Below are 116120 nucleotides of genomic sequence, written 5' to 3'. Positions count from 1 at the left end.
GGGAGACAGAAAAGAGGTGGGGATGTTGGGGGTGAAAAAAGAAGCCATGGGAAGGCAATAAAGGGGTAAGCCAGAGCGATGGATGAAGGGTGGGTGGAGCCTCAGGGGAGTAAAAAGACAGCAGATGGGGCCTGGGATGTAGGCAAAGGGAGGAGTGTGTGTTGGGATGAATTTGGTGAATGCTTATAAATGAGTGGATGGTGTGCGGAATGTGTGTACAGGGGGAAGGGATTCACAAAAGGAGAGTTTTGCCATTAGTCACTATCCCATGGCAGCCATTTTGGGGTGTGGAACCCACAGGTTTTTTAAAAAGACCACCACCACAATGTACCCACAAATCCAGGCTACAGCTTCCACTGTCTTTGTGCTGGAGCCCATGTTCTCCTTTTCATTTATTTTAGGACATAAAATGGGAAGGGAAGGAGATGGATAGGTTCTGGGGCCAATGCAATAATCCTGTAAGTTGAGCTTCTCCCATCTACATCATCGCTTTTGGGGGCAAAGTGAGTAACCCAGGATTTGTTTGGCTTAAAGGAGATGGCACACTGTGTGTTTCATGACCCCGGCCTTCTTGTTGCAGGGGTGGGGAACCTGTGGCTCTCTGGAGGTTGTTGGACTCCAGCTCCCATTAGTCCCCAGATCACAAGCCCAATGAATGATGGGAATTGTAGTCCTACAACTGGGGGCACTGGGTACAAAACCAAGGTGAATGAAGGTATTTGAATGCACACACAAAGTTTGTTTACTGCGTATAAAAGAAGATCTGCCCAGAGAATGCTCTGCAGAGAAACAAATAAGGCCAGCATAGCTCCTGGAGAAAGCCTTTTATTTGTTAATACAAGAATAGAAATTCTGCAATAAATACAATCTAATAAATAACATCTGAAAATAAATAAATATTAATACAGACAAACTGAGAATAACACAACCTGACAGTGGGGAGGGGGGCAGAAGGAGAGGGGAGGGGAGAGAGAGAGAGAGACCTATGGACTGGGCCACCTATGGGAAACTCCTCCCCTTGTCCTTTGCTGGTGACAGTAAACCGCACAGCCTCACTAGGCCCGCCTGCCACAGTGGGGAGGGAGAGGTACAGGCAGGCGGAGACCACTGCTGGGGCTGGCTAAGAAGATGTCCCTGTCGTGGGCAACTCTGCTGCAGCTTTTGGCTTTGATGAATGATAGGGGAGCCTCTTGAGTTGACCACTGCAAAAGAGAGAGAAAAAGGCTGAAAGCTCGCCAGTGCCTGCATTAAACCATATCCCTTATGTTTCATGCCTCATTGCAACGCCTATTCAGAGGTCCCATTTTGCCCTTGCGGGGTGAGGTTGCCTCTAGAGCAGGGGTAGGGAACTGCCAGCCTGCAATTTTCCGGCCCCACCTGCTGCCTAGCTGATCAGGAATCAAGGGAGCAGGCCTGGGACACTGCTCTCTTTCTTGTTGCTCATCTGTTCCTCAGTCAGGAGGAGACTGCAGGGAGGGGAGGTTGTGCGTGTTTGCAGCGCAATGTGCATGCGTGTGTCTGAGAAAGAGTGTGGGGCAGCTCCCTTTGCAGCCCGCTGCTCATCTACCACCCAATCTCCTGAGCAGCTGGTGGATAGAGATGAGACTGCAGAGAGGGAAGTTCTCTGCATGCATGTCTGTGCACATGTGTGTGTTGGGGGGTGAAAGACGGCATAAGGTATCTCCACCTGCTGCAAGCTCTGGCTCTGTCTGCTTTGCTTTTGGCGCCTGGAGGAATTAACCAGGTGGGGATGTGACCCCCAGCTTCAGGAAGGTTCCCCACCCCTGCTGCAGAGTTCATGGCCCGAAAGGAAGGCCAGAGCTGGGCATCATCTTGAGCCAGCGGGTTTGATCAGAGGCAGGTTTGTGGGAAGTAAACCCCCTTCGTAAGCACCTAATTGGCACAATCCTCTATGAGAAGAGAGAGAGAGAGAGAGAGAGAGAGAGAGAGAGAGAGCGCACAAGCAGGAACCCAGGCTCTGGGGGAGCTCCATTTAAGGAGAGCAGAGTGCCAGAGGTGGAGGCTGCCAGATGTTCGCTGCCCTGCAGCCAGGGCTTTATTGCTCATCACTGGGGTGGGAGGGAGCAGGGCTTTTCCTCTGATCCTGGAAAATTAATGGCCCCCTCTGGGAAGAACAAGAGAAAGGCAGGCCACTGAGAAGGCGGAGGAAGGAAGGAAAGGAAGAAACAGATAGGTGTGGGTTTGCTCACCTAGAGGCACGGCTTCATAATAGAGAGCAGTGCAGCACCATGAAGGTGTGGCAGCAGGAGTCAGGTTGGAGGTGGGTTGGAGGTGGAGAGGGGCAGGCAGGCTGTGGGTTCAGGGGGGGGGCTCTGGAAAGCCCTTGGCCTTGAGGGGCAGGTATGACGTCAGTGGACGAGGCGAAGGCAGAGAGGCTGGTGAAGGGCAGGGCTCAGAAGCCCCTGCTCTCGAGGTGCAGCATAACAGCAGAAGGGGGCACCCTCTTGCGCAGCCTGTTGAAGTCCTTGGCCGAGCGCCACAGCCAGGTCTGCAGCTCCTTGAGCAGCCAAAAGTCGTCCATCTTGCGCAGGAACTGGCTGCGGAGCGGAGGCGTACCATCCGTCGGTGTGGGCGGAAGCTGGTAGCCCAGGGAAGCCATGATGCCGGCGATGGAGCCCAGCAGCCCTTGCAGGCTGGCGCGGAAGTGTGCGAGGCTGTGGCGCAGGGTGGGCATGGCGACTGGGGATTTCCCATCCATGGTGCTCAGGTAGCACAGCAGGTGGCTGTAGGCCTGGTAGTTGGCTGCCAGCCGGGCATTGTCATTCAGGCTGTGCCATTCCTGAAAGTCCACGGTGGCGCTGGGCACAGCCTCTGCCCCGATTAGCCGGGGAGGATCAAAGTCCGGCTCATTGAAAGGTGGCCCCAGGTAGCTGAGCTGAGGGTGGAAAGACAAGCGAGTGGTTAGACATGCTTATTATACGGGAGTAGCGCAGTTGCACATACCATTCCACTCATCCTTTCCACAAGCTCTTCCTCCTGCTCCCACTCAGTGAGGCGGTGAGGTATGGCAGTATGAGAGCGAGCAATTTTAATTCCTTAGCGATATGCACAACAACACCAGGCATGAGCGCACACTGACATCCTTTATTAGTCTGAACAGCTGCATTGTGTATGTGTGCCCGGTGCATGCAAATATTATGGGATCCACTGACATGCTGATTATCTCCTTTTTACCCGGTGACATATTGCGACTGCAACACGGTCAGATAGGCACTTAGTGAGAGATCCCTGCTTTGCCCTGAATATTCTGGTAGACACACAAACACACACACACATTTATTCACACCCGCTTGCCCTGCTAAGCTGCGTTCCTGGGATTCCCCGCCCCACCCCCCTCTGCCAGCATTGGTGCCCTGAGGGGCAGCAGGATTGCCCAGGCATCGGGGTGAGCGGGTGGGGTGAAGCACAGAGCGGAAGGGAGGTGTGTCAAAGCCCGCGGCTGTGTGAACAATCTGACAAGCTCAGGAGACAAATTAATTTCCTCTGTGTCGCCCGGGGGCAAGTAGGGACGGGTTCTCCCCAAACAACACGCCAGCAGAAACCAACTCACAGGGCAGGCTGGGACGTGGCCAACGCCATGAGACCGGGGGGGGGGCGGGGGGAGGAAAGCTGAAGCGTGACTTCTCTAATACTTAAAGGGCCTGGACTTTAAGATCAAAGAAAGGAAGTGGGTTTTTTTCTTTTCTTTTAGACAGCCAGTGTGGTGTAGTGATGAGAGCACTGGGCTGGGACCTGGGAGACCAAGGTTCAAATCCTGACTCAGCCAGGAAGCTCCTTGGGTGACCTTGGGGCCAGTCACTCGCTCTCAGCTGAACCTACCACACGGGGTTGTTGGGAGGATGAAACAGGGAAGTGGTGAACTATGCATGCCGCCTTGTGCTCCTGTGAGGAAAGGCAGAATTTAAATGCAATAAGTAAATAATAATAAGCAAAGAAGATGGCGTGAGGCAGCCAGATGGGAAGCTAATTGGGAGACGCGTTACTGAAGAATCTAAAGAGGGTTTGTGTGGGCCTTCAGCACACAGGCTTGCCTTTCCCATTTTGCCTTTTCTTGTAGGGCTTAATACAGACAGTGGCCCTCAGGCAAGCCAAGGACCTTGGGCCAGCATGTGCACTGCCTGTAGCCGTGCTGTTGTCCTTAAGTGCTCAAAAGGAATGAATTCTATCCTCACACCCACCCCATCCCACCAGTGAATCTCATAAAGATTTCAAAATGATATTTTGGGTTCTTTTAATTTGGGTGCGTTTTTTGTTTTTTTTTTGTTTGTTTTGCTTCTGAGCCTCCATTCATTTGTTTATTACGTTCTTATCCTGCTTTTCAGACAATGATGGTCTCTGAAAGCAGCTCACATCAATAATAGAGAGAGAGAGAGTAGAGAGAGAGAGAGAAGTCCCGCCAATAGTAAAAACACAAATTTTAAAAGACAAGACTTCAAAGCGCAGGTTGCAGTCAAGCTTTTCTTACAAACAAGTTGTTTCTATGGGCAAAGGAAGGAACGGTCTCTTGAAGGAGAGTGCATTGGCTCTCAGGCTTCCCTGAGCATCAGTACAGAACTGCTAAAAGTGAGCCACAAGGTAAACTTTGCTGAAAGTGTTGGGTGGGAGCAAGGAGCAGGGAATACAATGCAACTGAAATCTGGGCAGCAACGGCAGCAGTGCTCAAAAGGATTCTGCTTGAATGCTCTCTTCTGGACCCTAGAGTTTTGCTCTGTATTAAATTTTAAGATGGGTACGTACCAAAATTATGTTTCAAGGTTATTAAAAAATTATGCCAGGAAACACTAAGGCCAGGGTCCTGTAGAAATTATGGGGTGGGGGATTGTTTGCTTTTTACCATTCATTCTGTTTCATCTATTCTTGAGAAGGATCAAAAAGTGACTATGGGAATCTCTTAGTTTTCTAAGATTTTATCAGGAGTTGTTGATATATATATATATATATATATATATATATATATATATATATAAACTTATCTTTGAAGCTGTATGGGCTAGAAACTTGGTTTTTTGTTGTTGTTGTTGTTTTAAAAGAATAGAAAGCAGAGAATTCTCAGGAATTGCACTCAGCCACAAATCATGTATTTGCACAGAGCTGCTGAAATTCACACCACCCTTGTTGTAAGGTCTGGCCTAGACAATGGTTGTCCATGGTCCCAGCTAGAGATGCCACTGGACTTAGTGCTGGGAGCATAGAAAGGAAAGGCAGGCACTCCCCCCCCCTTGCATGTGCTCATGCCCACCACAGTAGATGATGGCCAAATCCTACAATCCTCCCTATTGACCCAGCAAACAAGCAGGCAAGGACCACTGCAGGTTGAAAACACCTTGGGCCTTCCTACTTTGGAGATTTGATGCACTTGAACGGCACATCCAATCCCCCAAATAAGACCCATGCAGCTGTGACCCCAGTGTTCCTCAGCTGTCAAGATGTTTTATTTCATTTCCCCCCCAGCTGTTTGAATAGCCTCCTCTGTCCACAGCTTACATCGCCACATATGGGAGCAGCTTTGCTTCAGTAGAAATCCCTTGGCAGAAGTTTCACAACATCCCTCAAGAAGCAGCCAGCAAGACAGCACAATTGACTGGTTTCCTTTTTCTATACTGATACAGAAGCCCTGGGGCTATCCGGCAGTGCGCGTGCGGGCACATGGGTGTGCATTTCCTGTCCTGCTGAGTCAGATTGCTAATCATTTTGCACCAGTGAATGCCAACCTACTTACGGGAACACTGAAGGTAAGGAGGCAACCATCAGGACGTACAGAGAATATGGAAATCGTAATGAAATGCAATGGTTGCATATGCTATTATATTAGGTCTACGCAGTGCTAAATTTTAAGCTGGAGCTCTGATAGTGGAGAAGGCCTGATTTCTGCTGGAAATAGCATAACCTCCAATGGTAGCCGATGCAGTCCTCCCTTGCCTTAATCTCCTTAAGCCATGAGAAGATTCCTTTTATTACTGCCCCAGTTCCTCTCCTGGCATCTCTATGGAATAGCCTCTCCCTGTTAACTTCTGGCTCCCTCCAAACAAAAGGGCTGAACAATTCCAACCCCTGTCTTGCTCCAAAAAATGTTTGCAAGGAGATTTGCGTTCTTGACACTTTGAGTCAAGTCTTTGGGTCTTTGAGCACATGAGCCCGGTGAAAAGAAAAGTATGGGCCTTTCAAGCCTGCATGAAGGGACACCTTTTTGTCAGCCAAATGGAAATGGGAGGGGCTCCTAAAAACCATAACCTCAAGAGGTGGGACTGCTCTACCCAAAGGAACCACAAATGTTCCAAAGCATCACAAATGTACGTGTGAGCATGCAGGCTCCTGGAGAGGAGACTGTGGCTCCTTTGCTCTTCCTCTGGTCCTGCTGCCGCCAGCTAAGCCATAGTTTGGCTTAGCAAGTTGTCCAAAGCCAGGCTTATGGTTTATCTTCCTCCAGATGAACCTTGAGCTTTAACATGCTAATTGTGCATTTAGGCCCCCACCTAGTGGCATGGGCGTAGCAAGGATTTTTTTGGGGGGGGGGAGTTGTTGCTTTTTGGGGGAGATCACGGGTAAAAAAACAAAAACACCCCACAAAGAGGGCATTATGGTGGGCAGGCTTTTGTTAGGGAGGCAGGCTTCTGTTTGATGGGCGGAACTTTAGTTAATTACCAATAAGTATTTTTAATGCTTTTCAATACAGTGGCTCATTATGGGAATTATGTGTTATCACTGGGGGCCCTTGTTAGAGAATGTTGTTCCAGTTGATGGTGTGGCACACAGGAAGGCAACAAATAAGATGGACATAGGTTGGTATATAATGGGTCCACTTCTTATTTTTCCTATGGGGATCCAGGCTTCTCAATTTTGTGTTTAAAAAAGGAAGCTTCCTGAACCCAGATATGCTGGAAAATATGAGCCTCTACACTTTCCCATACCCGAACCAAATCAATACCTTGGTTTCACTCTTGTGACTGCTCTTGATGAATACTCAGTGCCAGGGAACGCAGCCAAGGGGTAGGGTTTGGAATGCCAGGTAGGCCAGGGAGCAGGGATGCCATGCAGATAGATGAGGGTCTGCCCCCAGTCTCTGTTCTCCACGCAGCCGGGCGTTTCCCTGGCGAGTTCTGACAGACAAGGCCTCACCTCACCCCAGCAGGAGATGCACAACAGATTGTAAACAGGGAGACTCCACCGGTGCCTGAAGGCAGGGAGGGGGAAGCATGTCAGATATTCTGCCAAGTGAGGGCCATGGCTGGGGAAAGAGCCGTATTTTAGCTATTCACCATGCAGAAGGAAATTTCGGGGTGGGGGTGGCGTGTTTTGCAGATGGTGTTGTTAAGAGGGTGTTGCAGGCAGTTTAAAGTCTTAGAATGTCTGCCTGCATGAATCCCTTCCCCACATACTGAGCGGAGGCAGATGCTGTCGCCTGTTGATACACTCCTCTTTGCACTGAGCTTTTGGGATTAAAGTTATGCATGTGCCTGCAATCCACTGGATTCTCAACTCGGTAGAGAGAGAAACGCAGCCTGACCTCACCTAGCGACAGAGACATCAGAGATGAAAGAGACAGTGAAGCACAGTTTACAGAGAGGGAATAGAGTCTGGGCAGGAAGAGGAAGAAGAAAGGGCACGCAAGGGAAGGGAGAGCTGTTTCCTACTAGGTTGCTCAACTCAGTAGTCCCCAACTCTCTCCAAGCTTCTACACTCACATAAGTAGCCGCAAGCGAGTGCAGCTGGTGTTCCAGGTAGCGAGTAAGGTCGTACGTCTGCTGGATGGACTGTCTGGTGGTAGTCACTTGGTCCGTGCTGTTCAGTGCAGGCACCACAGGCAGGTTCCAGAGCGTGGCACACAGGAAGGCAAGGATCCCCCACGAATCTCCTGCAGGGAGCACACTTGTAAGGAGCTGTGGGCGAAGGGAGCACTGTGACAGGGGGAGCAAAGCCTGCATCGCCCATTCCCACCTCACACCACCATTCCCAGGAGAAGACACAGGGACAAAGTGCTCAACGCAGCCTGCTTCTATAGCCCAGTTCATATAAAAATATATACCCCAACATTTACTGCATAGTCCAAAGACGGCAGTTCAGACCTCCAAAGAACTTGGCTGAGAGTTGTCCAGGGTTTTGATGCTGGCCCCACCTTGGATAACAACAGGGACAAAGAGAAGGAGCTAACTACAAAAAGGACTTTGCCATTATCCCCACCACCACACCCTCTGCCCAGGGCCAGAGCAGCCTTGTTCTCTTCATGTAAACAAGATGGTTCCAACTGCCCTCTAACCACTACCAACTCATCAGGAAGTTTTGTTGTTTTCCAATGCACAGTCTGATCCCATTCATCATGCCAGCAGAAATAAGACAAACTTTCATCATGACCATGGCAGGGCAGAAAGGGTTAACTTCTCTCTCTCCCCACCACCCAAATGGCTTCTATTAGCATTTACATTACAGAAAGTGTGCATGTTAACTGCATTCACCCAACTGATGCTATATCTAGGTTGGGCCCCAAGGCACGATGGGAACTGGAGACAAGGGTCATCAACCTGGTTCAAGGCAAATAGGCCACACATAATACAGTTGTACCTTGGTTTTCGAACAGCTTCGTTCTCAAATGTTTTGGCTCCCGAACACTGCAAACCTGGAAGTTACTGTTCTGGTTTGCTAACTGCTTTTGGAAGCCGAATGTCTGACAGGCTTCTGCTGCTTCTGATTGGCTGCTGGAGCTTCCTGCAGCCAATCAGAAGTTGCATTTTGGTTTCCGAACGTTTTGGAAGTTGAATGGACTTCCAGAACAGATTCTGTTCAACTTCCAATGTACGACTGTACCTGTTTTTCCACAGGCCCCTCCCCACCAACATTCACTGCTATAGATGCATAATGCAGGATCCTGGATGGCAATGGGTCATTCTAAGGATCTTTACTAACCACACCATGAAAATTTAGATTTGGGGCAAGGGACTGTTTTTGTGGCAGAACATGGCTAATGCTTTAGGTCAGGGATGGAGAGCCTGTTGCCTTCCAGGTGTCATTAGCCTACAACTCCCATTAGCCCCATCTAGCATGGCCAACAGGGATGATGGGAATTGTGGTCCAACAACATCTGGAGGGCATCAGGAGCCATATTAATGCTATAGGCAAGTGGAGCAAGCTGGTCGGAGAGTTTAGGTTGGCGATCCAGTTCATTGCTACACGTGTAATATCTAACTGCACCTGCTTAGTAAATACAGTATCTGTTTTCACATTATGTGTACAGGTTAGGACTGCACTGAGTACATAAACAGAATATCAATCCAAGCTGGAGCTTTTCTCCCTAACTTTTAAATATTTTTAGGCCAAAACAATGCTGTTTGAATTTTGTAATTCTGAATAGCATAGCATTTTGAGAGTGAGATGCTGGGTTGCAATTGACGAGGAGAAATATATGGCGGTGAGGACATGTATGTGACTGAATATGCTCAGAAACTGAAGACGTGGAGAAAAAACATGGATTTCCACATTTCTTTGGTGGGAACTAAGTGTGGCTTCTTCGTTTGACTTCCCCAGTCTGTCAGACGCTGAAGCTTCGGTGTGTGTCTTCTGATTCCAGCAGGCCAAGGCTGGGAACGTGGTTGTGCCTGCATAGCCACCACGGAAGCCTACCCCATAACTCATGCCAAGGCCTCCCACTTGTGATGATTCACCCATGAAACACGCAGCCCGGCCCTGGCCACTTGCGCTTCATTAAAGACTATCCCGCGGCATTTTCCTGCTTGCACCACGCCCAGCCCCAGCCCAGACGATTCCATCCTGCTTCAGTGCTCCCGCTGTTCTTCCCACTGGGGATGAGGCCCGCCCATTCCCTCTCCTACGCACTTCAACCCTTTTCTTCCCTACAGATTCCTTTACGGTCAACAACAAGAGCCTAAAGGGCAGGTGCTCCCAACCAGCAGGGGGCTCTAGTGAATGCGTCTTCGTGGGGAAGCTATTAAACAACCTATGGCCTTTTAAACATGCTTTAAAAAAATAACAATAATGTGATGCATTTGTGTTTTTATGTTGTAAACATATGTGAACTTTGGATGAAGGACAGTAGATAAATTTATTATATAATACAGTCGTAGCTCGAAAGTCGAATTGAATCCATTCCGGAAGTCCGTTTGACTTCCAAAACATTCAGAAACCAAGGCACAGCTTCCGATTGGCTGCAGGAAGCTCCTGCAGCCAATCGGAAGCCGCGCCGGACATTCCGGTTCCAAAGAATGTTCGCAAACCGGAACACTCACTTCCGGGTTTACGGCATTCAGGAGCCAAAATGTCCGAGTTCCAGGGCGTTCGGCTTCCAAGGTACGACTGTACAATATATAATATGGTATCTTCAAAATGGATGTCCTTCCCACTTGCTCCACTAGGCAGGAACATGCAAATGGAGCTGTTGTTAATTTCTAAATCACAATAGTAGTTATAACTTTTAAAATCATCATACTGGTTGTACTTCCTTAAAATGCATGATTCTATAGTTTGTGCTAGGGTGCTCTATACTGCATACAGTCTATAAGTCATATTGTTCCTGTCAAGATAATATGAGATAAGGAAACAGTGTAGAGGACTCCACTGTTGTTTTCATCCAGGATCCAAAGAGTTCATAGAACCATAGAGTTTTAGAGTTGAAAGGGACCCCGAGAGTCATCTAATCCAACCCTTAGCAATGGCTAAATCTCAACTAAAGCATCATAGTTGTCCATCTAGCCCTGTTTAAACCGTGATCACAATCCTGTCTGGTCCTCTGCATACAAGGCAGAGCAATCCAAGCACTAGTTGGACTGCTGCAGATTAATGAGAGAGAGCCGTGAGACCTTCTCCCACTGACTCACACACAATCTACTGCAATCTCACGTAGGCAGTCCCTGAGGCTAGTACCCTCATGGTTAAGGATTTGTGTTTATTTCCAAGTTTAGTCTAAATATGTCTAGTTCTAGCCTTTAATTATCCTGATATATGTCTGCTGTCTGCAAAATTACACAACCATCAAAAATCTTCTTCCTTCAGATATCATATCTAGCATACTTCCCCCAATATATATATACGCAGATGGGAAAATAATGCGATGTGCTAAAAAAACAAACGACGGGACTATTGTCAGAGAACCACTTAGCATTCTTTATAATTCTTTCTGAAAGCTTTGCATTGATAAGGAACAGACCAGACACTTACAAGCAGCTGCCTGAACTTCGATTGCAAGGAACAGGAAAAAAGGAGCGGCACCCCCATACAATTACTAAGTGTTCCTAAAAATCTGAAAAACACTAGTAATGGAAAAGGTGACCCATCGAGCCTAATGCCCAAACGAATGAAAGAAAACAACATCTCTTTAGAGCTGGGTGGAAATAGCTGGAATCTGCTAAGTATCTTGTCCTCTTGAAAGCTGCTTTGAATATTTTAATTCTGAAAAACATCCAATCTGCACTTGTAACAGTTTATATGTTACAAGTGCAAGTCAGATTCCCCCCCCCCCCATGTTTTGATATATCAGAATGAAACTGTTAATAAATAAGTTTTTTTTAAAAAAATTATCCTTAGGTTCGTTCTCTATGCAGACGACTAAATTACTTTTTAATCTCCCATTGCATAACCTAAACAGAGAAGTGCATCTTAAATTCCCACAGTGAGACGTCATAGCATTTTGGATAGTTGCTCTGCAGTTTTCAGCAAAGCTCCTTCCAGAAATCCTCTCAATTTTTTACCAAACAAGAAATGTGTAATAGAAATGTTTTGAAATGGATAATAGCAGCATGGTATACCATTCTAATACTGGTTATCTCCTAGCAAAGGGAAAACCATACTTCTTGCTTTATATCTCATTATGTACACAGCCAAGAATCGCATGTGCTCTATAAACCACAGCATCTCTGTTAAGGTTCATTGCTTGTATTACTACTAGCCGCCTTGTATTTGTTTATATCCCACCCTTTCCCCAGGTAAGTCTCAAGGCGATTTACAAAAATCAAAGCAAATTGGAATAAAATGTAAAAGGCTAAAAACATAGGAAAGATGAAACTTAAAAAGTAATTAAACTTTAACAGAATTAATACAATATTTAAAAAATCTATTAAAATACAGATAATGTAAATGGTACAGCACTGTTAAAAGCCCTTTCCTTAAAAATCATAGATTCTATGAAAAACAGTTAGTTTTCCCCAGGTTATTTCTCCCTGACATCTATGGGCACCTTCATATGGGGAGTGCTGGCCATGCTGGGCCGGGGCACTTAGTGCTTGCAAACCACAGGAGGACTATGCTAAGTAGTCCATAACAGACCAAAGATTAGCAGAATCAGAATGGGTGGCACGGACCAAGTGCAGCATAAAATCCCCAGAACAGGTGCTACTTCTTCCTTGAGATAGCTTCCCCCACTTCTGGTTTAGTGTTCTGCAGCATTAAATCAGCTGTGGTGAAAGCTGCCATCTGGACACAGCCTAAGAGTGTGACCTATAGTCTTCACTCCTCAACAAATGATTTTACAACAGGTCCTCCAGTTCTAATGACCCCATTCTAAGAATTGATCACTGCCACCACATATAACTGACTCCGACCTTGTTATTTATCACTACACGGATTTTCTATGTTTCTGACTATAGCATTTTCCAGGCCATTTGGCGGTCATATGGTCACAATTGCCCATTATGGGCTTTAAATCGGAGAATATTTAAGGATTATATGGGATCCCCATGGCACAGTTTATTGACAAGAATTACTAGCGTCGGTACGAAACTGCAGTGAACGTGAGATGCTCTGCATGATCTAATGAGCAAAATGAATGTAGAACATTGTGAAATGGTATTTCTGCAATGGGAGGTCACATACTAAAGCATTTCACATACACATCAGATTCCGACTCTTGAATTCCTAAAAACGTAATGGAGAAGCTATTTTTCAGAAGAGAATTCATTAGCAAATTGACACTGCATCCCATTGTTAAAATAAAAATACCAAAGGTACTTGTGCTTCATTTGCTGTTATAGCAGGAATCTAGTACAGAAATCAACAACTGGAGGCCTCAGGGTCAAATCCACCCCACCCCTCCGAGTAACATCAGTGTGTACACACACACACACACACACACACACTTTCCAAGCCAGAAACAAGAGAGGAGTGATGGGAGTGGCAGCTGTGTCAATGCAACATTTTGGTACATAGCCCACTTTTGGGGAATGGTGGTTGGGTTGCTCTGGTTGAATCACGCTCCACTCCATTCCCTTCTCATAACAGAAGAAGAAGAAGAAGAAGAGTTTGGATTTGATATCCCGCCTTTCACTCCCCTTCAGGAGTCTCAAAGCGGCTAACATTCTCCTTTCCCTTCCTCCCCCACAACAAACACTCTGTGAGGTGAGTGGGGCTGAGAGACTTCAAAGAAGTGTGACTGGCCCAAGGTCACCCAGCAGCTGCATGTGGAGGAGCGGAGACACGAACCCGGTTTCCCAGATTACGATACTACCGCTCTTAACCACTACACCACACTGGCTCTCTCACCTAGGTCAGCTGGTAAAGCCCATGCTTTGCTTACAAAACATTCCAAGCTCAGTCCCTGGAATCCCTACTGAAGACAATCACAGGGAGCAAGGTTGAGAAGGCTGCTGGCAGTCGGAATAGACAAGGCTGGGCTAGATGGAGCAATGGTCTAACTCAGAATAAAGCCTATTCATAGGAAATGTATGTTCTTACCAGGGGATTTGTTATTTTTGCTTTGGTGTTCCAGCAGATACACCTTTATGTTTAAATTGTGAATTATAGTTCACATGCCAGGTAACAGAATATATACGCTTTACATTTCTGCTGCTCTAATTCCTCCGCTTGGCTTTTAACTCCACTGTACCTTCACCCAAGTTTTTAGACGTCTCATCAACTTTTCATTCCACTTCATGCATCTGATGAAATATATTATCGCCTAAACTTAAAGAATGGATTTTAGATTTAGTTCATACTGGATTCGAGAGAAGGCAAACGCTCTATATTATACCTGACACAAGAAAAATACTGTATTCTGTGTTATAGAAGGCTTTTTCAAGCCTAAACGTGGCACCGGAGAGGGGTTATTGTTTGGTGTGAAGGTTGCAGCACGTGGGGAAGGGTTAAACCTTCCTCCCCAGCTGCAACCCTCCTCCCTCTGAAATTGTCCCCCACAATGCAATTAGACCAGTGTGTGTGTGTAGCCTTTTATTGGCTGCAACAAGAGGCTTTTTCCAAGCCTAATTGCAGCTGAGGATGGGCGAGGCAAGGCCTCTGAGGACCAGACAGGGAAGCCCCAGGGGCCACATCTGGCCTGCGGGTGAGCCTCTACCATCACCTCTGTGAGCTCAATGCACTCTAAATGGAAAGCCAAGGCCTTATTAGTTGGGCAAGTACTGTAGATGCCAAATGAGTTTGAGCTAGAATCTGATAGGAAAAGAACAGCTCAGAACTTTGGATGTATTTAAGTCATGTTCGACTAAAGTACGGAGGAGGGAATACATTTACTCCATAAAAGCAGATCCAATATTTTACAGAGTACCTTAAGATCCACAAGGGAGGGACACAGGGAAGCAAACTGCCTGTGAAAAACAGGAGGTTGCTCCTCTGGTCATCAGCACCAAACATTCAACACTACAGTATGCAGCCAACACAATAGGGGTGTACTTTTTAAAAAAAACAAATAGCAGTCAGCTCTGGAAGTGTCATCACAGCATTCAGCCCAAAGGTACCTTTCCTCTCAAGGGGCAGCAGAGTGCAGGAGTGGGCCGTTCTGTAGGTTTGAATCAGCAGCTGGCTGTGCCAGGAGCTGACTGGCTGGCACCCACAAGGCAAAATTTGCTCCCTAAGCTGGGAGTAGCTTTGCACTTTTAAAAAGCTTCTTTTTAAAAAACGAATGCCAACGATAAATGCATGAACATTCACGTTGTGCTTTAAAAATCTATTGAAAGGCAGACACGGTGCCTGAAGCATAGGGGGGTGGAGGACAGTAGTTAAGAGCTGAGTCAGCATTTGATTCACCTGTGTGTGCAAGTCTTCCTTTTCAAACGTGAAGCTAGGAGGGGACCAGACTTATCCTGCAGCTGAGGGATGCACCATGAGCCCTCTTTTTGTATTACATCTCTCTTCATCCTAAGCACAAGACTTTCGTCTCCTAGCCTGATAAAAGCACATTGAGAGGGATCAAGGAATCGTGCATGCTGTTCAAAGAGGCTGGGCAGCTTGCCCCAAACTTTGAGAGTCATCTGACAATTCATACAACACAACCAAACAACCTAAAATTCAGCTTTGGGCAGGTTAAAAAGTAGAGGTTTACATGTCCTATAAGTGTTTTAGTAAATTTAGAAATACAGTGCCATTTCTACGTACACACAGCAAAAATGGTTTTTAAATGACTTGGGAGTGGGGAACAAAATTATAAATATATAGATACACATCTCAGAGTTGTAATTTTAAGTACTTGTCACTACAGTGCTACTTCGGGTTACATACGCTTCAGGTTACAGACTCCGCTAACCCAGAAATAGTACCTCGGGTTAAGAACTTTGCTTCAGGATGAGAACAGAAATCACGCAGCAGCGGCACAGCAGCAGCAGGAGGCCCCATTAGCTAAAGTGGTGCTTCAGGTTAAGAACAGTTTCAGGTTAAGAACGGACCTCCGGAACAAATTAAGTATTTAACCTGAGGTACCACTGTAATTCCTGCAGATCTCTATAGTATTTCTACTGTACTACACAAGCACATTGTTCTATTCTCCCATGTTTAGGCAAGCCTATAAAAATGTAAAAGTTACATGTGTTTTATTTCTTTTTAGCTACTGTTCATTTTAATTATCTTTTGACTATTTTTAAATCCCTGTTTTTAATGTTTTTAATTATTTTTTATAAACCGCTTAAAGGTTTTCAAGCAGTATATAAATGTTGTTAAATAATATCACACCACATCACAATTCTTAGAATCTACCTTTTTCTGCATTGTGATTGAAAATTTCCACATTATTAGCTGATAGGGGATCTATAACATTGTTACAGCTATGTTCCTTTATAGTGCAGTCATTCATAAAAAAGTAAGGTAGCCATGTTAGTCCATAAGAAAAAATGTACAGTAGTTGTAGTAGTAGTAGTAGTAGTAGTAGTAGTAGTAGTAGTAATATTAATAATTTTATATGACACCTATCTGACTGGGTTACCCCAGCCACTGTGGGCAGCTTCCAATGAATTAAAACACAGTAAGACATCAAACATTAAAAATATTGCACATAGCTGCCTCTTTTCACCAATATTACTTAGCTTGCCCCATTATTTTTATCATGTCTGTTTATCAATATGCAATTGAAGGACTATTGATATTCCATTAAGCTTTTAATGGAATTATGAGCAACTAAGCAGACACAACCCCTACCCTCTTCACATTTTAAAATCAGTTTCTTTCTTTCTTTTTAATTTTATTTATGATTTTCATTTATATACATTTCAGTCGTAATTTAACAATAATTCAGACATTTCAAATCTTGTCTTCTTTCCTCTTCTTTCTGCAGTTCGTTAAATTTTTTATCATCATTCCCTACATATTCTAAGTTATATTAATTTTTTTTAATCATCATTCTTTTATTCATCTATTTTCATATATCTGTATTTTAAAAACTGCAGGTTATTACAATAGTCCTGCCAGTTCTTTTATCTGTTTGCAATTTGTTTGTAAATATTCAATATACCATTTCCATTCCTTTATAAAAAGTTTGTTATCCTGATTTCTTATTCTTCCAATACGTTTTGCCATTTCTGCATAGTCCATAAGTTTTTGTAGCCTTTATTCTTTCATCTGAATTCCTTCATCTTTCCATTTTGGGGCAAATAACATTCTTGCACCTGTGGTTGTATACATAAATAAATTTCTATACTGCCTAGGTAAATCTGCACCTATAATTCCCAAAAGAAAAGCTTCTGGTTTGCTTGTTTTTTACATATGTTAGCTTAAACATCTTTTCCCATTCATTATATATCATTTCCCAGTATGCTTTTACCTTATTACAAGACCACCACATATGATAAAAGGTGCCTTCTTTCTCTTTACATTTCCAGCTTACTCGATTTTGATTTATACATTTTTCCCAATCTAGGTTTCTTTCTTCTCTTTCTTTCTGTTATTACAAAATGGTCCTCTTGAATTAGGCATACTACTGATAAAACTATCTTCTTTTTGCAAAACAAATGCAATTAGCTTGCGAACATTTACCCCTAGTCAGCCACCAGTATTTAGTTTCATGATATGTCTTATCTTTAGCTGTCCAAGATCTAATATAGATTTTAGAGCACAGCAACTTTTAATATGAGTCTTAAGCATACTAAACTTTTTTTCTTTTTCTTTCCCAAGCTATAACAAGCCAGGAAGTAGAGAGGTCAGGCTCCATCCTGATGCTGTCATACATTTGGCAAACGTATGTGGTATGCTACACTGCTACCTGTATTCATTAGCTAGCCCAACTTTGCTCTAGATAAGCAGATTCCAAAACCAATTTTTTTAAAAGAGGAAAAGCTAAGCAAAACGAGTCAGCCTATATGGAGCGTTGTAGTAAAAAGACAGGTTAATACAAAGCACTTGGAATGAGATGGAATTAATGCATGAATAGTTTTGTATACCCAACCCCTAGAATGAGTTAGATCAACTCCTTGTCCTTGTCCTTCTCCTTCCCTTTCCCTTTGCGTCTTCTTGGGTTTCAGAATGTATCTTGATGGTGGAGGTGGGAATGATTAGTGATAAAGAGTAGTAGGGTCTTAGTTCAGAATACCATAGAACTGTGTGCCAGATGTAAGACAACATCAGCGTGAACCTCAACCGCAGATTTCCTGTCTTGTTCTACATCAGCAAAGGACAGATGCAGGAGACAGGAATCGTAACTCATGTTCGGCGAGTTTTGCAACGATGGATGTGCGCTGGATTTTTTCTGGCATCTTTACGCTGCTGACAAAGGAACGGGGAGAGTGGCTTTTCGCAAAGCATCACATCCTTTTGTGAGCTTGCGTTGCAGAGGGAAAACTGTTTCCTGAAACACGCAGGCGCTCTGTGAAAAGCCACTGCTGCAGCATGCCGTTGTATGAGCCTGTAGCAAGGCGCCAAAGGTGTGCTTTGCTTAGCAACCTGGAATCACAAGCCGGCAAGCGGTTGATGCTTGCTGGAGCTTGCAGAGCTGCTGCTGTGCAATCTGTGGGACTATCAGTGGGACTTTCTGGGGAAGCCCCCACAAAACCCCAGTAAATTTGGTATCTCAAATCAGCATTTAATTGTACCTGCTACCACTTTAATTAAAAGCTACATCCACATAGGTCCTTTGCCTCTGCTGCTGTTAACATTTCTGTTACGTAATTGCCCCATGCAGCTTTCTCAGAAACATAGCTCAGTTGGGTGAGCACTAAATTCTCGATCTCAGGGTTGTGGGTTTGAGCCCCACGTTGGGCAAAAGATTTCTGCATTGCAGGGGGTTGGACTAGATGACCCTTGAGGTCCCTTCCAACCCTACAATTAGATGATTCTATGTGAAAGTTGTGCTGTATTTGGGCCATGTTTTTGTACTGAGATTTTATGAATTTAAAGCACATAGAGCCTAGGAGGAGGAGGAGGAGAAGAAGAAGAAGAAGAAGAAGAAGAAGAAGAAGAAGATGAAGAAGAAACATTTTAGTAGGAATAATAGTAGTAGTAATCAGTGTTTTTTTTCTAGAAAACTCACTATGAAGTTGTTACAATAAATGACACAGTTTTTAACCAAAAAAAGAGGTTCTGGTACTGTGTACCCTTGAATACCCGGTGGGGGGGGGCGCTGACAGTACAGTGGTACCTCAGGTTACATACGCTTCAGGTTACAGACTCCGCTAACCCAGAAATAGTGCTTCAGGTTAAGAACTTTGCTTCAGGATAAGAACAGGAATCGGGCTCCAGCAACGCGGCGGCAGCAGGAGGCCCCATTAGCTAAAGTGGTGCTTCAAGTTAAGAACAGTTTCAGATTAAGTATGGACCTCCGGAACGAATTAAGCACTTAACCTGAGGTACCACTGTAGTTGGTTTTCCTACAAAGAAGTACGCATGCAGCTTCCCCCTTTGAAGTGTGTTTCATTGCCATGTACAGGGAAATATTCTAACTGTATCTATTGTCAGTTAGTTAACTACTTTGATTGATCACATTTGCAGTAGCCCCTGTTTCCCCCAGGGAGATTAGGGACAGCCTACATGGGAATATCCTATAGCCTTCCTTTGTTATGATTTTAATTCAGCACATTAATTATGGTGACAGTTATTAGAAACATTTTTATCCCACCTTTCCATAGAAATAGCCAAGGTTGCTAACAACATCAAAACAATCAAATAGTGATCAATCATTATCATTTACAACTCTTTCTCTGTTGGCCTTTTTTTGGGGGGGGGGCGGTCCTCTCTGTGCCTCCAGAGCATATTCTATGCTCAGAGAGAAGAAAGTCAGTTTTACGGAACAGAGAGAAGGAAAACATGTAGTCTTAACAGGGAGAAATGTTCAGAAAGGCCTGTGGAATGAGATGGGACGCTGAGAGTCACAGAGGAATGAACAGAGAACGGGTTAAAAAGAAGGCACTGAATTAAAATTCTAACAAAAAGTTTTTCCAGAGTTAATGTGGAATCTGTGCACCACTACTACTGTTCTCTTTGTCTTCCTAGCTCTATTTTTTCTACTTCCTTTTATCTGTTTCCCCCTCCACAGATCTCTCTGTATCCCCATCTTGCAGTTCTCCTGGTCTTCCACTCTTTACCCACTATAGGAATCAGGTGCTGAGTACACCTCTTTCCAGAAACCTAACATATTGCTCTGCTTTCCTTTGGATCACATCAATGAGATGGGGGGGGCGGTCTTGTTGTCTGGGCAGCCCAGGATCTCCATACATACTCCCCAGGCTTGTGCACTTAAGAAGTCACTTCAGTGCACCTCCTTTTCTCTCGAGACATTGCCAACATTAAAGAACCTCCATAGCTCAGCTACCTTCTCCCCCCCTCTCCCTGGCCCATTATGCAGGAAACTCTCTCCTTTCTCATTTCCTAATATCCTCTTTTTCTTCCTTCCATTTTTTCCCTTTCCCCTCTCCTCCTCATCGGGAAGTTCAGCAGCAACAAGTCAAAAAGCTTTCACTCCCAGAAATCTGCCTTGTTTATTAGTGCGTATTGTTCATTAGTGTGCATACATTAGTACTGTATTGTTAATTGTTTTGATTATTTCTATTGTGTTTCTATTGTTTTTCATTTGTGTATTTTGTGCTTTGTATACTGTAACTTTGTGTTGTGGACCACCCTGAGACCTATGGATATAGGGTGGTATATAAATTCAATAAATAAATAATAAATAAATATTTCTGGAAGAGTCGTCAGAGCTGTGTAGAATGACTGGCTGCAACAGGCAGTGGTGGAGCTTTATGCTCCGGCACTGGGGGGCAGAGAGCAGGCGGGGGTGGGGCTGGCACATGTCCTGGGGGTGTGGCATGCATCCTGGGGGCGTGGTGTGGTGCCTGAGGGGGCGTGGCACCCAGCATGGGCGGGGGGGGGGGCAGCTGCAATGGCACCCCACCAGGATCGCGCTGCCGGGGCGGTGAATTCCCCCCACACTCCTCTTCCTCCGCCAGTGACAGCAGGCAGGAACTGGGGAGTGGGGAAGAGAAGCAATAGAGAGGGCGGGGTGTTGGCTTTCCCTCTCACACCTCCACCCTCACTTTATAGCGCTGGCAGCAGATTCAGTTATGTAAATATAAATCTGCTCCAGTGACACAGAAAAAGAGGGATGTTGAAATCTATATACCAGCCAGCATGGTGTAGTGCATACAAGTATTGGACTAGGACTTGGGACTCCAGAATTCAAACTCTCATTGATCAATGGCGCTCACTGGGTGACCTTGGCCAGTCACTGTCTCTCAGCCTAAACTATCTCATAGGTTTGTTCTGAGGATAAAAGAGGAAAGGAGAGAAGCTTACACACCGTCTTGCGCTTCTTGGAGAAAAAGTGACGTATAAATGTAATAATAAATGAAGAAAACAAAATATTTAGCAGCAAAAGGTGAACTTGGGTAAGGACAGCCAAATCGTTGTGTTGCCCATTGGTTAAATTTTATGCTTTTCCCCAAGTTGAACATAATCCCAGTATTGGAGCTCGGCTGAGGAGGTATGCACCTGGAAGGCACAGAGAGCAGGGAGGTAAGCAGCAAGCAGGAAAAGGGCTCTGTACTTAACAAGCTATGTGCAGACAGTCACATTATCTTTCCATGCGAATGGCACATATCTGTGTGGCTCTTAGATGACTCCATACAGAAAGTGAAAATGGCCACAAGCCATAGGAATTACTTCAGGAGGGAACAAATGGAAAAGGGGGAACAGTGGGCCAACAGGATTTGTGCTGTGCAAACCTGAAGTTTACTAAGAAATCAGCTGAATGCGTAAATCAACAGCTCACTTCACTATAGCACAGAGCCAGTGTCGTAACTAACCATAACCATGACTGGTGGAAACCATATACAGTATTGTGTGTTGCTATCACTCTCTCTTTAAATTAGAGCCTGAAATTTAGAATTAGAATTAAATGAGAAAAGTTATAATCAGTGGCACCTATTCCACCATTTATAATGATTTTATTAATTACATGTAGGTAATTTTGATTTGCTGATAACTAAATAAATGTGAAGATGATCTTTGAATGTGTGAAGCTATTATAAACTACATGCCATTGGCAGCACCCAATCTTCTGCCCTCCTAGATCATGTGTCTGGTGTTGGGATACCTCTCCCAACATCCTAGTTACACTACTGTCCAGAGCACAGATGCAAAGGAGTGTTGGTGTGCTTTTTTTGTTTAATGTGCCCTTCATTGTTAATTACATCCCTTGACAAAGACTTATCCTAACACTAAACCCACTCTTGAATATGCCTGTCACTGTGCATAAATGCTGTTATGATGTCCTGAAACCTTAAGGCATTTCCCAGACCCTCCAAGTGTCCCTATTTTCCAGGGACATCCCTGATTTAGAGAAGCTGTCCTGGTTTCTGATTTCATCACAGAATGTCCCACTTTTCCTTAGGATGTCTTTCATTGGAGAAATGTTGGAGGGTATGGAGTTTTCTGGCCTCCGAGCCGTCTGAAAGCAATCTTGTATAGGGATGTTTTTTAATGTTTAATATTTTATTATGTTCTTATATATGTTAGAGGCTGCAAAGAGTGCCTGCGGCAACCCAGTAAGATGTGTGGAGTATAAATAGTTTAATGGTCATTATGGAAAGGGACGACCCTATTTTCAACAGAGAAATGTTGGAGGGTATGCATTTCCTATACTAAAATAATATTCTCCCCACCCTCAATAGATTCAGCTAGTCAATGAACTGAGAGGCTGACTCAGTCAGGGTAAAACAAGATAGACTACAGTAAAGATTCAGTAATGTCACACAGAATCTTAGAAAGTTGAGGCAATAATTGCAGCTATTAGGTTGGGTGTAAAGTTTATTCCAGTTTGTAAACTGATAGGGAGCATCAACAAATACATATAGGTGCTTGTGTATGTGGCTACACCCAGCCACCCACACGTAAACAGGTAAGAACTCTAGTATCTCATCCACAATTCAGAGCACTTCCAGACTGTTGCTCTTTTCAGATGAGATGCAAGCAATTGCATGCTGGCAAATTCAGCTTGCTCTATTATATTATTATACAACAAACCCGCTTCCCACAAAGACCTGACTTTTTGTGATTTCTTGTCAGGAAAATGACAAGAAAATGAAACACTTGCTTTGATGTAGGTTTGCCAGAGCTCCTCACAAACAAATCTGAATGAATGCTCATTTAAAAAGCCCAATGCTAATCTCCCTGCAAGCAAATCTGAATGAATGCTCCACGAACAAATCACCAGGAAGTACCTTCGGGAGCAACTGGGGAAAAGGTATCCCTGTTTAACAACTAGCTGTGGTGCTCTTAAGATGTGCCTGAACTGTATTGGTATGGGAAGTGACTTCTATGTATATGTTAGTGAAATCATGAACATCTGGAATCCATCAGGGTAGCAGCCGTGATCAAACTCAATCTCTCTTGCTTCTCCAAAATTCAGGCCCCGTTGCCACTGAGCTATAGAAGGAACCATAGTAGTAGCTGGAAGTGAGAGGCATGTGATATATAGGGCAGCAATCACAGGCATATAAACATACACACAGTTCTGCTCAGTGCTATACGAACAAGGTTTTTGCCAATGGCAGATTAAATAGTCATTGGGTCTGAAACATGGTCCAAGGCTCCTTTCTCCAATTGCTCAGAGGGCTCCAAGTTTACAAACAACTGTAATTCCCATTTGGCTTGTTTTTCACCATCTAGCTTTGCTCCCAACCCTCCTAGTCTCACGGAATAAGTAGGCAGGAACACACAGGTAAGAGCTATCAACAGCAAGCAATTCTACATGCATCATTAGAGTGTTATGGGCGTAGGATCAATTCTCATAGCATCACCACTCTTGCTCAACTTAAGAACATATGAAGAGCCTGCAGCAGCAGACCAATGGCGCATCCAGTCCAGCATCCTGTAAAATTGCGTAATTGCAAATTAATTGACATATGAGCAACGGGCTGGCCTTCTCCCCCTCCAGAAGAGGTGGCAACTCTAAAACAACTGAGTCAGAGGAAACTTGGATCTGGGCCCCCTAGTTCCCCAGGGGCTAGGCTTGATACCACTGCGTGGGCTTGATGGATGATGCTCATTGCTAACTCGATGTTTTTTATGGGGCTCCTAGATGCCTGGGGAAGAGCTCACTGGAACGTGTTCAGTGATTATTGGAAAATGGGTCTTACGGGCCCATCCTGCAAAGATCGGAACGTGGCATATGCGTCAAGACTGAGTAAGCAGCTGCTGGAAAATGGGGGTGTTTTCTTTTCTGCAGCACCTCTTAGCTGTGTGACTTTTCTTCAGCTTTTATATTTTCATACAAAAATATTGTATATTTTCTTTGTCCCTGGAGCCCTTGGTGCATCCTGAAATCTCCTTTGCACTTTACCCTAATTAGACCTGGATGTTATTAACCCTTGGTGGTGTGAGTGACAGCAGGAATCAGGGCAAGCAAGCTGAAGGGAGAACAACAAGGGGCGTTTCTAGGCACTTAAAGGACTTACAGGCACAGGCCTGTGGCATAAATTTCCCATGGTCCTCCATGGCACTGTGCTTTGTTGCATGCTCAGCAGACCACTCTCAGTCTAAGCAGGGTAAAAATATATGATGGTTTTAAAAGGAGGGGTACAGAAAACCTCATGGGTGGCCCCTCCCAGGGCTCTTAGATAACACACCTCTTTACCTGAATGCTGAATTTGTATCATTATGTTCTATTTGAAATGGTTTTTATAAGTTTTATCATTGTAAAGGTTTCATCTGTTTTTGTAAGGCTGCATACATTTAAAGAACACCCCCCCAAACCCCAATAATCCTGGAAATTGTAGTTTGTTGAAAATACTGGGAATTGTAGCTTCATGAGGGGTAAACTACAATTATTTGCGTTGGTGTGCCTTTAATGTATGGTGCGTACACAGTCTAATTTTATATTTTATTTTTGTAACCTGATGGTGAGCAGTGGATAAGAAATCTTATAAATAAATAGAAATGAATAATTATGTAAACTTGCACTTTAGAAAGAAGCAGAAGGCAGGTCATTTCCTAAAGAGCCTCACAACTTCATATGATCAAACAGACAATGAAATGTACCCAACTTTTTGTACCCAAAGAAATTTCTGGTATATGTTATATGTGCTTCCACAGAAATAGCTCTTTAGCCCCAGGCAGGGTTGCCACCTTTTTTTTTATTTTTTTGCTGGCTCTGCTTTTAAGTCTTTTATCATCATCTGAGCTCACAGAAATTTAGCACATAAAGCTTCCCCCATCACTCCATGTCACCTGTTAAATTTATGTTTCAGGTTGCTGCTAAAGATACGGGGCTGGTGGGGTTGGGGTTTTTTTTTGGGGGGGGAGTGGTAGCTGTATCCCAAGCCAATCTGAATGGCACAGATAAGCACAGGGGTACAGTTTCTTTACACAATGATCCCTAACTATGTTAACACAGTAGTTCTTTATAGAAAGCAGCTGACTCGGATCAGTTCCATGTCAGCAAGCATAATGCAGTGCCATCTTTCTGGGGTTATTGGTCCTGGCTGAAATATTAAGAGGGATCCCAAAACAATGCAGCGCGCAGCTTAGTAGACTGACTTGCTGAGGCTGCAATTTACCATACATGCACGTTTACCTGGGAGTAAATCTCAAAAGGATGTACTCCACCTTCCAAGAAAACACATACAGGGCTGCACGAGAAGAAGTCTTGTTAGGCAACTCTGACCGCTAAAAAGGATGCTGAAAGTTAGTTGGTGTGTGTGGCTATTAGGGAAGGACCCGGCAGCATGCAAAAAAAAAAAAAAAGTCTGCTGGTTACCCTATTGGATTTTACGCTCCTTGTTTCTTTACCCAACGGGGTGAGACTTTGCCCACCGATCTTGCCCGCTTCTGCTACGCGGCCAGTAGGAGGGCAACATGCAAATTACACTACGGCACTTTGAGGGTCGATTGGCCAAGAAAGCTCTGATGTCACAAACCCCTTACAATAATTAACAGTAGAATGGGTGGGCGGGATGGGGGTGCGGAGGGGGGAGGTTGCATGTACTGGATCAACAGCAACGGGAATGGAAGGAGGCGAAGAAGAGAAGAGGAGGGGAGGGGGGTTTCTCCCTGCGTAGCCTTGCCAGCTCTTAATGGAAAGAGCGTGTCCAGCTGGCAGGAGTGCACTGGGAGAGCGAGGGGGAAACGGATCGGGGCGGCGAGGGGCTTCCTCCTTCCTCCTCCTCGCCCCATTCCCACTCCCTCCCCACCGCCTCTTCTTCTCCATCCTTCCACCACCGCTGTGGCTCTCCCGTGTCTCCGCTCCTCGGCCTCCCCCTGCGGTGAGCCTTCTGGTGACCCCTCCCTGCCGGCTTGGCCGGGGGCCGGAGTGGAGCTGGCCCTGGTTCAGCGGAGGAAGCCGGCAGCCCATTAAAGCAGGTGTCACATGTTCCTTCACCTGGGTCACTTGGCATGTGCAGGCGCCACGATTTCCCTTTAAGAGCCCAGCCTGGAGAGGCGAGGGGGACCCTGGGGGCAGGATCCAAGGAGCAGTGAGCCATGGTTCCCACTGCAGTCCTGGACCGCTCCTTCTCCCCCACACCCGTCTCTCTCTCTCTCTCTCTCTCTCTCTCTCTCTCTCTCTCTCTCTCTCTCTCACACACACACACACACACACACAAACACACACGTAGGGGCCCATGCAGCCCTAGTATGTGAGATCTATTACAATCCCACCCACCTCTTTTCCTCCACCACAAAAACTGCAATATATACTGTGAGATACACACACACACACACACACACACACACACACACACACACAAACACACACACATGCACACATATACATAAACACACACACATGCACACATATACATAAACACACACACACACACAAAACTACTGTTCCCCATGCTATACACCTCCTGACCTGCAGATCAAACCAACAGAACTGAAAGGGGTTGAAGATGCCAAGCCATCAATAAAAACAGGCATCATTGAAATAAGCAAATGATGGCCAAGATGGGCCTGCTTTGTATGGCTTCCTTCACACAAGCATTGTTTTAAGTCATGGTAGGTTGCAAAGGGGGTGTGCGAATCTTTTAGGAGGCCCCCCGGCTGCCAGAACTTACAATATAGCACAAGAAGTTGGAACCAATATTGGAGCTGTGAGCAATGACCATATTTTGTTGGTGTCTCCCCCTTAACATTTGGGAAGCGGTAGAGTGCCTGACCTCACCTCAACGACACTGGCAAAATGAAGGCTGCAATCCTAAATCGGCTAGCTAGTGAGCAAATCTGCACTGCAGCTGACGAGTAGAAACAACAACAACAGTAATAATAATAATATTTATACCCCACTCTGAGCAGCTTACAGCATATATAAAACATAGTAAAATATTAAACATAAAAAACTTCCTTACACAGGGCTGCCTTCAGATGTCTCCTAAAAGTTATGTAGTTCTTTATGTCCTTGACATCTGAAGGGAGGGCGTTCCACAGGGAGGGTTCCACTACCATATAGAAGCCGCGGCCATAAACTAGAAGTGGGAAATGTGAATCATAAAACAGTCCAGACCTTCGCGGAACAACGGTGCTCCGACATTGCAAAGAGGTTGTATCAAAGCTGACTAGAACATACGTTCAATTAAAAACACCCTCTCTTCTATTAGCAGTATTCAAAAGTGACGCATCCCAGACAGGAAGGCTTTTATGGCATTACATGCGAAAGTACACTAAAACAGGGGAGATGATTTCAATCTCTAGTGCCCCAAGGTGGTGCGTGCAAACATACAGAGCAATACTTTCTCCAGATCCACATCTTGAGTTGTGGCTGCAAAGGACAGCAGTGAAAGGAGGACTTTAGGGGAGAAGTTGAGGGCCTCATTCAGTAGTAGGGCTCCCAAACATGGCAGGGATGACTTACCAGGTTTTGAATACAGGTAAGGAATACAGGTTTTGACGTAAGTGGAAATAATACACATTATCATCAAAAGAATCCCAAACCCTTTAAAGCCAGCAACAACTGCACTAATGGAGACCAGCCGAGTGCCAGAAAAGTCCTCGGCTGCTTTCTGAACTCAAGCATACCTTTTTCGCCTGTGCTAGACTTAAAAGAAACTAACAATGTTCTGTGATACCACACAGTTAGGACTAAAAATGCCCTACTACCCACCACACTTGTGCCTCAGAAATGTTTCCCCTCCAAACATTTCAGGGCCTCTCCTAAATTTTCATACCCAAATAATTTTTTGGCAGGGACCCTTTCATAGCGCTACAGGCCCTCCAGACAGCAATAATGTGCTAGCATTGGGGAAGCGTCCCAGAAAGAATAAAGCAAAATAAATCCACCACAAAATGCACTGTTGCTGTGTCAAGAACATGTTGCAGAATACACCCATAACTGAACACCAGCTTGGAGGAACCCTTTGAGATATTACGCCTGGAGGACAAATCTACCTGCTCATATCTTTTGCCCCATGACAAACTGCTGTAGAAGAAGAATTTGGAACATCTAATATCTGCAGCAGAGGTATAAAGCAGTAAGGAAAAATGGGATATCTGCAGACCAATACCTGCAATCAGCACTTGTAGCATTTCAGGAGTGCTCTTTCCTGAAGTAACTAAGTTTCTTGAATGGATAAAGTCATAGAGAGATGACATGTTATTTTAAGATAGGCTGCCGTATATATGACACACAAAGGAAGAAAATTCACTAGAAATGTAGACTTAACAACTGCTTTTCCAATCAGATCATTTATATTATGCCCCCTAAACAATACACACCACTGGCTTCTGGTCAGTTTCCAGGCTCAATTCAAAGTGGTGTTTTTTAACCTTTAAAGCTCTTCATAGTATCTATATGCTAAGATCTTCAACAGAGGTCCTTCTCTGGGTTCCCCCACTGTTAAGGAAAAAATCCTGGGGTACAGGACTTACTCCACAACCCAGCTCGTTGGGGTGCCACTCCCCACGGGTCCCTCTGGTCAGCAAAGAAGGAGTCTCCATCCAAGTTACAGAAGCAAATCAGTGGTCAGTGGACCTGATCTTTATTTGTTGCAACCAAGGTTCAAACGCAAAAAGAGAAAGAACCCAGAGCATGGGGCTGCGCAGACTTCTGAAACTTTCCCAGCTTTCCCATAATACGTCACTCACATGATCATCAAAATGTCATGAAAGAGGAGTGGTTGGCATGCAGAAACATGAAACTGTCACCCACCCCTGTCAATCATTCCAGTTCCCAACAACTTTTAACTACCCTCTTCCGCAAAGAACAATAAAAGTATTTACACATCCCCCTAGCTGCAAAGGTTTCCTGCACTTCTCCTTTGAAAGTCTCAGGATTCAATCCACCATCCTAATGAGATTCTGCCCTTGATTGCCTCTTGCCTCCTATAGTAAGGCTAAGTTCAACACCTTACGGAGAGGCAAGAATAAGTGACCATATGTTTAAGGAATTATGGAGGCAGGGTGAGCCCTGGATTCCCCTCTTCCAGAGGAGTCATTGGCCATTGGAACCAAGGAAATCGGTCAAACCGTTGAATTTTGGTGATTATTTGAAGTTCCTACAATTTTCTATATTGGATAGTCAGAGGAAACAGTACAATATATTGTACAATTTATTGCTACAATTTTATAGACTGCTTTTCTGAGCCGCTTTGCTGTTGTGCATGGATGGTGCTTATGTAAACAGTGAAGGAGATTAGTCTGGCTCATTGTCCTGGCCTTAGTTCGAGGCTGTGGTGGGGACTTGGGATTTTTGGGGAGTCGTTTAACTGCCCCCCACCCCCGGTTTTAATACCCACTATCTGAGGGAGGGTGCTATGAAGGGAAGGGCCTTCTTAGTGGTGGCACCATGACTGGAATGCTCTCCCCAAGTATCCTTGCATGAAGTCATTTTGGCAACCTTTAATTTTTTTCTCAGGTTCTAATATAGTTTGATGTGCTTTATATTGACCGGGTTTTCTATTTTTTATACTGCTCCTAGCGATTTTCGTTTGTTTAATGTTTTGATTTGTATGTTTTTAATTTATTTAACTAGGCTTTGAAATTTGTAAAGTTGCTATGGAAATGTTAATGAAGAGTGGGGTAATAATCCCCAAAAGAGATGTAATTAAATAAACACAGTGCAATATTGGCAAGTAAACTGGCCTCTGGGTAGGTGAAAAATGATGGTCCCTTAACATGAGTTCATGTAAGACTGTGTGCAAAGTTGTTCAGCATGAGGGCAAACTCACTGGTTGAGGGCTGTGGAAGAGGTAGCAGAAAAGACCCTCACATGTTTAACTATCAAACCAAGATGTGCTATGAAGGGCAGCAAATGGTGGCGGTGGTGGGGGAAGTGTGAATATAAAGGAAAGAAGTTTATAAGAAAGAAAAAAAGGGGGGAAGGGTAATAACAAGCCTTTGTGACTTTCCAGGAAAGACTGAAGGGTAGGCAAATCTTAGGCATAGAGTGTGAGGCTGAAGCAGTCTCATCCTATGCATGTCTATTAAGATGCAAGTGCCATTGATGGGGCTTACTTCCAGATAGGTGTGTGCATAGGATTATAGCCCAATTACAAATATACACCTTTCTGTGTTTCTTATTACCTGGGTGCAGCATGGTCCCTTGTGTTAAAGCAGAGCAAGTAGAAAAATCAGATGAGGATGAAGAAGTATGAGACAGGGTGTTACTACGTTTGTTTGTGTATGTATGTGAGAAAGAGAGAATGTGCCAAGGGGCCATGCCCACTGACAAGCGGTCCTTGAGTGTCTAGTCACCACCACATGTGACTCTCTGCTTGCCCACTCCTGCTGTAAAGAAAGACCACGGGGCCATGGTGCCAGGCAGAAAGATCCAGAAGGTAGCTAGGCCTGAAAGGTTTCTGTTTCTTATGAAGCATAACAGCACAGGGGAACTCAGATGGAAGAAGTGATGGCAAGAGAGAGAAAGAGATGGAGGAGCAGAAAAGGAGTGAATTCAGTGCTCATGTCAGTAGGTGGAGATATGTGAGCTATGATGTGTTCTAGGAGAGCAAATTTCAAGGTCATACATGTGCACTATAATACTTCACTGCCTTCAAAGCTTTAGGAGACCAACATTCTGCCTTGTTTAGTGTTCTAGAAGGATATGTGTCAACTTCTTTTGTACAACTTCTGTTATATGATCTTGCTTTCCATGTAAACCCCACTCCTCCTTAGCAACAGGTCTTCTCCAATGCATTCAAACTGAGTGAAAAATAATGGTGGTAAATCATTCAGTGCAAAAGCACAATAAAAATGATGTATAATAATGACAACAAAAGCTGGGGAGGTCTTATCATACAGCCATTAACTCTGGATCCCCAAAAGAATAAGCAACCCAGTCACCACAAGAGAGACTAGATCACTGTTCCTGATGTGTTTTGACGACGGGGGGGGGGGGGAATCCGCAGGTCTCCCCTGCATGACAGAATCCCTGAAGTGTATTGGGGATGGCTTTGTTTGGAACTCAGCAAAGTAAAAGGACTGGCCATTTAGCTCTGCTCTGTGTTCAGAACCTCTGGGAGACAAATTCACTGTCTTATCGGTTCCTGGCATCCCGTTATTTGGGCGGCTGCGCCTCCCTCGGTTGTGTCTGCCAGGCCTGTACTGTACTGGGCTTCGTTCCCCAGCACAGCAGGCACTGTGACCTGACCCCGCTGGGGGACTCCAAGCTCAGTCCACAACAGCTTTCCCTTACTCTGTAGCAAGTTGGGAAACAATCCTTTATATGGTCTGCAAGCTGCTGGCTCACTGGACACCACAAGGATATTTGGCCGGTTGAAGTCATTGACTATTAATGTTCTAGCGAGGAAAAATGGGCCGTCTCCCTCCTCCAGCACTGCGCACAGCCCTTGCCCACGCACACCCTCTCTCCCCTTGCAGATGAGCATTGACCCCAACTTGCTGACCAACTTCTCTATTCCAGTTCAGGGCTTCCCATAAAAATAGTTCTGACTCCATTCTGTGATTCCACCCTCATCCTGCTAGTCTAATCCTCAGCTCCCTGTAAATAGCTCCCTTTGTGCCCCATGATTCCTGCAAACCTGTCCCTGGGATTACAGATGCAAATAACTCTACTTAAACTCCCCCCCCCCCCCAATTCTCAAGCTACAGACCAGCCCTCAACAATGTCCCCAGAATGGGCTCAGCCCACATTCCAGTGTTTTAGCTATAGCAAAATGGCTATCTCTAGAGATGTGCCAATATACAGTATTTCCGACATGGCCTGAAGCCTCACATTTCTTTCTGATTTTAGTTACTATAAGCAGGCAGGACACATATGCTTAAAATAATAATTTGACCATTTGCAGTCTGGTCTTGGAAATGCCAGTGCTTTATTTCTAAAATGTAAAATGTGGGAGCCCAGGCCTTTTTGAAAGTCCTGTTTTCTTCTTGAAACCCTTCCTCATAAAACCAGGATATGTGGTGTGTTAACTTACATGTTGCATTTTAGTTACTGTTGAGTGAAGGAAATGCACTCTGCATATGCTCAAATCCCTTTTCTCTACTATGCTGTACCACCACGAACAGGCTGCAGGGCTAACTCTTATGCTATAAAAAAGATCACATGAACCTCCAATAGCCCCTGTCTGACTGCTGATACTGCCTGCTGGTTTTGATAGCATCTAAAATGAGTTTACTAATGTGTATCCATTCTTTAAAATTAGTATTTGGGAGAGAAAGCTGGCGAGAGAGATTGTGAAGAATGTGCCAGTGATTTGTGGTATCTAAATGTAAACATCTGCTTTGTAAGTTGCAGGAAATTGCATATTTTGTAGTTACAAAGTAGGTAAGGTGATACCTTCTGCTGCCAGTGTAGGAGTTTGCAAGCTTTTGAGTTACACAGAACTTGCCATTAGGCAGAACGGAAAGGTACCGTCTATGCCAAAATATTCTACAGCCAGCATTTCAAAAAACCTTCAAGAGGGGGGCATGCCTCATTCACTCAATAGCTTTGATTGCTCACTACCACACCATGAGTCACTGGCTCACATAACAAGGGTGTACTTATGTTCATTCTTCCATTGTTAGGAGGGTACACTGATGTCTTATCCCATAACCTGAAAAGGAACAGAAAGAAGTGTGTACCCCACTTTCCTCTCACCAGCTCCTGAGCAAATGGATCCTGGGATTTATTGTCTGTGCGCGGTGCAGGATGAGGGGGAAGGGAGGGAAGAGGAGAGGGGGAGGGGGCAAAGGAAGCTATGCCTGGCAAGGCCCTGGGATAGATTGACCCTGACAGATGTTTACAGTGGTGCTGAGGAAGGGGGGTTATTATAGAGCCGCAGACTAAACAGACCTTGATGCAGGGAGGGGCAGATAGCACTGCCCCCAGCCCCACCAAATCTCCAATCTAAAGTGAGGGGGGAAGGTTCTAGGATGGGGTCCCACGGAGGAAGCAGCATAGGAGATGGGGAGCTTGTGGCAAAATTATCCTATCCTCTGCCACTGAATTTTGCCCAGACGGTTTCCAAAGTCAGGCAGCTACTGAAGAACTAAACAGTGAGGTTTAAATGTGGTGAGATTAGAGGGAGAGATGTCCAAAGGAATACATATACGCAGGAGGCTGCAGTGAGCGACTCAAGGGAAGAGGCTGATCGTTGGAGGGAATTCCTTGTGAGGGAAGAGAGGGAGCCAGGCCAGAACAATACAGTGACCTTTCTGGCCTCGCAAGAAACCACGGAGGTTCCTGACGTCAGAGGCCCATTACGAAAGTGCCTGTTCCCAACACAGGGAAAGGTCATGTCTGGTTCCAACACATTTTCATCCAACTGGCATCTTTCTCGGCATGTAGTGGTGTGCATGCGTGTGTATGTAATGGAGAAAATGGGGGCGGTGGAGGAAATCCCATCACTTCCCAGAACTAGGAGATCCTGCCATGGTTCTGCCAACAATTGTCCATCAATCTGATTTGATAATCCAGAGCTGGTGAGAGAATTCCAGCGTTCAGTTCCAAAGACAGGCTTTAAGCTCAGCCTGCAGGCCTCAGGCTTCCTTTGCATGTGCACACACATACACGCTCAAATTTCACGTATAATTGCACAGGAAACCTATTCACATCAATTTTTGCAGTCAAACATGCATTTAGAGATTTGTGAGGAAACCCTACACCCATTTTATTTCTATATATCTTTAAATGTACATACGCACGCACACACATAGCCATTTTGGCTCTCTGAGGGCCCTCAGTAGTGTACTTCACAGCATTCTCTCATCTGAAGCAGTCAGAGCTGGCCCAATATATTTTTCTGCCTGAAGCAGAAGACAAGCTGGACACCCACACAGACACCCACAAATTCCACATACTGGACTGGCAGGTGAAACTTACTGTAATACAGAGCTGGCCCAAGACATTTTGCTGCCTGAGGCAGAATGGCAAAGTCCTGGTCACATTAATGATAGGCTGGCCAAGTTATTTTGGCACCTGAGGTGGAGAATCCCACAAGTACCTTTTCCTGAGAGTAAAAATTAACAGCAGCATTCAACTAGATCCGTGTGTGGAAGGAACAACTTCCACTTGTGAAATAGGACTCCCCCCCCCCACCATTCACATCCCCAAATCGGCTCCTGAGGGTTGGAAGAAGCCCCTGAATGAGTTTAGAGGGCTTGTTGGTCAAGCAGATTTCCACTTGCCCAAAAATTTACATAGCACCACGGTTGAATAAAATCCAACGTTTTCCGCCCTTTTGTGACATTCAAACCCAGCTGCCTGAGGCAGCCACCTCACTCAGCCTGACAACTGGAAAGCATCAGGGCAGCAGGCAGTTTTATGGGGGCACAGGGCAGGCCCTGTGGCACACATTGCCTTTTCCTCTGACTAAGCAGAACACTCAAGGGAAAACAGCCAAGCATGGCTAACACTGCTGACCAGCACCTGCCACCTGAGGTGGTTGTTTCACTCTGCCTTTTGCAATTTCTGAAGGCCAAATCATGGCTGAGAGCAGCTACTCAAGCCCTGCTAGTGGGCCTCACAAAGCATCTGTCCAGCTGCTGCTAGGAATTGAATGCTGGGTTACATCAATCTTTCACACGTTCCAGAGCTCTTCTTATGTTCTTAAACCTTCTTGGGCTCTTGTCTAGTAATGTGGAATACTGCCCCCACTTTCATTTTAATGGAAATGTAGGCCAATTGGACAAAGCACATTTTATTGAGAAAGGTGGAAGGATCTGGTTATGTTCAGCCAGGAGAAAAGAAGGCCGAGGGGGTAAATGAAGCACTCTTCAAATATCTGAAGGGATGTCACCAGAAGGGCTTCCTTCTGTCTGCTCCAGAAGGAAGGACTAGATCTAATAGGCTTGAGTTAGGAGACAGCTGTTGATGGTGACACAGTTTAACAATGGCAGTGATTATATAGGAGTGGGAAAAGACTCTTCCTCATTGGAGGTTGGCAAGCAAGAGGCTGTAAGGCATCTTGATCTCTGGCTTCCCTGAGAATTTTGCTGCCTGAGGTGAAGGACAAGATAGCGTTTGATTTCCTGTATAGAAGCTGACTGGACTGGTAGTTTAACCTAACTTCAGTACTGGTGAGTGATGATGGGATAGTGTCCTCTGGCAACAGGCTAGTTTAGTGGGGGAGGGCCAAATTGGGTAGCATACACAGCTCTGTCTTCCAACAGAGAGAAATAGCCTGGGGGCTTCAGAGGATGAACTGCTGCTTGAGGTCCTAATGGTAGGACTGGCCCTGGCTGAAAGTGACAGGCTACAAGGCCCTCTCCAGTTCTATGACTGGTAGAATTAATGCATGGTGATTCCTGCCTCAACTGACCAGAGAGAAGAAGAAATATGAGAAAACAACTTCCACTTATCAGAGACTGTACATACAATAATTCCCATCAAAGAGTAATGAGGAAAATCTGCTCTTAAAAAACCCCACCACAGACTGGACAGTAATATGTCACTAATTAATATGGGCACTAAGGAACACTGAACAAAAGGGCCTTTGACATAAGGAATGTGTGGCGGGAAGATCCCTGGTTCTTATTTTCTGGCCCTGTCTTTTCCATATACTTTGGCAATACATGCCATGTCTATACTGTAAAAGCAACCCTGCCTTTTGAGTGCCCTGTTCCAGAATGTCAGTTTTTTTAAGCACAAAACTCAATGAGAAAATAAGCAAACAGTCCAACAATCCAAACAGGGTGAAAATGCCTGAACAGAAAAAATCAACAAGTTGTTCAAGATAACATATCAACCTTTGTGAACCTTATACACCAGCACTGTGGAAGTTGACTGAGAGGTAAGTCCCACAGAGTTCAATGCAAATACCCATAGGATTGCAGCCTTAAATGTGATGCCCACTTAAGGGTTTATGGGTCTCCTATGATTCCCTATCACAGCAAAAAACTAAGGCAACGGTACTTGACAGCAAGCATGACTGGATTTTGAGTGTTCTTTGCTTTTTGGTGCATGACTTATAAACACTCATTACAAGGCACTAAGGATGCAACCTAGGTATAAGCTCATTGGGTAGACTAACTTCTCCTATCCAAGTACTAACCAGGCCTAACCTGGCTTTGCTTCAGGGCAGACTTAATTCTGAACAAGCATGCACTGGACTGTTCTGCACCTCTGAGTCCCCTCACCCTATTTATGTGCACATTTGAATGTTGTAAATCCAGTCTAGAAGGCAGATGAGAACAATCTTTAAATAAAGATGCATTTTCTAGTAGCCAGTGTTGGTTCTGCATTCACATTACTGATGCAGCAAACGCAAAAGTCTTTTATGCCACAGTCCTCTGCATGTTTACTCAGAAGTAAGCCCCTTTGTGTTCAATGAGGCATACTCCCTTGTGTGTTTAGGACCTCAGCCTCATAAGGCAATCCTATACATAGAAACAAGTTCTATCAAATTCCAGTGGGTCTTTCTCCCAGGACTGGAGAATACAGGACTGTACCTTTGCATAGCAATCCTATACATGTTTACCCAGAAGAAGCAAGTCCTGCTATGGGCCTTACTCCTGGCTATGAGTGCAAAGGGTTGCAGTGCTCTGCATGACAGGATCCTTTAAACGGCAAAGGAGTTCAAAACTCCTGTGCTGCCTGGATGAATAAATCAGAGAAAGAACAACAACTCTTCACCTAGGAATCCAAGAGGTTTGCTTATATATTTCAAAAAAAATTCTTCCTTCTATTCTCCAAAAGCCTGATTTCCAGAAGATAACAACGTAGAGTATCTCCTCACCAGTCAAGTGAGGAAGGGGGGATACAGTAGATCAACCTTAGGGAATCGGGATCGACTTTATGGGGTGTGGATTGAAAACAGCCCTAAGAGCATTTACCTGATTCGTACACCTCTCGGCCAGAGAGTGAGGCATCATTGAGCTGAACTGAAAACGGACGGTGCTGAACCCGTTTGGGGTGGGGTGGGGTGGGGGTGTTGTTCGCTTGTAACTCACTCCCCTTTCTGTTTGGGTTGGCTGAGCCCCGCGGTGCCGTGAGCCCCCACAAAGGTTGTTGGTTTTTTTTTAACAGCTCAGCCCCACATGTTATGGTGTGAGAGGCTGGGCGGGGCGGGGGCGAGAGGAGAAGGAGGAGGGTCGAGTTTCCAGAGTTGCAGGCGATGTTGGTTCCAAAACAAACAACAAAGCTGGCCGTAGACTTTTACGTGGCGTGGTGGGGGGAGGCTGAAGGGGTCGAGGGGTGTGGACGACGGCAAGCTGGGCACAGATTAGGGTGGCCCTGAGGCGAGAATGGGAAGGAGCAATCGAAACATGGCGGAAAGGGGCCGCAGCGCATTTTTGCAACTTTTTAGAATGCGATCCGAAGAAAAGAGCTTCTTCACCGGGGGTGGGGGTGCATTTACTTTTTCTCCCTCACGTACAAAAGAGAAGTTGGATCAGGCTAGATAAGGACGTGATTGCGGCCTGCAGAAAAGGTGGTAGATACGGGAGAGGGAGGAAGGGAACTGATTTGTGGGGCCCTGAATTTCCGCGGCCATTGCAATCAACGAGCTGTATTCATTTATTTTAAGATTTGTATCCCGCTTTGTCACCGGAACTTCGAAAGCGGCCGTCAGTATAAGAAACCCCTCTAAAAACCAGACCAGCAGTTAGTCGGCTTGTTTAATGGCGGCTGGAGTTACGGGGAATGCGTATGGTGAGCCCTGAAAGTTCACCGTGGAAGATTCTCGCAACATTTCTCCAGCCGTTTTATTTTATGGATTCTAAGCGAATAGGTACATGGAAAAGATAATAGACTAGTCCCAGCAGATTTATCTTGGGAGGAAGGTCCCGTCTATGATTTACGTGATAAGGAAGTTTTATTTTTGCCTTCGCAAATATTTTTTGATACTCGAGGCTGAAAGTCAGAGCAGCAGGCCAAGGAAATACGCGCCCTGTCTTTAGGAGTCAGTACAAGAGAGCACTCTGCCCACCTCACCCTCGAAAAAAATTAAAGGAGCAACTGATTGCCCTTATGCTTAGCGGGGAGGGCTTAATCTAAATCTAAATCTCCAGAGTGAAAGAGACTACTGGGAGAGGAAAGGGTGTAAAGAGAGCAATCGCTTTTCACCTTGCAGGTATGCATAATACTTTGAAAGGAAGCCTTTGATGCAGTGAACTGGGGTAGACACCAGTCCTCTCCTGGTTCACACACAAAGGGAAGGACTAAGACAGGCATGTCCAAAGTCCATTTTGGGGACCTAATCCGGCCTGCCGGTCAATTTTATCCGCCCCCTGTGGCAGTATATGTCCTGGGATAAACCCTAAAAAAAGTTCAACAACTTTGGTCAGCCCTTGCACATGTTCACTTCTTCAAATCTGGACCTCTTTGAAAAAAGTTTGGGCACCCCTAGACTAAGAGGAATTAGCAAATGGAAGGTGAGGTAGGGAAGAGGCAGAAACCAATTTAATGTAATATGGAGGGGGAAATGAGTTCATTAATGGGCCAGAGGCACATTGGAGTTGACCCAGGATTGCAAGTGTAGCAGAAGCGTGTTGGAGAGTGGATTTGTACTACTTAGGGTGAAGGTAAAGGGACCCCTGACCATTAGGTCCAGTCTCGGACGACTCTGGGGTTGCGGCGCTCATCTCGGTTTATTGGCCGAGGGAGCTGGCGTACAGCTAACGGGGTCATGTGGCAGCATGACTAAGCCTCTTCTGGCAAACCAGAGCAGTGCACGGAAACGCCGTTTACCTTCCCACCGGAGCGGTACCTATTTATCTACTTGCACTTTGACATGCTTTCGAACTGCTAGATTGGCAGGAGCAGGGACCAAGCAACGGAAGCTCACCCCGTCGCGGGGTTTTGAACAGCCGACCTTCTGATTGGCAAGCCCTAGGCTCTGTGGTTTAACCCACAGCGCTACCCGCTTCCCATCACTACTTAGGGTACGTAAGATTATATATGTACCCTTAGCACCTTTAACCTTGCTTCTGTGCAAAATCAGAGTGGTTATGAAATGTTGAAAGCATTCTGTATATTCAGAAAGGTTGAAGGAAGAGTCTTACATATGTGTTCAGAACTAGGCTGCAGTAGAAGCTCTGGATAACTTAATACTGTATGACATTTAAAGTGCTACCCTGAAACTGAGAGGGCACCCCCTTTGCCATAAACTATCTCAATGACTTAGCTAAGTACCATGGTACCCAAGGGAGCGGGTGACGCTGTGGTCTAAACCACTATCAGCAGTTTGAATCTGTGAGGCAGGATAAGCTCTAGTTACTGTGTCCCAGCTTCTGCCAGCCTAGCAGTTTGAAAGCACACCAGTGCAAATAGATAAATATGTACCACTGTGGCAGGAAGGTAAACAGCGTTTCCAGGTGTTCTGTTGCACCAGGAGTGGTTTAGTCACACTGGCCACATGACCTGGAAAGCTGTGGGCAAACGCCAGCTCCCTCGGTCTGAAGCAAGATGAGTGCCGCACCGCATAGTCACCTTTGACAGGACTTAACTGTCCAGGGGTCCTTTATCTTTCTCTCTTTCTTTTTTACTAACATATAAAAGTTTCACATAAGAAAACCCGATGTCTGACGCCTATCATTTTCTCTGCTTGATTTAAAGTTTGTTTTTAATATGCTGCAGTTGCAGGAAGCCTCAAAAGTGTGTGTGCATGCACAGGGGTGTCTGTAGGAAGCTTAAGTCTGCAGTAGTCCTGGACGTGTGAACTTCCCATTCTGCTCAGACAAACAGTGAACTGCCCCATTGCACACATCTAAAATTTAGATGCCCACATTATCAACTTTCTTCTTCATTGTCCTATGAAAAGGTCCAAGAAAGTAGAACATATATTAGTATATCTTTGAGCATTGTTACAATGTGGTACAATGTTGAAAATTTCAGCTAGTAATCCAAGGTCTTATAACTCTGCTGGTTCTACTGAGTAGAATATCAACCTTTGTGAATTATATAGTGTCTCCTATAGTGGGCTATGAATGACTTGACACCTGACGTTGGTGTGCGGAGCATGGCAAAGAACCAGCACCACTTTTAGAGAGCCAGATGCCTCTATCACCATTGCTGCTTTTAGTCTGGAAACAACCTATGAGTTGGGCTGTTCATTATTGCCATTTCACAGAACAGAGGCTGAGCAAAATAAAATACATTGTTTAGGCTTTCTGGTGAATCTTCAGATGACGGGATTGGAACAAAGTTCTCCCATGTCTTCAGTAAGTAGGGGCTGGGTGGGCTGGAGTGACGTTGGTTGTGTACCCTGCTTGTCCTTACATCTGTGTATTCCCTTAGGCATACTCTGGGCTGAGCAAATGGAGGAGTCTGCTGATGACACTGGGGAGCCCCAAACAGCCGGCAGACTTGTTTGCATCAATAATGACAGAGTCAAGGCCGTGCAAGAAAGCGGACAATGAAATTAACCAGACAGTGGCTGTGCTTTGTAAGGATTTTTCCATTCTGAGGTAAGCTGCATCACTCCGGGAGAGAGAAGTGTAGGGTGAAGTAGGAAGTGACAGGGAACAGAAAAAGTGTGAAAATGAATGAGGCACAGAAGGAGATTCCTAGATGGATGGGAGACTCTGCAGGTTATATAGCCCACGAAGGAACTTGCAGCTGTTTACAAATGGGCACACAACAGAGCATGTGCTAGAATACTGTACATAAGAAACTTTACTGGGTCCTCCAACACATTTTTAACCATTTATTGTCAAACTTAGAGCCTGATCTTAATCACATTTACTTGGAACCAAACCCTACTGATTTCACTGAGACTTGTTTTCTGGCAAGTATACTTAGAAGTTCAACAACAGTTTGTGAACAGCTCCTAAAGTTAAATACCTGTAACAAAAGTACAGGCAGAGGATAGTCAGTGACCACCCACACTTATAGGCAGCAGCAAACAAGGGCAGAATGGGGAATTGAGGCAAAGGATGTGAGAACAGATGAGGTCAAGTGAGAAGGGAAGACAGCTGAATGGACAGCTGAGTTGGAAGCTTAGGGGTTGAAGTATAAAACACAAGGGGTGCAATACAGGGGTTAGGTGCACACATTCCATGCAAATCACTTAGCTGTGTGCTTAGTTCCTACAGATTTGCCTACAAAGCACCATGCAGAAGCCATTAGCAGAATCTTTGACAAGCTGTTTAGTGAACCTGGATGCATTAAGGCTATAAAAGTTAGAAGGCCAGATTGGGGGAGTCACTGAGGTCCGTAAGACTTCTATGCAGTTTGCCAGAATACCCCATAGTCTTGGAATAGGTATTGGAAACCTGTACCTGTAGTTGAGTCAGTGGAAGAGATTAGGGATGCTGTTGGTTAAGTGCCTACCCTGTTGCCCAGTGGCTGTCTAAGGTAGTCTCAAGTCCAGTGTTGGGGGACCCCAGGACAGTGGTTTTGCATGACCTCGACATTCATGCCAAGGTTGCTTTGTCTGGTCCAGTTTGGGACTTCATGGCTTTCATGGGCCTGTCCCAAATTGTCAATGGACCAATACACAGGGTAGGACACACATTAGCTTTAGACGTCACTTCAGGGTGAGTGGCTGGTGTTTTGCATATTGATCCCTTTGTTGTGGGGAGCGGCCAATTTGGACGGCATGCGCTTTGAGACCTATGAAATCTGATTGATTCCTGAGGGCTCTGGAGGATTTTCCAGTAGCCAATTTTGGTGATTTTGTTGAGGCTGTTTCCTAATTGTAGAACATTAGGGTGAGGAGGCCTGTTGACACAGTCGCTTCAGTGTGTCTGGTCTGACACTGCAGAGCTCATTCTGCTCCTCAGTTCTCTTCATAGCTATGAGCAACAAAAGAGGCCAGATAACGGCTACAGCAGGCTGAACAGTGGTTAGAATGCATATCTGCAACTATCACATAGCGATGATGGCAGTGAAAAAGGTCCACCATTCCATTTCCATCAAGCAGAGCTCTTTCTAGTTAAAATGTTGTTACGACCTGCCTCAGTCAGTAGGACACTGTAACCACCACAAGCCTGCTGTTTAGACACACCTGTTTAGGCAAGCATTCCCCGGAAGTGAACTTGTGATTTTATTGTTTCAATAGGGGCTTTTGTTTTGCTTTTTCAAATGCTACAATGGAATACTTATTGTGTATTTTAATTATGTATTGATTATGTATTGATTTTATATTTGACATATAAGTGGTACATAAATTAGATGATAATGAGGATGATAATAATATTGCTACATCAAGCCTCTTGTGTGTGAGAGAATCAGAAGTGGCATCAGACCAAATGGTAAAATGAGATGCTTTTTGGGATAGGAGCCTGGCCTCTATCATAAAAACCAAACAAGCTGAGTGTTTGCCTAGCCCCAAAAGTTGTGAGCAGGGCCACCAAGTGTGCATAGTGCCCCTGGAGGACAGTTGAGGAGAGCATGTCTAGACTGCACAATGCAAAAATAATTTCAGATTTGGTTGCAAGCCAAGGAGTTTGGCAGTTCCAACTCAACACAGAAAGTGCCAAACTCTGCACCTTTAAATTCCCTCTTTTTAGATCCGTGCTTAAAGGATTTCGGTGTGGGATAGTAAATGCCTGAGATTACAAGAACATCACTGCATGGACCACTCAGAACTCATGAGGTGGCTACGTGTGCTTACTCAAGTCTATTGCATGCTTACTCCTCCTTAGCAAGTCCTCCTTAGTTCAGTGGAACTTGCACCACAAACTTTATACATGTTTACTTGGGGTGAATGTGCATAGGATTGCAGCCCTACTCTTAATAGATGAATTTAGGATTTCAATCTTAGCATAACAAAGAGGCTTCCTGCAGGATGATGTGTAATAAGATTTCCACTGAGGGGAAAGCAACTGTATCAGTGGAAAGACCTCGGGCGTGCAGAGAACAAGGGGAGTGTGGAAATGCTTTATTTCAGTTGCTGCATATGGTGAGGTGTTAGTTGGCATCAGGTTTTATAGCGAGACATTCTTAGGAGGGAAGTATTGATTGGGAAAACTGGCTGATAGCAAAAGAATAGTCCATTTCAGGGATAGGATTGGTAAGAGGAAAGCTTTTGAGAATAGACAGATGTTTCTCTGAAACAATCCTGAAATTGCAGCCTTGGGTGTATATTGAAGTGACTCCTATGCATGCATTAACTAGGAAGTAAGCACCATTGGGGGACGCGGGTGGCGCTGTGGGTTAAACCACAGAGCCTAGGACTTGCCGATTAAAAGGTTGGTGGTTCGAATCCCTGTGACGGGGTGAGCTCCCGTTGCTGGGTCCCTGCTCCTGCCAACCTAGCAGTTCGAAAGCAAGTCAAAGTGCAAGTAGATAAATAGGTATCGCTCCGGCAGGAAGGTAAACGGCGTTTCCGTGCACTGCTCTGGTTCGCCAGAAGTGGCTTAGTCATGCTGGCCACATGACCCGGAAGCTGTACGCCGGCTCCCTCGGCCAGTAAAGCGAGATGAGCACCACAACCCCAGAGTCGGCCACGACTGGACCTAATGGTCAGGGGTCCCTTTACCTTTTTTAAGCACCATTGAGCTCAGTTGGATTTATTTCTGGGTAAACATGAAATATTATTGGCTGCGTGACCTCAAAACTGTCCTGAGCCTGTAAGATATATATGGATATGGTTGTTGACAAGAGTTTTTCTGACACAGGCTTTTTAGGTGTTTGACTCTACTGTTGAATATGGGAACATGTGGAGCCAAAGTATATATTGAGCTAAGCTGCATTGAAACCAGTTTGGCCCGGTACAAAACTGTGATGTGAGCTTACAAGAGTATCAAGGCTGAAAGGAAGGCAGTAGGAAAAGCCCAGAGTCAGAGCAGAAAGTCATATTGAGGGCACCTTACTGCATGCATTGGGGTTCTGTACAAAAGCCATCATGTGTTAATACTATGCAGAATGGAGATTACTAACACTAAGTATAATTCCTAATGCCCATCTGGTTATTGAGACAGGTAAGAACATAGTCTGTGGTGTCCTATCCTGACCAGGCATGAATAGCATTTAGCCATGCTCAAGTACCCAGCTGTGAAAGTTAGAGCCAATGCAAGAAATAGAAGACAAAACCCCCTGAAATGATTCACATTTAGGGGTGCAGCATATTCTTTGATCACAGAAAACTACAGAGGTGCCTTGTAGATTTTCATGACCATGGAAATGCTCCAAGATTGCTGGTCACCCTAATGCTACAAGTTTAGAGCAGGCTGATCACCTTTCAAGTTTGTGAGCTTTTCTTTTTCTAGCTGGCTTCTCCTGGAAGAATTAAGCTGTTGGCAAGAGCTTATGACAGGTTGTTCCCCCTTGGGATTTCAAAGCATTCGTGGCAGGGAATGGCTTAGTGGTCTGTGAGCGCTTCATTTAAAGAAATCTTAATATGGGAAGCCTTAATTTGAGTCCTTCCTATATTAGACACAGGGATTGGCAGAGAATCTGGTGTTCCTGGGGCTATTAATGGGGAGACACGGTTAAATTTCCAAGAGGGCTCTCAAGAGTCTTGTGGGCAAAATAATGAAGAACTGGTATGTCAGCACTGTGCAATTTAGCCAGCGTCAATTATACCAAAGAGCTTTTATGCCAGAGCACAAAAAATGCACTTGGGATACTTGCAGTAAATAGCACTCCACTGAGATTCCTAGAATCTAAATGAGAAATCACTGCACAGGAACTGTCCATACTAAGAAAATAGCAATCACTTTGCAGTATCCATGAGGAGACTGCTATCCACACAGACTAGACCTCGGCACCTTTTTCAAACTGTCCTTGTAAGCAGGGTTCAGATGCTGTAGATCATGGACTGAGAAACATTTGGTCCTCCAGATGGTTTTGAACTCCCAGTGCCCATTAGTCCCATCCAGCATAAGCAGTGGCCAAGGATGATGGGAGTTGTAGTCCCATAACATGTGGAGGGCCACATTTCCTATCCCTGTTGCAGATAAAGATTCCACAAGAAAGCCTTGATTCACTTTTTTGTCTTCCTCCACTCATTATTCATTCATACAGACTGCAGCCAGAGTTTTCCCCAAAACAGCTGATGTAACATCTAAAATCACCTCCTACTGGCCTAAACTCAGAAACACCACTTTGCCCTCATCTCCCTTAAACATCCTTTCAGATCAGTTTCCCTTGAAGGTCTGCCATCTCCTGAATGACTCCATTGCCAGCACACCCATCTGTCAGGTCACACCTTTAGAACTACACTTGGTAGCTTCCTCTCCTTTCATGTCAGGAATGTTAGAGCTCCATCTCAGGCTCCTCTGTGCCCCAGTACTGGACGAACTTGCCACTCACACCAGGTTTTTCTTTTCTGCTGTTGGCTGTATAGCTTTGCAATCATGAGCGACCTGAAATCCAGTGTGGTCAGAATGGAGTTTGATTTTCCCATATATAGTCAGGGTACCATGATGCATTTTGCTCAGCCTCCTTTCAAGACCTCAAGCATCCCTTTGCGATTACGTTCTAGTGACTAAGTCATCCGCAGCATCTGGGCTAGTATCCAAAGTTCTTGCATGTGGCCCAGATTATTACAGTATTGCCTTCTCTACCTGTGTGATACTTTCCTCGCTCCATCCATGGCCCCATCCTTGCCTCTGTACTACTGTTTAGCATGCTGATTCAAGACCCAGTCTTCTGACTCCTTTGCCATGCATCTCTCTTGCCTTTACACCAGGGCTGACTACACTCAACTCCCATCACCCTCAACCATCATAGCCTATAGTTAGGGTTGATGGGAGCTGCAGTCCAATAGCATCTGGGGGACCACAGGTTAGCCATCCCTGGCTTACATGAGCAGTCTATTTATATTCTCATTCTGAGGCTGATTCTATTCCTAATAGAACATGTGATATTTTACTGTATTTTTGGTTTTTATGGAAGCCGCCCAGAGTGGCTGGGGAGGCCCAGCCAGATGGGCGGGGTATAAATAATAAATTATTATTATTATTATTATTATTATTATTATTATTATTATTATTATTATATTTCCCAGTTTCTTCCTAGGCTACAACACAATAGGCCACCTGTCCTGTTGTTTGTTGAAAGTCCTCCTTTTTGTGACTGTGCTTAAATGCTTTGTTTCCTGCATCTATCCCAACAACAAATACCTGAAGTTTGGGAGGTAAATGTCTAAAGAAGGAATAGATTGCTACCTCTTTCGCAAGCCAGGGGAAATTGTCACCACAACTCCTGGTTATTTCATTACTTCTGTGATCTTGGGTGTGTGTGTAGGGTGTCTTAACAGCAGGAAAACTTGAACCTGGACTTGGCCTTAGTAGTTCTGAGAATAGAGTTACTAACTGGCAGTGGGTGTCTGTGTTTGGACTGAAATCACCATGACTTGGGGATTGCAGGGGGGTGGGAAGGTTGCAGTTTTTATAAGGTTCTTTTTGAATTTGTACTACCTTCCAGTTTTTTAGTGTGTCTTCAGTTCACATAGTATAACGGAACATCTGGCTGGATCTAATTTAGTGGCTGGACAGGCTTTCTCCCTGTATGTTGGGATGGGGAACCTGTAGCCCAGCAGACACTGCTGAATTGCAGCTCCAGTCACCCCTGACTATTGAACATGCTGGCTGGGGCTGATGGGAGCTGGAGTCCCAACATCATCTGGAGGGCCAACAGCTTTCTCCATCCGTACTGTATCTAAATCCCACCAGAGCATTTCTGCCCCTGTTGGTCTGCACAACTGACTGCAACCTGCATGGGATCAGGACCTTCTCACAGAAAGCATGTGGGTGGCCTGGCATGGATCCATGGGGGAGAAAGCATTTGCTCCATTGGATGTCAGACCTGGCCCGTGAAACAGTTTTATCAGGCTCTTGGCAGCCCTGCCAAATGCTAACCATGTGGTATGCATTTTGCCCATGGTTTCATATGCAAAGAGAGGAAATTTGTTTGCAAATGTTGCGAGATATGTGAGTTATTCCATACTTTAAATGTGATTATTGGGAGGGGGTGTTATAAACAGTGCCCCGTCTGATAGCTATGCAGAGGCTGAATTGTAAAGCCTGGCCACCTGTGAGGAGGTCGGGCTGTGCATCAAACTATACTTCCGGTTTCCGGACTACTGCCTGGAGAATAGAGTGGTCCCTGAGAACACAGAACTTGGCCATCCCTGCGCTACAGCACTGAGCCAGGAGTGTGGGAAACGGCTGTCTATATGTGCCCCTAAAACTGAAGCCTGTCTCTCAAAATGTCCTACTCGAGCCTCATTTGTGCCGCTTTCCGTATATAAGCCTTTTACTGTCTTGTCGCAATAGCACACAGAACCTTCAAACCGTTCCCTATAACTTTTCCCTTTCCCTCTTTAATTTCCTGGCTGCAGGCTTAAGATCAGCAAACCTAAACCAGCAGCAAACTTAATGAGGAGCATCTGTACAGAAAGGGCATGCACGTGGAAGTGTGTGTGTGTGTGTGTGCGCGCGCACGCACGCGGGTGCGCTTACACAGATGTGTTTGAACCCACGGGGCTGGACAGCAGGAGGTCTACCTGTCAGAACTCTGAGGCTGCCTTGAACTCATCTTATTGTGGGAAAGAAGCCAGTGCTGATATAAGGCACAGTGCAGGCCCAGACTGAGACAGTGGCAATACTTCCTCTGTTGCCCATTTACTGGACAAGTTGTACTGTACAATGTAGTGCTCACAGCCAAGGTTTATGTTATATCCCACTTTTCTTCCATCATGGAACCCAAGGCAGTGGACATGGGATTCCCAGGTAGTCTCTCATCCAGGCACTGACCAGACCCAAACCTGCTTAGCTTCAGCAAGGACGTGGTCCAATGTGCCTTCTGACCACAACCAGACCTAGTCTCGTTTCTATCTAGTGTGCCATTTTCCCTAGATGAAAGTTGTGTGGGGCAACCCCAGTAGCTTGTGGCAGCACTCAAATGGGTGAAGGTGTGCTTGTACACCAACTCAAGACTGGCTTTCCAGTCCTCAGGTGTGAAACCTATGAACTAGCCGTCAGGAAGACAGTGGCTTAGATTGCATGCTAGGGTGTATTGTCCTCAAAGGGCTCCAGGCATCCTTCGTTTTAGGTATTAAGCAACGTGGCTGTTAAAAGTATTATGTTTCTGAATAGGACTGTTACATGCATGAATTTAGTGCCCATCCTGTCTCATACCTTACTATCCTTACACTGACTGTTTACATTCTGCCTGTTTACTAGTTATATATAGCCACACTGTTATACTAAGCAAGCCCTATCTCACATAGATTTCTACCCTTCTCACGCACTGAAATTAATTCCATCCCCCACTTTTGTCCTCAGCAGGGCCAGAGCTTACTCAGATGCTGCCATTCGCAAGAGGGGACATCCTTATGCACACAACCATGTGTGTGCTTTTTCAAAAGGTGTCCCACTAAGCCACCGGGCAGTACAATAAAACACTTTGGCTCCTAAGAAGAGAACGACAAGAGTAGTTGGCCTTTCCACATGCAGCTCACAGCAATGATTTTGCTATTCATCAACACCAGGAACAAAACTCATTCAAAGCTGACCCTTTTGGGGGCTCTTAATGTCTTTGCCAACTTGGGATGGACAGTTGGAAATGGAAAATAAGCCAATAGTAAAGGCTCCCAGCCCCATTACCTCTGAGCAGCAAATTTAATGAGGAGCATCTGTAGGGAAAGGAGATGCATTGGTGTGGCCATGGACACGCATATGCATGTATATGGCTGTTTTGAGCATGAGGAGTATGTATGGTCCTTAACTAGGGAGTGTATTCCAATCTACATGTGGGTCCATAACATGCCTGGATACTTTCCCTGGGATAGTCCCAGCCTCTCTTTTGAGATGCTCCCTCCATAACAGTGATCTTGTGTTCCAGCCACCTTTTTATCCCTGCACATATAAGCTAAGGTTGACCTTCCTATGAGTACAGTGGATCTGCAGCCACAGTATTCCACAGCATAGAGCCTTTTCAGGTGTGACGGTTGGCTGTCTGTTTGGAGGATTGGCTCCCACATCCCCTCTTGCACACAACAGGGGGCCGTGTTGCCTGCTGCTTGCCAGCCTGCACTGGTGCCCAACTATGCAGCAGGCAAACAGGGTTCAACTCATTTCCAGAGATATCATCCCTCTAGATAATCTCACATGCATGCATCTGTGCCATTTCCCAGCACACCATTTCCTTTTCTAGTCACACCTACCCCATTCAGTTCCCTCCTGTGCAGCATCCTTCCCTCCCCCCTCCCCCCGCTACCCAACTGTAAGCAGCTTTCTGCTTTAAAGCAAAAAGAGCCAACAAATGGCACTTTGACAGCCTATCAGCCCAATGTATTGCTGGGTAGGATCCCTCTCTAATTTGGGCTGTTCTGGAGAGAAATCCCTTAAAAAGATGCCTAGTCCCAAGCTGCTAGCTGCAGCTGCTGGATGGGAGTGATAGAACCATTTGCGTCTATCAGTTTTAGCTCTATTCTCTCCCTCCCTGCCTGCGCTGCCCCCCTCCCATGCCTTTTCACTTTTCCTGGCTATCTCAGCCAAGGAGCAGAACTGACCGGCAGTAAAAAGACCCAAGTCGATAGGCAGCATCTTTCCCCAACAGACCTAGCAGTGAGAATTTGGGCTGTTGTTCATTTGAGACATGAAAGAGCAAGTTCTGCGTATGCCTGTCTACTGGTCTCCTCGGCCTCACATTTTCCGGCATATCCCCCTCCACATTCCCTGCTTTGCCTTTTCCAGCATCCAGGCAAGGGAGAAAAAATCCCAAAGATTTTTCTGTTTTTGTTTTGCTTTGTTTGTTTGCTCTTTCTTTTTAAAATAGCTGACACTGTGGGAGCAAGAGACTCCCCTCTCCCCCAAACAGCGTGATTGTCAAAAGAGCCAGTCCAGGAAACAAACCACTTTTGACCTTTTAAGGCTTGTTTTTACATTTTTATTTTATTTTAAACACAAGCCCTCTCCCAGAAAGCCTGGGGTGTTGTCTGCAAAACACAAAACCCCCATTGCTTATAAAAATTACACCCTGCAGGAAAAAGTTCTCTCATTCCAAGTAATCGCGCCCCCCTCCGCAACTCCTTTCCAACCTTTTCAAAGTAACAGCAAGAAAAGTTTTGTTAACCGGCTGCAAATGTTAAAACTCTAAGGATTAACAACAACAGCAACAAAAACCCCTAACATTATTTAGGAAGACTGGACACTTCCTAGGGTTTTGTGCCCCCCCTCCATCCGCCGGAGCAAAGGACGTTTCCTCGTTCTTTGCAAAAAAAACTTGTTTCAGGGTGGTTCCCCCCTCCCCTTTCACTTCTCCTGTTCTTTGTTTAAAAACAAACAAACAAACCTTTATTTTGGTAACCAAACATACTTTCTTTCTGTGCTGGGGCAGCACTTAAAGCACGACAAGGGGGGTGGTAACCCTTTATAGCCCTTGTCTAAAATGCTGGTGACTTTGATTTTCCTCTGTCAGTTTTGGATGTTATTCCCTTACTAAGCAGCGTCTCTCTCTCTCCCCTTCTCCCCCCCCCCCAGTAATCACAAACATGCATGAAAAAGAGAGAAGGGGGGGCAAAGGGAAAGTCTTAAATCAGTCCCAAAGCCAGACAGACGTTTTAATCAAATCAAATTAGAATCAGCAGCGGTTTTGGGGTGGGGGGAAGATGAGGCGCATGGCAAGAACCCCCCGCCGCCCCATCCCCCCTCTCAAAACTGAAGGAGATGCGAGCCCTTACCTGGACCCCCCCCAGCAACACATAGCATAGTAGACTCAGAGTTTGGGCTGGGGGCGACGCTGCGGGTTAGCAGGCAAACGGTTTTGTTCCGAAGCTCCTGGCGCAGAGTGAAAAAATTGCCTTTCTCCCCGGCTGGCTCTGCCCCCGGTTCCGTTCCTTTTTTTCCCTCCCCCCTTTTCCCTATTTGTTTTGGTTTGTGTTTGCTGGGTGTTAGGTGGGAAAAGTTGTCTGTACGCTTTTTTTTTTTTTTGGTATGTGTGCAAAGTTTTCACCACTCTCTGTCTCTCTCTCTCTCTCTCTCTCTCTCTCTCTCCTCTTCCACCTCCCGTGATTTGCTCTTTTGATTGGTGTCCAGGAATGTAAGAATATAAAAAAGAAAAAGGGGGGAAAAAGTGCATACACCCTCTCTCGAAGCGGCTGCCTTTCCTTTTTCCCTCCCTTCCTTTTTTTTAAATCAAGTGTTAAGCAGAACCAGGTTGCTTTCAAGAATGTATTTGATGCAATTGTATACAAGCGGTGGGTCATTCATTTCTTTCTCCTTCTCTCTCTCCCCCCCCCCCACCTCTCCACCCCACATTTGCCACCCACCTCAACATACCCCACTGCAGCTCTTCAAACTTTGGGGTGGGGAGGGGCAAGAGAAAGGTAAAGAAGCCAGCAGTATGCATTTCCCTCAATGTAAAGAAGGAAGCGGGAGAAAACTTTTGTTTTGTTTTGTTAAAGAACTATCCAGAGGAAATGCCAGCCCACCATACCCCACCCTAACCCCCTCCCAACCCCGCTCTCTAGATCTCTGGATGCTGCCAAGATTTGCTAGTGGCATTTTTTAACAAAAAAAAAAGAAGAAGAAGAAAAAGAAGAAGGGGGGGTCTTCCAGTAAATGCTGGAGAAATTGAACGTGTTTGTGAGGGCTCAGTTGAGGTTCTCAGTGGGGAGAGGTGGGCTGGCTTCCCTGCGCAGGAGGGGAGGCCTGCAGAAAGGTACCCGGGACTCCTACCTGCTCTGAACTCCATCTGGTTAAAGCCCCAGTCCGGCGCAGCCCTTGAAGGTAGGTGTGTGGCTGGATGCTTCCTTTCGCCGAGGGGTCTGCATGGAGTCTGCTGCCTCCTTTATTCTGGGCCAGGATTAATAATCCCATTTGCCAATCCCACTCACTAGGGTTTGGTTGTGGGTTTGGTTTTTTTGTGTGTGTGTGGTTTGTTGTTGTTTTTTAATTTGGTGAAGATATTCACGAAACCTTCCCTTCTACCCCCCCCCCTTTCCTCCTTTCTGACGTGTAAAGCTTTAACCACAAAGCAAAGCCCAGTCCCAGAGGGTGGGAGTATGTGGGGGGGGCATGGGGGGAGGAGGAGAGGCACCGCAGATTGGCTCCTCTCCCCTACAAAGAGACAAGGCGAGGTGAGTGTGTGAAGCCACCCTGTCTCGGCTGAAATGCCAGATTTGGAAAAGGGAGGTGGAGGGAGATGTGTGGGGGGGAGGAAGATGGGGGGGAAGGGGTGGGGATAGACGGGAGAAACTGACCCATTCTCTTTCTCCACTTCTTTCGCCTTTCCTCATGCTTCCCGTTCTGACTCCCTGCAGTACTTGCCTGTCTAAGAATCTCCTTGGCCCAGACTTTTGGCCCGGTCTGCGGCAGGCTTTTTGACATCCGCGCCCCAGCCAAGTGCCAAGCAACTGGGGCCGGCGGCTGCCTTCCCACTGCCCTTTTGCAGGAAACAAAACACAATGGCTTGCCAGTGGGTTGTTGTCGGATGCTTGTCCCATTCTCACAATCGGAGTGGTGGCGTTTAGTCACCAGCAGGTGACTAAACCTCCAGGCGACAGATGTCATGAAAGGCTGATGTAGGAGTGAGTACCGAGAGATAGTTTGCTCAGCAGGCAGGCAGTCAAGGGCATTGGTAAGGGGGCCTTTTGTCTCTTTCTCTTCGCCCAGAAAAAAAATAAATCATACACATTTGTCTCTCATTCATCCCAGTGTTCTTCCTTCCGTTCCTTTGTGTGTAATATATACATATATAGGTTCTGATCCTAATTCATTAATCAGCAAAAGACTTGTCAGTCCTATTTCAACACAAGGCTTGTGACTCAGCACTCTGCTTTCCAACTTTAGGGGCAACCTCCCTTACGCTGGATGGACTCATTGGAAAGGGGCTCTAATGAGGAAACAGGGGGGGCTGCAAAAGCATTCAGGGGGTTGTTTGAAGGGGGGCATTAGGTTTGCTACAGAGGAAGTATTCCTTTAAAAATAGCCATGCAAGTGATATGTATGGGAATGGAAATGTTAATACTGAAGTGATAGCAGCACCCTACTTAATGAAAGATAGTGTTGCATCTCTCATAGAACCCTTACAACTTAGCATAGCTTTCCCCACCCCACCAGTTCTGAGCACTGGCTTGGTTGTTCATATTTGTCCACTTAGTATAACACTGATATGCCCCATTCATCAGGGTTTGCACACATGTAACCATGCAAGCAAGCAATTTTTTTGACAGGCCCCAGTTCTGCAGACCTTGCAGATGCAACATCTCCATTAGCAAATTGTCAGCATAAGTGGTTCTGATCCAGCAAACCTCCACTGCATTAGTTTGGGTGTTTGCATTCCGTCCCTTCTGCTACCCAGTTGCTGAGCTCTGGGATCGGTGTAGAGGTTGTTTTTTGTTGGGGCTTTTGAGCTGCGTTGAAATGTATTTTCCCCCACCCCGTGTTGCTTAAAAAAGTTATCTGACAAAATAAATTCTCTCTTTGAATTTAAATGGCTAAGAAATTGTTTATTTTCAATTACCCTTCCTTTGATTAGGACTGACTTTGCTGATGGGAGTCTTTCTAACTAGATGAGGACTTTGGAAATAAACTTCACATTTAAAATAAACTATCAAATGTTATTAAAGCTGGCATGTCAGGTATATAGCAAAAATGAAGGAAAAAAGGAACCAAAGCTTGTTTATTCACATTACTAAATATTTACATATTTTGCAAACAAGAAAAGCAAGGGAAAGAAGGGCTTTGTGCTGTACAAGGAAATCCAATCACTTCATCCAAAATTAATTGCGTTCGTGAATATATATGTTTTTTCATTGTTAAAACCTGACTCGTTATTTACATGGAAAAACTATTATAGGGCTTTGAACTTTAGGAAAGAGGGGTTGGGGGACGTATTCCTTTTTTCCCCTTGCAGGCTTTCGCGCAGTGCTTTGTGTAAAAACAAAGGCACTCACAGACACAACTAATTTTAGCATTTCCAGCCCTCCAAGAGCCTTGTGCCTCCAAAAGGTGAAATTTAGCATTTTTCTCAAATGTAGTCCGAGTTTGAACCACTCAGCATTTTAAGTCTTATAAAATGTTTTAAGCTGCGAATTCATGGGCTTTCCATTCTTTATTTAAAGTAACTATTCACTTAACTGTTTCACACACCCATTTATTTCTTAGTCATTGGAGATTTATGTACCTCCAATAAGGCCAAGGTGAACTGATATTTCTTTTGTGTACAGAATAAATAAATCTAAGGTAAGCAGCAGCAGTCCAATTTATATATTTACAAGAAACTGAGTCCTGCATAAAGCGCTGCCTTTTCTTTTTGTCTAGACAGAAGTTTACATGTTTGTAAAATGCGTAGAAGTTTTCAGGCACATCGCTGCCTAGTCCTTGTTCCATGCTGTGTTTTCTTGAGCTTGCTGCAAAAGAGTGCAAAATTAGTTGAAATGGGCTTTGAGGGTTGTATGAGGGAAGGTGCAGTGTGGGACCCAGAAAGGCATATCCCAAGTTGTGAGTTTTTGGTTCTTGAGTTAAAGAAGAGATGCTTCTATTTGAAGATAAAATTCTTTTCTAGCAGATAAACTCTGAACCTTGAACTTCCAGATTTTATTTTATTTTTATTTTTATTTACAAAGGGGCATTTGGGAAGCTTGGAGCGTAAAAGACACCCATCATGTGCCAAGGACGTGTGAAAAATATGTGACCTGTGCTTTGTCCTCCTGTATTAAAAATGCTCTAGAGCAACAGCCAGCCCTTGAAATCAGAAGGATCCTGTAAAACAAATTGTGACTGCCAGTCTTAGCTAGAACTGACCACGTGCCGTGAAACTGCTAATATGCAGTAGCAGCCAAGGAAATTTCAAAAAAGGTTTGAAAATTAATAGTGAAGGGGTTCACAACATGCTTGTTTCCCAGTACATACAAGCATATTCCTTTACAACAGGGCTGGGAGACCCTGTGGTCCTTCAGATGTTGCTGGACTACAACTCTCATCATCCTTGGCCATTGGCCATGCTGGCTGGGGCTGGTGGGAGTTGGAGTCCAGCAGCATCTGGAGGGCCATAGGTCCCCCAACCCTACTTTTACAATATAGTTTTTTCACATTCCATAAAACATGGTGGAATAGAGACCTTGATCTAGATCACAGTTCATCAGCTTCCCGTCCTGAATAAGCAGTAGTTGGGTCCAGAAATGTAGATGAGACGCATGCCCAAAGCACACAGTGGGAATTTACAGACTGAAAGAGCAGCAGCTGTGTCATACGACCAGTTTACAAAACTTGTGAAGACAATTTGCATCCTTTGGGTCGTTATGGGTTATGTGAGTGGTAATTTGGTACATCAGAACCTGGGGCAGAGCCACTCCAAATAGGAGAAAGGGCACACGTACCTTAAGAGATTTGCATTCCAGATTAACAGCCAGACCTGTTTGGTAACTACAGCTGACCCAAAGTGCACATTATTTTGCCTTACAAGACTAAGGGCTCATCCACATTTTGCTTATCCTGGGTCTGAGTGGTTTTCTGCTTGTCTCGTGCTTTCTAGGCACGGCATGGGTCTGAGCAGTTTACCGCTTGCCCCTTTGCTTTCCCTGGGAAATTTACAGCTGAATTAGAGCAAATATCAGTCCTTGGGAAACCTAATTGACATTTACTCTGATTCGGTGATAAAGAGAGGGTTTTATTCGGGGGGGGGGGGGAGCAGTGGAACAAGGGCAAGTGTGGATGAGCCCTAACACATTTGACTGTAGGTACTAATTCTAACCATTGTGGAAGCCAAAAGACAAGGGGAGCCCCTTTTGCTCTCCAAAAAAATACTTGCTTCTCACAGGCAGCTTCCTTCTTAAGGCTTAAAATAATACAAATTTCTCCTCTGCCAAAAGATGTATATTCAAGTGTTCCAGGAATTGTACTTCAAAAAAGCAACCTAACCCTAATTGTGTGGTTGGGAAATACATATTAGTGTATATTTTGTGAGCTTTGTTCTCCTAAGTTTTCTTTTTCAGAACTATTGGTGAGGAATGACATATACAGGACACTGAGAATGTGGGGGAGCATTGGCTGGAGTTTGAGGAGTTATACAGAATGAAGCTCCACTTCCTGGCCACTTTAACCCACCCACAGATTACCCTGGTTTTACAACAGATTCTGCCTTCACCTTTTAAGTGTCGTTCTACAACTGTGAGGTCTCAAAACATACTTTTTTAAAAGTGAGATTTTTAGGGTTCTGGCTGGAACACAGATGTTTCCCTGAAGCCAGAGCTGCTTCAGATGTTATAAAACTGGGGGAATAGACAGACAGGAAGCAGGAGAGTGATGCTTTTTTTGCTCCTGCAGTTCTCTGTTGTCATCTCAAATAGAACTTTTAAATTTCACCCTCTTGGGGAGTTGCAGAAATGCCCACGGTTCCATTTCAGCTTATTCATTTCATTGCAACAAGTGTGCATGTGTGAAAAGTCTACTTTAGATAATATTTGGGGGGGGGACGACGTTAGGAAGCAGGCACGTAAACCCTAACCGTAGAAGCCTCTCTATGTTATGTAGATGGTTATATGCCTTGACAAAAGGACTACTCCTGCAGCATTGTCAGTGTGCTCTTTAGCTGATATATGCTCCCTTGCTAATTAATGTGGAGTAAATACCATCCTTGCTTGTTGTTTTTTATTATCCCAGCCATTAAAAAGACTGATCAAGATTGCTTCATGTGGCAACTCTTAAAAGATTTGAAAAACAAGCTTGAATAAAGATAAAGTGCTTTAACGCTTTGCCTTTCTGCATTAAGTGATCTTGTGAATGTCTCGTTAGGTCTGCTAAATTGATCCAGCTTGGATCTGACAGCCAGATACATATAAATTCTGTTCGCTCTTTGCCTTTGCCTCAGGCAGTCTTCCATCTCCTCAGCATTCCTGGACCACATTCACACAGTTACTTTAACCAGCCATTTGCTGTGCTTAATGCTTCCTAACTCCTGTACTATTCACACTTTGAACGCAGCAGTAGGAAGAGTACAGATCCTACTTTTAATACCATAATTTTTGTTCCTTACATCTGCAGGAATATTGTGGAAATAAAACTTTCTTTCCCCCCTTTCCAGGGTGCCTCTTGACAACTGCAGAAATTATAGCTTAATTGCCCTCTAGGAAGTAGAGTTAAGAGGAATTCTGGGATACCTGCACATGACATCACTGAATGGGATCTCCTGGGGCATTAGGTAGTCTATTTCTTAAAATGCATATTAATTGTACAGAAATCAAAGTACGGTTTTTAGAACTCAGAAGTACCTAACGTTGCTTTTGTGGTACTCTTGTAAATGCCACCAAAAGCAGTTCCGACTCTCTTTCCTCCCGCAGCAATGAATTGTGGCCGACTCCAGTTTGCATGTCCAAGCACCCCTTTAATGAGGAGGTGATCAGTTAAAGGCTTTCTTCTCTTTTCAGTCTCCATTAAATAACCACCAAGCATCCTGCCATCTTGCATCCTGCTGTCTTCAGCGCTTTCGTGAACTCCTTTCTATTCCTTCCTGCTGCCCATGTTTAAAATCTCTTCAGCCATTTTCCTGAAGTATTGGTACTTCGTGCCATGGAATGCACTTTGCCTCCTAACCAGAGAATTGAGATATCCTCATTTCAGATTGAGATGTAGGTCAGAAAGGGACTTGCCCAAATCTGCCAGGGACGTGTCAGAGTGAAGATTTGAACCCACATTCTCCATATGTCAGGCGGGTGCTCTGGCCTTTTGAGAAGTCCTTCCAGGGAGCAGCAGAAAGTCCCTCAGCCCCACAGCCACCCTTCTGATCACTCCTGGCAGACCAGAGATTCTTCCATGGACTGTTAAGAGTTTTGGAAGTTTTGAAGGCTTCTTCTTCTCTGGCCTTCTCATGAAGAAGTCAGCCTCTGCGGGTCGTGTCCTTGCTTGACACTTAGCCCAACCCCTGGCATGGAAGCATAGGGTACCACCTGGTTCACAAAGTCCTGGCAGGCTGCCTAGCTCTGCCATTGGCAGCCCTGCCTCTCTCACCTCCCTTCCCCTACCCTGCTGCATCACAGGAAGCACTGTGGGTGGTTTTGAGCTCACCAGAGAGGGGTGAGTCCTTCCCCCAATCTCTAGAGGCGCCAGCACTAGCCAAACCTCCCACTGCCAATGTTTGATTGAGCTCCTTCCCAGCCTCTCCCCCCCCCCCCCCCCGCACTTCCCCAATAGCTATTCTTATTGAGTGGTTTGTTGTTGTTTTGGCAAAGGTTTAAATAAGGGCAGTGGGACAGGAGAATCATATAACATTTCTGGCTCTTCCGTCAGCCTGCAGTGATATCACTAGGAAGATCCCACAGGCATCAGGCTGAAATCCTAGCTGTAAACCAGCCTTCCCCAACCTGGTGCCCTCCGGATGTTTTGGACTACAACTCCCATCAACCTGTGCCTGATGCTCTCCAGCACACACAGGCTGTGGCTGATGGGAGTTTTAGTCTGAAATGTCTGGGGAGCTCCAGGTTGGCGAAGGTTGCTGCAAACCCTAGCAATGGCTGCTGGTTCTATTCTCCATGCTATAAATATATGCTGATGTCACAGAAAGATGCTGCTCTCTTCTCTTCCAGCCCTTCCCCTCTTGCCTCTCATTCATTCCTTGCTCCCGCTCCACCACATGCCTGTGCTGTCTTCCCACAGCTGCTCTTTTCAAGTTCATAACCCTCTCGCTCGAGGTTCCCCTCTTACCTGTTTCCTATCCATCCACTAAAGGGATTGGCAAAGGAGTTGACTCTGTGACAGGGAAATGACGTCATGGGATTTTATAAGCTGACATTCCAAAGTGATTAATGGGGTTGGGTGCTCCACAGACTTATCATTTCATGTTCTTTTGGCAATCCTGGACACGAACCACCATTGGTCACATTTGTGATATGCTGGGAGCTTTGCTCTACCTACAGCCACAAGTAAAATCAATACAGTGAATGCTAACAAGAAACAACAAGATAATATACCTTTGTCATGGCATTAAGACTTTTACTTGTAACACACAGTGAGCACTAGGATCATAGGAAGCTGCCTTATACAAAGTCAGACCGCTGGCTCATTCAGTTCAGTACTGTCAACACAGACCAACAGTTGGTCTCCGGGATTTCATGCAGGAGTCTCTCCCAGCCGTACCTGGAGATAACCAGGGATTGAACATGGGGCCTTTCGTATGCAAACCATGTGCTATGCCACTGAGCTATGGCACTCAATGTTAAATGAACCAGAGGGGGAACGGCATGCTCCATTGCGGAGTGGGACCTGAGGCACAGTAGTAGCATCTCATCAGTGTCTGCAAGCCATAGAATAATGATGTGTTTGGCCCTACATACTCCTCATTCCCTGCCCCATGGCAGGCCCAAAATGTGTTGTTTTTTTCTGGCTTAAGGGTGTTTAGGTCCTAAATTGGGAGTCTGGAAAGACAATGTGCTATACAGATGGAAAGCAGCATTAGGTGCTTATGTGAGAGTTACATGTAAATGTTATTGGCCTTTCTGTAGCAACATTATTACTCCATGTAAATATTATCAAAGCGATGGAAGTTTGGGGAGTTTCTTTACGGCTGAGAGTGAAAACCTTTGTTTTCAGTGAGATTTCTCCTGTCACCCAAATACAACAATAATATGTTTCAGGTTAAGATAAGACATTTCAGAGAGATATATCTACATTGGTCTCTTGCAGCAAAAACAAATAAGAGTCTTGTGGCACTTTTGGGACTAACAAATGGCCTAAGCTTTGTGGACTAAAAATAAGATTGTGTACAGTGTTTCATTTTGTGCTGTTGTTTTTTTAAAGTTGAGTAGTAGTTTAAGATGGATTAGAAAATGTTTTTCTAACTCATAATACTATAACTCAGGGACATCTGCTAAAGCTGAATATTCGAAGATTCAGGAAGGACAAAATAAAATCCGTCTTAGTTAAATCTACGAAATTTGCTCCCATGAGATGTAGTGATGGACACCAATTTAGATGGACAAACTCATGAAGGCTAAAGCTATCAATGGCTTCTAGCTTTGATGGCTGTGTACTGCTTTCAGTATTAGAAGCAGTATTGCTTTGAAATACCTGTTTCTGGGGAGCACCAATGAGGAAAGTACTGTTCTACTTAAGTCCTGCTTGTGGACTTCCCGTGGGCATATGGTTGGCCACTGTGAGAACAGGATGCTGGACTTTTGGCTAGTTCCCATTCTTATAAGAGGCAGGGGGTCAGTTACAGGATTATCTTAAAGCATCTTAAAACACAACTAGCCATGCATCCCCATCTTGTCCGTTAAAATCTCTTCATTGGTACCTCTGCAATCTCTGAACAAGTTCTGAAAACCCCTTTAACTCTGACCTGCTTGCCAATTTCCCTTTTCAGCTACTGCTGCTTACCCTCTTCTGTGAGAACAGGATGCTGGCTTAAATGGGCATTGGGCCTGATCCAGCAGGGCTCTTTTTGTGTTCTTAAGCTGAAAGGAATCTGGGGGAAACACAGGTAATGTGACAATAATTTTCATAACATATGCACAAAAGTGCCTTCGTTTTCATGTATCCCATCTGAAGCAGATTTAGGTAAGCCTTTTAAAAAACAAAAACCTTAGGCTGCTGCATTTTGTTTTGTTTTTTAAACCAAAGACTATTTGAGGAGAAAGGGGTTTTGTCAGTAGTTGTTCACTCCATGTTGGTAACTTCCCTATTTCAGTGTTACTCTCATCACTCATTTTATAGCCCCTGGCTCTGTTTACAGCAACCGTTAAATGCTGCCCTAACTAGAGAATTACTCATTCCCCCACAGGGTGTCCTACATCACTCCTTCCTTTATCAACAAGTGTCATCTATCTTCACAACATCTCATCTTGATTAGCTAATACACTATAATGATGAAAATGCTCCTTTAATTTGGGGTCCCCTCCTTAAGATTCATGCCCTGATTAGTAGTGGTTGTTACACAGCGTTGTCTTGTGTTCAGCACTTGGAATTCCCTTACTACACCCTAGGTTCTCAAACAGTGGAGCAAATGTCTTCGGGATTTATGCAGGAAGCCTGCGGAGAGAAGGGCAAGAGTTTCCTCACTACTTGCATACACAGATGCACAACCTTTAACATTCTTGTGTCCCATTTTGCAGACCCTCCTTTGTAGCTTTCTATACAGTAGTACCTCAGTTTAAGAACAGTCCTGTTTAAGAAAGAGTTGGTTTACGAACTCTGCAAAACCAGAAATAGTGTCTCGGTTTGCAAACTTTACCTCGGTCTACGAACGGAATCCGAACGGTGGAAGGGCACTGGCGGTGGGAGGCCTCATTAGGGAAATGGTTTTGGTTTAAGAACGGACTTCCAGAACAGATTAAGTTCGTAAACAGAGGTACCACTGTATGTACATTTGTGTGCCCAAGGATTCCTGTGAACAAGTTGTGAGCAAATTGTTGATAACTTGCTTGGAACCTTGCACGTCTTAACATATAAAGCATCTGTGAGCCCTGAGTTACGCATCAGTGGGGAACAAACAGTTAGTCATCACAAAACTTCGCAGTTATGTGGGTTATGCACCTAGCAAGATAATTTGACTAGTCTTTCATGTCAACTGTGGCCAAGGCAAGTTCCGTTTTTGCATACAAACAAGGCAGGTGTTCTTAAAAGCTAACAGCCTCAGCTCCTGCAACAAAAAGTATTTGCTCTGAGTACAATATTGATGTGGAATGAACTAACTACATCATGGAAAAGCTAGCATGAAATTACATAACGAAAACTAGGTGTGTGCAGACACACCTCAAAACAGGAGTGGGCGGGTGCGTTTTTATCTCCTGCCAGGCTTACTTCCACATTCATCTTGCAATTTAGGATGTGTTTGCTTCCTTTTCCAGTACTGATTTAGGCTTCATGTCCTCCTCTTTCTCCCCCCCCCCCATGTCCTTTTTATGTTTTAAAGAACAACTTGTACAGTTATGCAATTAAAAATTTACTTGGTGCTTAAAATAAATCAATTAAAATCTGCTCTCATGAAAGGCGGTTGTTTCTTGGTGATAACATAGATACTAGCCTATCAGCACCAGCCACAAAACACTTCTAAAGGAAACTCCTTGGATCTTGATGACAGGCTTGTGTGCCTGATCAAAATGGTGTGAGTGCCCTTCTTTGGACTCCACTTGTTCTTAGGCACACCTGTTTACACCTGGCGTCATCTTAGTATATATTGACAAAGAGACAGAGGTAAATTGCACCAAATCTCTGCCATTGCCATTGAAGGTCTGAGCTGGCAAACCTATTTCAGAAGAAGATTTTTAAATGATATCATGGGGATTCACAACTGTTATTGGTTTGGCCCCAAAACAGTATTTCAGTTCTTTGAAAGGTGAATTTTAATCCCACTCTAGGTTCATTCCTCCAAAGAAGCCATAGCTCATCGGTAGAACACAGGGCACGTATCCCAGCTCACTGTCTGGCACAGCAGGTTCCGAGGCGCAGGCCTTGGAAAGCCCCAAGCCCTTGGACAGGCATTGCAGCAAGGTGAGCTGCTTGAGCCAATGGCATGATGAGACTGTGGTGAAGCAGCCATGAGATTTCTTCAGAATACTGTACATGTTGCTTGCAGCCGCTCATTTTATTATGCCATTGCAAAAACTCCCCAAAGTGGACTGAGCAACAGCACAGTAAGTGTGAAGAAAGTTGGATGGGGAACACATGCGTGACTGTTAAATCCACTACATGGATTCATCCGACCTAAACAAATGCCAAATTAATCATGGAAATTAACATATAGGCAATTTTTCAATGGGTTTCTCAGTGTGATGGGAATCAAGAATTCCCTTTTGTATCCCAGGGTTGCTTCCATACTAGAATGCTGCCAAGGCATTGCTTTTCCATAGTTAATTGGAAGGCAGCAGAATTAAATTAGCAGTTCTACACAAGGATTATATTATCCAGCAGTGCCCTTCTCCATGGCCAAGATCTTGCTATAATGTTTACTTAGAATTAAAGGTTCCCAGCAACATTAATTATAAGTGCAACCCTATGCTCAGAAGCCCCATTGAGTCTGATGGAACTTCTCAGATAAGTATTAAGAGTTTTGCAATTCAGGTTTCCTGTTTGAAGGTTTTGGTTGTTCCATGACTTTCTGAAGTTTGGTAATAAATGACCCTTCAGTAGCCAAGTTCTGTTTCTGTATGGAGTGAGAAGCATTAATTACTTACGCCATCATTTTTTTGCTTCCATATATGCAAAATACTAATTCAATTAAAGATTGGGAGGGGAAGTATTTTAGTAACTCTTGTTGCCTTCTAAACTCCTGAAATGGAAGAAGTAAAAGGAAATTTAGTGCTAATTGCCTATCTTCAATCAACAGGAAGCCATAAAACAGGTAGAACTTGCAAACAGAAAATTTTAATGAAAAGTACAGAAGCTCATTTTTTTAAAAACTGCCACATGTCATCCTCCCCCCGGCCATCCATGAACTGACAACAGAAAATACTGAAATGCAGTGAGCTAATAAAAGATGTATGGATGTTCCATAAAAAATCTAATGAAAGGGCTAAGTGGGGAAGTAGTCTCTGATCTGTGGTGGTTTTAGAACCTTAATCTATATAGTGACCATTGCTTTTTCCTTAATCTTGCATTCTTCTCATTGATCCTATCAACTAAGCATATCAAAAGATCATGTATTCCTACTGTGGCCAAAGAAATAAGACAATGCCTTTATTAATCTATTTATTGTTACCCATGTGTTTTAACCTTTCTTGGAAATAATTATACATACCAGACAAGATGTTGAATTCCTAGAGACCACCCACTCCACTGGATACCATCTTCATTTATAATGAACAATAGAGATGGAGAACTTGTGACCCGCCCTCCAAGGTGTTGTGGGACTCACCCCCAGGCAGCGTGGCCAAAAAGATGGGAGTTGTAATCTATAGGAGGGTCACAGGCTCCCCATCCCTGATATACAACGAGAATGGTAACCAACCTCCATAGAGACATTTTGGCAAAGGAGTTGCTGCAGTCAGTCCTAAGTTAATTGGGAATCGGTCAGTTGTGATGAAACCAACATTAGAATAGGACAATGGCAATACGCCATTGGCAACCAAGCACTTATTTCAACTGGAAACAGCCATTAAAAAAGGGACAGTTTTTCATCATGATGTGATCTGCCTACACAAACCTCTTCTTCGCATTGCTGCCAGTCAGATTTTAGCTGACACTGTCTAGGATACAATTTGGATAAGACAGTTTCAGCCATCTTAGCCTAATAACAACAGTACCTAGAATTTATAGGGTGTGTCTCAAGCACTTTACATCTCAACAGTTTTTACAGCCATCTGATAAAGCAGTTCAGTAGTATGATATCGCTGAGGAAAGAGACACAATGGCTTACAACTTTGGGTGGGTGCTCCCCCTAAAAAAAAGATCAAGTTCCAGCACCTCTTTTTCTAGGGGAAAAAAGCCCTGGATTCTACCCTTCACAGCCAGCAGAAGGAATCCTGCAAACAGCAAGATACTCCCTGCTTGTTGGCACTGCAGCACCCCCTGGCGGTCAGGAAACACACCTCTGTGTGGATTTCCCTCAGACTTCCCATCCGATTGCTGGCTCGCTCAGAGTGCAGACAACTTGGCAATCTCTTCTGCCAAGTTCTTAAAAGTCTCTGCTAAGCATGCATAAGCTGCAATGTTTTGGAGGCTTCCAATTTGGCCAAATGTGGGCAGATTTTCCTGAGGCCGACAAAAGCAAGGCTCTTGCGTAACACCAAAGTGAGACCTGTCTGTTGCCAAATTTCAAGTCCTTGCTCCAAAACACAGAGGTGCTGGAATTTCTCAATGAAAACGTAGGAAGAACTAGGCTTGGGTTTTTTTAAAAAACAAAAACACACATGCATGCATTTTGTGCCTCGGGCCCATCATTCCCATTATGACTGCAACTTTTTCTTTTTAAAAAATCAGCCCAAGGGAAACACTGGTGACTGCACAGCTTTTGCATTGATGGTTATAATTGGGCAAAGATATGAGGAACTGGAAATGGTCTTATAGCGGAAAGTTAAGCAACCTCAATAGACGTCATTGGCAGCTTCAGTTTGAATGAAAGCCGAGTTGGAACATCTAACGTTACAGTTTTCCAAACTTTTTTTTTAATGGTTTGCCCCCTCATTTCTATGGTTACTATATACAAGATCCCCAAATCTTGGCAGCATAACATCTGTATGGTGTAAATCAAGTTTGTATACTCTGTGTATCAAGTTTACCACCTAGTTAACCTATCTGAATAACTTCCAGCAGGTTATCTCTTGCTCTCTTTCATATTGCCAGAAGCAGCAAAGGAAAGGGCAGTGTGGAGTGATAGCTAGTGAGATAGCTTTGGAATGTTCTTATCCCTACTTGGCTTTAAAGCTTTGAGCAACATGTTCTCATCACTGACAGGATGGTTGTTAGAGAAAGCAAAGGAATAAGAAAGCATGTAATAAATCCATTAATTATAAGAAAAAGCAAAATGAAACAGCTTACCTAATTTTCACTGACAAAGAAAAGGAGCTTCTGACATCAGTCCTAATTCTTTTCTTCAAAATTCTCATTGCCCCCCACCCTTTCTCCCTGTCCATTTAAAAGTACGAAGGACTCATCCACACGGGAGCTTAATTTAGATATGAAGCTGCTTGTGCATCTTTTTTGTGGCATCCACACAACATCCTCCTCACCCTGCTAAATTCAGATTTTCTGATCTGCAGATAATCTAATAAGAGAAGAAAATCCAGTAAGAAATTGCAAGTTGTCCAACTGTGGACACACAAAAACACGTTATGTGAGCAGGATTTTTTACAGGTGTGCTGGCATTTTGCTGTGTGTCAATCCTGTTGTTGTTGTTTTGGCTACTATGTAAATTTTTCAATGTGTTCAGTTCTAGAATAATATTTATGACTGTACAGAATAGCATTGACGTTGGCTTTCCATCTCATCAATAAATGCTATTGTGCCCAGTAACCACTACTCCTGGAAAAAATTGAATACTTATTACTTACATACTTTTACTCAGAAAAAGTTGCACTTTCTTCAGTGGGATTTGGTTGTGAATTAGAGTACAATCCTTAGTATTTTAATAAGTGATCCTGCTTCTTATCCTTGCATGTATATATGCTCATCTATAAGCAGACATAATTCTACAGCAGAAAAGGTATGTGAGTTGCACAGTCAAAGATTTTGACTATCTCTCTTGGCCTCTCTTTTCCCCAAGTTGATCCCAAGTACTCAGAGGAAGTACGAAGTTTTAAAGTAATGGGTGCAGATTGCCCCCTACTGTCCAAGGAAAGCGGGGAAAACAACAGAAACTTCATACCAAAAAGCCTTCCAATTAAGAAGTAGCCAGTAAAGGATGCTTCCAGACTATCACTATTTTGGGGTGGAATTCAGTCACATATCAGCAAATTCAGATGGGACTTTGCAACAAGGAAAGTGATGGTGAAATGCAATGGAAAGTGTGGAATAATGCTTGATACAACATTATCTAACCTCCCTGCAAACAAATCAATATGAATGCTCATTAAATAGCCCCTGTCGTCAAATCTCCCCACAAACAAATCAGGATAAATAATAAACAGGTCATCAGAAGCACCCCAATATGTTTTTAAATAAGAATAGAATGGACAATAATTTTGATCTGAAAGCAGTATAGTAGCGTATACCTTGTAGCCGATCAAACTGACAAAAGTAATTACAGTCGTACCTTGGAAGTCAAGCAGCCTAGTTCTAAAACATTTTGGCTCCCGAACTATCAAAACCCAGAAGTGACTGTTCCGGTTTTTGAACCTGCTTTTGGAAGCTGAACATCCATGGGGCTTCCACAGCTTCCAATTGGCTGAAGGAGCTTCCTGAAGCCAATCAAAAGTCGTGCTTTGGTTTTGGAAGTCAAACAGACTTCCAAAACAGATTCCATTTGACTTCCAAGACACGACTGTATTTATAGCCTGTTCTACAATTGCACTCAGAGCAGCCCTCATTAAAAAATATCATGCAAGTGCATTTTGAAACAATTAAAAATTAAAAGCAGAAAATACAAACCAACTTTAAAAACAAAACAAAACCCTAAGTTAGTTTTAATCAGTTAGGAATATTTTTATTGTGTGCAACCAATGACCATTACAATGAAACTCACAAAAAGCAAACAATCCTATCTAAGAGTAAGTTCTTAAAACATACAGTTCTCATAATCATTTAGATTAAAACAATCACCTTGGCAGTTAAGATTGTGTTGGGTCAAAAATGTAGCCCATAAGTTTCTCATTGCTAGTAAATGAAAAGCTGTAGTAGAAAACAAAATGAACTACTTAGCCAGCAACCATCTAATTTTGCAGAGAAGTTTTTAATTGGTCGATTACAAGCTACCTTTTCAGCTCCTGTCTAAAGGAGCTTAGAGAAGAGACCAAGCAGATCTCAGCTGCAAGGGCATTCTGGAGCCAAGCCCTTTATTTATGCCATGACTATAGAATAAGTTCAGATGGACACACACACCTATTCACAGTATATATACTCATCTGAAAATGTATTTGAGTGTTTGATGGGGTTATAACATTTCAATCGGACATTTGCCAAATTTACAATAAATTGTTGATGTCTTTACAAGTCTTCAGGTCATCTCTTGAAGTGGGTCAAATCACAAATAAGGAACGCAGAGCCCTCCAGTTGTTGCTGGACTACAATTCCCATCATCCTTGGCCACTGACCTTGGTAGCTGAAGCTGGAGTGCTACAGGTTCACATTCCTTGTTCTAAAGGATATGTTTGTTTTGTGCTGTAGTTAATAAAGATGAATACATTGTTTTCTTTTAGAGGAGGGATTGGGAACCTGAAGCCCTCCAGAAATTGTCGGACTCCCAACTCCCAACAGCCCCATTGCACAAGCTGGTCTCACATGATGTTGGATATCTCCTATTATTCAGAACTTTAAACTATGACACTCAGGCTGTGTACACACTAACCCATTTCTAGCAAAATAATAATAATATAGATTTTCTCTCTAGAATTGTTCATGATCATCCTCAACATGTTACTTTCAATCTAGATTGATTCTAGATCCTGCCATCCAGAAGAGTCGGTGTGGTTACCTGAAAAATCCTCCCCTTGATTATTCCCTGCACATACCCCACATGAATGAAGAAAGAAATGGTGATTGTGATCTTTGTATACACCCCCCAAAGCATCATTGGACAAGTGTAGATACACCTCTGCATTTCTGGGACCACCTACATCTGTTTTCAAGTGGACACACATCTGCAGTGAGCTTTTGTTTTCAAAATGAAACCAGTTTCCCAAGAAGGGCTTTTCTGAGGCAGAAAAATATATAGATCTGGACTGTGTGTGAACTATGTAAAAAAACAACAACAAGGTACTCAGTTTCCACTGATTCTAGAAGTAAAGTGTCATGTGTATGCAAACCTCAGACAACCAAGTTAAGTAAAGATCTGTGTGACAGACCTTGACTATTTCAAACAATTTATGCAGAAAGCATAGTTGACAGCTACAAAAGAACAGAAGACACAGTTACTTGAGCATGCACAGAGAAGGATAAGAAAAATAAAGCCTAACATTCAACCTAAATACCTTTTTAACTTGTGGTATACATAAATATTGGCACCACCTATATGATGTACCAGCTAGCCAGGACAAACAGACCGTAGCCTATAAGAGAATGAAAAACAGAGACTTTTTCAACTGTAATACTTCCTTAAGTAAACAAAATGAAGGACCAAATGTTTTTTTCAGGACTGATCCCCCCTCCAAAGTGTTTTCCTTTGTAAATACTGTGGATTTTGCCCACCTATGTACCATCAATGTAACTTGTCCCCCACTTCCCAAGTAAGGCTGAAAGAACAGCTTCAGGGGAAGCCATTTCTACTGCGGCACAAAGTGGCAGGGGGAGGTTAACCCCCCCCTTCATCTAGTACCATTGCCTAAATCTAGTCCTCGCCCCAAAGAGCTGCTTGTAAAGAAAGATTAAGGAGAGGGGAAAGAGCCAATCATGGATTTCCCATGTCAAGTCTGTTTTGGCACTCACAAGAATTACTTTGGGCGCTCCCAGCAGACTTCTGATTTGTTTCGAGAAACCAAAAATCATCAACCACAAATTTCTTTTAAAGCTCCCCTGAGTTTCGGAAAGTGTTTGCTATGCAGTATTGGGAGCAGCTGCTGGAGAAACACAAGACCAAAGCCCCCACTGGGCAACCAGAGTTATTCACAGGGTTCCCTGGACTGTGGCCAACTCAGTTTAACAGCCTGATTCATAATGCATTTATTTAAGACAAAATACTTGGATTTCTTAATCCCATTGTGTAACTGGGACTCAGTCAGGTTAAATCCAAAGAATTCAGCTTGCATTGATTGTGGACTACTGTTAGTATTAGAGGGCAATTAAGTTTCAGATGCTTTAGAGATATTCCTGGCCTTGATTATTGTAGACCACTAATTGTCCAGGCTGAGCAGTCGAGAGAGTTGGATTTTTGCAACTGGTTTTTATTGAAGAGGTTTATTTTTACTAATGTATATACCCTGTAGTTGATTAAATTGGGCCTGGATGCAATGAGGTCATAGGTTTACCTTTCAGTTCTGTTTTGCAGTATCCGGGTGCCAAGTTTATCCCCAGGTGCTCACTTAAAGCAGGCAAATATTGCCCTCTTCTGTTTTTTTAAATATATATATGTCAGTTTCTGCTGCCAAGAGATTCTTGTTTCAGAAAGGAAATCTATTTGAATTTTATGGATTTTTAGGTATGGGTTCAGGGATGCTATTTTTTGTTTCTAGGGAGTGAAAAGGGGGGGGGGTCAATTTTCCTCAAAGACTGAAGGTGCTGTTTTTGAGGTTGTTTAAAGCTAAAATGTAAAATGTGTTTGTTTTTAGGGTTTTTTTTTCTTACCGTGTTTTATAGCACATGTTAATTACTGTAAAAGTAACAAGAAACAGGCAACCACTGAAGCAAAGCAAATTTACATCTTTTAGCATGCAGATGCAGTACTGGACACAATACAATTCAGAATACAAAAAATAAAGTTACAGCAATTTCCCAAACAGCAGTGTCATGCAATGAAACTAATAAAGTGGTACCTCGGGTTAAGAACTTAATTCGTTCTGGAGGTCCGTTCTTAACCTGAAACTGTTCTTAACCTGAGGTACCACTTTAGCTAATGGGGCCTCCCGCTGCTGCTGCGTCACCGCCACGTGATTTCTGTTCTCATCCTGAAGCAAAGTTCTTAACCCGAGGTACTATTTCTGGGTTAGTGGAGTCTGTAACCTGAAGCGTCTGTAACCCGAGGTACCACTGTATTGAAATGTTGAATACTGGTGCTAATACTTCAGCTAAGAAAAAAAAGCTTGAATGCAATCCTTTGTATGCCTTTTTAGAAGGGACTTTCTGTCAAATACACGTTCATAGGATTGCAACCTTAATCTCTCTCTCAGGCCCACTTGTCCTCATAAATCTTATTTGAACAAAACACTCTCAGTTTCAAGTTCAGATGTATGGTAATTTCAGGTGGTCACATGGCTTTCCTTGTAACTTTGTACATAGTGGTCCTTACACATCTTATTCACTTAAGGGTTGTATAATGAGAACTAATGTGAAGATGTGGTTATAATGTTGGACTAGGGCCTGGGAAATCAGGGTTCTAGTCCTCACCTTGGGCCAGTCACTGTATCTCAGTCTAACATACCTCACAGGGTTGGTTGTGATGATAAAATGGGTAGAGGGAAAAGCAAGTACGCCACTTTTTGCTCCTTGGAGGAAAGGTGGGATATAAATGTAATAAATAACAGAACTAAGCAAAGCGCTCCAGGACAGAAAGGAAGTGAAATGTTGGGACGGGGGGGGGGGTAGAGGGCCTCCATGCTCTCCCTGCAGTTTGCCCAGGGCAAAGTGGTATGTGAGCTCATGCAAAACTCAATGTAAAATCTTGCCTCTAATTTAGAGCCACCTAGTGCTTTGTCTTTATGAAACTAGGGATAATGTCAATAAATAAATAAGCAACTGCATGAGGAAGTCTGGGTCCCTCCAGACTGTATTTTATAGGAAGGCTGCAAGTGCATACCACAATATCATAGAATCATAGAGTTGGAAGAGACCACAAGGGCCATCGAGTCCAACCCCCTGCCAAGCAGGAAACACCATCAGAGCACTCCTGACATATGGTTGTCAAGCCTCTGCTTAAAGACCTCCAAAGAAGGAGACTCCACCACACTCCTTGGCAGCAAATTCCACTGTCGAACAGCTCTTACTGTCAGGAAGTTCTTCCTAATGTTTAGGTGGAATCTTCTTTCTTGTAATTTGGAACCATTGCTCCGTGTCCGCTTCTCTGGAGCATCAGAAAACAACCTTTCTCCCTCCTCTATGTGACATCCTTTTATATATTTGAACATGGCTATCATATCACCCCTTAACCTCCTCTTCTCCAGGCTAAACATGCCCAGCTCCCTTGCCGTTCCTCATAAGGCATCGTTTCCAGGCCTTTGACCATTTTGGTTGCCCTCCTCTGGATACGTTCCAGTTTGTCAGTGTCCTTCTTGAACTGTGGTGCCCAGAACTGGACACAGTACTCCAGGTGAGGTCTGACCAGAGCAGAATACAGTGGCACTATTACTTCCCTTGATCTAGATGCTATACTCCTATTGATGCAGCCCAGAATTGCATTGGCTTTTTTAGCTGCCGCGTCACACTGTTGGCTCATGTCAAGTTTGTGGTCAACCAAGACTCCTAGATCCTTTTCACATGTACTGCTCTCAAGCCAGGTGTCACCCATCTTGTATTTGTGCCTCTCATTTTTTTGCCCAAGTGCAATACTTTACATTTCTCCCTGTTAAAATTCATCTTGTTTGTTTTGGCCCAGTTCTCTAATCTGTCAAGGTCGTTTTGAAGTGTGAAGTGAAGTGTCCTCTGGGGTGTTAGCCACCCCTCCCAGTCTGGTGTCATCTGCAAATTTGATCAGGATGCCCTTGAGTCCATCATCCAAGTCGTTGATAAAGATGTTGAATAAGACCGGGCCCAAGACAGAACCCTGTGGCACCCCACTAGTCACTCTTCTCCAGGATGAAGAGGAACCATTGATGAGCACCCTTTGGGTTCGGTCAGTCAGCCAGTTACAAATCCACTGAGTGGTAGCATAGTCAAGACCGCATTTTACCAGCTTCTTTACAAGAATATCATGGGGCACCTTGTCACATGCCTTGCTGAGATCAAGGTAGGCTACATCCACTGCGTTCCCTTCATCTACCAGGCTTGTAATTCTGTCAAAAAACGAGATCAGGTTAGTCTGACATGACTTATTTTTCAGAAATCCATGCTGACTATTGGTGATCACAGGATTCCTTTCTAGGTGCTCACAGACTGTTTGCTTAATGATCTGCTCCAGAATCTTCCCTGGTATTGATGTCAGACTGACTGGGCGGTAATTATTTGGGTCCTCTCTTTTCCCCTTTTTGAAAATAGGGACAACATTTGCCCTCCTCCAGTCTGTCGGGACTTCGCCTGTTCTCCAGGAATTCTCAAAGATGACTGCCAGTGGTTCTAAGATCACATCTGCCAGTTCTTTTAATACTCTTGGATGCAGTTCATCTGGCCCTGGAGACTTGAATACATCTAAACTAGCCAAGTATTCTTGTACTATCTCCTTAGTTATTCTGGGCTGTGTTTCCTCTGCTGAATCATTTGCTCCAAATTCTTCAGGTCGGGCATTGTTTTCTTTATCGGAGAAGACTGAGGCAAAGAAGGCATTGAGGAGTTCAGCCCTTTCTGTGTCCCCTGTTTGCATTTCACCATCTTCTCCTCTGAGTGACCCCACTGTTTCTTTGTTCTTCCTTTTGCTACGAACATACCCATAAAAGCCTTTTTTGTTGCTTTTAACCTCTCTAGCAAGCCTGAGTTCATTCTGTGCTTTAGCTTTTCTGACTTTGTGTCTACACGTGCTGGCTATTTGTTTGAATTCCTCTTTGGTGGTTTCCCCCCTTTTCCATTTTTTGTACACATCCTTTTTTAATCTTAACTCAGTTAAAAGTTCTTTAGATAGCCACCCTGGCTTCTTTAGGCACCTTCCATGTTTCCGTCTCATTGGTGTTTAAATGGGATTTAAGCACTTGCTTGCCCTAACACAACCAATCCACCTTAAAAAATTCTTGATGTTTAGAAAACGATAGGAGAATGCAGTGTGAGATGAACAAATTACAGGAAGACGTCTAAACACCCCACAAGCAAATGAGTATATGAATGCGGATGGTCATGTAGTAGCCCCACAAACAAATCAGAATGAATGCTCTATTTAGACTGGATATAATAGAACCCCCACATTAGCTTTGTGTAAAGCAAATCAGGATGAATGCTCAGTCATCTCCAGGGGTTGTTTTGTTATTTATTCCAGATTTCTTCAGCAGCTGTGTTAGAGATGAAATAGTTCTACCTATGCTACCCTTTCTACGTGACATTTCGTCAAAGTGTACTAGCATAGAAATAGCTGGGACCCAAATACCTAAAGAAAGATGTGCATCCTTTCTGGTGCTGGAGGCCCAGACCATGCAAAACATTATAGGTCAGAATCAGCCCCGGATTCATGTATGCGACAACGGCTGCGAGAGTTCTAATAGCACAAGGATGGAAGACTGAAAAAACCCCGACTAAAGAATCATGGCAAGAAAAAATGATGGACTATGCAGAACTGGCAAAATTGACATATAAGCTACGGGACAAGGATAACTGACTTTAAAGATGAATGGGAACCCTTTACAAAGTATTTGAAGACGCAACAAAGTGAACTGGACTCCTTGGCTGGCTTTGAATAAACATTCACAAACTTTTCTATTAACAATCAGCTAAATAGTTTGAGGATCTATACAACTGTGTAACATGCAGAAAACAACATTCTTAGAGAAATCAAAGACTGGAACTAAGGGAAGCCGGTGGGTGGGTTTTGTGGGTGGGGGGAGGGAAGAAAAATGGGGGGGAAATAAGGATGATATGGATAATATGTTTTAATTTTGAATAAAAAAGGTGTTTTGTTTTTTTAAAAAAGGAATCTGCCCCTGGAACAGGGCTTGGAAGCCCAAGAGGAAACGGCAGGGAAGAGTCGAGGGCGCAATAGTTCCCGAAGAGTCCGCACTGTCAAGCGCAGCCTATGAATGCTCGGCTGTCTTAAAGGCCCTCCCGGTCCAAACATGGCAGGAAAACACAACCACGAAGGGCAAGAACAACTGCTAGCTCTGGGAGCGAGAAGGACAACTCGGTGCAGCGCGGCAGGAAGGCGACAGAAGCGCATTTGGACTGCAAGGAAAGATCCGTATGTAAGCCGCCTCCTCACACCAAGCGCCCCCACCCGGCTGCATTAACTGATGCAGGAGCACATCGTCGCTCCGGCATCGTCTTAACATAGCGCGTGCGCAGTTGCGCTCGTCTCCATTCCTCCCGCCTTCCTAGAAGAAGGCGGTGCGAGAGGCTGAAGCGGGGGCGGGGCTTCCAGAGGATGCTACGCGAGAGCCCAGTCCCACCTTCGCCGACTGGGAGGAGCGTGAGCCTGCTTCCTCCGTTCTTGTTGGATCACATTAACGGAAGTAGGGTTCGATCATTTGCCCCGACCCGCCCGTGCTTGCGTTCTGCTCTCCTAGAAGATGACAGCTATGCTGTCCAATGAGAAGGCAGCGTGGGGCGCGCGGAGGTGGGCGGCCTGAGAGCGCGAGTTCGGAACTTTGGTTTGGTGGGGAGGTAAGAGGAGCCTCCTGTAGGGAAGACGGGGGGGGGGGGCGGCTGTAGCCCGGCCGCTAGTTCCTTAAAGCAACCGGCCGCGTGCCTAAGGGCGCTTGAGGCCGCCGTAGGGGGTTGGGAATCAACCGTTAAAGACGTGCTTCTGTCGGTATCCCAAGGCGTTCTTGGGAGCTCCGATGAGGCATTTCCTTCCTCCAGCTTTGGGTTGCCAACGTCGACCCTTCTGGAATGTGCCTGTGCCTCTGGAACGCGCCGTGTGGCAAGGTCACCAGGTGCAGCTTCTGTCCTGAGGCGCTCTTACTTTGTCCAGGGAAAAGAACCCTTCCCCTCTTGCACGCGCTCTTGAAACTGTTACCCCCGCACCCCCAGGGCCAAATCAGTCTGCCTAAGGAACACTGTTTGTTCCCATGCACAGTTGCCAACGCAGAGAGGTTTCTCGAAAGTGTTAAGCCAGTTGCTAGGTGAATGGACTGACAAATCTACTTCTCAGTATCTTTTCTAGGCATTTTGCTGCATCAATGAAAAGCACTCAAGCTTGGAGTGCTCCTGGATCCGACTTTGTCATAGAATTGTAGAGGTGGAAGGGACCCTGAGGGTCATCTAGTCCAACCCCCTGTCACTGGGGGCCTCAGTGGCTAGGAGTGCCTTTTGCAAACTTTGGACAGTTCAGTACTGGGCTGAGTTCAAGATGCTGTTCTTGGTATATAAAGCCCATAAGGCCTTCAGATCAGTTTACTTACCCAGTATGTGTGAACTGCATTCCTTGCATTCCTTTGATCTTCAGAATTGGCACTTCTAATGTACAGGTGCTGCCATGCAAAAGGAATGACTCCTTGCAAAGTCCACATGGACATAGCCAGGATTTGGGGGGGGGGCAGCTGCCCCCCTGCCCCTCCTTGGCCCACAAAGCTTTTAGCATGCAATAAAAGACTGTCATGATGCTGGCAGTGGGACGGGGAGCAAAGGAGAACACTGGCTGCTGATCTGGGAAGGAGAGAAAACAGCAGCCAAGATCTCTCTTTCGTAGTCGTCATCATCATCACCACTGGTGGTGCTGGGCAGGGAGGGGAGAAAGTTTGAAGTGCAAGGTGTGAGGGGATGGGACCTGGGTGAACTGTAAAGGAAGAAGGAGGGACAGGGTGAGTTGTAAAGGGGAGGGGTTAACTGGGATGGTGAGCAACACAAGCAGGGGCATAGGTAAGAAAAGATTAAACCAGGGGTCACCAATCTAAGGCCCATGGGCCAGAAGCGGCAGGTGGAGGTCGTTTGACCGGCCCCTGAGCCGCCCCCGAGCTGAGCTGCCTGTTCGCGTGCTGTGCTAAGGCTGTATATTTTCCCTCATAGGGCAAATAGCACCTTCTGGGGGAGATGGTTTTAATTTTCAGAATGGCATAGTGCAATCCAAATCCTCCAGCCGTGCAATTTAAATTCTACTTATAGTTCCTATAAACCCTTTAAAAGTATGCCTCATTTAACTTTTATGTTAATGGGGTAGAGGGGGAATGAATTTGTAACCTATTGGGGATCTTACAATACGTCTGTGTCAGAAAATGATAGATTTATTTATTTATTTATTTATTTACAAACTATTAGATTAGAACTTTGCTTTGGAAGGCAACTGGAAAAAATAGGAAATGAAAACTCCAGTCGCAATGGGTTATACTTGATTTCAAAGTGTTCTGATGATCACAATACTAGTGGAGCTTATCCTTGGTCTGTAGAAGCAGTCTAAGAAATGGTTAGTTGTAACAATGTATTTGTGATGTATGTGTACATATACCTTCTCTTTCTCCTCACCCCTCAGCATCTACTTGGAGTTCTGGGGAGTTCCTTCCATTAGAAAACAGAGCTGGCCACAGTGTACTTGGTGAATACACCGGATGTTTAGTTCCCCCCACCTTGTGTCTGGTGTGGGGGAACTTTGAGGCTTCTCTGCCTTGGCATGAAGTGCACAATTACTGGGGGCAATGTGAAAGGTGAGGCAAGATTAACTATTTGGATTTGGGGTGGGCAAAGTTGACTATTGCTTTATGTTTGACCAGGAAAGGGGCTTCCTGTATGGTTACAGGAAGAAGGGAAGCCTCCTGAAATGAGCTTCTAAACCTGTGAAAGCAGGAGTAGGGAACCTGTCATTCTCTAGCTGGACTTCAGTTCCCATCAGAACCAGCAAGGCCATCTGTCAGGGATGATGGGAGTTGTAGTCCAGCAACACATGAACTACAGCTTCTCTACCCCTGTTATAAGGGGACTTTCCTGATGAGACGATAGCCTCTGTGTGTGTGTGTGTGTGTGTGTGTTTGTGTGTGCGTTTGTGTGTGTGTGGAGGGTGGGGTTATGATACCTGTATGGGAGTGTGACATGAGAAGAATGACACGTGTTTTGGCATGTCTGGGGCTTCTGAGTAAATAATAGACCCAGGTGGTTATTTAATAGAAGAGGGATTCTGCAGGGGATGGTCTCAGCCTGCACAAAGAGGCAGGCTGAGGTGGAATGCAAGATCAGACATCGGAAGAGGCTTATGTTGATCCATACCTTCTCAGTGTTCTTTTGTCTCTTGTGCAGCCCTGGGGAAAGCGGTGCACTCTCTTTCCCGTGTCGGAGATGAAATCTACATTGAGCCTCTTCAAGAAGGGGTAAGGTGACAGGCTGGGAGGTGTAGGGAGGGTCTGTCTAGTGTGTTTATTGCTTATAACTCTCAGAATGGAACGTTTATCAGTGAGACATCATCTGCGAGCTAAATGAGGGGAGTCTCTGTTGCAGAGCAGCAACACTATCCTGGTATTGCATCACTCTGCATGGCTGGGGATGGGGTATGCGGCCTTGGACTGCCAGCTCCCACTTGTCCTGGCCAGCACATCCAGGGGTCAGGGAAGATGGGGGTTGTAGTCCCTCAGCATCCAGAGAGCCACAGGTTCCTCTGGCCTAAGCCATTGCAGCTGTCTCATTGATCAGCATGTTGTATGTGCTGGGAGCTGTTTGATGATGCAGGTTTGTCCTGTTTTGGAGGCAGCAATGCTGTGTCTTTAGAAAGCAGGATTTGAACTACTTAGGACAAGGACAAAGAAGCTAAGAGGGGTGTGGGGAATCTTCTCTGTGACAATGATGGAGTTAATAACACTTCCCACCCTTGTTTCCCCAGCTCTCCTTGCGTACGGTCAATGCGTCCCGCTCGGCCTACGCCTGCTTCCTGTTTGCCCCGCTCTTCTTCCAGTTCTACCAGCCAGGGGAATCGGAATCTGACTTGGATGCAGGTGGTTTCCGGTGCAAAGTGCTCATGAAGGTGAGGGGCCCACATGGGGCTGTTGAAAGGTCAGAATGGGGCAATGCAGGCTTTTATCAGAAGACCAATGAACTCCAATCTGATACTTGTTGCCTATAGTTCTCTTTGCAAGCACCAATGATGGCCTGGTCTGCACAAACACCCCATTTGAACCACTTTGTACTGCAGGTGATAGTGATGAAAAATCACTGCATAGTTGCAAAAATGGCATGTCAGAGAAGAGGCTTGGCTAAGGAATTCTGACATTTAGTTATTTTTTTCACATGCACTATTGTTTTTTTAAGCAAAGCAGCAGGCACTCAGTGGGCTGAGTGGTTGAAATGTGTTCCATATTGTGCTGCATAGATCCTTCCAAGTCAAGGATTTTCCATCTCCCTGAGTTCTGTTCTGATAAGATGGTGAAGTAATAGGTGTCTCAGTAAGTATTAGACATGATGCTGAATGGAACTTCCAGGTTGAGGAGCAATATACCTCTGAGTAACAATGCTAAGGGAAAAAAACTAAAGGACATTGCCTTAATGCCCTGCTTGCTAGCTTCTCAGAAGCATCTAGATGACCATGGTCATTGGAACGCTGCTTTGGATGGATTCTTGGCCTGATTCAGCAGTGCAAGGATAGGTAAAAGAATGTTTTTGGTGTCTGTGTGTTTCAGGGTGGAGGAGAGCTTTCAATATACAGGTTTTTTTATAAGCCACTGTGATTTTTCACCCTCTGTGCACCCTCTGTTGATTGCCACAAATACTTTCCAAGGCTTAAAGAAACGAATGCCTTCCAAGCTCCATCTGCAGCTCACATTAAGGTCATTGCACTTCCCAATTGTTGCTCAACTAAGTGGCAAGAAAGCAGTATTTGTGCAGACTTTCAAAACTGAATTGTTTTTACTGCTCCTGGAAGTAACTCTGCCAGAATCAGAGCACCCCAGCTCAGTTCTCTGAGACAAAGTTAGTGGTTTCAGCAGTAGAGTGTTTTTTTCTTCTTCATTACATTCATTATATCCCATCTTTCCTCTCTGTGGCATAGGTGGTCTCTGTTTCCCCTCCGTTTTATCCTCATGACAAACCTGTGAGGTAGAATAAGCCTAGAGATAGTGTCTGGCCCAAGATGACACATTGAAGCTAAGTGGAGATATGAACCTGAGTCTCCCCAAGCCTAGTCAGACACTAACCACTGCCCCACACTGGTCCTGGCTTTCCCTTTTGAGGAAACCACATGCACAGAACTCTGGCTTTCCTTCTCGTTCCCTCCAGTCTTTCCTGGCTATCTTCCGCTCACTCCCCTCACTGGAGAAGACGGTGGAGAAATGCCTCATCTCGCTCAGTTCCCACGCTAGCCGGTTCCGTGTGAAGCTGTACTGCAAATATGGTGAGCGTTGGGGGTGGGGAAGAGGAGGAACCCTACTTGGGTGTGCAGAGTGATACCCTGGAAGATGTAGAATCCTTGAAATGTAGTCTGGGAAGGGACCCAATGGGTCCTTTAGTCTAACCCCCTTGCAGTGCAGGAATCACAGCTAATATGGTAGGGGTAAATATGGCTGAAAGTGTGGCCTTGAGTGCCATCTCCAGTGCAGTCCCTCAGGCTGCCGATACTGAGTTAGGAGACAGGGCCATGGGATGTTCCAAATGCATGGGGAGAAAATAATACAACCAAGAAAGGGAGCAATCAAGGAAGTGAGAATGCAGTGAAGATCAGTTTTGTGAGTCATAAGCCCTCTGCCTCGCTTAATCCTGAGGAGCAAAGAGATGCAGAGAATTCACAACCCTGAGTAAGGATCCTAGCTGGTTTCTGCAAAAAAGCATAAGTGAAGATCATGGTCCTGTTCTAATGGGGGCAGAGGGTAGGGACACAGCGGTGACTGATGTCTCCCAAATGTGAGGGTTCTCACCAGTGGTGGCTAGTGCCCGTTGAGACTGGCAGGCCAGAAGGCAGAGAGGCCAGCAGGAAGAGAAGCCAGAGCCAATGGTAGGCAAAGCCCACTAATTCTAGCTTCATTTGTGCTTCTTTTATTGTATCTGCTTTTATCTTTCTCTATCCCAGTAAACAGCATTTCCATTGAAAACACTAGCATAAGCTTATTTCATTTAATCAGAATCCTCATTTGAAATCCCTCTGCACTTTTGCTTTAAATTTCATGGGAAAAAGAAAGGTTCGTATGAATAGAAACAAGCTTCTCAGTTCTTTCACTTCTCCATTCTTTCACACGGCAATTTGGTGGTTCAACCACTGATCAGCCCATTTCACTTAATGCAGAAGATGGTCAACCAAGACTCCTAGAGATGCATGAGAAGCAAGAGGAGATGGAGGCTGTGCTGTGTGAAAGCTTTGCTTCCACCCTACAGGAGCGGTGTGCCTGGCACACTTCCAGATTGGGACATTTAACCTGAAGGTGTCTTGGCATTCTGCAACAATCAAAAGCACTTTTCCAGCGACAGGTGTTGCTCGTGCAGTAATCCAGTCACTATCTATGCATCTTGAATCTAAAGATTTGTAGCAACATGAACTGGCTGTAACAATTCCATTTTAAAACAAGGCTTTAAAAAGTATTTCGAAAGAAAGAAAGAAAGAAAGAAAGAAAGAAAGAAAGAAAGAAAGAAAGAAAGAAAGAAAATACTTCATTAGAGTTTTTCCTCCATCCCCAATGTCTGGTGGCTGCTGCTCTTTTCCATTTTAGGCCTTGGGTGGGGTAGACCATTGCTGCCTTCTCCTTATGTCTGCTCCTTGCGTTGCTCAGAGTCTTCCGGGAGACAGAATGCCCTGGAGCCATTTCCCACTGTGACACTCTTTATCTATGTCTCTGCAGGTGTCATCAAGACCCATGACTTGTCATTCCAGGACTGTGAATCCCTGCAGGCAGTCTTTGACACAGGGCAGTGCGCTCATGCTCTTCATGCCCCTCCCAGGTGGGACCATGGTATGGTTGAGAGAGATTGCAGTATACGTAGAAGGGAATGGGATGGATGAAGGTTCTTCCAATTGATGTGCATAGACCGGTCTACTTATACTAAAGATGCATCAACTGCAGCGTGGAAGGAATGAGGAACATGGGGTGCCGATGGGTCTGAGAATCAACGGATGCTTTGTGTGGGCTGATGCTGTGCCATGGTTCTTTAATTAAGGCAAAGAGTATTATATGCAGAAGGAAAGTGGGGATGTTCAGCCATGAAAGCCACTTCCCCCTCTCAGCCCCTTTCTCTGCCCCTCCTTCATCTATTTCAGGTTATTGGTGGATGCTGTGGTGCATTTTCCATTGACACAGGCTGAGGTGACCCTGGGTGCCAGCCCTTCTGGGAAGGTGACCTTGCGCAGCTACCTGGAAGAAGAGACAGGTGAGTTGTCCGCCGTGACCCGGCTTCCATCTTATCCCCAGAGCCCATCAAAGGAGGTGATACTTAATTTGCCCATCTCAAGAACCTTTAGATCACATATGAGGGCATTCTATATGTGCAACTGGGGATGATAGGAGGTGGAGAGTTCCTGCAGGGTCCCTGGCCTGCCTTTATGTGGCTAGCAGTTTCTCCTTAGCAGTTTTCTTGTGGGAAGTGTTGACAGTGGTAGCTGTCAAACGAGGGCCTTCTTTGATCCCCACCTCTCCCTCAGAGCCCAGCCGGATGATGGTGACTGAGCTCTGTTTGAGCGAGGACGAGTTCCAGGCCTTCCATGTCAAGGAAGAGACGCAAGTCACTTTCTGCCTCAAGGAATTCCGCGTGAGTTTGCTTCCCCTCTCCTTGCCCTCATTTGAAATGGGTGGCCTTGTGCTCTTTCCAACCCGTTTCACCTCTCTCTAACAGGGCCTCCTGAGCTTTGCTGAGTCCTCAAATCTCCCCCTCAACATCCACTTTGACATCCCTGGCAGGTAGGCCTTCACGAGGCACGTTCTGGGGGGGGGGGAAGCACCTTTGTGGCTAAATGAAACTCCCTTCTGCAGGAGGCAGTAGGCCACTGAATGCCAGCTGCTGGGAAACATCTGCATGGGAGGGTTAGTTGCCATCATGCTTGTGAGCTTCCTAGGAGGACCTGGTTGGCCACTGCGGAAGCAAGAGTGCTGGACCAGATGGTCCTTTGGTCTGATCTTGTGAGGTTGCCCAGAAGAGCAGACCTGGCTTGTTGCCAGTCCTGTAACAGCCAGCAGCCAGACTTTGCTTCATTGCAAGAGTAGGGTCCTTGGCTCCATTAGCTTGCAGCTTTCTCTGCCATCCCCCCTTGATTCCCCTTTAGCCCCCAAGCCTGTGCCTTGAGAATCCTGCTCTCACCAGTTCTCTCCTCACAGGCCAGCTATCTTCACCCTGGAGGACCCTGTGCTCAACGTGCACCTGGTCTTGGCCACTCTGGCTGAGAGGGAGAGTTCACAGAAGAACAACAACAGGTAAGCAGGGTTGAAGCTCCTGCACCACAAAATCTGGCACGCCCTGAAGTGGAGCAGGGTGCAGGGAGGATCCGAGAGGACAATGACATATTTGGTAGGAGTACCGTCTCTGCTTGGCACATAGAAAGGATTAATTCTGTGCTCTTGGCATCATTTTGTCATAGGTGTTTTTATAGCAGTGAACAGATCTGCCTGTCCTGACCTGAGGTACCATCTTAGCAGCTATATATGGTTGCCTTGGTTACTCTTGGAACAGCTCAGTGTCTCAGCTTTCTGTTAAGCATTTTGTCATTTTTAGCCTTTTAAACTTAGGTAGTTTGTGTCAGTGTGTTTGGAACTGGGGCTTGCTTAAATGGATAAGGATGCGAGAGATGAAGGCCTTATGAAGTCCCTTCCAACCTTATGATTTTCTTCTAGCTTATTGAATTTCTCTCTTGGAACTCTCTTGTCAATAAAACAAACACCATAGTCATGAATCCCCAAAAAGAAACCATTTCTATTTGTTGGGGTGTCTCTTCACAGAAAGTGCTTCCTCACAGCTCTGCTTCTTTATCTCTCTCATGCCAGCACATCCAAGCCTGCTTACGATTTCACCGGTGATGACATCGATGCCTACATGATAGCCATGGAAACCACCTGCGATGGCACAGAGGGGGCAGAAGCCCCTCCCAGCCCCACCTTCCCCTCAAGACGCACCTTTTCTGATACAAGGGAGTTGGAAAGCGATCCTGAGGGAACTGTGCCTGGCACACCGCCACAAAAAAGGGTACGTGCAGAGGGATCAGAGCATGAATGTGTAGTGGAAAGTGTGAGGCATTGTGGCCCTGCAGATCTCTTGACCACTTTACAGTTCTAGTGGGTGTGCATTCAGTGGGTCAGAATGTACCCATAATGCAGGAGGCAAAAAAAGGTGGAATCTGTTTCAGTACAAGAAGGCATGATAGGCATAGTCTGTTTCGGCAGTGTGCATCCACACAGTACAGGTCACAAGAGGGTGCATGTTGAGCCTTGGAATATGTACCTGCTAGCGCTGTAATATGTTGCACATCCCTTACTTGATTCAGTTAAAGTTCATTGAAACTAGACTTCCATGGAAAGCAAAGAGGCTGCAGTCACTTAACACCTTGCTTGTTCATTGGCCCTTAATCATGACTATCTGTAGCTGGAGCAGAGCCATAGAATTCCAGTGGCAGCAGTCAAGCTTTGGTAATGGCACGATTGCAAAATCTGGGTTTTTTAAGACAGTGGAAGGGAATCGGTAGGGTGTGGTAGAAACTAGACATTTAAGAGATGCTGTTAGCTTGGGAGTGGTTTGGAGGAACATGAAAACTAGCTGAACACTCAGGTCGTGACCACAACATGCCCCCCACTGAATACCATATGCTTATTTTCAAGTATCGTATTTTTTGCTCTATAAGACTTCACTTTTTCCCTCCTAAAAAGTAAGGGGAAATGTTTGTGCGTCTTATGGAGCGAATGCAGGCTGCACAACTATCCCAGAAGCCAGAACAGCAAGAGGGATCGCTGCTTTCACTGCGCAGCGATCCCTCTTACTGTTCTTGCTTCTGGGATTCAGAATATTTTTTTTCTTGTTTTCCTCCTCCAAAAACTATGGTCTTATGGTCTGGTGCGTCTTATAGAGCGAAAAATACGGTGTATTTCTATGGCTTTCTTAACCTAATACATTTTTAATATCAACCTTGCAAGATTCTGGTATATCAACAGCGTACTATTTCTAGATCTCTTGCAAACCTGCACCCCCAAGACATGTCTTTGCCCTGCTTTTGTTTCATTTGCAGTTCCGCTCCTTGTTCTTTGGGTCGGTCCTCAGCCCATCACAGCCCTTGGTCCACTCATGTACAAGCCAAGAGGTGTTGGCAGAAGACAGTGAGGGAGAAACGTGAGAGGTTCCCCAGCTACTGGTGCATGATACCTCTACTGCTAGAAATGAGATGTTTCAAGCTAAGCAGCTTGAGCCCTCTTTTGGGCTGGATCCCAGGCTGCCCCTCTTCAGCTCTCCTGCTGCTCCCCAGAGAATCAGCACTGAATTGTGTGGTTCTTCCATCATGGAGAAAAAAACCTTCTGTAGATAGAACCACACTGAGACAGACACATAGATCTACCTTCTTTGCTAAAGTATTACTGCACGTCTTTGAAAGGGAGGCGGCTGCAAGAGATTAGACCTTCCTCCAGTGGGTTTGTGGCTAACATCCATAGACGTAGAATACTTATTTTCTAATAAATTTTTTAAAGATGTTTTGACTGTGGTGTGAATTGTTGCTGTGGTTATCCATCAGTTGCTGTAGCCTTCTTTTTACTGCCTTCCACTCCACGCCTCTCAAGCCAGCCTTCTCTTCCTCCCTTGTAATTAACCTGTTTCATTGCTAAACCTATAATTTAGCTGTCGGGCAGATGGGAATTGAAGGCTGATTACAGGAAAGGGATCTGTAGCAGCCAGGGTGGTATTAGTAAACTGCAGTACTATGTAAAGCACAGGAGGTAGCAAAGGAGAGCATTGCTATTTCCTCTTTCCTTCTGCAGGCAGGTGAATATATTTCAGCCCTAACTACAAGCATCAGAATCATTGGCAAACGTACTTTGTTATCCTCTGTTGCCACAAATAAAGGCACTTTAAGAAGTCCGTCCCTCTGGTAAAACAACGCTGCCCATCCACAGTGCAGGCCTGATGTCTTTTCCAGATGGACTCCAGGGGAGGAAGTCAGCATTGTGCTCTTATCGCATTTTGGCCTGCCAGGTAGAACAATCCTCGTCCTGTGCTGCTCTAGGGGTTCTCCTAACACCTCCCAGAGCTTATTTTGCAATGGGGGAACCATGTTGTGCAAGCGGAAATCCTTGCGCAATTTCCACTGGTGGGATTCATCAGCTGAATCCCACTCCTAATGCAGAATCAATCCCCACCCTGTCAGTGTAGCTCAAAATGATGTTAGTTAGTTATCTATCTAATAAGAACTCTTGCCTTTCCTGGCCCTAAATATCTGTCCTTAGTAGGCCTCTAGTTCTATTCTACTGGAGAGGCACAGCTTCCTGTGTCCTGCCTTGCTTTTTGCTTAAGCCCCACAGGATTGCCTTGGCTGAGGACCACAGCTGATTCCTACAAACTGCTGATAACTGTGCTGTGGCTTGGGATTTAACTAGAGATTAAGCAAGCAACAACGGACCAATTCACATTAAGAAGGCAGGGGCAAAGGCTCCCTTAAACAGCTTATGGCGAGGAGGTGGTGTTACATAACCCGGTTAGGAGTATCATGTGTTAAAAGTATCATGGGAGCTTTCAGGACAGCCCTACTGGAATCTCAACTGGGTGCATTAGCACACAGTATTTTACTGATTCCCAATCCACTGGTCTGTGTGAGCTAATGGATATAGAAGAATCTAAAATAAGGACCTTGTCTGCATCTTTAGGGTCCCTTGCGCAGCTCATGCTATTCATGCCACATACACTTGTGCTCTTCAGAGCTAGGAAGCCTTCATGCCTCTACGAAAGGGGCTGTCTTGCCACATAGTGCCACTGCATAGCTCAGCTTCTCTATTCCATTTAAAGTTTGCAGGCAATGCAGGTACGTGAGGAGAGTAAGATATAGGTGGTAGTTAGTGAAGAAAACTTGGACTACAGAGATACCGAAACAAGCCAGTTTTTCAACATGAAAGTCTTAAAACTGGTAAGCAGAGGAACCTGCAAAGGTAGTCACAAATGGCTCCATGTCAGCCAAAGTGCAAAGGGATTTTAGCAGGCAAAATATGGAAAGGTAATTGGGCATAGAAGGCAAGATGTCTTTTAAGATGCTTCATCTTGATCGTGTAACTTGCTCCCATTTCTAAGAATGTGTGTGCAGCCTTGCTGCACCAAAGCCCCATCTGGCCCAGCATCCCATATGCCTCTGGGAAACCCATAACTGCACTCTCCCTTCTTTAAGATTCCCAACAGCTGGTATTGCAGAGGCATGTCACCTCTACTACAGCTATCAGTAGGCCCTACCTTCCATGAATTTGCCCTTTTCAAACCATCAAAGCTGTTGGCCATCACTACATCTAATGGAAGCCAGCTCCACTGCTAGGCACTGTGGAAGGAGGGCTTCATTTTATCTGTCCTGAATCTTCCAACATCCTCTCCTCCACACCTCCTAAGGAAAGCTTGTTTCATCCTCCAAGCCGCATCATGCAGCCCCATTCATTTTATTCTCCCCAAACAGTCGACAAAGGAGCAGCTACATAAGAATCTTACATGTTTATTCAAAAAGATGTAGTAACCCCCCCATGGGGGAAAGGGGGGAGCACACATCAGGACAAAGTTGGCAAAAAAGTCAATCAAAAATACCCCCAAAAATAAAGACATCCCCAATCCCAGGGGAGCAGAATTTTTGGTATTGAATTCTTATTCAGCCGTTTTCTTTAAAAAAATTACATGGCTGGGCCCTGGGGAGGTAAGCAGCCGCTGTACAGTGTAACCGCTACGCAAGACAGCCTGGGCCCCACACCTACAGCTAGGGGGGCAGGCAGGGCTAGTTACTTCTTGGCTTTGGCAGAGTTGCGTGGCGGAGTGATTGGGCGCCCACCAGGGTTCAATCCACTGAACTGGCCATATTTGCCCTTATTCTTGTCAGCCGGTTTCAAGATCTGTAGAATTCAAGAAATGAGGGGTGGGGAAGGGGATAGGAGAGAAAAGATTAGTTTCAGGGTAAAGGTTTAGTGTCTCATTGCAACCCACAACCCCATTTTACCTCTCGTTCAGATGCTAAATAATCAAAGCAACAAAACAAGGACTGAAGCCCTCTTAAGTCAGATTTTTAGCACTTAAATCCAGGTCTTTAAACAGGCCTTAAGACCTAATCTATTTCAATACATGTTTTCTTTCTTGGTAGCTTTTTGATACTGCTAATTCTGGCATAATTTTTAAATCTTTTAAGCTAAAATACAGTGTTAATTCATCTATTTATTGTTCTTTTAACTGTTTCATGATGACTTTTATACTATCGTTTTAAGGTAATTGTATTTCATGTACATAAATAAATAAAATGTACTGTAAAAGCTGCCTCGGTGGGGTTTTTATATCCCATTCTCCCTTCTCCCCTCAATACAGCACCTAGGGGTATTTGTGCTGATGGAACAATTAGAAGAGCACAACATTGAATTTCTTCCATACATATTATATCACCCTGTGGCTTTGGGATTTTTTTCCTAGTTAAAAATAGCAGAGAGCTCTAGAAGAGCACTGGGCAAAAGCTAACTGGAAGAGCTCCCAATGGAAGAATGTAAACAAGTTTCACATTAAAATAAATAAATAAATTACTGTAGCCCCAGAAGGCTGGTTATTTGGGCATTCCAGTTCACGTTTGTACAGAAACATATCCTGATAAGCGATTCAGCATACAGAAAACCATTTTGAAATAGGACTGATAATTTATATGATACATTTAAAATCAAAAGAGGGGTGTTCATATCCTGAGGTCCCACACATCTTATGTGGCATCCAGCATCAAGATAGTGGATCACCAAAAAATCTGCCTCTATTTTTTTTTAAGGCTTCTATCCTCCTTTATAACCTGCACACTATCAGAAGAGGGTAGAGTACTGGCAACAGGAAAAGAGGAAACTGCTATGCTCAATAGTCTTTACCTGGAAGGAGCACATAAGAGTCTCGTCAACACTCATCATTGCACCTGCATTATCAAACTCCCCACAGTAGTTCGGGGCAGAAAAGAGGGTCACCAGCTGCCGTTTGGCAAAAAACTCATAGCCGTCTTCTACCACCTATTGGAGGGGGAAGGCAAAGAGAAACAGAGGGAGGGGACAGAGAATTAACCATGAAGCAGGCATAAATATGTACATATTCCCCACGTCCTGCTTGTGGGCTTCCCCTTGGCCAGGCTAGATGGGCCCTTGATTGACGCAGCAGGGCTCTTCTCCTGTTCCCACTCCCACAGCCCAGACACCCTCCCCTCTTCCAGGGCGGCCTCAGTGCCCCAACCTGGTGCGCTCGGCAGATCAAGTCCAGATCATGCTTGTGAAGGAATTTGGCGACAACTTCTGAGCCAAAGGTGAAGGAGACCCCGCGGTCATTCTCGCCCCAGCCCTGCACATCTTTGTCAGGATCGGACCAGAGCAAGTCACAGAGCAGGCCCTGGTCAGGGACATCCGTGGGCCTCATGATCCGCCGAATCTGTTCCATGGACTGGAGGTCAGGCGAGAGCCCTGGAAAACAAGGTATACATACCGTCAATGCTGCCAAGGGACAGCAGGTGGAGAGGGGAGTTGTGCCAAATTTACACCCTCTGCCAGGGTCAGCTCAAGCCATTTTGCTGCCTGAGGCAGAGCAGCGAATGGCACCCACCCCCTCCTTGAGTCAAGGCATATAGTACCCAAGGCCAGCCAAGTTATTCTGGCGCCCAAGGCAGAAAAATTACACAAACCTCTCCTACAGTTAAAAATATTAATAAAGCAAAACAGCCATTTGCTGCCCTTTTACATCACCCAGTATCATCTCCCCATGGCAGCCTCCTGACTCCGCCTAATGGTAGGGCTGGGCTTGCCCCCCCTACACATACTCTTCCCTTAACTAACCCCAACTGCTACTTTATGTCTTGTCACATTGCAAAAAGGAAAAAAGAAGCAGTATCAGGAAATTACAGAGAAAGAAAAGCTAAATGGAATTAAGTATTCTACAGCATGAGTGCGCAGAAGGTAGCCTGATAAATTTTTGGCATGATTTGTAAGAATCAATGGTGGTTTCCAATTCCTCATTATTTACAAACAGCACCAAAAAAAGAGAGAGAGAGAGGCTGCAGCCGTTTGCAAACCTACATGCCTGATCCACGGACAAGTTGTAAATATTTCAGCGGCAGCAATCCTTAGCTCAGTGGTAGGCAGAGCACCAGGTTCAATCCTTGGCATCCTATTTCCCTAAATATGCTTAGGATTGCACACAGTTCCTTAAAGCTGCAAGTTCTTTTTTAAAGTCTCCTCCGTGCCTGGCCTTCTACTAATTGCTAGTCTCTCAGCCTCCGTGCTCCTCACCTATAAAATATAAGTAATAACTGGTTGCCATCAACCAGGTCTGTGCAGCTCTGTTGGATGGTTTTAAACTTGTGTGTTGGACTCCCTTATCTGGAGCAACCCAGCTGCAAATGTCTATGCAGGTCACAGAATGTGGAGCTCGCTGGGTGGAGGAGGCAGCTGCCTCTGCCAGCAGCCACTATTTTCCACCTGCCTCCAGTTATTGAATTTTGTGGTGCTGATAAATAAACAAAACAAATCCTGCAAGCCCGAATCCAGTCCACCCCTGCCAAACACACGCTGAACTGATGCTCTCCCAGTGGGCCAAAAGAGACCTGGAGAAAGCCTTCACTCCAAACTCCGCAGTAAAAACAAATGAATAAATGATGAAACCCTTGTAAAAAGTCTTGACCTTCTTCCCATTCGTGTAAACATTTCCCCGGGCTTTTATTCTGCCCACCCCCCGAGGAAGAGCACCAGCTCGCCATGTGCCAAGGCACCTAATTCCAAGGTAGGTTGCTCCCATGGCCTGTGGCTGCAGCAGCTTTTGTTCTTTGCCAGAGACACTGCTGGTTGCAAACCACCTGGGACAGGCCACGCAAACACAGTCGCCAGTGCCTGCCACCAGGCAGCAGGAGCAGCATTTTCTCCCCTCCAACCCAATCCCCATCTTTTCTGGGGCTGGCCCACCTCCATGGCAGCAGAAGATCTTCTCGTCGACAATGGCAGCGATAGGCAGGCAGTTGAAGCAGTCCGTGAAAGTCTTCCACAGTTTGATGTTATAGCGCCTTTTACCTGCAAAAAGTGGGGGAATCGGGAAACATTAGCAAGGAAAGAGAGAGAGAGCAGGGGGTCTATTTTGAGAAGCCATGCTCCTGCAATGTAGGGGGCCAGGGTCAGGGGGAAGGGAGAAAAAGAAGAGCATCCCAGTAAGGACAGATGGATGCTGGGGGGCCAGACTGACAGGTTAGGAGGGCTACATTTAGACCCCGGTCCTCTGGTTCCCCATCGCTATCCTCTCTCCACCCTCCACACTTGCACACCCACAGTTCTAAATAGGAGCCTTGCACTCACATTCATCATAAAAGCCATAGATGCGGTTGATGCTGGCACACTCGTGGTTCCCCCGCAGCAGGAAGAAGTTCTCAGGGTATTTAATCTTGTAGGCCAAGAGCAGGCAGATTGTCTCCAGCGACTGCTTCCCTCGGTCCACGTAGTCACCCAAGAAGAGGTAGTTGCTCTCTGGGGGGAAGCCCCCGTATTCAAAGAGTCGGAGCAGGTCATAGTACTGCCCGTGGATGTCTCCTGGAAAAGGGGAGGGGGGCAGTTGATAACAGAAGAGGAGCGCTGATGGAACTGTTGGAAATGTAAGACGGATCATAACACAGCTCTCTCTTGTTCTGAGCATGGGAGAGAGCAAGAGACCAAGAAGGGTACAAATGCAGATGATCCTCTTTCCTCCTCTCAGCTGCAGGGGTCTGATGTGCTTCTAAGGAAGAGGCGGTGGCACAGGTCCAGGTCCAGGTTACTGAGGTCTTATGCACAGGGTACCAGTGAACCCCTTTGTCCTCTCCATGTCCTCATGCCCCACCCCTTCTCCGCTCTTGGCCCCACCTCTTACCTCTTCCTCTCTGCTTCTTTACGTTCTCAAATATTACTGTCCTCCTTTCTTCATCTTCTCCCCTCCTTCTACTTCCTTTCACCTGCTGATATTGCCTGTCTCCCTCTCCCTCTCCTTTTCATTTTGCTCACTTTCTTCTGACTTCTGCCACCTTCTCTGCCACTTTTAATTTGCACCTCCCTGTGACTTCTCCCCCTTCCTAATGTCAACTTGCCTGAAACCAAAATGAACAGGGAATCAGATGAAGGTTCATCACTGGCAGACAGTGGCGAGGTTAAGTGACCTACAGAGTGAGCAGGCAGATTGCAGTCTTAGAGGAGAGGTCTGTGGGTCTCTCAAACCACCTGGGCCATGGGCCAGTGCCCCACTAGCATAGGATCTTGGCTGAGGCAGCAGCAGTAGCATTAACTTACCACCCATCTCCAAAACAGTACAGATGTGGCATAACTTAATAAATACATACATACATGAATGTAAACGCCACAGATTGAATAAAAGTATGATGAACAAAAGCTGCTTGTGGGGAGGGGGAAATAGGCATTCCCAGTTTACCAAAATATTGAGATGCATTTCAGATTTATCCCGCTTGAGCAATTATAGGCTGACGGCTGTACTAAACAGTAGGTTGGAAACTTACCGCAAATCTTGAGCGGGGCTTCCAGCTCCAACAGGATGGGCTGGCTCAAGAAGATTTCTCGCGACTTCAGGCACAGGCCCCGAATCTCGTTTTCGGTCAGCTGCACATTCTTGCCCGGGCGCGAGCCTTGCACTGGAAAACCAAAACATGCCAGCTGACATCTGCAACACATGCCGCCCCATCCTTCGTACATGCCAGTCTTCCCCACTCGCACCTCCTTCAGAGACATTCCCAGTGCTCTCTCTGGAAACAGTCCTGGTGCCCCGTCCAAATTTATTTACTTCCTCTCAATGGCATGGAGATTGTCACGTCACCAGAGGCAGAGCTGCATTCTTGACTTTGGGATGGCGAGGAGAGTTTGGCAGGACATGCGAAGCCAGCTCCCTTGAAGTCCACCAAGAGGCTAGTACTGGAAATCTTCGCTTATCACATTAGAAGGCCTAAAGCTGCACCACACCTGCACTATTTACTTTAGCGCGACTTCTGTTCCAGCACCTATGTTACTCATTGCCAGACATGAGGCTGGTAGTTTTCCTGCTCCCCCCCGCCGGCAAGTCTGTTGCCAGTCTGACCTATACCCTCTGGCACAGAAGCATTACAAGATGCTACGAGGAGTCCAAAAATCTCAAAAATGCAGGTGGCTACTTCTGTTTAAAGGAATTCGCCACCTTTAGCCATGCTCATGGGGACAAGAGCAGCAGAGCAAAACAAGCAGGATCAGTACACGGCGCTGGCATGTGAAAACCTAGAGCTTTGGAATTGCAGCTATGCTACCAGGAAGCCCCACCACCATCTGGAATAGTCTGGTGCAGAGAACTCAATTTTATAATAGTTACAAAGGAACTTTTATAAGGCCACCAGTAATAAGGATTGGATCCCAAATATTAGGCAAACTTGGGAGGTTTTTGTTTTTAAATACTTCTGTTTACTAAATGCATCTAAATAAACATGCTGTTTAAAGGCATCTAGAAATGTCCTGATGTGTTTTTTCCTAATATGCACAGTGTGTGTGCAATATTTTTAATTTTATTTTTCTCATTAAACCCACATCGCAAGCAGAGCATCAGCTTTGATTGCAAAAGATCCCATGTTCAACTCCTGGCATCTCCAGGGAACCCAAAAGAGCTGCTTCCAGTCGGTGGAGACAATCTGAGAGCTAGATGAACTGATGGTCCAACTCCGTACAAGGCAGTTTCTTATGTTCCTATGAGTAACCAATGCTGACTAATACTAGTATGCCAGGTGAAGGCCTGATGGGCAAACCCAAGCAAGCTTAACTCTGACTGCCTGTTCTTGTGTACACTGCTGCTTTCTTTCAGCTTCTATCCTCTAGTTGGGCAACAGGAACAGAAGCGTCCTACCTTACAAGGAAGTGGTTCAGGATAGTCCCAGCCAAACTGAAATCTCATCGCACCAGCAGAGGTGTACATCTAGCTGGCCAGGAAAAACACAGCACCTTCCCTGGAGTGGTTACAACCCCAGTCTTCCCCAACTGATGAACAGAGTGGGCCCTACTCTCAAGTAAATATGCTGAGGCTTGGGGCCCTTAGTTTCCTCCTGGGGCGTTTTGCCAGCGCAATGCCCCGTCTAGATTCTTGGCCAGATCCACCTGCGAAGTGGAGAGGTTTGCTAGGGACAAGCCCCTTTCGGGGGCCTCTGATCGCGGATCCAAGGCTACAGCCGCCTGCGAGAGCGGACAGGAATCCGCCCCGCCCCGCCGGGCTCCACTCCCAGGTCCTGACCGTCGCCCAGGCGGAGGTGGGCCGACACCTGCGCTCCACCCCGCCCACAAAGCCGAGCCAAAAAGCAACGCTATTTCCCCGTAAAGAGGAACAGCGCCTCCCTCTCCCCTCGCCGGCGCCTGCGGAGCATCGGGGCGGCTCGGTTCCCACGCTCGCCATGCTTGCCCAATCGCTCAATAGGGTTCCATCGCCGTCATTGTTCGCATTACGTCGCGAGGGGCGCTCCCCCGCCCGACACGCGGGCGCAAGGAAATCCCACGGGCGTCGACACGCCCTTCTGGAGGCGCCGCCGCCCCCCCCAATTCCCCTCGCCGAGCCTCCATCCTGCTAGTTGCCCGCTTCGGATTCAGAAATTCGCCGTCCTTATCCAGGCCTCGCCTAGCGGGATGCCGCGAGGAGGGAGCCGCACCCGGCAAAAAGAGGGCAACAGCGATTTTGCGGAGCTGGGAAGCTCCGAGTTGAGTCCGAGGGCGCCCACGCGAGATCACGGCTGTCTTAACTGCATTTAGTTCTAGTAACCCAACCCTCCCTGCGGCGCATTAACAGCGCCGCTTCCTCCACGGAAGTTCACGCCAGAGCCTCACTTTATGGGGGGGGGGGAGCAGCTTGAGTTGCGAGTTTCACAGGAGTGGACTGGGGGGGGAGGAAGCGTGAGGAGCACTGAATCCACGCAAAACTTACCCTGGTGATATACCTAATGGGAACCCCCCCCAAAAAAGACAAAGGAGAATGGTTCAGCTCACACACTCACACCACCCCCTCCCCCGCAAAAGTGGCTGTTGCGTGCGTGGGTGCAAAGCTAGTGCAGGGGTCTGCGCGGATTTCTCGCCGCCACGCGCGTTCGCGGTGGAGGCTGAAGCAGCAGCGTGAGCGGGGGCGCCTCCGCCACACATTCCAGCGCGGGGAGGGGAGCAGGAGAGCGATCGGGAATCTCCAGCAGCCCAGTCCAGCCCCGCGCGCAATTCTCCTCGCGGGGCGGCGGCGCCGCAGCCAATGGCAAGGGTCCCCCCCCCCCAGCCCCGCTGTGCGCCCGGCCCCCGCGGCTCACCTTCCAGGAGGCGCCCGATGATGGAATCCAAATTGAGCTTCTCGCCGTCCGACATGGCGGCCCGCTTGGAGAGAGGAAGCTGCGCTGCCTGGGCTCCGCTCTCTCTCCCTCCGCCGCTCTCTCTTTCCGCGCCCCCTCCCGCCGGCCCGACTCGGTGGTCCCAGCGCAGGCGAAGAGCAAGGGGCAGCGCCGGCTCGGCTCTTCTTCTACCTCTTCGCCGAGGAACCTCCGCCGAAAGAAGCAGCGAGCAGGAAGGGCAGACGCGAGCGCACAGGCCCCGGCGGCCGCCCTCGCCGCCACCACCACCTACAGGCTGGAGGGATCAGCGCGCGCCCCGGAGCCGGCGAGCTGCGACTGCGCGGGCCGTGGCCTCTCCCCACAAAGAGGGAGGCGGCGGCCTTTCTCGCTTACAGCCCCAGAGCCTTCCCTAAGGCGACTGAGGAAACGGCGTCCCAAGTGCCCGGAACGCTGAGCTTCCCATAGTACTTATTTCCAAGAGAATACGTGTATCTATGTAAAAGAAAACATGTGCAACGCTTTAACGTGTTCATTTCCACGACTAACCTGTGAAGTCAGTCCCCATCGCTCCCCCATTTTACAGATAGGAAGATTAACCCTCCAACATTCCTCACAAAATAGGGACATTCTACTGATGTAGAATAGTGTCCCTGTTTTCTGAGGATTGGAGTCAAGAGATGTGGTGCACCACTATAGTAGGATATAAACCCACTAAAGTACAAATTTGCATTTGGCTTCTCTCCAGCTGCTTTTAATGAGAATCTGCTAGAGTAGAAATTTCCGTTCCACTTCCAGGTTGTAGTTTCCCCAATTCTGAGGAACGGAAAGTAGCTGGAGCCATAGGACGCTATGCCAAGAGAGGAGGGCAAACCTGAGTCTATACTTCTTAATAAATTTCCTTGAGTATAGGCCAGGCTGCAGCTTCACAGATTACAAAATAAGCACATGGAAGGCATTTATTTGTTTAGCCGTTTATGTGACATACCTTTTTCATTCTCTGTATTCACTAGATTGAGGAGCTATGATGTATGCTGCATGAAAAAAATACACCCAAATTTGTGATCCTTTGATCTACATGTGCCTATACAGTGGTACCTCGGGTTAAGTACTTAATTCGCTCCGGAGGCCCGTACTTAACCTGAAACTGTTCTTAACCTGAAGCACCACTTTAGCTAATGGGGCCTCCTGCTGCTGCCGCGCCGCCAGAGCACGATTTCTGTTCTCATCCTGAAGCAAAGTTCTTAACCTGAAGCACTATTTCTGGGTTAGCGAAGTCTGTAACCTGAAGCGTATATAACCCGAGGTACCACTGTAGATAACTGCCTTCCATTTGGAAATGTGTGAAGCTGGCATAGGAGGGCTTTTCCAAGTCCAGTTGAAATATATACCGTAAACCCCAGATTCAGTAAGTATTACAGGGAAATCATGGCTCCTAGAGAGCAGTGCCTATGTTGCTGCAGCACTAAACAGGGCAGTAACTCTGTGGTTTCCAGATGCTGGACTCCCAACTCCCTTCATTCTTGACCACTGGCTATGTTGACAGGCTGATGGGAGTTGTAGTCTAACAACATCTGGAGGGCACCACATTGACTAGCCCTGGTATGGAAGAATAACTCTTAACCCTCTTAACCAAAGCGGGTGGGGTGAGGGAGGCTTGGTCAGAGAACTTGAAGCTATTGTTTTCAGTGTCTTCTAGCCAATAATGTTGTGCTGGGTGGTTGTTTATGCAGTCAGTGACTCAGGCCAGTGACTTTCCAAATCATGACGCCACACGCACACCACTGGGAACTATGTCTGTAAACACAGCCTTCCCCAGAGATTGCAGCCTCATTCGTTTGGCTGAGTGGTTGCAGCTAAGGCAGGAGTAGCACACACTTGTTTCTGACTGATCTCTAAATGATCCAGACCAGCTGGATTCTTTCACGTGCCCCACTGGGTCCATTTTGTATACCAACCAGCGGTTTTATCATAAATTCAGTGGAAGCTGGTCCTTTTGGGTGCAACCTCAGCCACCTCAGTCTGTCCTCAGCCTACCTGCCTACTTACACCCAGCCCAGGGAGGGTAGGAATATCTGTCAGCTTCCTCTTCTTTATCATCAGTGTTGCTCTTATAGAACTCAGCAGGAATGAACATGGGAGCAAAACTAGATTCAATTAGCTCCACCCGACATTGACTTTGGCTCCACCTACTGTTGGGCTCCCAGCCTTCTGCCCTACCAGTCTCAATGAGCATCAGCCACCACTGCATATATAGGTGTTCACTTTAACCACACATTTATCAGCATAGTGGTATAGTGACTGCAGTGCCAGACCTAGGATTGGGAAAACCCAGGCTGAGAACACATTGAACTCAGTTGCCAGTCAGTTTAGAGTGTACTAAGTAACATGGCCAACAGCCTGACTTGGAGTAAGGCTATGTTTGTACATGGGGAGCAGGTGAAAGAAGGTAAGGCCATTCGCTGGGGGTGTTGGCTACCTTCCAAGTCTCCCTGTAGGGAGCTGTCTAGTGTTTAGCTTCCCACATATTTTCAGATCCCCACATTTCTCTCTCTCCCCGCCCCCTTTGCCCTGTTCACTTTGCAAAGCTCTGGGTGCTGTCAGTTGCATCAGGAAATGGTTGTGGGAGGAAATAGCTTACAGAGCTTTGTGGGGAACTAGAGTCACAGGAGTACTGAGAAGGGGCCCAATCATAGACGCAGCTCCATGTTTCTCATTATTCAGATGTGAAGTCAAGGGTGCAGTAGCAACTAGCCTGAGATAAGGGTGCTGTTCTTGGACAGAAGGATGTCGGACCTCACTCTTTCCAAAGAGCTCCCTGATGTGAGCCAAGCTGCGGCTGAATTGCCAGATGCCTTTGATTTATCCCTGAACGATGATGCCAGCTCTCTGGGCTCCGACTCCGAGCTGAATGGGATGCCTCCATATCGCCAAGCTGATCGCTATGGCTTCATCGGGGGCAGTAGCCTCCAGAATGGGTAAGGCAGGCCTTCTGTTGCAAAGACCATGGGGAAAAGGGGGAGGAAGCTTTGGGAGAGGGTGAAGCAGCGCTTTTTGGAAGATGACATTGAATACCTCTGCATGGTAGCAGTTTTCAAGATGGTGGGACACATTATGCCCCTGGATTATCATTTCTAGATCCTTGCTTGTTTGTAAAGGCAGGCACAGGTTTCTGGAATGTGATGAGCATCATCCTTCTGAAGGATACTCTCGTTCTCATCTGGGTCCACAGATCCCAGAATAATAATCCTTAATTTCATTAGCAAGAAATGTGATTTAAAACCAAGGAGAAGAAACATATAATTATTGCTTCCAGTTTTGTTTAGGTAGCTCTAAAACACATTGATAACTGTGAAATGAAAAAGAAGAAGAAGAATGGATCAGGGAATGTGATCCACTCTCATATTTAATTTAAGTGAATTGTGGCTGTTTGGGATACTAGGAATGGGTTTTATTTATGGAGAAGATGAAAAGGGGTCAAGATCCCTGGTACTTAGTTCTAAACCTTCCTTCATCTTTCCATTCCTAGTCTTCCCTTTTCTACAGAAAGAAATTCACAACACATAATAGATGACGATGACAATAATAATTACAACAACAACAACAACAACAATAATAAGCCACCCATCTGACTGGGTTGCTCCAGCCACTCTGGGTGGCTCCCAACAAAATATTAAAGACACAATAAACCTATAGTGTGGTCCCAGGTTTATTATGTAGGAACATGTGGCTCTCCAGATGCTGTTGACTCCAATCCTATTAGCCCCAACCAGCAATGCCAATGGTTAGGGTTGGATTCCAGAAACATCTGGAGGGCCATAAGCTTCCTGTCCCTGATGTAGGAGGACAGAAATCTTGGCTCAGCTCAAGCAATCCATAGAACTAGCAAAAATGCATCCAGTCAGATCAGTGGGGCTTCCCTAACCATTGTGACAGACGTGCTCTTATCTGCATCTTTGTTAACTGGGAACATGGAGGCCTGTTTCCATATGTATATCTCATTTGCTGGAGCCGGACAGTGGCTATCGCCTTGCCTGGGGAAACAGATAATTATCACAGATTCAAAATTTGATACCTGTTAACACTTCTACAGTTCAGCATATTTACATGAATAACGTATTGGCCAATTGTACAATTGGTGTCATCAATTCGTCTCATTATCTAGTTATTTCTTTATGAATTTTTCTTGTTATATAATTACATACGATCCTCCTGGCTCTCTGCTGCAGACATTGGTCATAGCCCAACGTATTCAAAGTATTATATGACCCTGTATCACGCCAAATAATTTTTTTCCCAAACTTTATTCAGCATTCTCTGTGTTATTTTGACCTTCCTTGGTGAAGCTATACAAACTGCGACAGACTGGAGATGTACCTGCTTCCTGTGTACTCTAATGGCAATCTTGAGGCAATCTGAAATCTCATTTCTTGCAAAAACTCCCTTCTTGTGTTGAAATTGATAAGGTCTTATTCAATAGTTAATTTATTCAAGGTTGAATTCTTCATAGGCCTAATGCTTAACAGGAAAACCCCAGGGGATGGTTGGGAAACTAAAGAATTCTGGGCACTGTAAATAGCTAAGTGGTCCTGGGAATTGTAACTCTGTGCAGGGTAAACTATAGTGCCCAGAATTCTTTGAGGGAAAGAATGTGCTTCAAATGTGCTTTAAATACGGTATATAATTTGTTTGCAGTCATATAGAAACAAGCCCATGTGTTGTTGTTTTCCGCCTGGTCAGTTGCCTTCCTTAAATCACCATCAAAACCCTATCTTTATTTTATTACAGTTATTTGCAATGGGGAAATGGCTGGAGTAGGTGAGGTTGATAGATGCTGTTGATTGGGATGGTATAATTTGAAGCAAGGACTTCTAAGATGTAGAGGGGATGCAGTCCATAGGCTTCATTTGTCAAGCTTCAATACTCCAGGAATATTTTCAGTGCAGGGTTAAAACTGCTTAGCAAAGTGGTTGCATGTATTGGAAAAGACAGAAAGCGGTGCAGGGGAAATTAAAAAGCAATCCAGATTGACATTTTGCATAATGGAACTCAAGAGAAATTGACCCAATCATTGTTGCTTGCAGTCTAGAATTTAGGTAGCTAGTAGAGAGTGGGGAGATCAAGTCTTGGGGGAAACAGATGGTCCACCTCCCTCCCTTACTTCTACATAGCTCACCCTTTAATGTTTGTCCCATTTTCTGTGGTTTGCTTTTAGGTACACTACTTAGATACGTAAATGATTATGTGGTGTACAAGTGTGATAAATAAATAAATGAAACCATTCAATGCAAAGTAGTCTCAGGAGCTCTCTGCAATATTACTCATGTATGAATATTAATACTAGATAGATTCTCTAGCTGGCTTGAAGTCCAACTTGTAACAGGGCTATAAAGACTGGGCTGGAATGAGCAATGGACCGAATGTTAAGATTTACTGTAAGGTAGAAGGAGAAGCCTCCATAGGAAAATGTCTCTGCCTACCTATGAACTAACACTTCCTGTTATAGCAATCATGAGTGGCCACATCCTCTCACTGTGTCCATGACAACTTGTGCGCCATGGCAACAGGGGTGGTTACAGTGGTTAGTGACAAGGTTTCTTCAACTTGCCTGCCTGCAGGGCGTACTGCACAGGAGATTCAGAAGCCCTGCAAATCTACATCATTCTGACACCTACACTGCAAATCTGCATCAGTTTCGATGCAACTATCATAACTTCCCCCAAGGATCATAGAAAACGAGTTTAGTGAGATGCTGAGACTTTCCTGTTAAAGATAAAAAGTTTTTCCCTTCTTCCTGGCCAATGTACAATTTTCTTCCTGGGAAAGAGAGCATGAAAGTCAAATTTATTAAAAGGCTGCTTCTGACCATCTATTATTGAACATTCATCCTGATTTGCTTGCAGGATGCTAACATGTCTTCCCGTTTTTCATTCCACAATTTTCAGTGCATTTCTCTGTCACTCAAGGAACATGACACATAAAACCAGGAATGTAAGGAGCCATGCTGTGTTTCTGGATCTACAAAACTGAATATTTTTCTAGAGGGGTGGGGGAGAAACCAAGTAGCCAACCCCCCAAACGTATTTTAAAATTTATTCAGTGTTTACGTGCTCATTACACCATTTGTTTAGGGCTGCTCTGTATTTGCTTACTAATTACAGTTAGAACTTAAACCGAGAGGGCAGAAAGTAGATTGGGATCAACTGGTAGATCTCTGGCTAATCTGCAGTAGATCAGCAACAGCTGTCAACAACAGAAAAGCTTTCTCCTTTCTGATTAGGCTGCTGAAAAAGAAAAGCAGGGGAAGGAAATGGGAACAGTTTTTTGTGCAAAGGGACATGTGAAGTTGGTTCTACTACTGCTCACAAGTTCCTATGCTGAGCATGTGCTCAGAAACATCCTGCTTCTTAATTCTTAGCATATGCCTGCCTGCCTGAGTCACTATTTGGCACCGAGTTCCAGCTGATGGGCCTCGGGGTTCTAAGAGAAAAACCCAAACTGGATCCCACAGACCTGAAGTGTATGGGGCTGCCTTTGACTGTTTGGAAATCACAAATAGAGCAGAACATGGTGGCTAGATCCATAACTGGGACAAGAAGATGTGAATATATAGCATTGGCAGAGCCGTCTTTCCCATTGGTCTTAGTGGTTTGTTGTGCCAGGGCATGGCCTCCCAGGGGCGCCCAAACGAGTGGGGGAGCTGCGTGGCTCTGCCAGCAGCCTCCCCTTTCCCTGCATGCCCGCCAGCTGCGCCCCGCCAACTGTATGGCTGGCGGGCGTGCGGCTTCCCTCCCAAGCCTCTGCATCTGCTAAAGACTGCTTCCTGGAGAAAGGTGGTGTGCAGCCTTCCTGGGCTGCCTTCTCTGGCGCCCAGTGGCGTAGCATGGGTTGTCAGCACCCGGGGCAAGGCAAGTAATTTGCACCCCCTAACCCGTGGATTTGCGCCCCCTAACCCGCGGATTTGCGCCCCCTAACCCATGGATTTGCCCTAACCCCCAGATGTTGCGCCCGGTGCGGCCGGCCCCCCCTGCACCCCCCACGCTACGCCACTGCTGGCGCCCCAACGCCAGAGAGCATGTCCGCCAGCATATTTTCCTGCTTGATCGCTGCCACCACGCCGGGGATCAGGGCAGTGGGGGAGGTAGAGGACATTTTCCACTGCCCCCTCCCTTGTTTTGGAGTTGCCGGGGGGGGGGCGCCAGAGGGAACTTTGCACCACAGCACCGGATATGCTTAAGGCAGCCCTGAGCACTGGTTCTGACATTACTATGTTAGCTGCTGATTTGTTTCCACGCTCAATTAAAAGTGCTTTTTTTTTTTTTTTTACTTTTAAGGTCTTATATCGCTCAGGACCGCTAAATCCATAGGAAGCTGCCCAGAACCCAAGATCATCAACATCCTGAGGCCTGTCTCTGTGGGTGGCAATGAGTGTGCTTTTTCTGAAGTAGCTCCCTGTAGTAGTGGCCATTTTTGCATTTGCACCTCAAAGAAAGTGTTTCTGAGGTGGATCTGAAGGAATGACAACTTGCCTCATTTTTACATTAGTATTATTTGATTCGTTTGCTGCCTAATACACAGCAGCCTCTAGATGAATTGCAAATAATTTTAAAATGCACTAAAAAAAATTGTAAGCAGCCCTCAACAAATTAAACATTGTAAGATTGGCTAGGTGCATCTAAAGAGACATGATGGATGCGTTAAAAAAGAAAGTGGCCAATAGGTGAGGGAAGAGGAAGATGTCTTCAGCCTTGTTCTTGTTTCTCCCACATATAGCCTAGGGCAGCCCACAGTTGAGCTCATCCGGCACCGTGAGACCAAGTGGTTGGAGATGACAAGTCATTGGGAGAAAACCATGGCACGGCGTTACAGAAAGGTAAGAGGAAATTGGAGATAATTTGCTTTATTGTTGATACTGCTATCCTCTTTAAATGGAGCATTTGATGAGTCCCATTAGGATCAGAAAATAACGTTCACAAGGAGTTTCTCTCACTGACTCATAGACAAAGAACAACAGCCCATATTCTGCCTACACAATCAGAATTTGCTCCACGTTTTTGGAGACATGCACTTTCTCTAGCAAGGGTATTCACCAGTATTTTTAAATCCACCCCCCCCCCTGATCTTCCTCCAAATACTAGCACAGTGAAAAGAGATCATGGCAGAACTATGGTTCAAGCTTGGTGGAAGCTGTAGTCTAGCAACATCTGGAGGACCATAGGTTAACCATTCCTGTTTAGGGAAAGGGTGCAACCCCATTCAGACCAGGTTGAATACCACCTTCTCTGACCGATAAACCACATATCCACAGTATCTCCATCTTGTCAAGGAGACTGAGTTTTAGTTTATTGATCTCCTAACATATACATTTTTTTTTACTGATTTCATTGTGGTTTATATTTTATTGTATATATTGTTGTACACTACCATGTTATATGTTGTATGGAATGACAATATATACTCTCAAAATAAATGAATCCAATATATACTCTCAAAATAAATGATTCCAGTCCATTACTGGTCCCAGATGCCAATCTAGCATTTCTGCAGCCTCAACAAAATGAAATGTAAAGGAGAAACAGAGATAGGAATCATCATCAACCACATACCGATGACACCTTGCCCTAAATCTGCACTTGATCCTCATTCAGGGGTTTCGTGTGGATGTTAAAAGGCATGGGAAGCAAGATGGACACCTGCCAGCTATCTCTGGCCCCAGCCTTGACTGGCTCTATGATAGGCCTGCATTTGGGTCCACCTTATGATGGAGCATTGTACAGGATCACTGTTTTGCTAATGAGGTCTGTTGGCTCAGGTAAAGCTGCTATGCCGGAAGGGGATCCCTTCATCCTTACGTGTCCGCTGTTGGCCTCTGCTGTGTGGAGGACAAGCCAAAATGATGAGGAACCCCGGAAAGTACCAGGTGAGGTCACATCTCATGCAGCTGTACTTGCACTCTGACATTCCTGTAGGTCTCTGCTTGCTGCAGTTTCTGCCATTACTCACCTCCTCATCCTCTTCTTCCATGTCCTCTTCCTGTAAACCCTCATTTTATTTCATGGTTCGTTGGGCAACCCATCACCTTGTTCTTACTGGCTGAGATTGCTGATTTGGATATTTTACATTATCATCTGGTGGCTGCCCAGACATAGTTATGGCTAGAGCAGTTCTCATAGCAAGTAAGGAATGCTGTGCAGTGCAGTATAATGCTACAAACAATTACCTTGAAGTAAGTCTCCTTTAAGATAATGGAATTTAAGTCAACATGCATAGGATTGTGCTGTTAAACTTGCTGTTCTTCATTCTGGCTAGAAGGAAACCTTGACCTTGCCATTGTTTATTCCTTTGCATGTTTCCACTTATTTAATGAAGTCGTATACTGCCTTTCAGGGCAAAGCCTTCTCAAGGCAGCTCACAAACAATCTATGGAAAAACAATCTGAAACAATGTTTAAATACATCCAAAACAACCCAATTTCAAAACTAAAACAGCAGCAGATGAAAAGCCCAGCAATTTTGGTAAAATGTAGATGATTGAAACAACAACAAAAGTTATCTAGGTCTGTTTGCGGCTAAAAAAGTTGGAACTATATATACTTCCTTCAGGAATAGTCTGTGTCTTCAGCATGTGTGTATGTGTGTCTGTGTCTGTGTCTGTGTCTGTGTCTGTGTGTCTATGTGTGTGATCTCTCCTGAATCTAGTAACCCTTCTATCCAGGTCATTCTGAAAGTAGTTTGTTGTTGTAGGAGCTGCAGGAGATACCTGGTGATCCTCAATGGGTGGAGACCATCAGAAAGGACATTCATCGCCAGTTCCCTTTCCATGAGATGTTTCTGTCCCCTGAAGGGCCTGGGTAAGTGAAGGGCTAATAATGTGAACAGGAGAGGCAGATTAATTTCTGAATAGACTACCATAGGGTTTAAAGTTTCCTGAAAGCAGCGTAAGAAACACTTTTAAAATAAAATGTAAACATGCTTCTTCTGTAAGCCATATGAAAGTGAAAGAAGGCTAGGCTGGCTGTGCTTCTTCATTTAATGTGGAGGTTTCATGGAATCTTGCTGTAGAACTTGAACAGGGGAGCACACATCCAAACTTTAAATGAAAACAAAACTGGACAAATACTAGTAAATGGGCTTCTGACACTCATTCCCACAACAAAACAGTTTTGGTGTTCCTTTTCCTTTTATATTTAAACAGAATTCTTGAACGGGTGTACTCTACCATTCTCCAGTTGCCTAGGTGCAGACATGGGGTTGTATTCAACGTAACACTCAAGTGAATTTCTCCTTGTGCAATGGGACATTCTTACCCCTTTGGTCCCTCTGTGCACTCCCTAAATCTGTTCTAGGGCTTCCTCCAACCCTTCAGAGCAGATCTGGAGATGGCCAGGGGCAGGGGGAGGAGGAATCCCTTTGTACTTAGTGGTCATCCTTGTGTGCACATGCAACTATTTTGTTGAACGCTGCCCACAATCTCCGTGTTTGAGGAAGGAACCATAGCTCAGCGGCAGAGTATGCAGCAGGTCTCTGGTTCAACCCTTGGCATCTCCAGATAAAAAGCATTAGGTAGCAGGTGATGGAACAGATATTTACTTGAGAACCAGGAGAACTGCTGCCTGTCAAAGTGGACAATACTGGGCTAGATGGGCAAGCAGCCTGATGTGATGCAGGGCAGCTTACTATGTTCCTATTACAGTTTCATTTCTCTGGCTTTGATAGCAGGGAAGTGAAATGCGCAAATTTCCAAGCCTGAAGTTCTAGCACATGTTGTGAGTTACAGGAGAGCCTCACAAAGGAAAGCAAACCTGTGGCTGGAGGCAGGGGCGGAGGAAGGGGGGTGTGGGGGGTGCGGTCCGCCCTGGGTGTCACCACTGGGGGTGACAAAATGCCAGGCAGCACTCACTGCGGGGCCTGCAGCACGCCCAAGCCATGCATCTCACCTGGGAGAGACGCGGTGGCTTGGGCACGCGCAGGCTCCGCGCTGCCCAAACGGTCCACCTGCTGCCTCCCTTCAGTTGTTGGGCAACAGAGTGGGAGGAGGCAGGCAGACTCCGAAGGCCCCATGGTGCGCCCCACCCCTTTGGGCAGCTCGGCCTGTCCTTGCCCTGCCCCTATGGGCAGCTTGCCCCGCCCCAGATGCCCAAGCAGCTTCCTCCACCACTGGCTGGAGCACACTTTACACACACTCTGTCCATGAGATCACAACCTGGAAGGCCTTGCCAACAGCAGCCAAGTTGCCTAAGTTCCCTCCAGAGACAAAGCATCAAATTGTATCTGTATTGCCTTTAAACGTGGCTGCAAAAGATGCACTCTTACGCCATTAATATTAATGGAGACACACAAGAGGGAATCATCACCATGCTGATGCCCTGCTTGTGAGTTTTCAGGGGCGTCTGGCAGACCTGCGGCAGAGACCGAAGGCTGGAGGAGACAAACATGAATTAGTAGCAAGGCAGTCCTGATGTTCGTAATGGACATTTATTTACTTGTAGGCATCCGGGGAAGGTGGGTTGCACTTGAGAGCACATCCAGTGCAATTTGAATCTCCCAGAAACCTTGAAGACAGAACACAAACAAAACAAATATCAAAATTATTAGATCATTAGAGTATAATTATTTCAGCCACAGTTAAATACTTGCACACAATCTATCACCCTGTAGCTGAGGGGCAGGGAAGCTGATGCCCTCCAGATGTTGTTGGGCGACAACTCCCACTATATGACCCTTGACCCTAGCCATGCTGGCTGGGGCTGGTGAGTTTTGAAAGTCAAACAACATATGGATGGCCACACATTCCCTGTCAGGCTAACAGTGCAATCCTATACATGTCTATGCGGAAGCAAGCCTCACTGAGTCCAAATAGGATTTCAGCCTCAGAGTACCTAATCTGTACTGCACTCCTATCTATATTAGCATAGCTCTCTCTCTCTCTCTCTCTCTCTCTCTCTCTCTCTCTCTCTCCTCCTCACAGGTAACATGAACTTGTTTCCTTTTGATATATTGGCATGTGATCAGAGGCAGGGGGGAGGTCGCACATGGGAACCCTGTTTCATTGTCTTCTGAAGCAGACTGAAGCTTTCTATGAAGTACAGGTTGCGATTTCCGCTTGGAACAAGGGGACCGTGTGACACTATAGTAACCAACCCAGGGAGCCCTGCTTCTCTTTTTGTTTCATTTCCTCTAGGGGGAGCCAAAGAGCCTTTATTCCTACATGCAGCTGACATAGTTCAACCCATAGGTAGTTCAAACTTCTTTTTTTGTTTCCTCTTTGTTTTTTGTTTCCTCTTACGTCATTTTGTTTCCTCTTGTCATTTTAGCTACCTTGTTTCATCATTATCATTTTAGTACTATCTAATGTACTAAGACTGGGTTCTTATTTTTCTCTGATGCTGCTGGCATAGAAAACTGCTTTAGCCCAAGTCAGATTCTTTGCCCCATCTAGCCCAGTGATTGTCTAGTCTGGCTGTTGTGACAACAGAAGGACCCAGCTGCTGTGGAGGAATCTAAGGAGTCATCCAAAATAGTTTTTTCAGACCTGGGACCCACCTTTAACCCAGACATGCATTTGGGAACCCATTTCTTCTTGTGTTTTTACTATATATTTGCCTGGCGGCAGTGCTGCTGTTCCGACCCACCTCAGTTCAGGCTGGAACTCAGTAGTGGGTCCTGACCCAGCTCCCTTTGAAGACCAGTGATCCAAAACACTCTTCCTGCATTGCCAGAATGCGGCCAAACAGACAGTGTGCATGCCCTGGGACTATAATAAACAAATCAGTAATCCAGATTCTGCACACAGAGCATCAGCTATATATGCATACACTTATTTCCTTTTCATAATTATTTTAGGCTTTAGTTTTTCAAACAAATTGGAATGATCTAGCAAGGATTGGGATGGAAGAGATTAGAAAACAAAGGTGTGGGGGGGGAAAGGGCATCAAATGTGGTAATAGGTGGGCAGAGGGACAAAAGAAGGAGAGGAGTGGGGGGAACCACTTTTAAAAGCCATGAAAAACAAGCAGTAAATAGAGCAGGAAGGAAGGAAGATTGATGGGGTGGATGAACAGGGTAGCTTCAAAAGCTGTTGGTGTATACATGAAATGAGGTCAAGCCATGGGTTGTACTATTTCACTGACCACTTGGAAGAGACGCTTAACGCTGCAGTTGTTTTCTCATTTCCTCCTTCCCCCCTCTCCTCCACAAGCATGAGAGCTGGCAATTGAGGGTTGCTTGTTTCTAAATGACATTCTTTAGGATGCCCAATTCCAAGGCAGCTGACTCTGTTTATTCATTTATTTATTGGCAGTATTTATAAGCTATTTCATATTCAAATGCCTAAAGCAGTTTGTACACATAGGGCTTTATCCAAAGGAGGGCTGAGTAATGTGTCTCATCAGTGCAAGTGATTCCCCCCTCTCCTACCCCATGTATCTCCTAAATCTGTTCTAGGGGTTCCCCCAACCCTCCAGAGCAGATTTGGGGAGAGTGGAGGTGAGAAAGGCCTGCTGTGCTACTGGAAGTCGTTGCACGGGCTTCCACTAACAGGACCAGTTCATTGAATCTGGCCTGTGGTCTAATGTAGGACAACAGGAGAGTGGAGCAGGTTTGCTTTTTCTGGCTGGATTGGATGGGTGTAACTAAATGTAAGGCTGTGTCTATGAATTCCGGTCTTCTCTCTAAGCCTCTGTTCCCTTACAGGCAGCAAGGACTCCTGCAACTACTAAAAGCCTACACGGTGTATCGGCCCCAGGAGGGTTACTGTCAGGCCCAGGGACCGCTGGGTGCTCTGCTGCTCATGCACATGCCTGCAGAGGTGAGTCTCATGCCAAGTTACACATACTGTCTGACTTTTTCTGACCCAAAACCAAGTTTGTGCGTCTTCTAGGGCATTCTCTCACCCCAAAAAAGCACGGGGGGGGAGTGCAGCGTGAGAGCGTGCAAGATCACAACACCCAAAATGGGCACCAAGATATTGCACAAAAAGAATGGGATGTCCGGTTTTTTCCATGGCACTTGGAAGGGATGCCCTTTGTTCCTATTGGTGTCATGATTCCTTCCTCTTCTTTATTAGCATCATTTCTCTCATGCTTCCCATCACACTCCTTTCCCTTCCCTCCTGCCTCCACCCCCACCCCCCGCCGCAGTTCCCATTTGCCTGAAAGTTTCACTAATTCAACCTACTTGTCCTTTCCAGCAAGCCTTCTGGTGCCTGGTGCAGATCTGCGACTGCTACCTGCCTGGCTACTACAGCCCCAAGATGGTAATAGACTGGGGGAAGGAGGAGAGTCCTCCCTGGGGCAACAGGAAGTGGGCAGTTGCGACGCTGAGTCAGGGACATTTCCCACTGAGGGCAGAGCTGTATAGAAACCCCTAAACTTATCTTCTGAGAACAGTTGTCAGATAATTTGGGGGAGGGTGGAGGTGCTGTTGGACTACAACTCCCATCAGCGCCACCCAACATGGCCACTTGTGAGGCGTCCAGCAACATCTGAAGGACACCAGGTTGGGGAAGATTGATCTAGGATTATTGTGGATGTGGGCTGACTAGGTGGGGGGAGAGAAAGGTCTGATTTGTAGGGCCTCCATCTCAAGTACTAGTAGGGCCACCACCATTTTGAAGATATGGTGTTTGCACGTTTGAATAGCTGAATAAAAGACAGGGATTCAAGAGCTGCAGCTTTCAACAGCGATGACTGTGAGGGAATTGTCAGCAGTTGCTTTTTGGCCTGTCCCACAGCTGCTGAGGTGCAAGAGTGCTGCCAGATAAAATGGGCAACAGAAACACTTTCTGGCAAATTAGAAAGAGCCATTCATTTTGAAAGATGCGAAAGGTGGAGTTTGTGGGTTATGACGGGATGAAGTCCTTCGGGACAGTATCTGAGAACATGTGACCCACCATATATTTAACCATGACATTTTCTCTCCCTTCTCCTGCAGGAAGGGCTGTTGTTGGACAGCGAAGTGTTTGTTGCCCTTCTGCGCCGGGTGTGCCCCAAGGCCCTTAAGCACTTGCAGAAGCATGGCGTGGGCCCTCTGCTCTACATGCCAGAGTGGTTTCTGTGCCTCTTTACCCGCAGCCTGCCCTTTCCCACAGTACTGAGGGTGTGGGATGCCTTTCTCAGTGAGGGTGAGTGGCTGTCATGAACTTAAGGAACTGTGGGCCTATTCAAAGGGTGAAGGAGGAGAGAATCTGTGGGCAAAACATCACAAGGCCTCAATGCAGTGTTTAGAGTTGGCAGAGGCCTAGGTGAGGAATGTTTGTTTTGGAGCATAGAAACATAGGAACCTGCCTTCTACTGAGTCGGGTCATTCGTCCATCTAGCTCAGTTTTGCCTACAATGGCTGGCAATGGCCCTTCAGGGTTTCACACAGATGTCTCTCCCCAGCCCTACCTGGAGATGCCAGGGATTGAACTTGGGACCCTCTGTGTACAAGGCGGATTGTCTACCTCTAAGCTATGTGTTACACCAAAGGTCCCACCTCTAGCCGAAAAGGTCAGGTAGCCGGTGATGTGGAAGGTGTTCTCTGGCCAAGACTCTGCCAAGAAGAAGAGACATTTCTGAGACAGATAAACAAGTAGCCTGGCCTAGTATAAGGGAGCTTCTGACCATATCTGAGTGCCCTAAACTCTGCCCCGATTTTTCTTCTGCAGGGATCAAGGTGCTGTTCCGTGTGGGGATGCTGTTGATCCGCTTGGCCCTGGGCTCCTCAGAGAAACTACGTGACTGTGCAGGGGTGGTGGAGACCCTGGAGAAGCTGCGCAGTATCCCAGCTCACCTCTTGCAAGAAGACACATTCATGGCTGAGGTAGAAACCACTGGAACTCCTCTTCCTGGGACAAAATGTTACCCAGTCTACTGAATTGCCATCAGCAGTAACAGGAGATCATCCTACACCTGGGGTCAGGGACCTGTGGCCCCCCAGATGTTGTTAGACTCCAGCTCCCATTAATGCCCCCACCCTGCCAGCATGGCCAATGGCCAGGGGTGATGAGAGCTGTTGTCCAGCAACAACAGGAGAGCCCCAGATTCCTTATCACTGCCCTACATTTAAATTACCTGCAGCTCCCTTTCTTGTTTCTGTCTGCATCAGATACAGCAGGCTCCCTCTGTGTGTGTTAGGATTGCCAAGAAACCTGCTCTTATGCCTTTCACAGAATCCTGATGTGCAAAAATAAGCAGGCAAAGCTTTTCATGACATAGAATCATTGAATTGTAGAGCTGGAAGACATGAAGAAGTGTGTTCACCTGTTAATGACTGCAGGTTCTGCCTAGGAGCAAGAGGTGATTAAGAAAATTGGCAGCCCCAGTGAGGGTGATCATGGGGAAGAAATAATTGTCAAGCTTCAGTTAAACTTTCATCTAGGCACCCCTCAACTGCATAGTCCATGGGACGATTGCCCTGTAGCCTATATGCTCACACCTTTTGAGTCCCCTTCCAACTCTGTGATCCTATGACAGGGAGCCATGGCCAAGCTTGGCTGCAAGATGAACATGCTACATGTGCTTGTGAATGTGTATGCCATGCTCCCAAATTTTATTTTTATGTGTATGGTTACCTATAAAAACAACAGAATAATGGGGAAAGGGCCGTCTGAAAACAACCTTTCCCCAGCCAAGCTTTCTTGGGGCCAACACCAGCTGAACACATTGCCTCAAGGAGCTCTGCTCACAACCACTAGTCTGTGTACAAACACACACACACACACACACACACACACACACACACGTGTCAGCTGGCAGATCTGCTTGGCTCTGCTGTCTCAGACTGGGCAGCCTCTATCCAACAAGCCTTCAGTTTATTGGCTACTATTCTTCTGCTTCTCCCTTCCTCACTTTCTATCTGTTGATAGATTCCTAACATTATGACAGCCATTCCAGATTGCCTTCTTGGGAACCCCCATTCCTTAGGCAGCAGGCCCCAAATCCCAAGTTACAGGTTTGAGGCCTCACATCCTAAAAGCTTTCCTTGTATCTGGCAGGTACATGACGTGCCCATCTCAGACCGTGATCTGGAACGTGAATGCAGAGCCCAACTGAAGAAGCTGCGCGCATCTCGGCCTGACTTCCAGTACAGCCCAGAACTTCGGCTGTCTGGCTCAAAGGCCATCTTTGATGCACAGCAGCTGGAGTACATGCGGAATGACGAGGAGGATCCTGGAAGCCGCACCCATACATTTACCATCCCCCAGATCACGGTTGATCCTCCTCCTCCATCCCCCAATGAGAAGAAGAAGCTGGAGAAGGCCTCTGAAGCACCAGGCCAGAAGAAAATGAAGACGAGAAAGAAGCCGGATACACGAGGGAAGACCTTTCACTTCATGCCACGTCCCACCAGCAGAACAGAGGGAAGGCTGGAGCCAGACGTTGTAGGAAGGAAGTCTTCCTTCTATGTAGATACATGATTCTGAACGTGGATCTGAAGAGGTTCTGAACAGAGCTAGGCCTCTGCAGAGGAAACAAAATCCAAGCCTCTATCACTGCCCTGGTTTCATTGTGCATTTGATCATCTGTAGCACATGATGCCTTGAAGCCTCTGCTCAGTTTTTAAAAAGACTCAACACTTCCTCATTCAGGAGCCCTGCTCCTTAAGCCCTGATGTGTGGCAGTGCATGGAGGGAGATTCCATTCTTCCTACCCTTGGCGGCAGACGTTTTACCTACAGATTTAGGAGGTGGGTATTATTTGGCTAAAAGGGGTAGGGGTTAGGGTTAGGGTAATGTGGATTTCATTGAGGGGGGGGGCCCTCTACATTTCTCCTGGACGTATGGAAACTGGCACTCACCATATAGCTAATGATAAATCTATGCCAGGTGAGAGAACGGCACCTCATCAGTTCAGACCTCAAAATGATTGCAAAGCCACTGTGTGACAAGAGGGTGTTAAAAGTCAATGGAAAACAGCAGCTGGGAAAACCAGGACTGCTGGAAACAAGAGCCAGGAATGCCAGCTATGGAAATGGTTTGGGACAATCATCATCTGCATTCTCAGGAACTGAGTGAGCAAATGGTGTTACTATCAGAGAAAAGGCCTGGTGTGCAAATGCATATACACGCACATATGTCATTCAGACTCATGCAGCCAGGTGGCCCCTGTTGCCAGTCAAGAGAAGAGGAGGAAGGTGGCAGTGTTATAACTAGAATAACACACAATATGTTTCCCCCAATCCTTAGTTTCTCATACTAATAAGATACACATCACTGCACACAAGGATTTCCCCACTCAAGCAGCAGGCATAAGAGCTAGTGGGGAGGGGAGGTTCTGGAAAACAATGTCAAGTTTTATCAAGGCTAGCTCGCATCCAGGATGCAGCTTTAATAGAGTATCTCATTTTGTTTTTAAAAAGATGTAGCCCCCAACAGCATGGCAAAAATTCTTTTAGTTCCTCCTGTGAGCAGTAGTACACACATGCCTGAATAATGACACCACAGGGGAGAAACTTGCCATGGCCTGGGCTATTCCATCACCCCACCTGCACCCCAGATAAATGTTATCGTCCTTGCTAGTGGTAACTAGTTTAGTCCCTTGTCAGATTATGTGGAGAGAGACAGCAGAGCACCTGCAGGGATGTCTTCTCAGCTAATCCCCTCCTCAACCTGGCCTGACACCTGCACCTGTTCGGCTCCCCCCAGCATTAGTGCTCAAACAGGATTAAGTCCACCCTGCAAATTGCACAAGGTTTGGAAGTCTCTCCCTATGACAAGGCATAGGCCTGAGAGTAGATGAATATACTGAGCGAGCCACAGATGTGATCCGGTCCCAGGCCATTATGAGGCAAGGCTACAACACTGATGTCTTTTTGACATTTCAAGTCAAAACGGAAGCTGGCCAGCTTGTGCGAGTCTACACTTTTTAAAAAGATATATAAGTCCTCCTAACTCCTAGCTATGGTCAAGCTATGGGGTGGGGCCAATTTGTATTTCTTGGTCTTCAATCTGTCTCCCATGTAGCGGTGGCAGGCTGTAAGCCTTCCAGCCAGGCCTCTACCATTGCGCACACATGGGTTTGCGCGAGGGTCCTTCCGAGTTGCCCTAGTCATCCCCCTGAATCTTAAGAAAATGAGGGAGGCGGGAGCACATTTATTTGGCCTGCACCAGAACCAGGGACAGCCCCCAAACCAGCTAGGGGACAGTTTGTCATAGTTTTAGCACCTCTGTGGGCCCTGAATGCAGCTGTTGTCAAAACAACATCTGTTCAGGGCTGCTCAGTGTCACCTGGCAACTTACTGTAACAACTTGATGGTGGGTTCCAGAATCTATTTTTTATTGAAAAAAGCACTGAGCAAGACCTTTTGGTGTTTTAATGCTGTGAGCCCCTCCATCTTAGGCTGAGGTTGTATATATGTGTAAATAAACCATACTATATATCATTGAGACACCACAGTCTCCACTGTCCCCCATTCCAAGGAAACTGAACCCCTGAAATCTCACACCACTCGCAGGGTGTGGTGGGGTGCAACAATACAACTTCTGGGGCCTAGGAGCATAAGGCCAAAAGCAAAGCACAGATGCAGGTTCCAGCAGGGATAACTGGAAACGGGTGTGGCAGTTATAGGGGGAGAAGCCAATCAGGAACTAGCTCAGAATCAGCTGACTTGCTTAGTGGAATGAGCAGGAACGGCTGGCAGAGCACAGTGCATGGAATGAATGTAGACAGCGAAACTTGGCTCATTATTTTACACTGAGTGACAAATTCCAGAGGGGTAAAAGCCGTGTTGGTCTGTTGCAGCAAAAACAACAGTGACAAAACTTACTAATTGCCAGCCAGGGACATATGCAAGTTATTAAAATGGGAATATATACATCGACCACAAGGTGTCTCTGTGTTGTGCAGAAATACAGCAAGTTGTGGTTTAATTGGGCAGGGATCTGTTTGATTTCAGTCTGTAGCTCTTTGCCTTACAAGGACTTTCTGCACCTTGCTGTGATCTCTATCCGCTCCTCTCCATTCTCAGTGGTGATGGCATGGCATTGTGCTGCCAAAGGAGAAATAGATAATTAGGATCCCAACTTGTGGCTCCCACTGTTGCCTATTGAGGGACCCATTTCAGCTTTGAGACAAACAGGTTTCAGGTTACATACAAGGCTCTCCTTTGAACAGGGAAGCAGATCATGGATTGACATGTGCAGAACTTTCTGCATGTTTACAGATGCCTTGTAATAGTACAGCTCACAACATCTTAAACAATGTTTTAAATTTTACTATTATTTTTTGGCGGAAGGGAAAGAATAATCACCTGGTTGTCTGGAGTTCTACTCCACTATCTGTATAAGCTGATAAGAAGCAAAATCCTTTACCTAGAATACTGCCTCTAGTTCAGCTTACGCTTCTTCTAAGTTGTCCATCCTGACTTCTCAGGAATCCCAGAACTCTTATGGAACACTGAATGAAAACTGTCACTGTGGTCTTAGTTGAAGAGATTGAAAAAGAGAGCCTTTTCAGCCCACTGCAGTTCTGGGAGGTCAGAGCTCCCCACCCCAGCCATGGAATCACCTGGCAGTGGCGGCAGTGGACAGCCATTTAAATTCCCCACCCACCCCAAAATATAGCATTGCCCCAGGGCATTGTGGGAAATTAAAATGGTCACCTGCAACTGCCAAGTAAGCCAATAGCCAGGTGCCCAGGGTGGGGGAAAGGATTGGTGAAATGTGCCAGTTTGGCATCTGCATGAAGGTGCTGGGTGCTGTCAGTAGGCCTGCATATGCACACACCCACACCCAGTAGAGATGTTACTTTGAAAACTCTGGAAATACAGATGTGTTTTATTTATTTCGTTACATTCATAGTAGATGCAGAAAACTTCAGGAAGGGAGAGTGCTGCTGCACTCAAGTCCTGCTTGTGGGCTTCCCATGAGCGTCCGGCCGGCCACTGTTACAACAGGACATTGGACTAGATGGGCCATTAGCCTGACCCAGAAGGGTTCTTATGTTCTTATGGCCTGTGCTTTCTCCAAGGATCTCAGGGCAACGTAAAGGATTTCACACACTCCTTCACACATACAACATATCCTTATAACAGCCCTATGATGTAGGCTAGACTGAGGAAGAGCTGCTGGCCCAAGGTCAACCAGTGAGATTTGTGGTAGAGTGGGGATCTGAACTTGGGAATCTCTAGCCCCACCGTCTAACTACTGTCACCACTCTTGGTGATGAAAGCAGACCTTTCATTGTCCTTAGTCACATGCATAATTTCAAGGGATGATGTGGCTATGTAAACTCCGAACTGGTGTAAGTAGGGAGTCAGGTGTCCTCAGAGTGGACTGACTCAGCTGCTCTTCCCAACTGTCACAAATTCCTTGTGCAACCTTGGGGAGGTCACGTTCATGTCAATGAGCATCAGGTAAGATCTTCGTCTGTTGAGTAGGGATAATCCCTTGCCTGAACACCGGCTTGAAATGCTCTGCCACTCTGATGAGAGATGCTACACTTCAGCAATGATGGGGGGGCGTTTTGGACATTTTAAAAAATTTGAGAGCATTCCATACCATATTGCAATGACATAAATAAAGCAGGATCTGATTTAGCATGCTTACTTGACTTAGTAACCGAAACATTGGAAAGTGCAGCCATGTTAATTTTACATGCCTACTTATTTATTTATTTATTTGTTTGTTTGAAAATGTATAATCTGCTCTTTCATAAAATATAACAAGGCACTTACACTTGAAACACGATAAGATCAGTCTATATGTATCTATAAAGCTTAGCTTAAAACAGCAAGAAAACATCCGTAGATTCCAGCTTCAAGGAAAAATCATATTGTGAAGGCTATCTAAATGGCGTCGTTTTCAGAAGACATCTGAAAGAAGGCAGGGAACCTCCACTGGTAGGAAATTCCACAGGGCAGGGCCTAGTACA

The 116120-nt window shown here is 45.6% G+C and overlaps 5 protein-coding genes across 14 annotated transcripts; 3 read left to right on the top strand and 2 right to left on the bottom strand.

Moving 5' to 3' along the window:
* Positions 1-809: 809 nt before the first annotated feature.
* Positions 810-51958, bottom strand: CLCF1 (cardiotrophin like cytokine factor 1). Of its 4 annotated transcripts, XR_014539758.1 has the most exons (4): positions 36871-37028; positions 7704-7898; positions 2211-2896; positions 810-1202 (listed from the first exon to the last, which is right to left on the bottom strand). XR_014539758.1 is itself a non-coding variant. In XM_083576509.1 (3 exons), the coding sequence occupies exons 1-3, from the start codon at positions 51623-51625 to the stop codon at positions 2414-2416; spliced, it is 669 nt and encodes a 222-aa protein (XP_083432635.1). In that variant the 5' UTR covers positions 51626-51958; the 3' UTR covers positions 810-2413. The 4 variants fall into 4 exon arrangements, 3 of the variants coding, with proteins under 3 accessions (XP_083432635.1, XP_083432634.1, XP_083432633.1); XM_083576509.1 differs by lacking the exon at positions 36871-37028 and adding an exon at positions 51610-51958 and having other exon boundaries at positions 810-2896; positions 7704-7873; XM_083576508.1 differs by lacking the exon at positions 36871-37028 and adding an exon at positions 50613-51078 and having other exon boundaries at positions 810-2896; positions 7704-7873.
* Positions 37066-73743, top strand: LOC310745150 (uncharacterized protein). Of its 4 annotated transcripts, XM_083577265.1 has the most exons (5): positions 37123-37153; positions 40142-40197; positions 40274-40443; positions 60230-60346; positions 67888-70907. In XM_083577265.1, exons 2-5 carry the CDS (start codon positions 40162-40164, stop codon positions 68168-68170), a joined length of 606 nt encoding a protein of 201 aa, XP_083433391.1. In that variant the 5' UTR covers positions 37123-37153; positions 40142-40161; the 3' UTR covers positions 68171-70907. The 4 variants fall into 4 exon arrangements, 1 of the variants encoding a protein (XP_083433391.1); XR_014539988.1 differs by lacking the exons at positions 40142-40197; positions 60230-60346; positions 67888-70907 and adding an exon at positions 73223-73743 and having other exon boundaries at positions 37066-37766; XR_014539989.1 differs by lacking the exons at positions 40142-40197; positions 60230-60346 and having other exon boundaries at positions 37066-37766.
* Positions 73744-76355: 2612 nt separating this feature from the next.
* Positions 76356-87242, top strand: RAD9A (RAD9 checkpoint clamp component A). Of its 2 annotated transcripts, none has more exons than XM_083626857.1 (11): positions 76356-76532; positions 77119-77189; positions 77696-77836; positions 79084-79198; positions 80634-80733; positions 81050-81159; positions 81431-81537; positions 81622-81686; positions 82101-82196; positions 82764-82962; positions 83996-87242. In XM_083626857.1, exons 1-11 carry the CDS (start codon positions 76499-76501, stop codon positions 84098-84100), a joined length of 1143 nt encoding a protein of 380 aa, XP_083482983.1. In that variant the 5' UTR covers positions 76356-76498; the 3' UTR covers positions 84101-87242. The 2 variants fall into 2 exon arrangements, with proteins under 2 accessions (XP_083482983.1, XP_083482984.1); XM_083626858.1 differs by having other exon boundaries at positions 76394-76532; positions 82101-82192; positions 82763-82962.
* Positions 86428-94576, bottom strand: PPP1CA (protein phosphatase 1 catalytic subunit alpha). Its single transcript, XM_083628154.1, has 7 exons — positions 94256-94576; positions 91466-91597; positions 90282-90512; positions 89898-90002; positions 88183-88406; positions 87831-87965; positions 86428-86831 (listed from the first exon to the last, which is right to left on the bottom strand). Exons 1-7 carry the CDS (start codon positions 94308-94310, stop codon positions 86721-86723), a joined length of 993 nt encoding a protein of 330 aa, XP_083484280.1. The 5' UTR covers positions 94311-94576; the 3' UTR covers positions 86428-86720.
* On the top strand, positions 94429-114069 carry TBC1D10C (TBC1 domain family member 10C). 3 transcript variants are annotated; one of them, XM_083625243.1, is made up of 10 exons: positions 94429-94826; positions 96995-97248; positions 102044-102143; positions 103083-103190; positions 104014-104120; positions 107962-108076; positions 108458-108523; positions 109201-109390; positions 109916-110070; positions 111245-114069. In XM_083625243.1, exons 2-10 carry the CDS (start codon positions 97058-97060, stop codon positions 111665-111667), a joined length of 1455 nt encoding a protein of 484 aa, XP_083481369.1. In that variant the 5' UTR covers positions 94429-94826; positions 96995-97057; the 3' UTR covers positions 111668-114069. The 3 variants fall into 3 exon arrangements, with proteins under 3 accessions (XP_083481369.1, XP_083481370.1, XP_083481371.1); XM_083625244.1 differs by having other exon boundaries at positions 94645-94737; XM_083625245.1 differs by lacking the exon at positions 94429-94826 and adding an exon at positions 95902-96719.
* Positions 114070-116120: the final 2051 nt, after the last annotated feature.

The sequence above is a fragment of the Podarcis filfolensis genome (genome assembly GCF_964270895.1).
Source record: "Podarcis filfolensis genome assembly, chromosome: 1".
NCBI lineage: Eukaryota > Metazoa > Chordata > Lepidosauria > Squamata > Lacertidae > Podarcis > Podarcis filfolensis.
The sequence above is the reverse complement of the archived record's forward strand: the minus strand, read 5'-3'. Positions and strand labels throughout refer to the sequence as shown.

What these genes read in the sequence shown, in the direction of transcription:
- CLCF1 (XM_083576507.1), bottom strand. Translation starts at nt 36,909, where the DNA reads ATGATGCCTCACTCTCTGGCCGAGAGGTGTACGAATCAG. An exon ending in CCGAGAGGTGTACGAATCAG is followed by an intron (nt 7,899 to 36,870) that starts GTAAATGCTCTT and finishes CTTCGCCCACAG; the next exon opens with CTCCTTACAAGTGTGCTCCC. An exon ending in ACTCGCTTGCGGCTACTTAT is followed by an intron (nt 2,897 to 7,703) that starts GTGAGTGTAGAA and finishes TTCCACCCTCAG; the next exon opens with CTCAGCTACCTGGGGCCACC.
- LOC310745150 (XM_083577265.1), top strand. Translation starts at nt 40,162, where the DNA reads ATGACGGGATTGGAACAAAGTTCTCCCATGTCTTCA. An exon ending in AAAGTTCTCCCATGTCTTCA is followed by an intron (nt 40,198 to 40,273) that starts GTAAGTAGGGGC and finishes GTATTCCCTTAG; the next exon opens with GCATACTCTGGGCTGAGCAA. An exon ending in AAGGATTTTTCCATTCTGAG is followed by an intron (nt 40,444 to 60,229) that starts GTAAGCTGCATC and finishes TTCCCTTTTCAG; the next exon opens with CTACTGCTGCTTACCCTCTT.
- RAD9A (XM_083626857.1), top strand. Translation starts at nt 76,499, where the DNA reads ATGAAGTGCACAATTACTGGGGGCAATGTGAAAG. An exon ending in GGTGCAAAGTGCTCATGAAG is followed by an intron (nt 77,837 to 79,083) that starts GTGAGGGGCCCA and finishes CGTTCCCTCCAG; the next exon opens with TCTTTCCTGGCTATCTTCCG. An exon ending in CTACCTGGAAGAAGAGACAG is followed by an intron (nt 81,160 to 81,430) that starts GTGAGTTGTCCG and finishes CCTCTCCCTCAG; the next exon opens with AGCCCAGCCGGATGATGGTG.
- PPP1CA (XM_083628154.1), bottom strand. Translation starts at nt 94,310, where the DNA reads ATGTCGGACGGCGAGAAGCTCAATTTGGATTCCATCATCGGGCGCCTC. An exon ending in GATCTTCTGCTGCCATGGAG is followed by an intron (nt 88,407 to 89,897) that starts GTGGGCCAGCCC and finishes CTTGTTTTCCAG; the next exon opens with GGCTCTCGCCTGACCTCCAG. An exon ending in TGATCTGCCGAGCGCACCAG is followed by an intron (nt 87,966 to 88,182) that starts GTTGGGGCACTG and finishes CCCCTCCAATAG; the next exon opens with GTGGTAGAAGACGGCTATGA.
- TBC1D10C (XM_083625243.1), top strand. Translation starts at nt 97,058, where the DNA reads ATGTCGGACCTCACTCTTTCCAAAGAGCTCCCTGATGTGAGCCAAGCT. An exon ending in TGGCACGGCGTTACAGAAAG is followed by an intron (nt 102,144 to 103,082) that starts GTAAGAGGAAAT and finishes CTGTTGGCTCAG; the next exon opens with GTAAAGCTGCTATGCCGGAA. An exon ending in GCTACTACAGCCCCAAGATG is followed by an intron (nt 108,524 to 109,200) that starts GTAATAGACTGG and finishes CTTCTCCTGCAG; the next exon opens with GAAGGGCTGTTGTTGGACAG.